Source organism: Nelumbo nucifera, chromosome 2 (assembly GCF_055504915.1).
Source record: "Nelumbo nucifera cultivar China Antique chromosome 2, China Antique-T2T, whole genome shotgun sequence".
NCBI classification, from domain to species: domain Eukaryota; kingdom Viridiplantae; phylum Streptophyta; class Magnoliopsida; order Proteales; family Nelumbonaceae; genus Nelumbo; species Nelumbo nucifera.
The window spans coordinates 96,099,159-96,243,337 of NC_142650.1; the positions used below are offsets into that span (position 1 = coordinate 96,099,159).

At 38.3% G+C, this 144,179-nt stretch overlaps 4 protein-coding genes, 1 long non-coding RNA gene and 1 other non-coding gene across 11 annotated transcripts; 3 read left to right on the top strand and 3 right to left on the bottom strand.

The window, feature by feature from the left end:
- Nucleotides 1–6,459: 6,459 nt before the first annotated feature.
- Nucleotides 6,460–42,913, top strand: ALB1 (ALBINA 1). 5 transcript variants are annotated; one of them, XM_010247934.3, is made up of 15 exons: nucleotides 6,460–6,834; nucleotides 16,368–16,546; nucleotides 29,890–29,974; nucleotides 30,059–30,375; nucleotides 30,555–30,678; nucleotides 31,374–31,466; nucleotides 32,107–32,202; nucleotides 37,057–37,194; nucleotides 37,322–37,522; nucleotides 37,791–37,946; nucleotides 39,967–40,074; nucleotides 41,650–41,784; nucleotides 41,973–42,131; nucleotides 42,250–42,370; nucleotides 42,455–42,913. In XM_010247934.3, the coding sequence occupies exons 1-15, from the start codon at nucleotides 6,568–6,570 to the stop codon at nucleotides 42,538–42,540; spliced, it is 2,265 nt and encodes a 754-aa protein (XP_010246236.2). In that variant the 5' UTR covers nucleotides 6,460–6,567; the 3' UTR covers nucleotides 42,541–42,913. The 5 variants fall into 5 exon arrangements, with proteins under 5 accessions (XP_010246236.2, XP_088754204.1, XP_010246239.2 ...); XM_088898078.1 differs by lacking the exon at nucleotides 6,460–6,834 and adding an exon at nucleotides 9,673–10,135; XM_010247937.3 differs by lacking the exon at nucleotides 6,460–6,834 and adding an exon at nucleotides 9,673–9,820.
- An 8,928-nt stretch (nucleotides 42,914–51,841) lies between these two features.
- On the top strand, nucleotides 51,842–54,309 carry LOC104589580 (protein EARLY RESPONSIVE TO DEHYDRATION 15-like). Of its 2 annotated transcripts, none has more exons than XM_010247939.3 (3): nucleotides 51,842–52,002; nucleotides 53,438–53,819; nucleotides 53,912–54,309. In XM_010247939.3, the coding sequence occupies exons 2-3, from the start codon at nucleotides 53,495–53,497 to the stop codon at nucleotides 54,058–54,060; spliced, it is 474 nt and encodes a 157-aa protein (XP_010246241.1). In that variant the 5' UTR covers nucleotides 51,842–52,002; nucleotides 53,438–53,494; the 3' UTR covers nucleotides 54,061–54,309. The 2 variants fall into 2 exon arrangements, with proteins under 2 accessions (XP_010246241.1, XP_010246242.1); XM_010247940.3 differs by having other exon boundaries at nucleotides 51,863–52,002; nucleotides 53,467–53,819.
- A 25,963-nt stretch (nucleotides 54,310–80,272) lies between these two features.
- Nucleotides 80,273–82,844, bottom strand: LOC148802576 (uncharacterized). Its single transcript, XR_016082809.1, has 3 exons — nucleotides 82,773–82,844; nucleotides 82,469–82,672; nucleotides 80,273–80,746 (listed from the first exon to the last, which is right to left on the bottom strand). It is a non-coding gene; the product is annotated as an uncharacterized LOC148802576 (long non-coding RNA).
- A 9,808-nt stretch (nucleotides 82,845–92,652) lies between these two features.
- LOC104589581 (S-adenosyl-L-methionine-dependent methyltransferases superfamily protein) lies at nucleotides 92,653–93,672 on the top strand. Its single transcript, XM_010247941.3, has 2 exons — nucleotides 92,653–92,844; nucleotides 92,921–93,672. The coding sequence occupies exons 1-2, from the start codon at nucleotides 92,695–92,697 to the stop codon at nucleotides 93,557–93,559; spliced, it is 789 nt and encodes a 262-aa protein (XP_010246243.1). The 5' UTR covers nucleotides 92,653–92,694; the 3' UTR covers nucleotides 93,560–93,672.
- Nucleotides 93,673–95,351: 1,679 nt separating this feature from the next.
- Nucleotides 95,352–95,423, bottom strand: TRNAC-GCA (transfer RNA cysteine (anticodon GCA)). Its single transcript has one exon. It is a non-coding gene; the product is annotated as a tRNA-Cys (tRNA).
- A 37,179-nt stretch (nucleotides 95,424–132,602) lies between these two features.
- Nucleotides 132,603–135,258, bottom strand: LOC104589583 (pentatricopeptide repeat-containing protein At1g59720, chloroplastic/mitochondrial-like). Its single transcript, XM_010247943.3, has 2 exons — nucleotides 133,859–135,258; nucleotides 132,603–133,763 (listed from the first exon to the last, which is right to left on the bottom strand). The coding sequence occupies exons 1-2, from the start codon at nucleotides 134,822–134,824 to the stop codon at nucleotides 132,936–132,938; spliced, it is 1,794 nt and encodes a 597-aa protein (XP_010246245.1). The 5' UTR covers nucleotides 134,825–135,258; the 3' UTR covers nucleotides 132,603–132,935.
- Nucleotides 135,259–144,179: the final 8,921 nt, after the last annotated feature.

Sequence of the window (144,179 nt, forward strand, 5' to 3'; positions counted from 1 at the left end):
GTGAGACCTGAGGTACATGCAGTGTGGGTTTTCTTGAAACCCTGAACCGGACAAGAATTCCAGTATTGTCCTGGACCTTGGAGATAGATGGGCAAAATTGGAATGTTACACCTGACCCCTAGACTCGATTATGATACTGCACTAGGTGTCAGATTGGGCTGTCATTGATATGCCAATCAGTGAGATCCTTAGAGGGGGTCAAAACTTGGGTATGTTGGGACAGTCCGAGAATTCATCTGAGTGGGTGATCATAGTGACAGGATCAGCCCCTTTGTCGAACGAAGTGAATGATCGGGGATGCACTCTCTAATAGAAACCAAAGCTGTCGACAGTCGATTTCAACAGTTGAAATTTGTTTTGCAAATATATATATATATATATATATTTTCAAAATGTTTACAAAAGGTTTTAATTCTCGGGATCCATGTGAGTAGAGAGTGCAGCATTGTTCCTTGCAGCCGAGGGAGAGGTCCTCTCTTGTCAGGCAGTGTTTAATCATTATGGGCTGAGAGGTTAAGTGTAAGGCCATTGAGGGTAATGCCTGATGGGCTAATCTTGCATATGCCCACAGTCCCTGGGTTTTTATAAGTTGGCTTGACCCAGGGACCATTTAGTGTAAATGTTGGGCTCATTAAGAACCCATGGTGATGGACTCAGGGGTTCACTGTTTCTTACAGTGAATTCGGCCAGGCCTTGTAACAGAGGCTGGGCTGAACCCATGTGGCTGATGTATAGATCAATGTTTGGGTCCCACGCCATACATGGATACCCAATTGGGCAGCAGTTTAGAGGATAAGAGAGCACATGGACTTAATGGGCCTAAAGCCCAATTCGAACTGGTTTAATGTGATTAATTAAAGAAGGGGCGGTTCTGGGATTTAGATCAACAAATAGGATAAGGAGTTATCCCTATCCACTCAGAGAGTCCAGATCCAAATAAAGATTTGGAGATTTCCTTGGGCGTGAACACTTTCATTGGGAGTTACTACTACTATGTATTAGGTATATCCCTCTCCTACCCTTTTGGTTTCAAATCTGGTCTGGTTTAGGGTTCAAGATTGATCATTGAAAATGCAGTTTTCTAAAATAGGGAATGTGATTCCCACATGGAGAGAGAGAGAGAAATTTTTGAAATTTCACCCAACCTACCTGTAGGGTTTGGCCATCCATATGATGGATTTCTCATCCCTTAGTACATGAATATATATATATATATATTAATTACACTAGATAATAACATATTTATTATTTATAAAAATTATTATTTTTTAAATAATCAAGCATACAATATTATATTGAATCTATCAAATGTTCTAATTTAAATTTATATAAAAATGATTTCTTCTTTCAAAAAACTTATTGAAATAAAAATGTTAATAATAGAATACTTATTTCATTAATTAAAAATTATGAATTTGTGTATCATATGTATTTTAAAATTTTTAATATATAGATATGAAATATTTTAAGTTAATATTATATATTTTGTAAATTATCAATTGATATTTTAATTTAAATTTTATAATAAAATTTATTATTTACAAAACAAAATATATAGTTTATCATACATTTCAAAATTTATTATTTAGTTGACTTTTTTCATTAATGTTGAAAAGTAAAATTAGTAAAATAAAAAATAATTGATATACTAATTAAAATATAATAATTGTATATGTTTTGTTTCTTGGAATTAAATAGAATATAACATAATAATGGTTTTATGCATGTGTTAATTTGTAAAAATCTATATAGTATGAGTATTAGACTTTTGATTGATGGGTTATCAACAAAATTGTATGATATCTGATGGTGCGCAATCCGGCCGCTCCTATCTGGAAGTGACGAGGCTTCTAGCTGGTGATGGGAAAGAGATACCTACAAGAAGGACGAAGGGACCCGGGGCTAAACACCCGGTGGGGACTCTCTGATGCCTAAGTTAGAACTCGGTAGTGAGCTGATAAAGAGAATGAGTACGCAAGAAGATGAGAGCTAGAGAGTGGTGAATATGCGATACCCCCGCCCCTGGGGGGGTTAAAGTCTTTATATACTAACGCTCTGGTAGGATCGGAGTGGCTGCTCCCAAATCACTGCTGTGGTGATACGCTATCAAGTCATACCTCGGAGTGGCTGGCTGTTACTGTTAGGGCCGAGAGCAGGCGGGCTACAGTGACCATTGCATGGTACGGTCTCACCAGCCAGGAGACAACCTATAGACACGACGCCACCAGGTGGGAGATAGGGGTGTAGCCTTCTGAATTGGCAGGTGCTGCGTCGCTAAACAAGGGACGCGGGAGCAGTCTGGCAGGTACGGCTTTGTCAGATGAGAAACTTCCCATAGAACGTCGAGCCACCCCGTAGCGAGCTACTCAGTGACGAACTACTAGTGGTGTGTTGAGGTGATTTTGCCTGAGGCGAGTTGTCTTTGAGGTGCCCCACTTGCTTGGGCCTGGAGCGAACTTGTTGATCTAGTTCGCGAATTGGGATGATCTTAACTCGAAATGCAGCTCGGGACATCGGTGTACTCAAGATCGCTCTGTGGTGAGCTGATACTTGCTGAGCTGTCACCTACGTCAAGTCATGTCCACATACCGGTCTGCCTATGCCAAGCTGTCATGTATGATGAGTCACGTACACGTGTCACCTATTTGTTCTGAGTTGCCAGACTACATGATGGCGAGCTGCCTATGTGTTGCATGGTGGCGAGCTCGAGCTGTCTAGCTGTCAAGGGGTTGCACTTAATTGGCATGAGGTGCTAGGCGTCACAATGTCACTGGAGGGCCAAATCCGCCCTCATCATTTTCCCCCCACTCCCGAGCTGAAAGTAACTCGGTGAAGGGAATAGATTTCTCCTTTTGGCCCGTAAGTCGTTGAGCTCGTAAGCACTGATCTAGTTTCTTAGGCCTTGGGAGCTGTTTGGAAGCGAGTTGCCTGTAAGGTGGTGAGGTCTCTGCCAGTTCGGTACTTCAGCCCTTAGGCTTCTGGGAGCAACTTATAGTCCACTCTTGGTCTTTGCCCATGCCGACGAGGCGGCTGGGTCTTAAGCAGTAATAGTGCCCATGCCGTAGAGGCGACTGGGTCTTTTAGCAGTAGTAGTGCCATGCCGTAGAGGCGACTGGGTCTTTCAGCAATAGTAGTGCCCATGTCGTAGAGGCGACTGGGTCTTTCAGCAATAGTAGTGCCCATGCCGTAGAGGTGACTAGGTCTTTCAGCAGTAGTAGTGCCCATGCCGTAGAGGCGACTGGGTCTTTTAGTAGTAGTAGTGCCCATGCCGTAGAGGTGATTGGGTCTTCTTGTGGCCCTTAGGCTTAGGGAGGGACCCGTAGTTCACTCCTGATTTCTCCCATGCCGTAGAGGCGACTGGGTTTTCTTGTGGCCCTTAGGCTTTGGGAGGGACATGTAGTCCGCTCCTGAGTTCTCCCATGCCGTAGAGGTGACAGGGTCTGCTTGTGGCCCTTAGGCTTTGGGAGGGACCTGTAGTCCGCTCCTGGATTTAGTTGCTCCTTGGAGACCTGTAATGAACTAAATGTCAGAGGACCCGGGGTGGCTAACCCGGTGAGGTCGCTCAGATGGCTAAGTTTGTACTCTCATAGTAGACTGCGAGCTAGAAATCACAATCTGGGAGCTAGAGCTTGCTTACTTGTTTCTGAGGCTGGTGCCTTTTCAGTTTGTCAGTTCGTGCTTGGGCCAGGCCACTAGGTCGGCGCCCGTGCTAGGTTTCGCCAAGTTGGCACAGGCCGCGCTAGGTTGCCAGGCCGTGTGCAGGTCGTGCTAGGTCGCCAAAGGGGGCCTTAGACCTATGATTGCGCTGCATCAGCCTCGTAATGTTGGTCACCCATTCCTACAAGAAGCTACTAGGAGCTCAACCTTCGGGGGCAGCACTACTAACTTTAGGTCGCCAGCTCACATGGGAGCCTTGGAAGGCTCGACCAGCAAGGGCGCCCATGTAGTTTGTTGGCCGCCAACTCCCGCGGAAGCCACGAAGAGCTCATCTTAGTAGAGGGGACCTCACGAAGAGGACTGATGATGTTTTATCTGAATTGAAAGTAAAGTTGGTAGAGCTGCTTAGTCTGTTAGCTCTCTGCATAGTCTTTAAGTTCATAAGAAATGGAAACTATAAAGTGAGATATTCAGTTTCTAAAAAGTGAGGACTTAGCTTTCTGGGAGGATGACTTAGCTTCTTGTAGGATGAGAAATTAGCCTTTTATAGTGTTTCCCACAGACGGTGCCAATTGATGATGCACAATCCGGCCGCTCCTAGCTGGAAGTGACGAGGCTTCTAGCTGGCAACGGGCAAGAGATACCTGCAAGAAGGACGAAAGGACCCGGGGCTGAACACCTAGCTGGGACTCTCTGATGCCTAAGTTAGAACTCGATAGTGAGTTGATAAAGAGAATGAGTACGCAAGAAGATGAGAGCTAGAGAGTGGTGAATATGCGATACCCCCGCCCTTGGGGGGGAGGGTTAAAGTCTTTATATACTAACGCTCTGGTAGGATCGGAGTGGCTGCTCCCAAATCCCTGTTGTGGCGATACGCTATTAGGTCATACCTCGGAGTGGCTGGCCGTTACTGTTAGGGCCGAGAGCAGGCGGGCTACAGTGACCGTTGCATGGTACGGTTCCGCCAGCTGGGAGACAACCTGCAGGCATGACGCCGCCAGGTGGGAGACAGGGGCGTAGCCTCCTGAATTGGTAGGTTCTGCGCCGCTAGACGAGGGACGTGGGAGCAGTATGGCAGGTATGGCTTTGTCAGATGAGAAACTTCCTGTAGAACGCCGAGCCGCCCCATAGCGAGCTACTTTGCAGCGAGCTACTCAGTGATGATCTACTGGTGGCGTGCCGAGGTGATTCTGCTTGAGGCGAGTTGTCTTCGAGGTGGCCCACTTGCTTGGGCCTAGAGCGAACTTGTTGTTCTAGTTCACGAATTGGGATGAACTTAACTCGGAGTGCAGCTCGGGACATTGGTGTATTCGAGCTCGCTCTGTGGCGAGCTGATACTTGTTGAGCTGTCACCTGCGTCGAGTCATGTCCACGTACCGGTCCGCCTATGCTGAGCTGTCGTATATGCTGAGTCACGTACACTTGTCACCTAGTTGTTATGAGTTGCCAGACTACATGATGGCGAGCTTCCTAGTGGCGAGCTGCCTATGTGTTGCATGGTGGCGAGTTGCTAGTGGCGAGCTCGAGCTGTCTAACTATCAAGGGGTTGCACTTAGTTGGCATGAGGTGCCAGGCGTCACAATGTCACTAGAGGGCCAAATCCGCCCTCATCAATATCTATGTATTCCATTATATTAATTGTAAAATATTTTTTATATATACTATTAAAATATACATTTCTTTTGTATATATATCTTATTTGTGGTTATTTTGACTTTAAAGTTAGTGTAATTGATGTATTTATGAAATTTATATGTATTTTTCTAGCGTATTCATGTATTATTATATCTTTCGTCCATATTCATGTGCTTACAAAGCGTATCTGTATCCAAATTGCCCGATACGATACCTGATACCGATACCTTAGCCCTTGTTACTAACCAAATAGAATTATAATATGGAGTGCGATATGATAATAAAATAAAACTTAACAATTTCCAAAAAGTAATGCAAATTCAAATATTACCGTATCCTAGGAAAAGTTTGATAACACAATGGCATGTGAAAACCAAAATCTTGGTGCAGAGTCACCTTGACCCAAAAAAGGTTCGATGTTACAATGGCTCCTGAAAACCAAGAAGGACCGACCGTCTTTGCTGTGATGCTAAGTAAATCTTTTATTCTGAAAATCGAGGGGGCTATAGAGGGAGATAAGAATTATAAATGGTTTAAGTAAAGGTATAAAGGATTGGGAACAAGACTACGAATGATGGTCTTTGTCCAAGAGAAGAAAAAGATTGTAGAGGAAAGAAAGGATGAGAACTGAGAAGGATGGAGAGATAGGGTTTTGGGTTTTCCTTTTCGTGAGAGGAAATGAAATTTGCTGGGTTTTTTTTTTTATGTTTTGTTTTGTTTTAAGGGGTTTTTATAGTTCAGTCCACCCCTAGAGTGGAGTTAGGATTTTTAGGGGTGGACTGAATCTGCCCATAGTAGATTGATGCTAAATTCATGGGTAGAATGCGGGCTACTACTAGACTAGGAGGGGCCGCAATTCAGAATTCTGATGTGGATTGCAATCCATTTATCCCTTGTTTTTTTTTTTTTTTTTTTTTTTTTTTTTATAAATTATAAAAATTTACTACTACATCCCCACTCTTAAGGGAGCCATTAATTGATTAACCGTTAGTGGGATGAATTCTAATTTCTATTTTACATGGGAGTTGGGACAGGTGTAACACTGTTAGTGGGGATCTAGCAAAGTGTACGCAGTATAGGTAACTAACTGATCCGGAGCGGAGCATGACCTCCTCTGCTACAAGCCAATCAATAAATCGCCCGACCCATCTAAGCGTGATTTGCGTCAGATGCAATATATTCTTTATCAATTTATCATCAAACACAGCATGGCAGATTAACGGATAAGGAGGGGAGTTATCAAATGCTATTGATCTCTCCACTCTCTCCTCTCTAATGGCTCTCTCCCCAACTGTTCCAAGCTGCACTACACCTTTCTCTCATCGACAATTCTCCATTTTCCCTTCATTTAGATTAAGCCCATGTCTCTCCTCTTTGAAATTCAAGGGCTCCCACAATCTCCTCTTAGTGCGAGCCCCTCTCCTTCGTCCCCTCGCGGCTGCAACTGTAGAAACCAACAATGGTGCCGTGGTCGCTCCAAAGAAGCCAGATGGAACCTCCTACGGCAGGCGGTACTTCCCATTAGCCGCTGTAGTTGGGCAGGTGCGAATTTTCGAAAATTCTTTATTTATTTTTGTTTAAGAATTTTGTTAGACATCATTCTTAATTTTGCATTCCTTTGTTTACCTGTTATCTGATTAAAGCCTTACTGAACGCTTTTTTGCTATTATTTTCTATTTGGTTTTGTTGCTTCCTGGTTTTATAAAAATGCAGTTTTTGAATAGAAAACGGACCACAATGTGTTTTAATTAAGTATGCAATTGATGTGGGATTGTGGGTAAATTTTGAGAGGTACTTTGGGTGCCAAATTTTCCTGCAAAAAAAAAAAAAAAAGAAAAAGAAAAAAACTGGAGTCAGGTTGAAAGTGTTTTTCAAGAACTAGAAGTACTCTACCAATAAAAAACTAAGAACAGTTCTGGTAAATTCTTAACCTTGATTTTTAAGTAGTAGAACCGTTCTGGGTTTTGGTGCTTAAGGGTTCTATTGGGATGGAATATTGAAGATTTGGACTCTTTCCATTTTAGGGCTAGTCCTTTCTCCTTCTTGAGTTTAGTTGTCTTAAGGCTACAAGATTTCCCTATTGTGATGGGCATAACACTTCCATATGGGGAAATGTAATTTGTTTCAGGTGATTACAATAGTGCAGGGGTACTATTTCTCTAGACAACCCAAAAGAGTGGGGTGTCTCAAGAGATTTTCTTTGATGACATCCCACCACTCCCACCCCAACTTAGTTGCTTTAAGATCTAATACTTTTTTTGAGAGATTTGATAATGCATTTCAAGTATGTTAGGTGAGAAATGGTACTTGCTACAAAGGCTTCCACAAAGATAATAATGCTTTGTTTTCTTCAAAAGGATGAGTATGGGTGTGGGATCGGTAAAATGAGAAGCATATGCCTCTCTCCTTGGCAAATGGCTATGGAGGTTGAATAGGGAGGATTAAGGTCTATGGTATTCTGTAACCAAAAGCTATTATAGTCCTCATTCTAATTGGTTGGGAATTGGAATGCAGGTTTACTATAGGAATATCCTTTCTTATCCTCTGAAATCTATTAATGCCATTATCTTATCTTTTATCTGTTTCATCATATATGAGCCTGTCTGGGGAAGAGGAATCAACTTTTGGGAGGACTTATGTTCATTAGGTAGGTAATAAAACTGCTACTCCACATATTTACAATATTGTCATCTACTTATGCTATAATACTATCTCTTGTACTGTCAACTTCTGCGGGGCCATTAGGAAATCTGCAGAAGACTCTTCTGGAAAATATTTGTATGGAGTAGGCATATGTTGGGATGTTGCAGTAGGGAGCACTAAGTGGAGAGGAGAAGATGGTGGAGGAAGGGAAGTTTCAGAAGGCTTAGGTTCGAAGAAGATCTTTAAGGGTTGAAGCTAAGCAGTTTCTATTTGAAAGTTTCAGGATGAAGGGGAAGAAAGCATTAAAGATCAGGGAAGTTAACATGGCGATGATGTTTCTGGTAGGAGAATAAGCACTGAGGTGGTTTCAGATTTTATGGAGGATGCTATTCAGGTGAGTAGGAAGCTTGTATGCAAAGATTCATCTGAGTTTGATGGAAGGAGGTATGTAGCAGAAAGAAGGGAGAATCTTAAAGGAAGGTATGTGGTGCTTATGGAATTCTTTGGGGAAGGAAAAAAGCAGATGGTATGCTTCTCCGAAGGAAAGAATGGGGCTGGGTGGAAAGAGGTCACAATTGAAGGACTACACTGATCAGGAGGAAGCTAGATAAGGTAGCAGAGTGGAGATTGTAGAAGAAACACAGGGGGTTATATGGAGACTCTGAAGCGGGAAAGCAGAAGGAAAAGCCCAAAAAGGAAACAGAAATGCAGATTATGGATAAAGCAGCAAAGGATTGCAGAATTGTCTGCAATCTGTTCAAGAATGATTGGGAGGAGAAATTTATTGTAACCTCGACAGTACCACCACAAGATTGGAAGAGAATTGCTGAAGAGTTGTTGAAAAAGTTGAATTTAAACTGTACTATAATCTTAACCCCCTTTGAAAAATGTAAAGTCCTTGTGTTATTTGGAGAGAAATTGGAACTCCATGCTATGTGTTATCAATTGGAGTCAGCCTCTGTGACTGTTTCAAAATGGACCCCTCACTCTAACTCCAAGGGCTTGCATGACAGCGACAAAGTAATTGTTTGGATTCTGGGTTTGCTGTTTTATCTTTGGATTCCAGATGTTTTTGTATCTATAGCCACTCTGTGTAAAGCACAGTTGGATGGTGTTTTTGTTAAAGACCTCCACTCAGCTGCAGTATGTGTGAGTAATGTGAATTTGGAAGATATACCCCGCTCAGTAAAGGTGCTGTACTCAGCCTGGTTAGTAATGCCATTGAAGTTGAGCTATGGAGGGAGGGAAGAAGGAAAGATAGTGAGAAGATAGAAGAAGACTGGTTATGTGGCAGAGTTCAAATGGCTGAAGAAAAGGAGAATGGAAGCACTGAAATAGCAAAACAATCTCCGGGGAAAGGAAAAGGTGAACTAACTAACAGGGACAGAAATTTATAAGCCAAGGATAGAAAGGGGTGAGACACACGGTTGGTTTTACGCAGAGGCAGTGACCAGTGGACTTCGATGTGTGAAGACCCCAAGTTCAAAATTCAAAAGAAGGGGTGACTCAACCAGTTGGGATATCAGACCTGAACCGGCCCGAGTTAGTTGGGTCAAAATTTAAAAACCCATCACATGGCACTTTAAGTGATAATGTGAGAGTAAATAAAGAAATCGGGCCAGGGCTTTTGAAGCTTGGGCCTTGTCGCTCGTTCTGTCCCTTGGGCCCAACCAGTTGGCCTCAAAAGGCCGAGGCACATGATTTATTTAAAGGGCACGTAAGCCCTAAGTCAAGTCCGATGATGGATGATAACTTCGGTTCATCTTCTTCTTCCTTGACCAAATCGGTAACAGTCAAACACCGAAGCAAAAACCAGGGGCAGCATTCTTCAATGATTTGGGTATATACCAAAGGGAAACCCAAAGTTTAACAGTTGGCGACAAAGGTAAGGAGAGAATACAAGAACCAGATTCCGATTTTGAAGATAGTAGCAATTCATAATCAAGTGAATACACGAGTTTGGGCAGTATTGATCAGATGGTGAGAATTGATATGAATGAAGTAGAGAGCTTCAACACTGAAGAACTGTTTTTAGAAGAGTATTTGGAGAAATCGATCAGTGAAGAAGGAACAAAGAGTTGTGGACAAGCAGTATTTACAGTCGAAGCTGAGCAGATTACATCCTCCCTTAGAGATTTTACCCCTAGTATCCCAACAGGGACAGGAAGCACAAGAAGTGAGACAAGAGGTGACCTTGAAGGTGAGCATGGAGGCAATAGAGAAGGGAGTACCAGAGAAGGATATTGGCACAAATAGAGCTGTTAATTCTCTCATCCCCACCCAACAAAAACAAAGTTTAGGGGCTAATTCTGATTTTTTGAACTCCATACCTGGATTCCCAACCTCCTTTGTTATCGATCCTCCTCCAGCGTCTCCAGGTAAGTGTGTCCATTCAGTTTTGGATACTGATGTGTGTGCTTTGCCTGAAACAGGTACACCAGCTACCCAGCTTGATATCTTGAGGAAGGAAAGTGGATGTGGGAAGAGTGGTTGGAAGGGCCGGAGATAGAAGTTAGGAGGGGGTGGAAGAGGAAGTAGAAAGGATTTGGGGCTCGATCAGTGAATTCATTGATGACCTTAAAAAAAGGAAGAAATAAGTCAGGAAGGGTTCCAAAATAAGGCTGACCCAACTGTAAAGGAAAACATAAAGACAAGGGAATCAGAGGATGAAAATGTATGTTAGAAAGAGTGAAGAAAAAAAAAAAAGAAAAAGAAAAAGACAAAGGTAGAAAGGTTAATATCTTATGTAGAGGGTGATATTGAATTTAGTGGGAGAGGAGATAAAAGGAAAAAATCCAAGTAGGGAGGGAAGAATAAGAGGGTCAAATTGAAAAGTGAAAGAATGAAAATAATCAGTTGGAATGTAAGAGGTCTGGGACTGCAAGGGAAAGGAGTGTTATAAAAGACTTAATGAAAAGAGAGGATCCTAATGTGGTTGAAAGGCACCAAACTAGCAGAGTTGGATAGAAGGTTGATCAGAAGCTTGTGGAAATCGAGAGGGGTTAGATGGGTGGAGGCCCCATCCTAGGGGGCTTTTGGGGGTATAGTGATATTATGGAAGGATGAAGTGTTGGAATCAATGGAAGAACTAATTGGAAGGTATACCATATCTATTAAGTTCAGGATTGTGGAGGATGGATTCACTTGGGTGCTAACTAATTTCTATGGACCAAATAGTTACAGAGAGAAGAGTGATATGTGGGAGGAACTTTATGAAATATGGGGATTGTGGAAATGTGCGTGGTGTTTGGGAGGGGATTTCAATGTGAAGTTTAATGAATTCATAAACTTGTGTGAATTGAAGGCGATCCATTTATTGCAAACAAATTTTACTTGGTCCAATTTTCAGGAAAACCCATTGTGCTCAAAACTGGATAGATTTTTGTTTAACATAGGGTGGGAGAATCATTGGGAATGTTTGGTTTCGAGAGCTTTGCCTAGAGTCACTTCAGACCACCACCCCATTAGATAGGAATAGAATGTTTCCTACATGGTCCTCCTTTCAGATTTGAAAACATGTGGTTGGCACATCTAGATTTTATTCGGAGAGTGGAGGAATGGTGGAAGGAGGATCTAAGGGGGATAAGGTGGGACTGTGGGAGGGAATCAAATTCCATAAAAAATTGCAAAGATTGAGGTCTAAAATAAATGAGAGGAATAGGGATCTTTGGGAGGTTAGAAGAAAGGAAGCTGACTCTTATTTCCTAGATTGAAGAGTTCGATAATGTAGAAAGTGGAAGAAACCTTTAAGTAGAAGAAAGGGAATTGAGAAGGAATTTTAAAAAAGAAATGGAGGAAGTCCTGAAGAGAGAGGAAATATCTTGGAGACAAAAGTCAAGACATAAATGGATAAAGGAAGGGAATGGGATTACAAAATTCTTTCATGCGATGGTCAATGGGAGAAGGCATAAGAACTTTGTGGCTAGGTTGGAAATGAATGGGGAGCAAATCTCGAATCAGGACGAAATAGCCAAAATCTTTGTGGATCACTTCATATCCTTTTATAGAAGACCTCTGGAGGAAAGATCGAGTTTAGAAGGATTAGAGTGGCCCTTACTAGATTGAGAAGCCAACAAGATGGCTAGAAAGGGATTTTGAAGCACCTGGCTCAGATGGATTCACAATGGCTTTCTATCAGAATTGTTGGGAAGTGCTAAAAGATGATTTATTTGAAGTCTTTAAGGAATTCTCAACCACACATATTGTTAGCCTTGGAGTTAATACAACTTGTTTGGCCTTGATCCCCCCCTCCAAATAAAAAAAAAAACTTGATGCTAGCCATTCAAAAGACTTTTGACCCTTTAGTTTGGTGACCAGTGTCTACAAGATAATTGCAAAAGTCCTTTCGTTGAGGATCAAAGTAATACTCCCCTCCCTCATCAGTCAGTTTCATAGAGCTTTTGTGTAAGGAAGACAAATAATTGATCAAATCCTGATAGCCAATGATTGTATAGAGGAGATGAAAAGGTCTAGAAAGGAAGGATTGGTGCACTAAGTACCTAGTAGGAACATGAACAAAAGAAAGAGCAGACACAAAGGAATAGTAACAAGGAGATAAACAAGAATAAGAAACATACTTAGCAATGGGATGTCGAGTAGTACAAGAATGGATAGGCTTATGAAGAGCAATGGGAAGATCCAAGTCAGAAGAAGGAGTGATAGGGTTTCCTGGATCCACTGAGATAGATTGACCCAAGCCCAGCTGGTTGTTGTCACAAGTTGGAGGATCTCTTTCCCTTCTCCTGTAAACAATTATCATATCTTTCTGTTGTGTATTAATGGCATCAGTCACATCCTCAACATTAGGAGTAGTAACCGGTTTAGCAGGAGTCTCACTAGATTCACCTGGATAGCTAAAACTAGAAGGACCAGGAGGAGAAGATGGAAGACCTAAAGCTGAAAGTGGCACAAAGAAGGAAGGAGAGGAATCCTCTTACATCCTACTAGTCTCCCCCTGAAGAGGATTATTGGAGGATCGAAAATAAGGCTGAGACTTGAAAAACACCACATCCTTAGTGACATACTTTTTCTTGGTAACTGGGTCAAGGCACTTGTTACCTTTTTGTGTGGGAGAGTACCCTAAGAAGACCCCCCTTGTAGCCCTAGGATCCAACTTTGTCTTCTTAGGATCCTTGACATGAATGAAGCACACACAACCAAAGACTCTAGGAGGAAGAGGGAAATTTGGGAGATTAGGACAAAGGACAGAAAATGGAGTTCTCATACCCAACACCCTAGATGGCATTCTATTTATTAGATATGATACTGTAAAAACTACTTGAGCCCAATAGTTCTTGAGAACCTTGTGCTGAAACAATAGAGCTCGAGTTGTCTCCAACAAGTGTTTATTCTTGTGCTCAACAACTCCGTTCTGTTGAGGGGTACTAGCGCAAGATGATTGATGCAAAATACCTGCATCCTCCATGAATAGATTCAAGGAGCTTTCAAAGTACTCAATAGCATTGTCTAAGTGAAACTTCTTAATTTTCTTGCCAAACTGAGTTTCAATCATTTTACAAAATTCCATGGTTATTTATGGTACTTCATCATACCCTTTTAACAAGTAGATCTATGTGCATTGTGAATAATGATCAATAAAGATGATAAAATAATGAAAGTCATCTATAAAAATAAGAGGTGAAGGGCCCCACACATTAGAATGAACTAAATCAAAAGGAGCTTGAATTTCATTACTAGAAGTTGGATAAATAATTCTACATTGTTTTGATAACTGACACACTTCACAAACCAAACTCTAACTCGAAATACACTTGAACAACTTAGGAAACAATCATTGCATTAAAGAAAAAGATAAATGACCTAGTCTAGCATGCCACAAGTGTAACCTACCTACTGACTCCTCATTACCCCGACCACTAAAAGCAGATTGTAAGGCTGAACTGGTTTCTGCATCAAAATAATAGAGACCTCCAGACTCATGACCGCTCCCAATCGTTCTCTTTGTTAATCTGTCCTGAAAGATACAATGAGTAGGAACGAATGCTATGCTTCAGTTTAAATTTTTGTAAGCTTAGAAACAGATAATAGGTTAGAAGCAAGATTAGGAACATGCAACTCTCATCAGAGAGTTCCTTACCTAGGTTAACCTCCCCCTTTCTAGAGATGGTGGAGAGGGAACTATAAGCAACTCTCATCTTATCTTGGCTATGCATCAAATGGTAAGAAGAAAATAAAGAAGACATGTATGTCATATGGTCAGTAGCACCGGAATCAATAATCCAAGAGTTAGATACTATAGGACTAATCACACTGTGAGCAGAGATAGTACCTGATTTGGCAAGAGAGGTGGATGCAAGGGAATTGTTCCTCAGCTGAGCCGCTCGGCTAAGGATTTCTACCTCATCAGCTATGAAATCAAATGATGTGTGGGAACTAGTAGTCTGTCCCATTGGGGAAGGAGCTACTGTAGGTGTGTTTCTTGGGCTTTCACCACTATTACTTATGACAACATTTTCACTTGCTGTTTGGCTCCTTTGAGGCTTCTTGTGCTTCCTTAATGCCGCTGGTTTTAAGTGAGGATACAGAATCCAGCAAGTCTCTTTCAGATGTCTGTCTCCTCCACAATGAGAGAACTTGAGGTGCCTTTTGTCTGAATGCTTGCTCTCCTTTTGGCTTGAAGATATTAAGGCTGAATGCTCAATAGGTTGTACTTGGGTGTCTACTTGCTTCTCTTTCTTTCTAACCTATTCATTCCTTACAAGATAGTAAACATGATGTAAATCTAAAAGCTCATCTCTTCCCAAAATTTGGGACTTATACCTTCATATATTGGGTCTAGGCCAGCCAAGAACCTAAAAGCCCTGTCTTCTTCTACTTGTTTATCATGTCTCTCATTACCTGTTGCATTTTCCCAGTCAAGTACAAGATGGTGGTCCAGTTCTTCCCATAGACCTTCTAAGGTTGCAAAATAAGTTGCAACAGACATATCCCCTTGCCTCAAGGCAACAATATCTTGGGTTAGTCTATAGATTCTTGCATTGTTTTTCCTCTATGTAAATCCAATGGTAAATCTTGTTTTCACTTACTAATCTCTTGCTCATTTGCTAAAGAAATCTAGGATTGGTTTTTCTCTTTGTTTGGGTGCATGTGGAATATGTCAACAGAGATTAAAATGTCGTTTGATCCGTCTACCTTTGGTTTTCCGAAGAGAAGGGGAAGAATAATGTAGAGGTGCACTAGAGCAGCAATGATTTGGGCATTATGGGAAGAAAGAAATGATAGAATTTTCCAAGAGAAAGAAAGAAGTAAACAACAAATTATGGAGTGTGTAATGACTAGGGTTATACATTTTCTACAAACATTGGACCTATTCAAATATTTCTCCTTTGATGATATTGGAGGAATCGGAGCTTGGTACCCTTTAGTGCAGTATAGAAAGTCAAAGCAAGGACACGTCCTATTGAAGATTGGCTGAAACTAAACTTTGATGGGAGCAGTCAAGGCAACCTAGGTCCATCTGGCATTGGAAGGGCTGTAAGAGACAAGGAAGGAAATTTAAGAACCATCTTTTCAGGACCAATGGGAAATGGAGTCTCTTTAAAGGTAGAACTGTATGCAGCCCTACAAGGCGCTCAGATTGCAAAATAGTGAGGCATGGAGAAATTGATGATAGAAGAGTACTCCAAGGTGGCAGTGGGTTGGGTAAAAGACCCAGATTCAGTGATTTGATGTTATAGAAATGAAATGAAGAAATTGAAATGGCGAACACAGAAGATGATTTTAACTATACAATGGGTGGGAAGGGAGGTCAATGCACTGGTTGATTCTCTAGCTAAGAAGGGGTAACAAGGGATCAGATGTACTGGGCCCATTTGCAAATCTGTTGTATTTCTTTGTTAAAGAGTGAGTTTGCACCTCACGCCTACCAATGGGATGCTTGTAACAGGTGTTATCCTTTGCTTCTAATGAAAATTGATGAGTTTTATTTATAAAAAAAAAAAAAATTTTTAGGAGGACTTTATGCTGGTTCATATCCTCTTTTTTGTGATAGATTTCCTAGGCCCTATTCCATCTCCCAGTATGGATTATTATTACAAATTTTTACAGAGATGGTTTATGAGACTATAATAATCTCGAGCTCATTTTCCTCTTTGACTTACAAAAGGACGTCCTTATTTAATCTGACAGTTTGAATTCTTATGTGTAATCAGTCAACCCTAGAGGTGGCTCTTCTTGTTCTTTTACCCCTTACTATAGTGCTCAATGATGATGCTGAAAATCAACAAAACCCTATTTTAGTGATCATCCTTTTCTTCACCTTGTTTTGTATAGGTGACTTCAAGGCTCTTTCATTACGTTTATTAGAAAAAAGAAGCATTCATACATTTTTAATGACAAGAGTGAGGACTAAGTGAATCACATTTATATTATTGCCATGGTTAACATCTTTGTGAAAATTAATTCTGTCACAGGATGCAATTAAAACGGCTCTGTTGCTTGGAGCAATTGACCGTGAGATAGGAGGAATTGCCATCTCAGGAAAGAGAGGAACAGCTAAGACAGTAATGGCACGTGGTTTACATGCAATTCTTCCACCAATCGAAGTAGTAGTAGGTTCAATATCAAATGCTGATCCAGCATGCCCCGAAGAGTAAGTTTATCAAAGGCTTTTATGCTACTTTTAGTATTAGTCTTGATTGATATTTGTAGTTTTTGTATTGAACATTTTGTGATATTATGTAATTGGAATTTTGGAACCCTGCATGCTTGCTATCCAAGGGCAACAAATATTAGTGATTATGGTGGAATTTGCATATTTCATCTCTCCCTTTCTTCTTTCATGTAATTGCAAAACTGCTTCATTGAAACCCTAACTGAATGATACCATTTCTTTTGAAAATGAGAAAGTCCATTTTTGCGAAAATTGTAATCCTTCTTTCCGGCCCTTGAACTACTCAGGACTTCCTTTAGGAGCCAACCCTAAGGAAAGCAGGTTTGGAGTTTGGTGCTGGAAAGATTTGCAAAGAGGCTAGAAATGTGGAAGAGGAATTATTACATTTCCTGGGTGGTAGAATAACTTTAATAAAATCCACGCCGACAAACTTCGATGTTTCTTCATTATCAGAGTTTCAGATTCCACTAACGGAAGTGAAAAAGTTAAAGAAGATTGAGGTATATTTTTTTTTGGGAGCTAGGAAATGGTAGGAAGGACCGTGTGAGGGACTTTTCAGGGAGTCAGGAGATGGTAAGAAGGACCAAATAGTTAAATGGGAGTTAGAGTGGTGGAAAACATTCATGGATCCTCTATTAATGGTTGGGATGCCGGTGTCTTGCTCAGGACACCTTGGTATCACCTTGGAAATCCATTCAGTCCCTTAGTTCTTGAACTTTGTCAGTTACGATGCTTGTTCTGGGAATAAAATTTTGCTTTGGGAAGACCTATGGATTGGTAATTTTGGTCTAAAGGACCTTCTTCCCTCCTTGTATTCTATCCTAATCCTTTCAGGTGGTTATAACTAGGATATTGGCTTTAGGAGGGGTTTGAGAGAGGATGAATTTGAATTGGCAGTTGAACTTTCGCAAATTCTAGGTAAGGTTTGGTTAGATCCCTTTATTCCTGATAGGCGTGTCTAGACCCCTAGCCCTGGAGGTATTTTTTGCTATGCTTCCTTCAAACCTCTTTGCTTTTCTCCTCCTTCTTAGGCTTTTTTCCCTGCGAAATACGTTTGGTGTAGGCCTACCCCCCCCCCCCCCCCCCTAGGAGCTTTTTATTGGGAAGATTAACACTTTGGATGTCTTGCAAAAGAGACCTAATGTGTGCATTTCCCCTAAATGGTGTATTCTCTGCAAAACCAACAGTGAGGCCTGTTACCACTTACTGATCTCTTTCCATTCATTGCTTGTATTTGAGAGTGTTTTTTTTTGGTTTGTTTGGGTTCAGTAGGGGTGTTAATGGATCGGGTTTGGGTTGAACCCCATTCTAATCAAAATCAATTTGAACAGATTGGACAAACTGATAAGACATATTGAATCGACCAGTCCAGACTTAATGGTCCAAAGTATTTATTGGATTGGATTGGACCTGGTCCATTTGCAATGGATTTATATTGGATTGGGTTGGATCGAACCAATATCTGGTCCATTGACATAAGATAAGAGTACAGGTGTCAATGGACCAGGTGTAGGTTGGACCCAATCTTTAAAACCAATTTGAACAGTTTGGACGGTCCAGGCATTGAATTGGACCAGTCCAGAATGGTCTGAAGTATTCATCGGATTGAATTGGACCTGGTCCATCTGTAATGGACTCATACTTGACTGGATCAGATTGGTCCAATATTCTGTCCATTGACAGCCCTAGGTGCAGATGGACCATGCCAATATATCTGAGGGGATTCCAAGGTGGTGGTGGACTGGCTAAGGAGTCTGGAAGCTATAGTGTGGCTATACAGGGATGAAATTGAGAACTTCAAGTGGTTAACCAGCAACATGTCCATACAGGTTTAGTGGGTTCAAAGGTTGGCTAATAGGCTGGCTGATACTTCAGCCAATTGAGGGATTGGTTGGGGTCAAATATATTGTGCAGAGTTGTAATTCTCTTTTTTCTTTTTCATTTGAGATGTGACAGCTTGCACATCCTATCAGGACGCTTTTTTATATATCTTTACCTCATTTTAATAAAATTTATTTACAGTTACCCATCAATAAATAAATAAATACATGTACTATGGCAGCCAACCAGAAACTCTACAGATGAAGTGTCTTGGGTCTGTCTGTTTGCCAACCTTTTTTCCAAACTTGGTCTCTAGGCAGTGAAATGTATTTTTTTTAGCAGAAACAAGAGCAATAATAACATTCTTGGTTTAGTAAGTTAAGTGAGATAGTGATTGATTTTGGTATGAAAATTGTTAGTGATTATTTTATTTTTTGGCAGAATTCCAAGGCTGGACATATTGTTTTGGTAATACATGTTAATGATATTGTGATTACATGAAATGAGGAGAAGGGTATAAGAAAGTTGAAGGTATACCTGTAGTAGCCTTTTATGGTAAAGATTTGGGAAAACCATGGTATATCCTAGGTATTAAAGTGACATGTTGTTTTGGTAGTACATGTTGATAATATTGTGGTTACAAGAAATGAGAAGGGTATAAGCAAGTAGAAGGTATTCCTTTAGTAGTTTTTTATAGTAAATATTCAGGAAAACCATGGTATATCCTAGGTATTAAAGTGACATGCTCTAAGATATAAATATATTCCGCATAGAGGAATTATGTGCTTGATTTGTTTGAGGAGACAAGGATGTTAGTCTCTAAATCTGTAATTATGCCAATGGATCCCAATATTGAACTTATTCTAGATCCAGGGGATCTCATTAATGATCTATGCTGGTATAGAAGAGTAGTTGGGAATCTAAATTATCTAACTATTGTTCATCTAGATATATTTTTTGCTGTTAGTTTGATCAGCCAGTTCATTGATTCTCCCAAAATTCCTCTCTTGGATGCTATTTTTAAGATACTACAATGCTTGAAAGGTTCTCCATTGTTGATAAAAAAAGGTTCTCTATGTCTTAGATTAATTTATCAAGGTCATAGTCATTTGACTACATCTAGGTTTACAGATGCAGACTGGGTAGGGCTGCCTTTTGATTGTAGCTTTTTGATTGGTTATTGTACATTCCTTGGAGGAAACCTAATTTTAATGAAGAGTTGAAAGTAGAGTGTTGTATCCAAATCCAGTGTTGAAGCTGAGTATTAGATGATGAGTCATACTATACTAGAAGGGACCCGTGTGATATACGAGAAAATCTGAAAGATTTAATAATTTTATTTTAAATTTAATGTTGATTTATAAAAAATAATTATTTTTAATTGAATATGACCAAATATTTTTTAGTAAATTTAGTTTTATTAATACTATGTAGTAATTTTAATAGTTTTTATTATTTTTAAATGAAATTTTGATTAACTTAGATGTAAATCAGTCCTCAAATATCAAGAATAAATTTAGGGATTAGAAGAAGTAAAGAACAGGTCTGAACAGCTATACATGAGAAGAAGATGGCGAAAAGAGAAGGTAAGAGAAGGAGTCAAATTAATCTCCATTCTCCTCTAACCCTATTTTATTAAGATCTAAAAATTAGATGATGACAAGAATGCCCTTAAGTGGGCGGCCAGCTTGGCAGTTACATAAGAGAATAAAACAAGAATAAATAACAGGCCCATTAAGTGTGGCCCATCAACAATAAAATAAAAGATATTACAAGAGAGGATGTTAGGGCCCATTTGGCCCAGTCTCTTTACACTCCCCCTCAAGCTGAGCATAGATGTCAATCATGCCCAGCTTGCTTATATAGTGTGTCATTTTTCCTCTTGGAACTCCCTTGGTCAAGATATCAGCCAGTTGCTCTTCTGATGTGATGAATGGTAAGCAAATTTCTCCTGAGGAAATTACTCTAATGTGTGGGGGCCATATCATATGCCAACCATGGGGGGTTACAGGTACTTTATCCTTTTTATTGATGACTATTCGCGTTACACTTGGATTTATCTCATGAAATCCAGGGATGAAGTACCAGCTATTGTGAAAAAATTTCATGAACTCATCCTCACCCAGTTTAATACTCGTATCAAAATATTCTGTTCTGACAATGCTAAGGAGTATTTTGAGAGAACCCTCTCCACCTATCTTGAAGCTTTTGGGGTTATTCATCAAAGTTCTTGTTCCTACACTCCACAACAAAACGGGGTGGCGGAAAGAAAGAACAGACATGTGGTTGAGGTTGCTAGATCCCTCTTATTTGCATCCCATGTTCCTATAAAATTTTGGGGTGATGTTGTTTTTACTGCTACTTTTCTGATCAACCGTATGCCCTCCCGGGTCCTTGGCTTTAAAACCCCTTTTAGTCTTCTCTTCCCGGATGAGGATATCTTTTCTCTTCCTCTCCGTGTTTTTGGGTGCACTTGCTATGTGCATATTCATAGTCATCAAAGGCACAAGTTTGAACCTAAGGCTTATAATTGTGTTTTTCTGGGATATGCTTCCACACAGAAGGGTTATTGCTGTTTTGATCAAGTTCGTGGCACCCGCTTTGTATCTCGGGATGCCACCTTTGCCGAGTTGATTCCCTTCTTTAGCATTCCTCCCGAGGGGGAGAAATCTGACGAGCCCTTTGCTATGTCTCCAACTGTTCCTCTTCCCATTCCTTGTGAGTCCGATCATGGGGTGTCCACTTCTCCCATTGGACCTACCTCTGATATTCCTTGTGAGTCTGATATTCCTGCTCCTCCACCTGCTCCTGCTCTCCAAAGGTGGTACCAAAGGCAGAGATTCAGACATGTGCAGGTTGTTTCCCCTCCTTCAGAAGAGCATTTCGCCACTCCCATCATTCCTGAGGTAACAGGTCCTGAAAAACACAATGAGTGGGAAAGAAGGTTATGCTGCAATTCATGGATTTTGTTAAGCTACTAACAGATAAAAGGTTTGTGTTAAGTTTAGGGACATGAAGGACAGAGGATAAGAAAAGGGTGTCAGAGGTCTTTATATCACCTTTACCAGAGATGGGGGCAAGGGACCCATCGGTAAGGGATATTTTCTCTTTTCCAGAGAGAAGATGATATGAGCAAAAAAGATTAGACAGGCTGGTCATATGGTTTGATGCACCGGAATCAATAATCCAAGGGATTTTATGATTACCTGAAACTGAAGCATGATTTGCAGAAGCACGAATACCTGAGTGAGCAAAAGCCGATGAAGATGATGTGTTGTTGGAAGGGTGAGTTGAAGAAATCGTAGCTTCCAAGTGATTTAGGAGCCTCCCATACTTTTCAAAATCCAGCTTCATTGCAGCCAATTGCTCAATGGTTGATTTCTCTTCACTCTCCTTACTTCCCCCTTCAGGTACTGTAGCAACATTAGTAGTCTTAAGTTTTCCTACCTGACTGCCCTTCTTAGAGTTATTGTTATTCTTAAACCTATCAGGGAGAAGCTCAAGATGAAGCTTCCAGCAGGTGTCCTTTGTATGCCTCGGTTTCTTGCAATATTCACACATCTGCTCTATTTTCTCAGTAGGGCCCTTTGGCTTCATTCCTGCATGTGCAAAATGTTCTGTAGGTGGACTCTGCAACTGTACCTGCCCCCTACTCTCCTCACTACTTATCATAGCATATGCCTATGAAAGAGTAATCTCATCTCTGGCCAAGATATTTTGTCTAATAATGTCAAACTTAGGGTTGAGTCCAGTGAGAATTTCAAACACCCTATTTCTCTCCACTAGCTTTCTATACATTTCAGCATCCTTCTTACTCTCCCATACTACTGTCTCCATAACATCAATTTCCTGTCATAGGGATTTTAGTATAGAGTAGTAGATTGCTACACTCTTCTCCCCCTGTCTCAAGTTCTTCACATCACTTTTCAACTTATAAGCTCTTGCTACATTCAATTTCTGTGAATAGGTCTCAGTAACACTGTCCCATATCTCCTTAGCCGAAGACATCCAGAGATAGTGCTGGCTTATATGAGGTTGCATAGAGTTGACCAACCATCCTATGACAGTATAGTTCTCTTGCATCCATTTTTCAAATTCAGGGTCTGTCTCTTCGGGTTTCACCTTACTGCCTGTGAGATACCCGAGTTTTCCTCTACTACAGACATAGATTCTCATAGACTGTGCCCAAGCAAGATAATTTGTCCCATCTAGCTTGATTGTGGTTATACCAGCCAAAACAGAATCTATTGAGCCAAGGCCAGAAACCGGCACCTGCTTGAACTCACTTCCGTATGTCTCCATCAATCAAACGAAAATCAAAGAACTAGAAATTTTGTCTATATAAACTTACTTGAAGTCAAACCATAACTCGGGTGCTTGAAAAACTAGGGTTTTGCTCCGTCCAACTGTTGAGAGGAAGAGAGAAGATGCAACCGCACCTACCAGACCAACCCAAATTCTTCCAAACCTGAACCACCCTCCTTTATCAGTCACGAGACACCTTCCAAGCACAGAGCGCCACACCCAAGCTTCACCTTTCCTGGTAAGCTCGAAAATCTCTAGTTGGCTAGGGTTTTGGGCAGCAGCAGAACAACACCACTTCTTGGCAAAATCCAGCCAGATCTAAACTCTCCAAACCCTCTACCAACTAGGCAAGTGATCCTCTATACTATAGAGAACCTATCTCTCCATACACTCCCTTGATTTTAGAGTGTATGGGAACGAAGAAAAAGAAAGAAGAACTAAACCCACTCTGATACCAAGATGTAAATCAGTCCTCAAATATCAAGAACAAATTTAGGGATTAGAAGAAGTAAAGAACAGGTCTGAACAACTATACAGGAGAAGAAGATGGTGAAAAGAGAAGGTAAGAGAAGAAGGAGTCGAATTAATCTCCATTCTCCTCTAACCCTATTTTATTAAGATCTAAAAATTAGATGATGACAAGAATGCCCTTAAGTGGGCGGCCAGCTTGGCAGTTACATAAGAGAATAAAACAAGAATAAATAACAGGCCCATTAAGTGTGGCCCATCAACAATAAAATAAAAGATATTACAAGAGAGGATGTTAGGGCCCATTCGGCCCAGTCTCTTTACAAACTTTAAATAAATAAAAATAATTATAAAAGCTAATATTTTTATTAATTCCACTAATAATAAACAATTATATAGGAATGACAACAGAGTGGGTTCAGGGCAGGGCACCCCATCCCTTTCCCTATCCCATAGTCAAGACACTCTACCCCATCCCCGCCCCGTCCCCAGTGTCACGCGGGTTTAGGGAAAGGTAACCAGCCCTCAATGTTGGGTGAGTTCAGGGACAAGGCACCCCACTCCTCATCAAGGATGGAGAATCTGCGAATTTCCCTGTCCCGTCCCTAGTGTTGGGCAGGTTCAAGTAGAAGTGTAAATTGGGTGTGGCCCACACAAAGTGCGAGTCGTGCCATGCTAGCCCAGAAGGCGTCCCGGGCCGTGCCTCCCTCTTCTAGGATAATTTGGGGGTCGGTTCGACATGACCCACGGCTCGAGTTTGCACGGGCACGTGCCGTGTCGTGGGTCGGGCCTTGGGCCAGGCCATGCCGCACACCAAGCCAGGCTCAAGGCAAGGCACCCACTCTCCATCCAAGGTTTTTAAAATTGGACCGGATAGGGAACCGTTTTGGGGTTGAACGGTCCGACTGTTCGGTTTGAATGGATGACGGTTCGACCACCCAGGTTAGTGGTTCACTAACAAAATAAATGGTTTTTGGACAGAAAGCTGTTTTGAGGTGAAACGATGTCTAGTTCCCAATTTTTCCGGTCTAACCATTTGGTTTGATCTAGTTTTGAAAACACTGTCCCCATCAACCCAATATTCAATTTGATGATAGAAATGATCAAAAGGATATATTGAGTATCAACCACATGGTAAATTTCTAAAAGTACACTAAATTGTCTTTAATATTCAAAAATGTAATTTTATGAAAATTTTGGAAAATTTATTGAACTTGTGTAATTTTGAAAATTTATTTAAAATTTTATTAAATAATTTATTTTCTTTTTAAATGGTTTACTTACAGAATTATATTAATTTATCTTATAATTTCTAATATAAACTAACCAACAATTTCCTTTTTCCAATATTATACCAATTTATCTTAATATTTTGTGTAATTATTTGTTCAAATTATAGTTTTCCATTTCCCATAGTCATTTATTTTTAATAATTTTCAATAATTTGCAATGAAAATTACATAATTTTTCAATGTTTTCCAAAATCTATCAAATGTAACATTTTCCTAAAATTTCCAAAATATTCTAATAATTTTCAATAATTATTTAATGCATTTTAAATAAACTTTCAAATACTTTATATCTTTTAATTTCAAAAATGTTATTTTACGAAAATGTAGTTTTATGAAAATTTTTGAAAAGTTTATTACATTTGTGTAACTATGGGGATTTATTGAATTTTTTTTAAATTGTTATTAAATATATATTTTTATTTGGTAGTTTACTAACAAAATTACACTAATTTATCTTTTATTTTTCAATATAAATTAATTAATAATTTCATTTTCTAACATTATAATATTTTGTTCCTCCATTTGTATTTGGTTATTAATTATAATAATAACCATAACGAAAATTTTATCCTTTTTGATAATTGTTAAATATAGTTCTCAATTTTATAGAAATTAGTTAAAGAGTTTTCAATTTCTATAAATGTTGTTAATGAGTTAATTAATAACAATATTTATTAATTTTTGGTAATTTACTAACCATAATTATTAACTTTTGGTAATAACACTATTTAATACTCATTGAATATGGGTGGGATTAAATATTAACTGTATTTAACTATTTATTAATTAATATAAATATTTTAAATGAGTGAGAGTGGATATAGATTGGGGGGATGCATTTTAGGAATTGATTAGGGAGTGGGGCAACATGATACTTTCCTATTGGTTTAAATGAGATACCTTCGGAGAGAGATTATAGGAATATTTTTAGGTAGTTGGGTGACATGGCTTAATGGGAGTGGTGAGAAGGGGAGAGGCGAGAAAGTCAAAGAGAATGCAGGGTGGGGATAATGGAGCAAGGAGAGGCATGGTAACGGGGACCCATGTGATGCATGGGCTTTGTTAAGTGAAAGTTAAACAATACAAATACATAAGAGTATATAATTGTTTTATATTTTAACTTTTTAATAAACAATCTGATCAAACTAACCCGAGTTGGTCGGTTTTCTAGTTTTTTTGATCGGCTTTGGTTTAATAAATATATATTAATATTTTATATTTTAAATTTAATTTTTTAATACGGGAAAGTAGGCAACTTCCCATATTTCTTAGTCTAAAATATTTTATATCATAGATATAATTTTTGTAATTTATTTTTTAATAATATCATTGTAATTTGTGAAATTTAAAGTTAATTTTTAAGTTTAAATCTTTTGAACAAAAAACTAAACCGAAAATAGACCCAAATCGATATAACCCGAGTTGGTGGGTTTTCACTAATGGTCAACCGGTTTCAAGTGACAACTATGGACTTGACCAGATCGATTTGGTTGGCGAAACAGCCTGCAACTGAACTGAACCAAGCATTGCACACTCCTAATTTCAACTAAATATATAGTCTAATCTCTAATAAATAAGAATAGTTTAATCTCCAATAATTATTGAAAATTTATAGCAAATGTACACACTCATTGAAAATAAGTTTATAATGAAATTATAATAGATATATAATAAAAATACAATAATTACAAAACTGTACTAAATTAGTAAATAATTAGTGTAATCTCAAATAATAGCTTAATCTCTAATAAGTATTAATCTATAAATTATAAAAAATATATAATCACTAAAAATAAATTTATAACAAAAATACAATAAATACAATAAATTAAATTTCAAAAGTTAAATAATAGTTGTTTAATCTCCAATAGTTATTGATAATTTTCTATTAAATAACAAAATAAAAATAGATTTATAAATCATTATTGAAAGCATCTTTATAAAAAACAATAAATAATTACTAAAAATAAAATAAATATTAATTATAGTATATATAAATATATAATGAATATACACTATTATTGTAAAATTATTACTAATAAATATAATTTTGTTGATAGTTATTTTCTATAATTATTAATTGATATAAGTGAAATTAGTTATTTACAATATTAGTTAGTTATTGAAATAGTAGTTATTTAAATTCTTAAAATATTAATCATTTATTGAGTTTAATAATCCATAAAATTAGAGTTGTACTATTATTACATAATTCGTTATTAATTTTGTAAAATATTAATATGAATATTATGAATTCTATTATAATTATTTTTCAACTTTTAAGATTTTTTTTAAATTATTACATAATTTCGTTATTTTAACTATTTAAAATTTTGTCATGCTAAATATTTAGATAATATGTAAAATATTTAAAAATTTTCATTATTTGAATTTTATTTATTTTTATGTTATTACGTTAATATTAAATATTTTATTATATTGTTTAGATATTTTTAATGTTTTTATTTAAGATTTTTAGTTATTGAAATATTTAGAAAATGTTTTATTTTTTAATGTTAAATTTTTATTATTTGAATAACATTTAAATTGAATAATTCGTAAAATTATAATTTATATTGTTACTACATAATTTCATGATGAATTTTGTAAAAATATTGAATTATTAATAATATGAATATTATTAAATCTATTAATTTTTTGTGTTTTGAATAAATATTTTAAATTTAATACATAATTTCATTATAACATTTAAATAGTTCTGAATTTTTTAATTGAAACTTTCTTTAGATAGATATAGATAAAAAGTGGGGGAGAGGATAAATAGGAATTAGAGATAGTTTAGGAGAGAACCTCTCTACTAAATTAGAGATAGTTTAGGAGATAAATAGGAATTATAGACAATTTAGGAGTAAGTGGGGGAAAGTGGTGTCACTTGGCTAAACATTAGAAAAGCAAATCCCTCTTTCTTTATGGTTGTTAGAAATAGTTAAGCATATGTGATTTCCTTATTGGTTTAATGGGTAATTATGTGGAATTTTATAAATAAAAATTCAAAAAACAGAAATTTAGGAAGGGAAGTTTGAAGCAAGGAGAGGTATGGTGACATGGACAGACCAATTTTAATATATATATAATTATTTTTGGTGTTTTTAATATATATATATAGATAGATAGATAGATAGATAGATAGATAGATAGAGATTATAATTATTTTTGGTGTTTTTAATAAATATTTTAAAGTTATTTTATAATTTCTTTATAATATTTAAATAATTTTTAAATTTGTTAATTCAAACTTTCTTTGGATAGATATAGATAAAAAGTGGGGGGAGAGGATAAATAGGAATTAGAGACAATTTAGGAGAAAGTGGGGGATAATGGTGCCACTTGGCAAGTTAGGGAGAAGATAAATAGGAATTAGAGATAATTTAAGAGAAAGTGGGGGATAGTGGTGCCACTTGGCTAGACATTAGAAAATCAAATATCTCTTTCTTTATCTAGTGGTTGTTAGAGATAATTTAGCCTATGTTGTTTTCTTATTGGTTTAATAGGCAATTATATGGAATTAAAAAAATAAAAAATTATTGATAAAAAAAATTCAAAAAAACTGAAAATTAGAATGGGGGGTTTCCTGCAAGGAGAGGGCTGCTGACATGGATGGACCAATTTTAATAATATATATATATATATATATATATATATGGATTGATGTGGTTTAAACATTTGCTCTAGGAGACAGGATTTCCATTGTCTTCACCTATGCATCTTCATTGTAACAATTAAGCAGCGTACATATAGCATTTAATCTCGTTTTTCATGAGATAATGAAAAACATGGAGGATTGTCATGAGAATGTTCAGAGTCGTGATGTTGATTTTCCCTATATCAAGTCAAGGAGTCAACTATCTAACCTATTTATCAAAGCATTATTATGGAACTGTGACATATACTCTCCAGCTTGAAGGGGAAAGTTGAGAGTATAGGCTGGCTTGTGCCCCATATTATGTTTCCCACATAACAATGCAGTTGCAAGAAGAAATAATTTGTCTTTTACCATTCATTCATTGTACAGAGGAGAGTTTAGAATCAGCTCAACTCAGTTCAACTTTATTCCCAACTATTTAGGGTCAGCTGCACATTCACTTGATATCTACCCAGATTCTAATTTCTTAATGCATTACTGATTTTCATGTTTACCAAGCCAAGCCAAGCAGGAAGTAAGGTCATTAGGCATCATCTAAACAACGAGTGAAGATACTCTGCAAGATCTTTTAAAAATCTAAGCAAATCTACGAACATCTTCACCTCTTCTAGAAATTTTGTCAGGGCCTATGACAGTCTTGGGTGACCTTTGTCCTATTGTATGGGCTATCTGGGTGTGGGCTTACAGTAGCACAAATGCTCTTCCATTGAGAAGCCCAAACTCCAAGCTCATCTTGAGGTTCGCAAAGGCAGTGTAGATGTTGGAGAATGAAAAGGAAAAAAACTTGTACTAGAATGTACTTGGTGGGTAAGAAGGAATTCAGGTATGGTATAGAGGAAATGAGGGAAAAAACAAGGGTTTCAGATTTGAAATATAGATGTAAATAGAAAATATAAAAAGAAGAAAGAAGAGATTTGAAATATAGAAGGGTTTCAGATTTAGAGGAGAGAGAGGGAGAACTAAGATACTTCGATCAAGATCTTCATTATACAAACCTAATTCACTTAAAAGAAATACTCCACTCAGTTCACTGAAAGGCTTATGATTCAATATTTCCTTGGTGGTTAGGTCAAACAGCTCATTCAAGTGGATCATACATCAACCAGTTACTTGGATATATGTCTGTTGGAGGTGTTGGAAGAGCTGAGTTAAATTTTGGCTGTTCTTCAAATCATGCTTTTATTTTCTTGACTTTATAAATAAACTCAGTGAGTGCATGATGGTTTAGATTTATTTTTTAATTATATATAATCATATGTTTTTTATATTTCAAATTTATCAATTGACTGAACTATCACCTATTTAAAGTTTGAACAAGTTAATGATTAAATTGTCGAGGTCAGTGGTTTACTGACCAAGTCAACAGTTTTCGGCATATAATAGATTTAGGGTTAGTGCAACCTATTTTGTTATCCAGGTGATGGGTTGGATGGTCCAACCCTTATGCACCTGCTTTCTCTTTCCTCCCTCTGAAAGACTTGAAGAAAACTTTGCCTTACCACCTGTACATTCCATATGTACTTTGACCAATTTGGCATTTTCCCTCTATTTATATTAGCATACAAAAAGACTTATAAATATGGAAGCCCAAACAATTTCCTTTTATGTATGCTCACATAATTGGCTCTTGTTTTTATACAACCTAAGGTTCCTTTTTGTAAATAGCATTCTAAAACCAACTGGGTGGTTAGTCAAAACAAGACAACTTCACAACAATGTTTTATGTTTTTTCTTTTTTCTTTTATATTTTTTGGTTTTTGTTTATTTTGAAGGTGGGAAGATGGACTTTCTGACCGTGTGGAATATGATGCTGCTGGTAATGTTAAGACTCAGATTGTCCGATCTCCTTTTGTTCAGGTCAATGTCAATGGATGTGATTTTTTCTTCAAGTATTTGCATATAAGCTTTTTCTCAAATACCTTTGGTGTTTCTGTGGTGCAGATACCACTTGGTGTCACAGAAGATAGACTTATTGGTTCTGTTGATGTTGAAGAGTCTGTAAAGACCGGAACAACTGTTTTCCAGCCAGGACTTCTTGCTGAAGCTCATAGGGGTGTTTTATATGTTGATGAGATAAACCTTTTGGATGAGGGTATCAGCAATTTGCTTCTTAATGTTCTAACTGAAGGAGTTAATACAGTGGAAAGAGAAGGAATCAGCTTTCGCCATCCATGTAAGCCACTTCTAATTGCCACTTATAATCCAGAAGAAGGTTCTGTACGTGAACACTTATTGGATCGCATTGCAATCAATTTGAGGTAAATAAAACATTTTAGTATGAACTTTGGCAAAGGTAGCTAGATCTTTTTCAGTTCAAAGAGGTATTGGTTTTCTGTCAGATATTACATTTTAATAACATAGATGTCAGGTGTTGTAAAAATACTTTTTTTTTTCTATTGTCTGTTATTTTAATGCTGAGACCATGGTTCTTGTGCAGTGCAGATCTTCCAATGAGTTTTGATGATCGTGTAGCTGCTGTTGGCATTGCAACACAGTTTCAGGAACGTAGCAATGATGTCTTTAAGATGGTTGAGGAAGAAACAGATTTGGCAAAGACTCAGGTAAGTGGTGTTTCTCATTTATTCTGCTTTGAGAACTTGTAATTTCCATTTGATATTATCTTATTACTGAGTGCACAGATATTTTGTCTGCCTTCAATTCAATTTCATGGATGCAAGTGCAACTCCTTTCAGGATGTCTGTTGATGATCCTTTAATTTATTTCTACAATGTATACATATGTACATACATATATACACTCACTCCCACTCATACATCTTTACATGAGAATGAAGAAATGTTAGATGAAAACATACTTAATGTGCATGTGTTTTTACTTCTAAGATGTACATAAGGTTCAAAAAATGCAATTTATATTGTGCAATCCATCAGTCATTCTTCTTTAGAAATTTAATCACATACAAATATACTTGTTTGTAGTGCATAAAATATGAGGGATTGGTCTGTCTGGTTATCAATAAGCCCATGGTTAACAGAATCTATAATCCTTAGAAAATTCTGCTTGGGAATGAATCAAATTTGTGATTCAAATTGTGTCAATGAACATTGTAAAATAAAGTTCATATCTTATCATGCAAAATATGCCAAAGCATCAGTCTATATATTTTAAGTTTTGTGCTGCTAATGCAACAATTCCTGATTCCCTTTTCATGGTGCTTCTTATCAGTAAAATGATGAACTACTTTTTATATGGTACTCTTAGGAACTGGCTGTGTTTTATATCTTTGGCCACACAGATAATTTTAGCGAGGGAATATTTGAAAGATGTCAGTATCAGCAGGGAGCAATTAAAATACTTGGTCATGGAATCTCTTCGAGGTGGCTGCCAGGTTTATCTATGAAACTCTTTCTTGATTTATAATACTGTTCTATGTGTGGTGGTAGACATTTCTTGAGGTAATATTGTGAAAATGATTCATTTTTTAAGCAAAATGTTTCATTTGTATTTTGTGTTCTGAGATATATATTGAAAAGGGTACCCCATTTTCATGTTTTTCTTTTATCATTTTCTCCGCTTTGGCTTTCTATGAAAGTATGTTTTTCGTATTGGAGTTTTCTCTGTACCCTTTATACCCCCTAAAGTTTTCCTTTTTTCTTGTGGTGGTTTTTTGGATAATCAACTGAAGGATTACTTGTACTGCAATAAAAGAAAGCTCCTTGCTATTACAAAAAATTGGATAGCAGGTAAAATACAACATAGCTCAAGGCTTTTACCCCAACATGATAAAAAATTTTACAGGTCAATCCTAGGCCCAGGACTGCTCACCAACTCCAGACTTTCCTGCATAACCACTGATTTTGCAAAAGAATCATTCAAGAAATTACAGTTCCTGGGACCCACACGAGTTTTTTAATAAAATTGTATATTCAACAAATATGTCCTTAAAAAAGGAAATATGATATGACATCTTATAAGCATGGAGGAACGAGCATGAATACATGACTAATAAATATTTTTGTTGTTTCCAGGGACATCGAGCTGAGCTATATGCTGCCCGTGTAGCGAAATGCTTAGCTGCTCTGGAGGGACGTGAAAGAGTCAATGTGGATGATCTTAAGAAAGCTGTTAAGTATTTTTTTTTCAAATACATGTTGTTCACTTATTTGGATGTTTTGTTTGAAGAATCACATAATTAAAATCATGAAAGATGTATGAAATCTATTCCGTGGTGGCAAAGACACATAGGGTCTCTATTGCAAAATTTCAGCCCCAGATGAATAAGGTTTTCTGTGAGCAAAGAGGAGAAATATAAGGAAAGCAAATAGAGTATACAGGTGTCTGAGTCTATCTGGTGTAGGATGTGAAGGAAAAAAGTCATACAATCTTCATGGTAGTAGGAAGGATAATTAAATATATGAATTATGACAGAGATTGAATGGAGAAGAGAAAGAGAAGAAAAAGGAGAAATGGTTAACCTTTAGAGAGACCAAGAAGAAGATCACCCTAATACCCATAGATAACCTTAAACCAACATTTTTGTTCCATTGATTCTCATCTGAAATTCCAATTACAATGAATTATTGATACAGATGCAGAAGCAAGGAAAGAATTCATGAGGAATCAAACCAACTTTTATGCCAGTTTCAGAATTTTTGCTCTGTAGGGTATTGGTACCTTTTCAGTTATTTATTTTCTAGTTGTGGGTGTCTTAAAGAACTGGGTTATGTTGCTATTTCAAAATTACTATTTTTGGTAACTCTCGGTTACTATTTTTAGTAAATTCACGAGTTACTATTTTTTAGTAATTTCTGATGTCATTAAATTAAGTTTGTCTTAGTGGGATAAGGAAGGTGTTATTAGAGCTGTTTAGGAGTTGGAGTCCTTATTTAAGTGTCCTAATGGGTTACTTATGGAGTTGTCTTAGTTTTAAAGCAATTTGGAGTTGTTTTGGATCAGTTTCCTAGTCTAAATTGGACTTTGTAAGGGGACATCCGAGTTAATAAGTTGATTCTATAGAGGCATTATAGTGGGAGTTGAAGAAAAGTTTATTTGAAGAAATAAAGTTGGTTTAGTGAATTCTTGTTGTTACCAGAAATCTTCTCTTTTTTCCCCCTTCTCACTCTTAATTCTTCCTCTGAGCAATCTATCTATCTTATCTCTCTCTCTCTCTCTCTATATATATATACCATCTCATTTCTTGCTCATTCTTTGCTGGACAGAAAACATTCTACTTGCTTTTCCATTCTTATTTTTCATTTCTAATCACCCACAACTCCTCATTCACTCCATAAAGCCCACCACCAGATCCTAAATTAGTGGGACCCCTACCTCATCCTACATCATTTAGTAATAACAAGGCCCATAACAAGGCTAATAACAAGTAAATAAAAACGTAACCAATATGGTAGGCTAATAACAAGTAAATTAATAGACTGTTTCTCTACAGAACTCTCTCATGATCTTGTCTCTCAAGCTATGTTTCAGGTCAAATACATTTGGAGAAATGTGGTTCCAATGAAAATTAGGGATTTCTGCTAGGAGGCTTTTCATATGAATATAAATGCTTGAGATCTACTTCAAAAGATAAGACCCTAATGGTGCCTATCACCCAATATGTGTTTCTTATGCAAGGCCAATGGTGAACATTCTTTCTTTCATGTGCTAATTTCCTGTCCATTTGTATCAAATACTTGGGAGTCTTTCTTTTCACTTTTTGGATGTAGGTGGACTCCTCTGTTGGCCTTGGAAGAGACCTTTTCAAGGATTCCTTTTTCTCCCATCCAAGAGGAGAGGAAAGAACATGTGGAGATGCACTAGGCTGTAGTAATTTGGACGGTTTGGGACATAAGACTACTCCATAGATGACATCATCAGGGATTGGTGTTTTGCTTTTCTTCAGTAAGGTATCTAGTACATATGTACCTATTCATGGAGCATCAAATTTAATTTCGAAGGATACAGTCTACAGGATTCGAGTGAATCAAGAGTGGGTGCTTTAAGGAATAGCCGAGATAACATAATGGCTATATTTTCAGGGATCTTAGGGCGTGGGGACTCAACAAGAGCTGAAATATTAGTGCTATTATACAAGGGACAAAAAGGATAAATCTCTTAACTAAGGCTATGTTTGGTTTGAAGGAAAAGGTAGGGAAAGGAAGGGAAAGGTAGGGAAACATATACAAGGTTTGTGAAGGTTTCCCTACCTTTCCCTTCCTTTCCCTACTTTTTCCTTCAAACCAAACACATCGTAAAGGAATTTAGTAGTGGAAGGAGACTCCAAGGAGGTGGTGGGGTGGTTAAAGAACAATGATATAGAATCTTTGATTTACACACTTTTCATGAGAGAGATACAGCAGTTAATTGGAGGCATGATGATCAATTCTCAATGGTGTAAAAGATCAGCAGACAGTCTTGCTGATGCTTTGGCAAGGCAAGGAATTCAAAGAAACCAACTGTTTTGGACCTTGATCTCATAGGGTGAATGATTTTAAGTGGATAAATAACTTTGCTTGGGATAGGTAGGAGGTCTAGCCTACCATTTTAGGGTGCAGGGCACATCTACTATATACTGTAATTTGTAACATCTATCTATTCTTTTAATAAATTAATAAAGACTGTTCTATTGCTGATTGCAAAAAAGAGACATCAAGATGATGGATGAAGCTTGGACAATTTGAACCAAGCAATATACTTCTTATGTTCTCAGGATCAGCAGGCAATTACATTGGTGACTCAAATAGAGCAGAATTATGGGGTGTGCTAGAACAGGAATCTTATAGTAGAAGGTGATTCTTGTGTGATCACAGGATGGCTGATGAAGAATGAGAAAGGGCCATGGAGATTCAGGCATGTAATCAGGGAGAAATGATATAATGGACTTAAAGAGCTACAGTATCATGGGTATCGAGGTCAGCTAATGAATTAGCATATGCTCTAACAAAATAAGGGCCACCTAAAATTCAGATGTTTTGGGGATAAAACCTCACGGGGGTAGTTGTAACAAATTATATTAAGGTTTAGTGGATGGTTAGCTGTGGTTAACCATAGCCACAGGGATATAATAGATGCATGATAAATTTTGTAGCCCTTAATTTCATTAATAATAGCAGAAACGTTAATCATAAAAAAGAGACATTGTAAATATCAGCTTGTCTCCTCTAGCCATCAACATCATCAGATTAAATTTCTAGATGCAGCCTGGTTAATCCAGGATATTTAGGCATTGAAGGAGTAAGTAGAAATAACAATGGTGATATATATTTGCTTTATTTTCTAGTCCCTTTGGCTATGGTGATTTCACAATGGCAGAATTAATAGCAGTATTAAGGAGATTGGGGAAATCCTTGTGCCACAAAGATTTGGTGAAGGGGATTAATTGTAGGCTGACTGGAGAAACAGCACTGATTCTTGGATGCATAGACACACTATAAAGGTGGTAAAACAACTAGTCTGAGGAATTGATGGAAACCTTTAGATGGACTCAAAGATCAACCGACAGTATGGCTGATGCATCCATAGTTTTCAGGTAAGGTGAGGCTAGGTGACAGGAGGCATCTTGTTGTCTAGATGCTTGGGCGATGGAGTTTTTTTAAATAAAAATTATGAATCCTAGGGTAGTAGGAACAGTAGAAACTACCAACCATCTTTGAGTTCTCCTGTTCTTACTATTAAGTTTTCCTGTTCTCTGCTCAATTTTCCATCTTTTTGAGTTGATTTTCATACATTTAATTGTTTTAAGATGAGCAGTATTAATGTTCAGTTTTTAACAGTTTGATTCAGTATTTTCATTATCTTAAAGGATTGTATATGGATTTATCTTATACTTAGAGTTATTATAATTTCATTGTAAAGTTGATTTGAAGAATAATAGTTATAGTAAATCACTGTTTTGGGAGCTTGCTTCTGATATTTCCTCTGATAACTTATATTTTACCTTTTCCTATTTCTTTCTATCTCTCTATGCTCTAATTCCAATCCTGAATCTCCATATGCATTTTATCACTTTTCTTCTCAATTTATCATATTTTTGTTTCTTAGAGAATTGCGTAGCTTAAATTCCAATGTTCTCTTTATTCCTTCTCTTAAATATCTAAAATCTTTCCATGATTTCTTCTATATAAAATAATCCATCCTGTACATCACAAATTTACACTATCTTTCCTAGTAGTTGATTTGCCACTATAATTCTGTTTATCACCACTCTAAACTCTCCCTAGCTCAAATAGATCACCTTGAAAATCCCTATTTTTCAACCAAAAATTCAATCACTTGACTTTTGATATTTTTTCGATCTTTTTTATGTATTGGAATTGGATCAAAATGTAGCATGTGGATGTTATAACTATTTATGCTATGCAGACTTTTCTCTGAGATTTTATGCATAGCAATATAGTAAGATTGATTGATTGTTGGGATCATCATATTCTTTAGTGGGTTTTTTTTTCATTTTGATCTCTCTTTAGTTGGCTTTCTATACAACTGGAATATTGTTTCTTGATCTTGTGCATGCTTGCTAAATGTCCACAAATATTTAATGCTTTGTGCTCATAGACAACTCACTACTTGAAATTCTAAATTTCCTATCTTGCTTCTGGTTTTGTATTCCATCTTTCCTGCCAAATGCTCAAATTGTTTCCACATTAAACTCACCATCCCTTATTGGGTTGGAACAGACTTCATGGCTTATTGTCTTGCAAGGATTTCACTTTTGAGTATTAAAGGACTGTTACCCAATGCTGTTCTGGTTATTCAAGACCTTGGGAGGGGTGGACTGAATATGGATGATTCCTAATTTTCTTCATTACATGTAAATCTTGATATGCATGTTCATTGCTCCAGAGATTTTGATTTCTTTTCTATATGCTTGGTACCTATATTAAGCTTACCAAACTGCATCGAAAAGCCTGTGCAGACAAATGAACGACTTATTGATTTTGACATATACTACCATTTTCATGCTAATATTTAGTTCTCTTCAGGTAGAGTTGGTCATTCTACCTCGTTCAATCATAAACGACAACCCACAGGAACAGAAAAACCAGCCGCCTCCACCTCCACCTCCACCTCCTCCACAAAATCAAGATTCTGCAGAGGACCAAAGTGAAGAAGATCAAGAGGTTGACTGCAGTTTATCAATTTTCCAATTTCAACTAAAATGTCCTTGCAATGCATCTTGCTTTCCATATGAAGTTTGAACGTCAAATATGAAAGTATGCTGAGATACTAAAGTTATTTTGTACCCAGGAGGACAATGACCAAGAGAATGAGCAACAGCAGGAACAAATACCTGAGGAGTTTATCTTTGATGCTGAAGGTGGTTTGGTAGATGAAAAACTTCTTTTCTTTGCACAACAAGCACAAAGACGTCGTGGAAAAGCTGGACGGGCCAAGAATGTCATATTTTCTGAGGACAGGGGGCGATACATTAAGCCAATGCTTCCAAAGGTTAGATCCCTACTCCCTTGCCCCAAAAAAGAAAAATGAGAAAGAAAGAAATGCAAAATGAACAGAGATTTCATTCTATATCTGAAGTTGATGCATCTCTGGATGCCATGATGAAGAAATGATTCTTCTCTCAGCACTGCAAAACTTTACCAGTTTAGGGTTTTCTTTTTCCTTCTGTATGTTAAGATTTTTTTTTTTTGATAAATGTCTTCTGTATGTTAAATTACCTGTTCTACTTTTGTTATTAACCTTGTGGATATTTAACCAGGGTCCAGTTAAGAGACTAGCTGTTGATGCAACCCTTAGAGCAGCTGCACCATATCAAAAGTTGCGAAGAGAGAAAGACATTCAGAAGATTAGGAAAGTGTTTGTAGAAAAGTCTGATATGAGAGCTAAAAGGATGGCACGGAAAGCTGGAGCACTGGTAATATCTTTTGTTTCTTTTAATACTTATCCTATTGTTCTACAGCTATAGTTTTTAGATATAGGTAATATTGTATATACACAAGAGGGATGTACAATGATTTTGGGGATTTTGATCCCCAGCCTTATATATCAAAGATTAGGTAGGTATAAACATGGTTATCAAGGTGGCAAGGTGAGACTAGGAGACAGGATATCACCTTGTCGACTAAGTTCTTAGGTCGGTGCTTTGGGTGGCACTTAGGTGGGTATAATTCATGTTGATATGTATCTTATTATCAATTTTTTGTTATCTTGTTTTGAAAAACACTAATAATAATGGTTTCTGCAGACAAAGAAATATTACATCATTAATTTTTTTCAATTGGGCATATTATATTTCACAAAGCAATCAGGGGCAAGGACACATTCTGGAGCCTATGTAAAAAGTAAAGAAAAAGAGTCTGGTGACAGTGGTCATCACTTGGGCTGCTTGGTAGTTTTACATGCTCATAACTTTTCTTAATTAATGATATTTTTATTTATCAATAAAAAAAAGCACTTTTAATCATAATCTTCACTATTCCATATACAATATAATCAACTCCATTGAACAATTAGCAGGGCATATTTTATTTTTGGGTAGAACAACACATTACAGCATATTGGATCCAGCACCCAAGCAAGAGATTTTTGCAGCCAAAATCCAAGCAAATAAGTAATGGACACTATACTAAGATATGATGAGAGGTGCCTGCCTTATCCTCTTCATTGCCCAAGAAGGCACACTGAGCATGTATGAAAAAAAGTTATAATATAAAGGTGCACTCCAGAAAATGCCATGTTGCCTAGGTGTCTCCTTGATGACATGGCAAGAGCTAGAAACTATAGAAGAAAGTCATCACACCAACCATCCAACCCTTGCAAGATCATCTGTTACCAAGTTAGTCTTCTTAGAATTCATCAACTTTGGAGTGGATACGCTGGTAGGATGTATCTGATCTTATTAAGGTAACGAGTCAAGTAGCCAACATCTACAGCTCCCACCAGCAGTCACTGCTTAACCTTATACTGTTGACTGAATACTCACACCAACCCTTGCAAGATCATCAGTTATCAAGTTAGTCCTCTTACAATTCATCAACTTTGGAGTGGATACACTGGTAGGATGTATCTGATCTTATTAAGGTAACGAGTCAAGTAGCCATTAGCCAACATCTATGGCTCCCTCCAGCAGTCACTGCTTAACCTTATACTGTTCACTGAATCTCTCTCTGTAGCAAGAGAGGAAAGTTAAGTCCCTTTACTATGTGGGCCCCTTTGGAAAGCTCTGCTTTTGGAGCTTGGACTCCTATGGCCCTACTGAAGTCCAACAGTGCTCTCCCATCTTTGAACTCTACCCACTACTGCAAGGCTGGGACTCCCCAAGAAGCTGTCTTAATTGTAACTCTACCTGTCCTATTATCAAAACAGAGGTGGCCTTAAAAGCTGGTGACGGGGTGTTGACCTAGAATTTACACTGGATTCATTTGAATTTGTTGGTTGCTAGGCTGAATGAATTCAACAAGGGATAAATATCTGCTTATGGCTTCAAAGGGGGCTTCTTCCTTCATAACATGCACCTTTTTCTTTCTTCTAAAATCCCCAATTGACCATGAATTGCCTTTGACTATATAGCCCCAAAGTTTGGTTTCAAGAGCACATTGTAAATTGTATGCATTACATTTTGCTGTAGGTAGTTCTGCAATTCTTTTTGGTATACAATTTCCTTATAATTTGAAATTCTGATGACCCAGGCATTAAATTGTTGTTCCACTATCAGTTCCAATCCTGCTTGAAACCAAGATGAAATCTTGAAATTTTTGAACTTCTCAGAGATTTCTATCAAATCAGAATTCAGTCCTATGCTTTTACCAAAAGAAGATATTAAAGATCACTTTACCAACAAAGGAAAGAACTGCATAGCCTCTAATTTATTTCTGTGCAGCTCTGCACTGCACAGAATGAACCATGTAGTTCTCTAAATGTGTCTTCTGTGGCAGGTAATATTTGTTGTTGATGCTAGTGGGAGTATGGCATTGAATAGAATGCAGAATGCAAAAGGTGCAGCACTTAAATTACTTTCAGAAAGTTATACAAGCAGGGATCAGGTAAGTTAAAAATTTTGAATATATCCGGAGAAAAGCATGAGTGCACTCTTAGATTCTAAGATAAAAGGATTAAGTTTAAATGACCTTTATTTAAATATTCCTTTCACAATTGTAGAGATTTGTTTATCTTCTGAATGTTATTATTAATTACTTCTGATTAGTTTTCTCTAGTTTTGACTATATACAATAATTTAAAATAGACAAATGGTGTTTTGCTTTCTTAGCAACTGATGTGACTTTATGCATTGAAGCCTACTTACTCTCAATATTACATGCTAATAAAAAGAAGTTAATTTCTATTTAATTGCTTTTTTCAGATTTCCTTCATAATTGGTATTCTGATAAATGTATTTTGTTGACTAAAATAATTTTCTACGACGCAACTCATTCATTTTCAACTGACCCATTTACTATCTATTATGTAATTGAATAATCCTTTATATTTGAATGAGTGAGGAATCAAATGTTTTGACAATTCCTCATGGGGGGATGAATCAAGATAATTTTGAAACAGAGGGTTGGATATTTGTTCATCCTTCGTTGTAATAATATCTTGGGGTTTGTAGGGATGACTTGATATATCTAGTATATGACCATTAACTTAAATATGTCTATGGTTAACTAAATTCCAGGCTCCGGTAATGGTCAAAACCATGCCCAATCGAAAAAGGATGCTACCCAAATGTATTTAAAGAAATTGTAGTAAAACCTGACACGTTGACCCTTGGCTTTCTAGCAGTATGAATGCATTTAAATAATTACCACTCTGTCAGATCATAATGAAAACACAATTTTTGTTTTACTTCTAAATGAATACGACATTGAAATCCTTTTCTGGAACACACTTGGTTTCTAATATCACTTCCGGCCTTTGGCTTTTTACTAGTTGGTCCCAGTAAAGTTCCTAGACGATGTACTTTTTTTTTTTGGGAAACTAGGCCCTTGGTAATGAAACAGAAAGGTTCCTTTTTATTGAAATTTCAATTTACAAAACAAACCCAAGTATTTTAGTTTCTTTTCCCTCCCCCCACCCCCCAGAAAAAATGTACAAGAAAAAGGGAAGAAACAAACATATATTATCAGATTTCACCCCATGCCATATTTGGAAGAAAGTAATTATTGATTTCTAGATGATTCAAAGACAAGTTTTGGAAAAAAAATATGAATAAGAGAATTCTGTGGTGGATTAGAAGCTGAAGGAGAAAGGGTTTCTTCAATATTTGAGTATTGAGAAATTAGTAGGACATTTCAAAGTCCACATTAGACTTCATATCTAATTGAGTAGGAAACTTCATTAAGCTATGCTGAATTCAATGACTTTCTGCTACTTTAATCATGGGTTTCCACATTTTACTTGATTAATATTTGAACATTCATTAGTATAGCAATTCATTAGGATTAAAATGGGTTCACTTATACACAAAACCTTTTAAGATTGTTATTTCATTAGTTTTACATATTAATCCCATTATGTGCAAGTATCTATCCACCTTTCCTATATTTGTATAAAGTTCTTTTTCCCTGTACTGCATTTGCAGTTAATGTTATGACTAATTAGTGTTCAATATTAAATAGGTTTCTATTATTCCTTTCCGTGGAGATTCTGCAGAGGTTCTTCTACCACCTTCAAGGTCAATTGCAATGGCAAGAAAGCGTCTTGAGAGACTTCCATGTGGTGGAGGTTCTCCTTTAGCTCATGGTCTTACAACGGTATTTGTCAACCAAATGACAATGCAGTTCCATGTTCTCAAAGAATTTCGCAAAATGTTTTAATGCTGGTTTCCAACCTGAAACAGACCTCCTTTATCTAGTCTTGATTTAAGCAAATCATTTAATTGTTGTTCTAGGTTACTGAAACCTCATTTTTATGTTCTGGCCCTTCTGTTGCATCTGCTTAGGCTGTCAGAGTTGGACTGAATGCTGAGAAGAGTGGTGATGTTGGGCGTGTAATGATTGTTGCAATAACTGATGGCCGGGCCAACATATCACTGAAAAAATCTACTGATCCTGAGGCTGCTGCTACCGATGCACCTAAACCATCTTCACAAGAATTGAAGGTAAGTATCTGCTTTTTTTAGCTGCAAAGTATTAAATATTAAATATCTATCCATTTCTTTGCAATGAAAGAAGTAAATTTATTTAATTAGTACTAACTTATATCACTCCACCATGAAGGATGAAATTCTTGAAGTGGCGGGAAAAATATACAAAGCAGGGATGTCTCTTCTTGTTATTGACACTGAAAACAAATTTGTTTCAACTGGGTTTGCCAAGGAGATTGCCAGAGTCGCTCAAGGTCTGTTAATTAATGATCCTTTGGTGTTTGAACTATGAAGAAATTCTTTGATAACCTAACCATTTCAACAATTTCATTGGGCAGGAAAATATTATTATTTGCCAAATGCTTCAGATGCTGTTATCTCAGCTACAACAAAGGAAGCATTATCAACCTTGAAAAACTCATGATTTTTGTGGAAGTTTTTACTAACAAGTTTATGAGAATGTATAGTATTTCCCCTATGAAGAGTGATTTTTTTCCCCTTGAGGCTGACAGAGGCTTAGTTCTAGCAAAAAGACATAGCATGCAATATCTTTGGGTTTCTTTGCAATTACTTGATAAATTGAATATAGTTGTGCATGGAGACACAGACAGTAAGTAAGAAGTGCAACCAAAATACAAGGCACAAGGCACAAGGCACAAGGCACAAAGCTAGGCATGCTCCTTAGTGAAGGGAGATGCCATCTATCAAGGAAAGAGTCGAAAGTAAAATTTAATGTATGACAATATGCAAATCAAATTTCTGAAATAAGAAATATTCTATTGGCTTAGTTGGCTAAACTTGAAAGCTGTTGTGGTATTGTAGGTTTTCAGTCCTTCATAAGCTACATTATTTATGCTATAAAAACCATACTGCAACCTATAATTATAGTAAATTACCTATTAATACATCAAATTCAAGACTAATTAATCAAAACATCAGGAACACCTCCCTTGTCCTTCATGGTGAGATTCTCCCAATGTATCTAATGGAACGTTGTTGGAACTGGGAGCCGGTCCAGTCTTGATCCAGTACATGTTCTCGCCTTTTGGTTGGTATTTTTTTCAATTAAAAGAATTGACACTTTGAATTGTTGATATTGTTTTGCATGAGCTCAAATGCGGGGCAAATTCTAGGGGTGCAACTTTAACGGGTTAGGATTGGGATTTTGTCAAAATTTCAATGGATCCAACCCAAAGCCCGAGCTCAGAACAGTGTAAACTGTTAATTTAGACCACCCCTACTGAGTTCAGTATCCCCTCTCCCTTCAATTGGGTTGTGTTGGGTTCGGTTTGAGGCAAATCTGTATCGAACCCGACCTATTGACAGCCAGACATGAACTCTTTTTAGTATATACTTGCACACGAAGGTAGCTTTATTGAGTTGTGGAACAGGTGTTGTTCCCTGGTGAGAAGGGAAGAAAACTAGCATGAATAAGGACAGAAAACAGAGGGTTATACCCTATAAGAAAGGTTTCCTAGGGCCCAGTTTGGAAGGAATACAAATACAAATATGTGGAATATAAAATATTTTATTCTGTATTATCTTATATGTATTTGTACTGTACATATTTGTATTTCTACTCTTTCCAAACTAAGCCTAGAAAGGGAAAGCCCTCTTTTAGTTATATATGTTCATGGAACGCTAAATCACTAGTTTATGCGACTATTGGACACCTCCCCCAACAAACATGGTCCAACCTTTGAAAAGACTACTAGTTTCTATGATTTTAACTTCAAGTGAATATAACCAACCGAGGGCTGGCTCGTTGGTGTATTAGCTGGTTTGTTTCAGTATTGATGTGAAATTAAATCCTACAACCAGCACTTTGGGAAAAAAAGGGATAAGGGGAAGTTATTAATGGTGCATGACACCGAATACAAAAAACAGAAAAGAAAATCAAGTGAATATAAAAGCTACAGTGGAAAACTTGTTAAGCCCAGCAATTATACCATGTTTCAAGTCTCTTTCTTTGCATTTTTCTAGTCTAACCCAGTCAAGCTGCAATATTGAAGTCCCCCTTGGAATTATCCCAAATCTATATTGTCTTAACTAGCCAGGTTGCTGAAAGTGAAGTAAACAAGAAAGACTTCTAATCTTTTTCCCTACTCTTTCACTGTAGTTCTGTGAAGCCTTTCAAATTCAGAGTACAAAGTATTTCCCCAAGCCTTTCAAATAGACTAAAAGGCGTTCTACAATATGAATGTTTTGTTATCATTTGTTTTTCTTTTTTTTTTTTTTTAGGTTGGTTTTGTTTAAAAAAAAAACATATATGCTTTTGGACAATCAAAATAATGGGTTTTAAAAGTAAAACAAAGTTTTTGGTAGAAAAATTATATGATTTTTGGATATGATATTAAATAACCAAATGAAAACATGTTTTTAAAACAAGAAATTTAAGAACGTATTTTTTACTTCAGTTTTGAAAACAAAAATGCGTAAACAAAACATGGTTTTTTCACGCCCCCAAAAAGGTGAAACATGTTGATTTTCTTTTTTTCTTAAAAGCAAGAACAAGCTGATTTTACATTCATGAGAGTACAAATGCTGAATTGACGCCACTTTGTACTTTCATTACAGATATTATGGTTGTGCTTGTTTCCCATGCAAATCTCAACAAGATGCAAAATTTTGCACTCACTATAGTTTTGCATCGATTTATGATTATGATTCGTTCTTTCACATGATACAAAATTTTCAATTTTTGACTCATTTGCATCATTAATAAAATACAAATATTTTGAAAAAACCATACAAACTTTGCACCACTTCCTCGTACAAAATTATTTTACTTCTTAAATACAAACAAAACAACGGTCAAATTTGGAGCAAACTCCTATGAATTTACACCAATGCAAGCAATCAAGCGGAGCCTATATGCCTTACATTTGGGGTCTGTTTGCTTTTTGGGGGGAGGGTGAGCGGGCCAATGGGATTGGTGGTGGTGGCTTTTTTTTTCGGGGGGGAGCTGGTCAATGGAATTTTGGTTTTCATTGACCAAGAAACCAATATTCTTTTTTTAGATTTATGCAGTGACAAGGGAAAATAAAATTTATTTTCTTATATCCATTTCCCATAGTCTCAGGTGGATAAATAACTTTTCCACTTAAGAGAAAATTGGTAACACTTGGATGGGACAAAAATGCCCCTTTTAATAATAGATTTTTATGGCTAAACCATCATTTTCTTATTTATTTAAGAAATAAAAGAACATGGATAAATACACTTACTTATCCAGATAAATAATTTACTGAAAAGCGAACAGGACCTTGGTGTTATGTTTTTGTTTTAATTTTGGAGTATATTTGCACCACCCCCGATGACATTAATAACATGTGATGGAAATAAATTTCTTGCCATGGTTAAACTTTCTGCCATCTCCACTGAACATGCTTCAAAGGGATTTCAATAGTGGATTTTCCACCATCTCCACTCAAATTCATTCCAAGAAGGGGATCAAGGCAAATAGGGAGATTGCTACCAAATCAAAAACATAAGCTATAGGCCTATAACAACGGGGCATTCAAAGAGAAGATGAGAGAGCAAGTTAGCAGAGTTGTCAAACATCAGGCATGTAGGTTTAATATTGGACTTGAGTTTTAAGATGGGAGTTCACATTGGCACCCCACATGCACATCTCAGCATGCATTGGGAAATGGGAACATCTCTCGTATTTGTTAGTGGGAGATGTTCTCTAAACATGGTTGGGATGTGCAGTTGAGCACTGATGTGAATTCAGTTTGTGGAAAAGACCACTCAATCTATCAACCAATTAGAAAAAGGTTTTGTAAGAGAAACTGCACACTAATAGACCTGTAATCTACAAAACTTTGAGGGTTCTAGCATTTAGGTATCAAAGAAATATAAGCAGAAGTATAACTTAGAGGAAGGTCCATACCAGGGAAGAAATCCAAAAAGCCGCGCTCACATCATCACAGATAATTTTCCAGCAATGTCTATAAAAATAGCCAGTAAAGCCATTCGGGCTCAAGATAGGATCTGCTCCTCACATGTGCATCCACCGTGCATTAGGAACATTTCCTGTGAATAATAATTAATAAGTGCGGGAGATGTTCCCAATGCATGGTAGGATATGCGTGTGAGGTGCCAGGTGTGAAGAGCAGATCCGGTCTCTTCGGGCTTGGAGCGGAATCCTTAGAAAGGAAAACTACAGTTTTTATTTCTTCCACTATAGGAAGGAGAAGCAAATGCATATTATCATCTTTTGGTAATAGATGAAGAGATAATGTCTATAAGACTAGGGGTGCCAATTGGACTGGATTTGGTCCAATCCGGTCCAATCTGATCCAGTCCAATGTGAATCCGTTATAAATGGCTCAGGTCCAATCCAATCCAATGAATATTTTGGACCAATTTGGACTGGTCCAATTCAATGTCTGGACCGTTCAATCTGTTCAAAACCATTTTGATTTAGATTGGTTTCAACCCAAACCCAGTCCTTTGACACCTATATTCTTATCTTATATCAATGGACCAGATATTGGCTTAATTCAATCTAATCCAATATAAATGTATTATGAACGGACCAGGTCCAATCCAATATGTCTTATTAGTGCATCCAAACTGTTCAAATTGATTTTGGACTAGGCGGGGTTCAATCCAAAACCGGTCCATTGACACCCTTACATGGAAGGGCCTTCTTCAGAAGAATCCATCAACTTATAGAGAAGAGGGCAGCGATCTGAATATAAACTTTTCAAATGTTTAACTGCAGAAGGAAACCTAGAAAGCCAAGTGTTGTTTACCAAACCACACGATCCAGTCGAGCCTATATACAAGCTTGACCTTCTCTCCCACTGCACCAAGTGAAGGTATTACACTTAAAGCCGGGGTCATGTCAGACGGTAGAGAAAATAAAATCCTAGAAATTCCTCATTAGTTGAAACGATTAGGTATATCACCGAATTCTCTTTGGGCTGATGGCGGGTTAAGTTTAGAAGCTTTATCACCAGAAGTTGGAAGCTCAAATCTAATAGATAGAGTGGACCCATTTGACAACAAAGTATCAGCAAAGGCATTGACGGCCCAGCCATCACCAAGGGTCCACCTACAACCCATATCCAAAAATCTATATTATATTCTGAAATGCAATTGACCATGCCAAATTTCTTATATTGTTATCCAACCCTTTTAGAATTTTGTAGTTTATTCAATCTTTAGGTTTTATTTGATAAAGGAATAAATACAAAAATGATCAATACAAAATATGTTTGGTTCATAAAAATGCAAAGTAGGTTTAGCTTTCAAATGATATTTTTGTGCTCTTGCCAAATTATTTTTAGTTATGATAGGCATAAATACAAATCCCATAATCAGAATCCTCTTTATATATATATATATATTCATTAAGTTTGAGTGCAAAGTTTTACATTCATTTTTTAGATGCAAACCTGTTCTCAGTTTGGATATAAATATGTCTTAAAATTCATGTTTGCTGTCATTTTCAATACACATATACATTCTTCTTAAATAACAGCAAAATTGAACTGGTATTTGCACTCTTTCCAAAGGAAGCCTTCTGATGAAGGGAAATTTGGCCCGACCCCGCGATCGCCAGACACGTGGCAAAGACAAGCAGCTCGGGACAGTAGAGCGCCCAAAGCGAACATCGGAAGCAAGTCCAAGCTCACTACCGAGCCCGAACTCCAGACCGCTGTACTTAGTCCGAGCTCCTTGTTAAGAGCGAGCTCCCTGTTAAAGGTCCGAGCTCCCTAAGTAAGAACCCGAGCTCCCTAAGTCCGAGCTCCCTACTAGGAGCCCGAGCTCCCTGTTAAGAGCGAGCTCCCTGTTAAGGGTCCGAGCTCCCCAAGTAACAACCCGAGCTCCCTAAGTCCGAGCTCCCTACTAGGAGTCCAAGCTCCCTAAGTCCGAGCTCCCTGTTAAGAGCGAGCTCCCTGTTAAGGGTCCGAGCTCCCTAAGTAAGAACCCGAGCTCCCTAAAATCCGAGCTCCCTATTAAGAACAAGCTCTCTACTGGGAGTCCGAGCTCCCTATTAAGAGCGAGCTCCCTACTAAGAACCCGAGCTCCCTGCAAGGAGCACGAACTATACTGGGCCCCAAGCCTCACAAAGCTGACCCGAGCTGGCCCATGGCAGCTTGGAACACTACAAACCGAACTCAAGACACCTCGCTCGCCACTCCAACACTTCACTTCCAAAGCACCAGGCCAGCCAAACGTACCCGACACCAAGGACGTCCGTATCCAAGGGTGACACACCTGACTGATTTGGGATCTGACGCCTGACAGCCGCATTTCAAACGGCTTCCTGCCACCGCCACCTGCAACCGTCGTCACTAGCCGTAGAGATGGCTCCGACAAAAGGAACAGTGACGGTTCTGTCCGGCCAGAGGAAATGACACCCGAACTGGCAGGAGTTCAGAAGTAATCATGCCCGACCTGACGGAGGCCTGGAAGTGAGTGCGCGAGGTGGTTATAAAAGGCTTCTACCCCCCAGGAACGAGGTATGCTAACTTTCGTGCTATCTGGTTTATCTTGCCTTTGAAGGATTCTAACTTGAGCTTCGGAGCCCTTACGCCGGGTTCTCCCCGGAGCTTCTCTTCTCCTTCCATTTCAGGTCCTTGTTGCTCAGTTCATAGGCAAGATCATCGACAGCTAAGACCGGCTAGATTGTGCATCATCACCTTCTAAAAACAAAAGTTAAATATGGGGCTATTTAAACTCATCCACAACCAATTCAGTTAAGAAGCTGAATGTAACATGGCATCCTTATGACATCAAGGGTCTCTTCTAGTACTCTTAGGCTACACCAAGTTAAGTGTTAACCTTTGGGGTGACAGTTACCCATTCTTTACATATTTAGCACTAAGAATATTTGCCCATAAGACACCACCATACATAATAACTCTCCTCTTAAATTTGGCGGTTCATTTTGTCCAATGGAACAATTTGCTACTACAAAATGCAGCATGATAGCAAATGATGGAGATTTTGTTATCAATGGATGGTGGTTTAGTTGGTAGGTTCTTTGTAGGGGTGATATTTCTTGGTTCAGAAACCCAATTCAACTTGATTTGCAAATTTCTAAGCTTGGACCTAGGTTTTTGTGTATAGGTCTGGCCTAATCTGGGCTTGCATCATCACCATTCTAGATATCCTAGCACATGAGTTAACCAAAGTACAAGAGTTAACACATCTACCATTGTGTGTTCTCCGTTGTCTCACATGTGGGCTCAAAAATGAGAATAAAAACTTTCCGAGCTTGTATATTAAACAAAATAAATGAGGCCCATGATTTATTTTTTATGCAATAAGCCCAAAACTTAGCCAACCATAATATAACTTGGACTTATATAATATTTTTTTTCATGTATTACATATTATTAATTTAAAAATTTAAAAATAATTAAATCTTTCATTAAATGGCATGGGCCCAAAGATGTACTCAACATGGCCATGTAGGGTCGAGCCCAGGCCTATAATCTAAGTTTGAGGTGTGGGCTGAACTAGGCCCAACTTAAGTAAGCCTTTATTATCGGTGATGCTGTTTGATCTGAATTGTAGCTAAGGCGGATACGTAGCAGATGATTCTACCAAGTTGGACGAGTTGGGGCGGAAGGACGAAGTTGTGCACTGAGCAGATTTATAAACAAAATAATGTCGGGCCCAAAGATGTGGTCTCTGAGGAAGGTACTCCAATGCTTAAGTTAGTAAAAGATAGTGAGATCGGTCGGGCTGAGTTGTTGAGGAAGAGTTGGTTCGAGCCAAGGAAAATGTGTGAGAGTAAGAGAGCAAATAGCGAGAGAGCTAAAAATGACAAACATTGAGAGGAGATGCCTTTAAATAGTCAAGTGTAGTGGTATACTTAGACATACTCCCTGCAGGGTTTTAGGGATGAGACTGCCTGCCGAGGTCTTTGAAAATGGGCATCTATCTATAAGAGATCACATTACACTTATCCGCAAGAAATTATGCTTCATCTGAGGTTCTCACTTGTGAGATTGTCCGCTGTCCTCAATATATAGCGTGCTAATCTGTTGACATGGAAAATCTGATGGACCCAAGATACGATGGTGTCCATGTAATGACTTCGACTGGCTGAGGCATGGCCCTAACAATTGGTGTTAATTGTTAAACCCAATTATAAACCACATGGTTTTCAAACCGCCATTGGCCCGAATGGTTGGACCATTCAGCCTAGGAATTGTCAAGGCAATTGGTTCTGTTTTACCTTAAATTCGGTCTCTAGCCAAAAACTGTTGAATCGGTCAACTACCCATTGACCTGGGTGATCGTAACGTCTACCCGTTTAACGGTTTTGGCCATTTTTTAATTTTTTTTTGTTTTTTATTATAAATGGCTTGTCCGTTTGAACCAGACAGTTGAAGCGTCGACCCGAAACCCGATGGCTAGAACGGTTCTGGTTTCGGATCATTTTTTAAAACATCGATAAACCAAGTATATGTTTGGCATCAATAATCCATATACGACATTGTTTTTTGAGAAAAACAGTGTTGTATATGTGTGGGTTGGAAGCACAATTTTCTAAGAAAATAATATCTTTTTTTTTTTTTGAAAACATTGCTGCTAGGTAGAAAATTTCTTGGGGCAACAACAACACATTCTATTTGGTACCAATACTCCATATTTGTTTTGAGCATTGGTACCTGTTACTACCACATTTTCTACCATTTTCTATCTACCAACGGCAAAATTGAATAGCAAATAACAATTATTAGTACAAGTCCTTTTCCATTTAGCCGCATGTTTCCATTTCCCCATTCCTTTCCTTGTCCATCAATTGTCTCCAATTTCCTCATTCCATTTGATCCTATGATCTTGATCGGTCAATTTCCTTTTCAAACTAATGATCCAATGGTAGGTCCTTAATAGGTGGGGAAAGAATCTTAGGATTATAAAGATAACTTTTGGGCCCTAATATCAATAAAAGTAATATTTTTAATAAAATTTAAAAAATAGATTAACTTTTTAAAAATAATATCAAATAAGGGCAAAAATACTATTTATCTTATTCATTCATTAACGTCGTTGCCTCGGGCAATGCCTCTGCCTTTGCCCAACATCGCCACTTCCGCCCTTCTCTGCCTCTGCCTCTACCCACCTCTCCACCTCTGCGAACACTGCCACCTCCGCCCACCTCCGCCTCCGCCTCTGAAGATGGGCGAAGGCAGAGACGACGATGACAACATTGGTCTACCATCCACCAATGTTGCCACCGTTGCCTCTGCCTCCGCCTTATCTTCAGAAGCGAAGGCGAAGGTGGGCGAAAGCGTTAACGAGGTGGGCAGAGTTAGACAAAAGCATTGCTGGAGGCCGCAGCGGGCGGTGACGCTAATAATTTATATGCAGTAGGAAGAAAATGAACAGTACTTTTGCCTTTATTTATTATTATTTTAAAAAAATTAACCTATTTTTAAAATTTTATTAAAAAATTTACGCATTGTACTTATCTACTATAATCCCAAGAATCTTTTCAAATATCACAAGTAACCTTCAACCCTTCGATTAGAACCTAAAAAGAGATTTCTGCGATATAAATTACCTGATTGAGACAACGGAAGTTTCCTCCGTTCCATGGTCCTTAGTCTTTATTTGGGGGCCGACGCGTTTTAAACGCCCATAACCCAATAATTTGCAAGGTGACCGGCTGCTCACCGACTTTGACAGGCTGTAGGCTGTAGGCTGTAGGCTGTAGGACAAATCCCCACATGCCGCTTCTTACAAACCTCAGGTTCGAATAATCGAAGCAAGCAAGTTCGGAACACCTAATCTCTGGCCTATATATACAGCGTACTGGAAGCCCGAAATCACGAGTCACAAGTGTAAAATCTTGTTCGTTAGTCCGAGAACGGATCTGATCGCCGAGATATTTTGCTTCTGTGTCCGGAAGGTAAACGCTTAGTCGTTTCAGACGCGATACATCTTGAAGATTTTGATCTGGTTTTGTTTTGGAATTTCTGATCAAATCAAATGTTCAGCTTCTTATGAGATCTGATCGCGACATTTTGAATCTATTGTGCTTGAGAGATGTCTTTTGATAGGATTTGTTTTAAAGTTTAGGAGCGATCGATTAGAAATCTGATGGCCTTGATATCCGACTCTTAGATGTTGAGGGAGTTGTGTTTTGTTGAGGATCTTCACTGATTTGGTCCGTTGGGCCTCTGGTTTTAAAGATCGGTGAAGAACTTCAAAAAATCTCGAACTGGCTAGGTCTATTTCTGTAAGGAATTCATTATTTTTAAGATCTGGAACCTATACATCCTAGATCTGGAAGACCTTTAGGAATTGCGGGAAGGGCTTTGAATTTCTAGTTGAGGGATCATTTGATAATCGACAAGTTTTTGGACATCTTAGTTGTATGATCGGCGAGGTCTAGACCTCTGGCATACTGCAATTTGGGGGAAAAGGCTGAACCCTGTAATTGAAATGGCATTCTTTTGCTTTCGGGGTTGAAATTTCAGGATCCGTGTTTTGAAAAAAAAAAAAACCTTGATGCTTTGAGCAGGCTGAGTGAGCTCTTAGATCCATAACTCTTTGGGTTTATGTTAATGCATCTTTCTTTCTTTTTTTCTTTTCTTTTTAAGATCTACTTCCGACAGCGTCTCTGTCGTTTTATTTTCTTTATTTTGAGGAGCTTTTTTCTTTCCCAGTGTAGTCTGATTTGCTGCTGAATGCATGGTATGAACCCTTAAGCTTTCTTCTGTGGGTTCTATCTGGAGGACTATTCTCTTTGTATTTTAGATGTGATGTCATTTAATTTGTATGATATATTTGAAATTTGGAGTTTGTCACTTTTTTGATCCTTCGGAATATAGAAGAGAAAAGTTGCAGATTCTATCTAAAATAATATTTTGCTTTAAGGTTAAGATTCAATGGCAATTGATATTTTCAGTGGAAGAAAAGGAGCATGCATTGGATCCTATTTCCTATTCTCCTCAAGTGATTTGCTTTTTTTTTTTCCTTTTCACTTCTTTCATGTTCTACCGTTTCTGTCTCTGTTTTCACTTAAGTGGTCTGGTTTGATTTTTTTCTTGTGTCCGTGTTACATCTTCTGTATTTTTTGTCAAACTCTAATAAACAGAGGAAGTGGAAAATGCATTTTGAGTTTTATGAGGTTGAGTGGTAAATTGTATGTAACAAAAGGCAGTAGCCAATCTTATGGTTGTGTTTATTTTTAATTGAACTTTTATACACGCATTGATAACTGAAGAGGGTCACATTCTATATTGGACAAGTTAGATTTTGGTTCACATTCTACCAGTTTCGTTCTTCTTTCGCATATTGCAAATCTTCTTATGTTGAACTTTCCTCTTTTGTTTTCATAGAACTCTGAACGTGATTGGTCCAACAACAGGGATAGATAACATCATCAAGAAGTGGCAATGGCACTGGTATCTAGAATGAGATCAACTCTGAACCCTAATGCACCTCTCTTTATCCCAGCTGCTTACCAACAAGTAGAGGATTTCTCACCTGAATGGTGGGAACTGGTGAAGACATCAACTTGGTTCATGGACTACTGGCTCGCGCAGCATCAGGAAGAGGAGAGCTTTATTGGCAATGCCAACGAAGATGATGACGTTGTCAATCTTCTCCCCGACGCATTTGATCTCGATGCTGATGAAGATATGGATGCTCAGTTGGAGGAGTTTATCCTATCTTCTGAAGAAAATGGATCAGCCCTTTCTGCTTCCAAGCCTCAAAATGGTATACATTTTGCTCATTGCGTTTTTTTATGCTATCTCCGTTTAGATATACCAACAATAAATCGAGACTAATTCTTTTATTTCTGGAAACAGGCATGGAGATGAATGCGGAGGCTGTGGTCAAGAACCTGATCCCCACGAAATTTCCCAAGTCGCAGGTGGAACCGGCAAAGTATCACGAGAAGCCACCCCATTGCATTAGCCCAAAATGCAGCCCTCGTCGTATCCACCAGCCTCGTTGAGAGAGCGGCACAGCAAATTTAAGCTTCTGGGTCTAGTAGCTCTGTTTTAACATCGCCAAGTAAATAGTTCTTAGGTACCTTGGTTTTAGTCTCCCTGTATAGAGCAAGGTGACAACTCCCTTGTATTCACCATCTTATTTCCATGTATTCTGTTTTCGATGGAAGAATCCATCCGCAGAAAAGAACAATGTAAAAAAACGAAAAAAAAAGAGAATAGAATAAAATTAACTAAAAAAGATTCCCCAATAATGTTGTGCATGTGAATGAAAATTTTGGAATTGTTGGTGCGTTAACTGGTAAATTCGATTGTAGATACGGGAGAAAGATATGAAAATAATTATTTTGGACTGTTTATGCATTACTATTACAATCATTTTTTTATTGAAAGATTCATTATTGATGGAGGCCCATCTCAAGATAAGGTCAAGAGTCCAAGATAAGTCAAGAAAGGATAATAGGATAATTCAAGGTCCATTAAGACTTTTCCAAGACTTATCAAGAATCCAAGATTATCAAGATTCTTCCAAGATTAGCAAGAATTCAAGACTCCAATCAAGATCCAACAAAGACTCCAAGAAGCATCAAGAAATCCAAGACTCTTGGATTCATGCATAAGGAGAGCCAGGGAGATCGGATGGTGGAAGATCAAGCCCAAGAATTCCAAGAGGGTTCGACCTTATCAAGACAGCCCAGAGGATCAAGATTAAGATCAAGACTCGTGTTCTTTCCTAGTTCTTTTACAATTTCCAAATGTATTATAAATATTGCTATTTTCCCAAACTCATTGATCAATTCATACTTCAGATTTCAGAATTTCTTCAAGTTCTCTTCTTCCTATCTTCGCCACCTTTTCTCTCTTCTAGAGAAATCGGTGTTATTCGCTAGGTGCTAGCGAACGCCCGGTGCTTGCATAGCCAGCTCCGGTTCTCATTGCGTCCACGCTGCGTCAATTATATTAAACAAAAGCAAAAGAAACAAAGTCTTCCACTTTAGGTATCCTTGTGGGTTGGTAAGTTATATTTTCTATTTGCTTAACTTATATTAACATGTCTTCAGAAATGCCAATAGCAGGATCAGGTTATGGGCGTCTTCTGATTGATTGCATTAAGGTTCAAAATATCGATACACCCGATACGCCAATAGGGGCATACCGGGCAAATCGATACATATTTTCAAGCCCTTTTTTTTATTTTTTTATTTTTTTTTGCAACCGGTTCAGGGGGGCTGGTTTAGGTCTTCTCTACCCCTGAACTGGTTAGACCTCTGATACACCCATGTAGGGGCATATCCGAGGGCTCCCGAAACGATACGTATCGGTCGATACGGACCGATAAGTATCGATACTTTAAACCTTAAACTCAGCTTGTAACACAAATGTAATACCGTTTATTCTTCCTCCTATTATGGATAAATTTTTTGATACAAAAACAGCACCATAAGAATATAAAGTATTTGATATTTTAATAGCATCTGTAAAGATAATAATATCTACGGAAGAAGATATATTCAAGGAGATCTTATCCGAAAAATATACGTCACTATGGTATCTTGTGCTAGTTTGGTACTGAACAGTATTGTAAGAACTATTAATTTTGAAAAGGAGATTTGTAGGAGAAATGGATCTTTGTTGAAGATCTTTTCATTGCGAGCATACCAGATGTAATAACAAGCTGTAGCTATTCAGCTGAGAATGTTCATGAATTGTGAGTCATTTTGGATTTGAGTATACAAGGTTTTTAGGCAAGAACTCCATGAGTCTTGAAAATGAAGATGGAATTGAATATTACAAGGATTTGCAAATAAGACTGCTTGCGTGAAGGTGCAATTCATAAAAAGATTATTTATGTCTTTGATTTGTGTATTACATAGAGCAAATTTTTTCCTGGTTATCCTGGAATATTTTGTCTTTAACTGGAATGAAGGTATTTGAGATTCGCCAGAAGAAAAGTTGAAAACGCGGAACTGTCTTTACTTTCCAAAGTTTTTTAAAACAGAATGATAGGTTGGGGTCCATCTGATTATTTGAACTACTGAGAGCTTTTTTATATTCTTCCTTTACACTAAATTTACTTGAACTATGGCGGGTCCAAATCCAATTATTAGAGTACGACTCAAGGAAAATTGGGGTCCTTGTGGTTATTGATATTTCTTCAGAGTCAAAGAGAAGTTGAATAGGGTCTTGACTCCAATGGCCTAGGTGGATAAGCTGATTAATATTGATACTTCTAAGTTGAGGAGCTATCGGTAAAGTTATCCAAGAGAAGAGGTTTTGGTTTTGTATCCAAGGTCTTTGAGTAATTGGAAAGTTTGAATTTTCTTTCACTATGGCTCCACATTTTGATAAGAGTTCCATTAAACTTGGAGCTATTGATTTCTAGAAGAAAGAGCTTGTGGTAGTAATAGAGTAGGGGAATAGATTTGGATATTTCAGGTATTTTGATCTTCAAAGCTGAACCCATAACTTATCTTGCTCATTTAAAAATCTCCAAGCTGTTTTCTTAAGGAGAGATTTATTGGTTAATTGGAGATTTTTGAAACCTAAGCCTCCCTGGGTTTTAGGTAACATTAAGTTGTCCCAATTGCACTATCTGTAAGGGTGAGGTTTAGACTGAGAGGTTCCCCACCAGAAATTTTTTATAATTTTCCCATTTGATCTATAGTTTTTTTAGGGAATTTTACTAGAGTCATGGCATGAACTGGGATGGCTTGTAGGACAGATTGTATTAAGACTTGTTTACCTGCTTGACTTATAGCAGAAGCCCTCCATGAGTTTAATTTTGATTTTAAATTATCTAGGATAAAAGCTAATTTGGAATATTTACTTCTGTTCCAGAAAATGGGTAGTCCTAGATACTTGGAATCTTTGTGAAGAGGCTTTATTTTGAGCTGTCTGGATATTATTTTTTGTAGCTTAGGATGAATGCTTTTACTGCAATAGATTCCAGATTTTTCTATATTAATTAATTGGCCTGAGAGGGATTGAAACTTGTTTATGATTTGAATGAGATTATCTATTTATGCTCTATAAGCTCTAATGAAAATCATAATATCATCTGCAAAGAAAACATGGGAAATTTTTGGAGCAGATTGGGATATGGGGATGCCTTGGATTTTTCCTTCTAGTTCGGCTTGGTGCAGGAGTCTTGATAGACCTTCCATTGCTAGGATAAAAAGGTACGAGGATAAAGGATCCCCTTGTCTTAAACCCCAAGAAGGATGGAAATGGCCTTCAGAAAGACCATTAATAAGGATTGAGTAGGACACTGTTGAGATGCACTTTTTGATAAGTTGGTAGAAGTCAGGAATGAAACCTAAGAGAAATAGGATTTGGAGGAGGAAAGTCCATTCTAGCCTATCATAGGCTTTTGACATGTCTAATTTTATTCCTAAGTAGCTTGTTCCTCATTTTTTGTGTTTAAGAAAGTGAAACATCTCATGGGTTATGACTGAATTGTCAATCATTTGTCTGCCAGGAATGAAAGCAACTTGATTAAGGGAGACACACTTATCTAAGACTTTCCTGAGCCTACCAGTTATAACTTTAGCAATTATTTTGTATGCTACGTTGCAAAGACTGATAGGTCTATAGTCTTGGATTTTGGAATTCCTTAAAAAGAATGACAGGCATACCATCTGGACCTGGGGATTTTAGACTCCCAATACCAAAAAGTGATGTTTTAATTTCCTCAACCGAAGGAATAGCTTTGAGCATGTTATTTCTTCCTCCGAAATTATTGGAGTAAATAAATTTGATAAATCTTCTAATTGGTCATTCGGCTAGAAGGAGTAAAGATCCGAGAAATAATTAAGAAAAACTCTAGTGATCTCTTATTCCTTCTATATATTCCTTTTCCTTCTAAAGAGAGTACTCTTATGGAAAAAAATTGTACTCTTGTCTCCCAATTGCAACCATGTTTGTTAGGAGGTTTATCTCCAATATCTTTCCAGCTGGTTGGTTGCATGATTTAATTCCTTATATAAGAGATTCTCTCGCTCTGTGACTCTTGATTGCTCCATGAGAAAATTTTGATCTTCTAATTTTTGAATTTTGATTTTTGGATCAATGAATTTTGATTTTCTCCAACTGGCTGAGAGTTTTTTCAGGATATCTAATTATTTTGCAATACGATAAGCTGCATGTCCTTTGATAGATGTATGCCAACTGTCTTCAATAATTTGTTTACAAGAAGATTCTGACATCCACATTTCAAAAAATCTAAAAGGTTTGGGGAGATTGAGTAATTTTGGGTTCAGATTTAGCAGGAGAGAATGATGATCAGAAACCCATTTAGAGCCTAGGGAGAGGGTAACATGAGGAAAATTAGGTAACTAGTTTGGAGATATGACTGCTCTATCCAAAGTTCTTTGAATGTGTCCTATAGTTCTTTTCTTTGTCCAGGAAATACTTCCTCCTTGTATGTTTAATTCTAGTAGGTTGTGGTTGTGAGAATGAGATTTCTATATTGCCTGGATGCTAATTTTGAGGAATTATAGGATGCCTCATTGAAATCCCCCATAAGTAGATAAGGTTTATGTAGATTTTGAATTTTTGAATTTAATTCTATCTAGAAATTATTTCTATGATGTTTTATAGTAGGCCCATATATGAAAATCAGAAACCAGTCATAATTCGTGGAATTAAGTTCGAGAACGACATACCTTGGGGTTGAAAGCTCAGCAGTAACCAAAAAGTCAGCTTTCAAAAATACGGCTAAACCTCCGACTCTTCCTTCAGGATTAACAATAACAACATTAGGATAGCGTAACTTAGTGCTTAAGGCATTTATTTTTGTATCTAGTATTTTTGTTTCACACAAAAATATAAACTTTGGGCTTAATCGGTGGACAAAGTCCTAGAGTCCTTGGACTGCCTTGGGACGCCCAGCCCCACGACAGTTCTAACTCATGATGATCATTGATGCTGGTGGGCTGATAAGGTTCAGCCACCTCCGCCCATAGGAAGTAAAATAGAAAAAAAATCAAGGAGAAAAAAGAATTTACCGTTTCCTGGTTCTCTAAATCAGTGGTCGTGTCAGATAAAACCAATTGGTTAGTAGACATAACTTTCTCCTACTCTGCCGTACCTAATGGTACAGGTCAATCATAAGTGGGTAAATCAAGAGTCAGTTGTTCAAATTCCAGGTTTGCCAGAAGGTCAATACGAGGCCTTTTACCTCTCGAAGAAGAAGGACTAGGTTCATCTTCGAAAAGGCGATTCACAATTTCCTGAGTAGAGGTTGCTAGTTGAAAAGTTTCTTCTGAAACACGGAGAGGAGGGAGGTTAGAACTTAAGGGGGCCACTTGGTTTATGGAAATCAGGGGAATAGGTGGTGAGTTTTCATTGTTGTGGGCTGACTGATTTGATGGGAAAGCGTTTGCTTCATCTTGAGGGTTTTCAGCTGCGGGGGGGGGGAGTAGGAGGATTGAGATTGATGAAGTCATTGAAGATGGGCCGGTGCCATGAGTGCTGTAAAGTTTGCTCGGCTCTCAACCAAGGTCTCGGGTGGTTCATGGCACGCCTATTGAAGAATTGATCAAAAGAACGCCCTGTGGTGTTTGGGATAGGTTGAGAACATTGACGGAATAAATGTCCTACTCTTCTGCAGACATAACAGGTTCTAGGAAGATCCTCATACCTATAAGTGATCCAATTATGGAAGGACCCAGTTTGGAGAGGACGATTAATAGAAATTGTAACTTTTTGCTCGAATATAGTTGTGAACAACTGAGACTAGATGGGTAGGACCAATGCGTTCGAAAAGGGGTCTTCCAACTTCAATAGATAGGGTTTCAAAAGGAAGGTCATGAATTTGAACCTAGACTTCTATTTCATGAATGCTCAAAGCGTACTAAGGTCGACCAGGGACCCGGGGTTGCATGAGAATCCATTGTTCGTTAAGAGTCCAAGGACCATTTGTTCTAACTGTATTGAAATCCTCAGCATATCTGAAGTTCAAGCGGAAGTGACCTTTATTAAACGGTGCTAGGAGAAGGCTGCTGGAATTGATATTCTAGAGCTCATGCAGACCTTGAACAATATCATTAAATTGGTCAGTTAAACCAGGAAAAAGATGGAAAATGAGAGAAAGCTGCCAGTTTTCTCCAATGCTTGGAGGGATGAGATGTTGGATGTTCACCACGTCTACTCCAGCGTTTCCATTGCCTTGAAGCATTTGCTGGAATGCTTCACTGAGTGCTTCCAAATTGTCCATTGGGGTAAGAGGTACCACAGGAAAGGGAGGAAAGATTAGAGAGAGAGGGAGATGGGAGAAAGGCTGAAGTTCAGAAGAAGCAGAGGGAAAGGAAGAGAAAGAAAGCAGACAAGAGAGAAAGGAGCGAAAAACTAAAAAGGAAACTCCTAAGTCTATTTAAGATGTTAATTAACCATCAAAGTAAGACACTAGAAAAACAAACTATATCACCAAAATTGTTGAGATTTATCTAGAAAGAAACCAAATAGTAAACTATTAGAACTAGTAGCAGAAGCATAATAATAGTTAAGTATTACAACGACAGGTGGTATAGCAAATGAACGCAATTAAGACAGATCAATTAAGTTCAGTTGTTGAAGAAGTCAAGATTTGATCTTGATATCAGCTCTTTCTGAAAGGGCTGATAGGAAGCGATGCTCACGTGCCATCCTACTGTTTCTTGCGAAGGAATAGGTTATTGGAGAAGAACACTGCTGATTCTACTCCATCCTGCACTGCGCCATCTTTAGTGGGAGCAGTCTTTGGATCCTTCCTTGGGCGTGAACACCTCCATTGGGAGATATTATTTCTCCGTATCAGGTATAATTCTCTCCCACTACTTTTGTTCAGATCTGGTTCAGTTTATGGTTCAAGATTGATCATTGAAAATATGATTTTCTAAATAGGGAATTTGATTCCCAATTGAAAGGGAGAAATTTTTTTTTTGAAATTCACCCACCTTATTCCGCAAGATTTGGGCATCCATACGATGGATCTCTCATCCCTTCAGTGGTATCAAAGCCATGGTTCAAATCTGGAACCAATTTGTTTCAGATCTGAACCTGCGCAAAATGGGCAGAAGGCGTTCTACCCGATTTGCGTAGATAAGAGTTTTGGAAAATTTGTCCCCAAAATTTATGGGCGAATAATCTGAAATTATTTTTACATAAATCTGATTATTGTTATTGTTCTTTATGATTTTCTTGATTTATGGGCTGTTCGTACAAGAGGAGATCGAATTCTTAATTTGCACAGGGAACCTGCGATTTTGCACTTTATGGATTATTTTATTACATTTGGTTTGTAAAATAATTTTTTTTTTTAATTTTTAGACTGGATGTATAGGTATTCGATCTGATGTAATTATTAATAGAAATTAGGATTTCTATTTATTTTATTTTGGATCGAAGATGGCGGCAGAGAAGAAGATTTCGCAGATGGGAGAATTGTAATCTGCGATTTGCAGTTTTTGAAACTGCAACCTGTGATCTAACCTCTGTTTTGTAGGATGGAATGTGCGAACAGCCCTATGAGACTGATTATTGCTTTTCTTTTATCAGTACTTAATTTAGATTATTTTCTTGAATTAAAGATTTAATTAAAGATCAAACCCTAGACCTATTCGAACCAAGATTGGTTCAAATTGTTTGGACCGAATCTAGGGTTCAATCAAGGCTGAAAGTCAGCCCTAATTTTCCCACTAATGGGCCTGAGGATTGATAATTAATTAAATAGTTAATTCGGCCCAACCTGTAAAGGCCCAATTTCAAATAGTTAAAACTGCTAAAAGCCCACTTAACACATAAAGTTGTATGGGCCGAACCAATCAACCCTAATTCAGCCCATATACCTAGATAATATTAATGGTTAATATTATGGATTCAAAATGAGCTTCAAATGGGCTTTACAGATAATTAATTGATTGGATCAATTTATCCTTGCATGTGATGTATGAATGTGTGATGTGCTACGTACATGGGCCATAAGTGCTTGGCTCATGCTCAATCGATAGTGGCTCTTGCACACACCATGGCTGAATGCACATCATTGCCATGGTGTCTCTTTTGGTCATTGGATGACCTCCCTCAGTGGTGGGCCCCAAACCTCATGGAGAGGTTACGTGCAGGACCCTAGCCGATTTGGGCCCACCAAAATCTGACTTTATGAAAGTCAGTGGGAGCCACTTGGGTTTGACCTAGATCAAACTAGGGCGTAATTTATTGTTCCCTCCAACTAATATGAGTGCATGTGATAGGGAGATTCATATGATGGAATCCAAGACCAACCGTTGCCTATTTGTAGGCTACCCAAAAGGCTCTGTGGGTTATCTATTCTATGACCCAAGTGAGAAGAAGGTGTTCTGCAGTCGAAATGCACAATTCTTGGAAGCAGATTACGTCCTGGACACCCATCGTCAGGAAATAGTTCTTGATGAGGAGAGCTCAGGAGCAATTGGAGATGTCCCACAAGTTCCAGGTAGTGACCAACCTAGAAGATCCACTCGGGTATCCAGGCCACCAGTCCGTTATGGTTATGACCAGGATAGTTACTTGGTGGAAACCTTGACTAATGAGGAGGATCCCGTGACTTACGCGGAAGCTATGTTGGACATAGATTCCCAGAAGTGGGTGGAGGCCATGAGAGCTGAGATGGACTCAATAGAGACCAATGGAGTCTGGGACTCTAGTAGATCCGCCCTCCGGGGTAAAAGCAATCGGTTGCAAATGGATTTACAAGAGGAAGAAGGGCTCCGATGGTAGGGTTGAGACCTTCAAAGCTCGTCTGGTGGCGAAAGGGTACACTCAGAAAGAGGGCATTGATTATGAGGAAACCTTTTCGCCTGTGGCCATGCTTAAATCCATTAGGATCCTGCTAGTTGTAGCAGCATACCATGATTATGAGATTTGGCAAATGGATGTCAAAACTGCATTCCTAAATGGAGATCTTACTGAAGATATCTACATGCAGTAGCCGCAAGGCTTCATAGCTGCTGGTCAGGAACACATGGTATGTAAACTAAATAGATCCATTTATAGACTTAAGCAAGCTTCTAGGCGTTGGAACATCCGTTTTGACTGCTGTCAAATCGTTTGACTTTAAGCAGAATCTGGATGAACCTTGTGTTTACAGGAAGTACAGTGGAGATAAGGTTACCTTCTTGGTTCTGTATGTAGATGACATTCTACTCATTGGGAATGATGTAGGAATGTTAACTACGGTGAAAGTATGGCTTTCACTACAATTCTCCATGAAAGATCTTGGAGTAGCCTCATATATACTTGGTCTTCGACTCTATAGAGATAGATCGAAGCGGATAATAGGATTATCCCAATCTGCTTACATTGACAAAATAGTCAAAAGGTACAGCATGGAGAACTCCAAGAAAGGAAATGTTCCTTTCAGGCACGAAGTGACTCTCTCCAAGAAGATGTCTCCCAAGACATCTGAGGAGATTGAGGGCATGAAAGACGTTCCCCATGCCTCTGCCGTAGGGAGCATCATGTATGTCATGCTGTGCACTCGTCCTAACATTGCTCAGGCAGTGAGTGTGGTAAGCAGATTCCAGGCCAACCCACTGGACTGTTGTGAAAAATATACTTAAGTACCTTCGAAGGACAAAAGAGTTTTGTCTGGTATTCGATGGTAGCTCACTACTGATCCAAGGGTATACTGATGCCGATTTCCAGTCGGATTCAGATGATAGAAAGTCTACATCTGGATATGTTTTCATGATAGGATCGTGTGATGTTTGCTGGAAAAGCAGCAAACAGGGGTCCACTACAGACTCCACGACCGAGGCCGAGTACATTGCCGCAAGTGAGGCTGCCAAAGAAGCTGTGTGGATGAAGAAGTTTGTTCACGAGTTGGAAGTAGTTCCGTCCAGCACATCACCTATCCCGTTGTTGTGTGACAACAATGGAGCCATTGCTCAGGCTAAGGAGCCATGGGCCCACTCGAAGTCGAAGCACATCGAGAGGAAGTACCACGTACTGCGGGAGATTGTTGGTAGAGGGGACGTCCTGATTCAGAAAGTAGCATCGGTGGAAAATGTAGCAGACCCATTGACGAAGCCAATATCACAGAAAGTGTTTGAGAAACACGTGGAAAGCATGGGACTCCAGCTTGTACCTGATTGGACCTAAGTGCAAGTGGGAGCTGTTAGACAGTTTTGTATGCCCTTAGCTTCAATTAGAATGATGTACATTATGAGTTTATTGTAAATGAATAAAAGTACATATTTGATTCATGTTCCCTTGGTATGTTTCTATGTAATACCCTTAAACTCGACCATTAATGAGACTCGTGTTAGTTTAGAATGTTCACAACCAGTGGGTCGGTCTGGGGAGACCTTTCCTGATAAGGCTGACACTGATGTGCCACCAAGTCGATTGGGGTGGCTTGTCTCAGCTGCCAGGGTGAGACCCTAGGCACATGTAGTGTAGGATTAATTGAATCTTTAAATTGGACCAGATTTCCAGTATTTCCCTGGACCTTGGAGATTAATGGGCAAAACTGGAAAGTTACACCAGACCCCTACACTCGATTATGATACTGCACTAGGTGTCGGATTGGGCAATCTTTGATGTACCAATCAGTGAGATCCTTAGCGGGGGTAAAAACCTGGGTATGTTGGGATAGTTTGAGAACTCATCAGAGTGGGTGATCATAGTGACAGGATCAGCCCCTTTGTCGGACAAAGGTAATGATCGGGGATGCACTCTCACTGATGGAAACCAAGACTGTCGGAAGCCGATTTCAATCATTGAGATTTGTTTTGCAAAATATATTTTATATGAGATATAAAAGTATATATATTATGGTTTTTAAAATGTTTGTAAAAGGTTTTAATTCCCGGGATCCATATCAGTAGAGAGTGCAACACTGTTCCTTGCAACCGAGGGAGAGGTCCTCTCTTGTCGGGCAATGTTTGATCATTATGGGCTGAGAGGTTAAGTGTAAGACCATTGAGGATAATACCTGATGGGCTAATCTTGCATCTACCCACAGTCCCTGGGTGTTACAAGGTGGCTTGGCCCAAGGACCACTTAGGGTAAGTGTTGTGCCCATAGAGCCCATTTGATGGGTTTCAGGGGGTGCACTGTCCATAACAGTGTATTCGGCCAGACCTTGTAACAAAGGCTGGGCCGAACCCATGTGGCTGATCTATAGATCAATGCTTGGGTCCCACGCCATACAAGGAAGCCCAATTGGGCAGCAGATAGGAAGACTAAGTGAGCACATAACCTTAATGGGCCTTAAGCCCATTTCGAACTGGGCTAATTTAATGAGTTAAATATGGGGCGAATTCTGCGATGGATTAGCAGATAACCATATCCACTCAGAGAGTCCAGATCTGAATGTTATTCAGATCTAGAAACCTCCTAATGAGATTAGGAGAAGGCTGATCCAATCTGCAGATAGGACAAGGGTTTATACTTATCACCTAAAGGGATGTCTGATCCAAATATGACTTGGATCAGCAACTCCTAATTGGATTAGGAGCTGATCCTTTAGGGTTACAAAAGAAGGAAGGGGCGGCAGCCTTTAGAAGACACATATTCACATCCTCTTTAGAGCTGAAATCACAGAAGAAAGAATTAAGCAACCCTGCAGAATTCTTTCTTGCCGCCTACCTTGCCAGTTCGATCTCCAGTTGTGGGAGAAGTCACGATTTGATCTTGATATCAGCTCTTTCTGAAGGGGTTGATAGGAAGCGGTGCTCATGTGCCATCCTACTGTTTCTTGCGAAGGAATAGGTTCTTGGAGAAGAACACTGTTGATTCTGCTCCATCCTGCACTGCGCCATTTTCAGTGGGAGCAGTCTTTGGATCCTTCCTTGGGCGTGAACACCTCCATTGCGAGATATTACTTCTCCGTATCAGGTATAATTCTCTCCCACTACTTTTGTTCAGATTTGGTTCAGTTTATGGTTCAAGATTGATCCTTGAAAATATGATTTTCTAAATAGGAATTCGATTCCCAGTTGAAAGGGAGAGAATTTTTTTTTTGAATGCTCACCTTATTCTGCAAGATTTGGGCGTCCATACAATGGATCTCTCATCCCTTCAACATCTTAATCCTCTCGCCGGATTTCACTTGGAGCTTGGGATCTACTGCTCACACAGCTTCATATCTCTACCACACTTATCTCACAACAGTATGGAACTTTTGATAAGTCTTCCGGGGGTCAGGGGTCCTGTTACCGGTTCGAACGGTCTAACTGTTTGAACTGAATGCCTGCCCATTTTGACAAAAAAATAAAAAATGGTCTAAACCGTTCGAACGGTTAATCGCCTGGTTTAGCGGTTTGTTAATCAAAATCAACAGTTTTGGGGGAAAATCTGGTTTGGGGAAAACAAAATCAGTCACCTGACCGGTTCTTGGTTTTTTGGTCCAACCGTTCGGTCCGGTCTGGTTTTGAAAACCATGATCATAAGCATAATAAGCATTAAACCTCTATCCTTTGTTTTCTTTTATATAGGCTATAACTTATAATTTATTGCTATATCTTCAATTATAATTATAATAATTACATTTTACATTTTTTAAAAAATATTAGTTTTTACTTTATTTAATCCTCTTTCATGAAGCGGTGTTCAGTAGTGTGGATGAGAAATTGGGTGGTGTATCATGTTCACATTTGTTTTGAACCATGGATAGGTTATGTAGATTGGTATCTACACCTATATTGGAGTTTTGTAGGTGTGGTATTGGAGCAAGGCTTAGCTAAACACTTTAGTTGTTTAACGGGTTGTAGAACCAATGATATGGTTCCACATTAGTATTAAATACATGGGGCTTACATTTTTTACAGTGGGGCTTATGAATTTATTACTGCCATTGAAATTGATCATCTTTTAGAGATATAAATGTCTAATTTTTACAACTTATATGGTAATAAAATTGAAAAAAAGCATTAACAATTGAATATTAATTTTAACGAAAGTGACAATAAAATAATTAAAAAAATAAAAGTAAAATAAATAAAAATAAAATAAAATAATTTTAAAAAATGGAGCTTGTGGCAATTGAGGAGAGCTTGTAGAGGATAGCCTGTGCTTGTAATGCTCGATGGTGGAGAAAGAGAAGCGGTGGAGCAGGAACGACGATGGAGGACTTCCAATAGTAAAAAGGAAAGAAAAATATATAGGGTATAGAAGTACTGAATTAAAAATGGAGTGTGGATCGACCACAAACATGAGAAATAGTCATTGTCAAGATTTTGGGGTGTGGACATGGCTGATCCATGATATAGTGTGGACCATCTACGATCAACCAGACAACATGTTCACCTCGTGCCACAGACCAAAACGGTACATCGCCACTTGATGAACACGCTTCTGAACACCACCTAAGTCTTATATTTAAGGTACTAACTCCCATTTTCTCTTATTAAATCTTATATTTAAGTTATTTTTTTCACTAATAATGCTACTAATTAGATCTATGCCAATATTTTTAACAATATAAACCCATGTATTTTAAAACTGTTTCGAAATCAAAACCATTCTTTATAAGTGGTGGCTAAGCAATTCAACCATTTAAATCAAATCGATCAACCTATGAAGTCATAGTTAGGTAATAATTTTAAAACAGAAATAAATTAAAAAAATTAAAAAATATAGAAAAAATACACATTTATGATATTTTGTTAATCAAATTAAAAAAATGTGTACTAAACAATAATTATTTTTGTTGACAATGAAATACATAATTTAGAATTAACCAAATATAAAATTATTTTACTATTTGATAAAGATCAGTAGTTCAACTTTTGGGTCAAATGTGTTAACATTTAATATTGTAAATAAATAATAAAAATTAACAAAATATAAAAATACAAAAAAATAAAAAAATAAAAAGGATTACACTAAATAGAGAATTTAGTTCAACTTTTGTAAATTGAACTATTACTTTTCACTTCATTTAATTCCCTCTATTTAAACCTTACATTCTTTTGATAAAAGAACATAAAAGGATTACACTAAAAAGATAAAACATTACAAAAAAAAAAAAAAAAATCTAAGCCAAGCAGGTTGGCCTGACAATGATACTTGAAACTTCACAATTCAGTTTGATTATCACATTTGGATGAGGTGTTTATATAATAAGATTTGGATTTTGCAATCTACAATTGATTAATAATAATAAACAAAAAATAAAAAGTACATAAAGTTTATAGAAATTTTTGGATAAATAATTACTATCAATATCATTATCTTGAATTGCCACATGCAAGCTTAGTAGGATGTGAACTTGTGATAAGTATGTAATCCACATACACTAGCAAAATAGTGAGAAGGAATGTGTGTAATGAATAAATAGAGAATTGTTAGCTCGAGACATCACGAAATGAACAGAAAGTAGATAGCCACAAAGATGTGTGAACCAGGCCCGGATGCTTGTTTAACACCATACAGTCTCTTGTGCAATTTGCACACATAGTCAGGGTGACAAGGATCAACAAAACCAATAGGTTGTTGCATAAATACTTCTACATTGAGAACAACATGAGGAAAGGCGTTGACATCAAGTTGCCAAATCTCCCACTGAAAAGAAATGCCATGGGTAAGACCAACCAAATGGTAAGGAGCTTAACAACGGGACTAAATGTCTCAAACAAGTCAATACCCTCTTCTTCTATGCATCTCTTGGCAACCAAACGTGCCTTGAAGTAGTCAACAAAATGTTCAGGCTTCCTTTTGATTTTGAATAAACAATTGCCCATAATATTCTTGTCATGTAGAAGATGATCCAATTCAAGTATTTGCTAAGAGAGCCTTATATTCATCAGTAATGGAAATGACCCATGTAGGGTTTTTTTGAACTTGAGTGTAGGATGTGTAGGTACATGGTGGCCACTAAGACCATCAGAGTACAGAGGGTGTCAAACCAACGCTATGTGGACGCCTACGGTGATTTCATAACCCATCACACATTTGCAATAAGCTCATCGCAGATTTGCAATTGCGATGAATTCATACCTAGGACAAGTTGCGATGAATTTCAGCTAGCGCGAATTTGCGATAAAGCTAAAACACGTACGGGTTTACAATGAATCCCGGACACGTGCGAATTTACAATAAACCCCGAACACACGTGAAGTTGCGATGAGCCCGACACCATTACAATAACTACAGATCACGATAAATTGGGAATAAAATACTGGCTACACATGCGTCTTTTAATTAGGGATACGGGTAGGCATTCTAAATGATGATGTCACCCATGCCACATCAGTACAATAGGGTCACATACGGAAAGAATCCGAAAAGATAGGATTCTCTAATAATGATCCCTTGATAGCCAAACTAAGAGAAATATCTCATTCCCTAACAGAAAAGATTCATTTTCTTAACGGGAAAGAACTTATTCCTTAATAACCTTAACCTTCTCTCTATAAAAGGGGAAGAATAATCTTTCCTCTAACACAACACAATACAACCCTAACTCTAGGGTTTCTTAAGACATCAATGTCTCCCTTCTCTGTGTTTTCTCCCCATCTACAAATTTGCTTTCCTTTCTTCACCAACATTCTCCCCAGGCTTTTTGGAAGGATGACCATGGCACCATCACGACTATCCAGATTACCACCGCTACCGTGATCCCACATCATGGATGATTAGTAGTTACAGTGGTCTTTCATTATGGTCGCCTTGTGGATCATCTATTGCAGATCACCTGGTTTACCATAGTAACCGCGGTTTGAGGGATTTTATGGTTCTAGATCCGTTGTATGATCTTCGGCATAGGGACTATCCCACTCAGGCCTGTTGCAGAGCCCCGAAGTTCGCCCAAAAAAGGCAAGACCAATATGCCCGAAACTTCATCCTTTTCCCTTTTACCATGCGACTACCCGGTAGCATCGCAGCAAGAAAAGCCTCAGGTTTCTCGGTACCGAATTCCCCCGTCGTCGCAACTTCTGGTTCATTTGCTCTTTGATTGATAAACCACCCTAAGACTTGGTTTATTTGATTAGCCATGCTTTATACGATGTGTACCAGTCTGTAAAAACGGTCCTGTGCTTGCATTTGCGAGCATTCTGACATTTTGAGGATGAGGGAAGTTTTCTTGGACATAGGATGTAATGTAAATTTCCTAATTATTCTGTCTCTCTAAGCAATAGGTAAATCGAGGACATTAGGAGTAGAAGATTTGACAGGGATGTGAGAGGGATTAGAAACAGAGACAATGGGTTAGGACTTAGGACTAAGGACTTACTTGAATGTGGATCCATGACAGGCAATTTTGGCAATTATATCCTTCTTCCTACCCATCTGTCTTTAGTTTCGTTTGTCTGAAACCACACAAGGATTTCATCTGCATGCACATACATCAATACATACTTTCTATTTCCCTTAAATTACAGTCTTACTGTACCCGCCAAATTACATAACCGCTCCCTTATTCCCTGATGGATGGGTTATCCAGCTCTCTAAAAAAAATCTAGTTATTTCTTTGTAAAATCTCTTTGTCTACTTTGATTTTCTTTCAAAATATCTGCTGTATTTAATTTTACTACGCTAGCTTTACAAAATTAATTGATACACCCTCACAATCACAATATTTGTTAAATACAAATCTACTTATTTCTACAATTTTTAAATTTGAACTGGCGTTCCAACTTTCTTCCGCAAAACTTAGAATTTGGTTTGGAATACTGTTGAAACTCAGCTATTTTGGTCAATTTACTCATTTCTCTATGCATCAGTGACTATGTATTGCTTATTAGCTGGCTAGAACATATATTTGCCTTTTATGATCGCTAGACTAGTTTAGCATCATCTATGTCATCTGTATATATAAACTGTTGTTTGTTGACCCGCGACCTCTTTGTGAAATTTCATTTGTGTCTCTTATTTTTAAATTTAAAATTTGATTATACATACCATCGCTATCCTAATTCTTTTACCGTCCTTTTCTCCCTTATTTTTTATATTTCATTCAGCACCTAGCTATCTATGGACCTCTTTTTCTTTTTCTTCCTCCAAAATCATTCCCAAAACACACTATTTTAGCATGGTGCCTTCTGTCATATAGCTATTTTTTTTTTTTAAACTTACTTTCAATATTGTCTCTTAAAATATATTATTTGGTTTTGAAATTACGTTTCACCATACTTATCGAAAATATGTTTTCAAATAAGAGTTTTTTTTTTTTACTCTGCAGTGAAGATATGACTTTGAATCGATTTGTGAATTTTAAAATGAATTTTAAACAAGCGATTACCATTCATCATATATCTTACGATTCACTAACATGCTTCTCGCAACGTTACATAAAAGTCTTGATCAGCAACATAGTCCATTCATTGTAGGCTTGGTTTACTAAGCTCAGGCACCACCTCCAGGCTGACACCCTAGTTGTACAAAGCCCTGAACACCCTGGCCATCTTAGCAATAAGCCCTGGCATCCCAGGCATCTTTACAAAGCCCTAGACACCTTGAGCATCTCAACAATAAGCCCCGGCATCCCATGCATCTTTACAAAGCCCTAGACACCCCAGGCATCTCAGTAATAAGCCCTAGCACCCCAGGCATCTTTATAAAGCCCTGGATACCCTGGACATCTCAGCAATAAGCCTCGACACCCTAGGCATCTTTACAAAGCCCTAGACACCCCAACCATCTCAACAATAAGCCCCGGTACCCCAGGCATCTTTACAAAGCCATGGACACCCCGGGCATCCCAGCAATAAGCCTCGACACCCTAGGCATCTTTACAAACCTTGGACACCCTGGGCATTTTAGTAAGCCTCAGCATCCTAGGAACAGAAAGCCTTGGCAACCCGCATAGAAAGCCCTGGCAACCTCAGGCATAGAGAAAGCCCTAACAACCCCAGGCACAGAGAAAGCCTTGACAACCCCATGCATAGATAGAGCCTTGACAACCCCAGGCATAGACAAAGCCCTGATAACCCCAGGCACAGATAAATCCCTAGCAACCTCAAGCATCGCCAAAGCCCTGGCAACCCCAAGCACCGCCAAAGCCCTGGCAACCCCAGGCACAGACGCACCTCCAATGGGGGGCTCCGTCAACAGCAGGTATGACTCCTACCTAATTTATAAGCACAAATACTCTGTCCAACTATGATGGACTAAGGCAGGACAAACTTCACCCATCCTAGCATTGACAACAATATTTCGCTGAACCAAACACAATTGCAATGGATTGAATCCCAACCATATAGCCCGTGAAGGGCCTCACCTCCTCAAAGTACGACAACACGTGATCTTCGTAGGAGTAGCAAAAACTGCCTTTCCCCACAAAGAGGCCCAATATCATTTCTACAAATATAGACATCAATACATACCTCACATCTCGCTCTTTTTACACATTACTAGATATGGGAATAACGCCTTAATTAGCTACTTACTTGTATAACGTTATTGGGTCAATCCCTTCGCATTCGATAGCATCTCAGATGATAGACTAACACTGTTCGATCTGTGCTAGAATTCACTATGCCTATGCTAATACTTGATTGTGATATAGTCCAACAGGCACTTGAATCCTATTTCCGATATTGGAGGACACTTGCAACTTTCTTCCTCCTCAACGACGTTTAACACTTGCGCTGAGCCTCCAAACTAAGGGGCGCACAAGATTTTCTTTTTTATAGTTTGCAATTAATGACTGATTACAATCGTAGAAGTGTTCAATTGCAATTAACTCCTATGATACTTATGAAAAGTACTTATTTGTGATAAAGTGCACAAAATGACCAACTTTAAATGATTAGATCACCATTCGACATATGCGCTAATACAAGTCGTGACAAAAATTCATAGACCAAGCAACTTCCAAGCCACATTACTTTGATTCAGACTCTTCCCTACAAACTAATATGCAATATAGTTTTTCTTACGAGTTCAAAAATTCTAAACGAGTGATGATGACTTGCTAAGAATAACATTTGTTCCGGTGTTTTTCTCATGTGTTGACAAAACTTCATCGCAAAAGGTAATGAAGGACTTAGTCTCGAGCCCTAACTATATCGCACACACAAAGACTCATTTTCTTTAGGCACAACAACATTTACCTCGTTCCGAGGGAAAGGTTCAATTCCCCTTTCCTATGCGCGAGCTAAGATTGTTTGCATTATATAAAGATCATTTTATCGCACTTAGCAATGTTTTGGGAATTGGAACAACATTCGATTTTCTTCTTTCTCTACACGCATAAGGCATTCACTCACACTAACAACCACACTCCTCCATGAGGGCATCCAACCTCTTAGTAGACTTCGAGAGGTCGGCCTTGACCATTCTAAGATGAAGGTCACACACCCAGCCAAACCTTACCTGAGTGTTTCTCGATAGAAGACATTCTATCAAGATACAGGGGGGGCTGCGCCCACAAAAGCAGCAACGGATTACCCCTAGCCACTCCCTCCCTTCCTACCAATGGTTAGGGGGGCTAAAATCCAAAAACACGATATGAACTCGACCATTGCCAGGGAAAAGACAATACATATTGCAATCTCATATGTTCTCTCGCTATCCCCATCCCTTGTCAATGGCCATGGGGGGCTGAAATACGGAAGCTCAACACTAGCTTGCCTGTTGGAGCATCACACACAGTAATTTCTAATGTCTTTTGCTAATTTCCTTCCCATCAACGGCCAAGGGGGCTGAAACACACAAATAAGGCATAGCTTTGACCATTGACAAGATGAAAATCCCCAAAAGATAGGGGGGCTAAGCCTTAGATCATAATGGGCCACCAAGTATGGACATAGGGTACATGCGGTTTACATAAAACCACAAAGTAGGCAGAAACACTAGACCCAATGCACATAGGCAAAACCATTGCAAAACTCAAAGAACACTAGGCACTATGCTTATCGATAAACTCCTACTTACCGATAAGTAGGGGGACTAATGTAGGTACATGGTGGCCACTAAGACCATCAGAGTACAGAGGGTGTCAAATCAACACTACGTGGATGCATGCTATGATTCCATAACCCATCACACGTCTGCATTAAGCTCATCCAAATCTGCGATTGCGATGAACTTATACCCAAGACAAGTAGCGATGAACTCCGGCTAGTGCGAATTTGTGATAAAGCTAAAACACGCACGGGTTTGTAATGAACCCTAGACACGTGCGGATTTACGATGAATCCTAAATACATACGAAGTTGCGATGAGCCCAACACCATTACAATAACTACGGATCACGATAGATTGGGAATAAAATGACGGGTACATGTGCGTCTTTTAATTATGCATACGGGTACGGAAAGAATTCAAAAGGGATAGGATTCTCTAATAATGATCACTTGATATCCAAACTAAGGGAAATATCCCCTTCCCTAACAGAAATGATTCATTTTCCTAACAGGAAAGAACCTTTTCCTTGATAACCTTAACCTTCTCTCTATAAAAGGGGGAGAGTAATCTTTCCCCAAACACAACACAATACAACCCTAACTCTAGGGTTTCTTAAGGCATCGATGTCTCCCTTCTCTTTGTTTTCTCCCCATCATTCTCTGCTACAAATTTCCTCTCCTTTCTTCATCACAATTCTCCCCAGGCTTTTGGAAGCATGACCATAGCGACGAGAGAGTCCATGGTACCAATAGGATGAAGGCTCATTTTCTTGTAAAATGCTAGCTTTGAGAGTGTAGCAAGGGTTGGGCTTAACAATGCCACTCTTGGAGCATGTTTCAATGGGATGAGTAGACCCTGCTAAAGGAGCAAAAAGTGGACTCTAGGGGTGTTATTGGTTGGTTTGGTTCGATTGCTAGCTCTTTGGCCAATCGAACTGACCTAGTCGGGTTGGGGAGTTGGTCACCTGAAGCTAGGGGTGCTCATAGTTTGGTTAACCAAACTGTGGGCCTATTTTCCAAACTGAATCGATAACATTAGTTTTTAGAAAACTAGTAATCGAAATCGAACCAAAGCCAATCAATTAACCGGTTGATTGGTTTAGTTAACCATCAGTTCAATTTATTGTTTTTTTTTATAATATTATAAACAAATATATAAATATATAATACAAAAATTGGAAATACATATCAAATATTATATTTTAAATTTTAAATAATATATTATATATTTATGTACATATACATAATGCATATATTTTCATTTATAATATACATATATACATACATACATACATATCTTTGATTTGGCTAGTTGGTTCAAGATATTTTAACTTAAAAAGTTAAATTTAAATTTAAAAAATTATAATGGTATTATTAAAAAATTAAATTTATAATATAAAATATTTTAGACTAGTGAATAGGGGCTTTTTTTCACTTTTCCATATTAAAAAATATAAATTTAAAATATAAAGTATAAAATATTAATACATAGGATTTTTTAAAAAATAATAATAAAGTGGGATGAATTTACAAAATCAGATACAATTTAAAGCATATTGCGAAAACAGTGAGCGGGGCATAGAGCATTTTTTGACCAAATTGACCCTTCTTAAATTACCATACATCATCTTCCTTGTGGAGCTAAGGCTGTGTTTGATTGCAATGCAAATAAATTTGCAGTGATGCAAAACTGTAGCAGTGCAAATGATTTGAGTGAAAATTCTGACCTATTTTTGTTTCAAAGTTTAGCTTATTCTACTTGATTACAGTACAGATGAAGTAAATTAAGACATGAAGCAGAATAAAGTAAAGTCTAAAACAAAATTAAACAAGAATTTACATTTTTTACATTTGCACTCCCATACATTTGTAATAGTGCAAAATAAATTTGCAAACACAGCCCAACTCTTGGTTCGCAAGCAACAAATTAGTAGAGTTGCCGTTGGTGATCCTTTACTCGATGGGAAAAAGAAGCTATTTGTCACATTCCATCCTGCAAAGGTGTCTATGTGAGCCTGTGTGAGTGTCGACCATATTAATAGAGCCTCTGGTAGTCCCAACAAAGCCGCTTCCCAATTCTTAAGAGCTTTGTTCTGATCTACAGAGACAACAAAATCATGATACGTAGCTGCATAATTTGATGGAGTCCCTTGGAGGAATTCTGTCTCTACTGCCCAACTGATTTGAAACAAAACTAGTCCTGAAATCTTGTCTGGAATCTTTGATTTTCTTCCCTCATGTTAAAATTTCTCAAACAAAATGATTTCTCCTTAAACCATTCTCAACTTCAAATTCTATTATCCAAATAAGAAACGAGGACAAAAATCAATCTTCCTTTGATTTGAAAGAGAAGTCTAAAGTAAAGGAAAGGAACATGGAGCCACATCAAAACCACCCTTGAAAGCAAAAAATTTCATCCCATACTATCTCTTACTACTCGTTGGTAAGAACGGGAAGAAGACAATGAACAAAACATGAAGAAGTGACAGAGATGCCCTAGTTCCGTATTTGGGAGGAAGAAGGCGATTTGATTTGCTGATTTTAATAAGGGGCAATTTGGTCAAGAAAGAATTATTTTTTGTCCGGCTCACTGATTTTGCAAATTCATTAACCTTTATTATAATTATTTATTTTTTTGTAAAAAGTCCTAATATATATCTATATCTGGGTTGGGACAGTTTTGGTTAGTTTAAAAAGAACCGAACTGAAACCAACCCGGCCTGATCGGATTGGAGAACTGACAAGAAATACTTTAAAACCATCCAACTTTGATGAACAGTCTTAGTGGACACTTAATAGTTAATAGAGTTAGTTGAGAAGCAGGAGACCTGTGGCGGAGCCAGGGGAGCCATGGTCCCCCTATGGTCTAGAAATTCCCACTTGTAATACAGTCTTCCATTTAAATTTCCCCGTCCCCACCCTAATTGTTGATCACTCTATACAGTCTTCCATTTAAGTTCCTGGCTCTGCCCCTCATGAGGCAAAATATCAAAAATTGTTGCTCAACGGTAGGTGTAACCAAGGATCAAAGTATCGGTATCGGGTATCATATCAGACAACTTGGATACGGATATGGATATGCTTAGGAAACACATGGATACGAACAGAAAATATAGAAACGTTTGGATACGCTAGGAAATTGCAAAGAAATTCCATAAATATATTAATAATATTATGTTTAATGCCAAAATAATTATAAATAATATATAAATAGATAGGATCTTTATATTTTAATGGTATATATGAAGAAATATATTACAACTAATATAGCGAGATGCATAGATGTTATGCAATTTTATTTATAGTTCATCAATCAAGATTCTAAGACATATTATATAGATTCTTAGAAATTAATACATGCATAAAGCCATTATTATTTTATTTTTTGTTAAAGTCCAATGCACAAAACATATGCAACTATTTTATTTGAATTACTATATCAATATTTTTATTTTACTATTTTTTATTTTTTAACATTAACAAAAATCAACATAAAAAAATCGATTCTTAAATAAATTTGTTATTATAAAAAATAAATATGTTATTTTTATTTTTAAAAAATAAATATATTATTATAAAATGTAAAGTAAAATATTAATTAATAATTTATAAAAATCTATAATCTTAACTTAAAATATATCAAATTTATTAAAATGTTAAAGATATATATCTTATGAAAATTCATAAATTTTAATTATTAAAATAATTATTCCATTATTAATATTTTATTTTATAATATTTCTAAAATGAAAAATTATTTTATTTTTTATAAATTTATTTTAGTGGAATAGACTAATTGAATTTATGTTATATTCTCAAATATTTTTTAAATAATATTTTTAATTTTTAAATTGTAAAGACATTATTATTTAATACAAATTAAAATATTAATTAATAATTTATAGAAATTTGAATATACAAATAATGTGCAAACTTATAAATTTTAAGTATTAAAATAATTATTCTTTTAATAATAATTTTATTTATATAAATTTCTTGAAATTAAAAATCAATTTTTGGTATATATGTAGGTTTGACAAATTATTTATTCCATTGTTCATAAAATTCTAATTTTAAAAATTATTCTTTTTAATTTATAGTGGAGTTATTGAATATTAATATATATTATTTATTTGGGTTGTATGTAGACCACTAGACTTTAATGTAATTGTTAGCATTCATTTTTTGCTCGGTCCCTTCACCCCACCTCTTGGTACCCTCCTCTTAGACCCCATATACTCATAAACATAACCAGATCAACTCGAGACTTCCTAAAATCTAAAATACCCTCATCAGACATCATCCCTAGACTTTGAAAAGTACAACCTAATTACACATCAATTTTTATGACTAAACTCTAAAGATCCACTGTTCATCACACCAACTTCATCAAGATTCCTTCATTTAACCTCCCATCAAGCCTAGATCCTATTCCAACAAATCTCAATAATTAGAGCCTACCAACCATCATCCCAACTTCACTTGACAAATCAGACCTTACCTTTGTGTTCAAAAACCCAAGAAACCTCACCATATCAAATCTCATAACCAAACACCTCCGTTTGACGATTGAAAAAGTAAGATTCCATTTCAAACCTTCTCGTGATTAAAAAAATCATGATTTGAACTAAATCAATCAATCTACACCTCTGATTGAAAACCCATCACTTCAATTAGATTCAAGGTGATAAAAAATGCCAACCCACCAAATTTCATCCCAAAATTCTCCCATTTAACCCTTTATCGAACAAAGATTCTATTTTAGCAAATCTTATTGATCCGAACTTATCAGCCACAGATCTTAATCCCTCTGACCCTGTTTGTTCGATCAAACCGCACCATTATGTTTAGAAACCCAAAAAACCCCTGGACACCAAATTTCATGACCAGATTTGCACATTTGACCATTAAACTAGAAAGATACAATTTTGACGCACTAGATTAAGTCGCCATGTCATATGGCCCAACCTGAAGACTTATATGGGTGATGGCTGACGTCAGACCCATTCTTGACCCATTATAACACTTGGACTAATGAAACAGGGCCTAATAGGCTTAAAAAACCCAAAATACCAAATAGACCCCTACTTAAAACCAAGAAAAAACAGAACCACTTTAAAAGGTTCATCAAATTTACATTTTCTGCCACTGGCAGCCCCAAATACAATACCACAGCATCTGACACGCCCTCAGCTCCCATTGGTTGCACAAAACCCAGGGAAACCACCCCCAAATCGAAGAAAATGTTTCACCAAATAAGAGAGCTTGACTAGGCATCCATTTCTTTGAAAGAATCTTGCCTATTTCAGTGAAAGAACTCTGGGCTGCTACAACAGCTTGGTGAGATGCTTAATACCTTCCCTCTCCCAATTCTTGGGATCTGAATCTCTTGATTATATGCCTTTCTCATGGAGGACAGAGTCACTATCAAAGACCTGAAATCGATATTTTCAAACCTGAAATGAGGGCCCATTTTCTCTAAAAAATGGGTGGTGACTCTAAATCTTTTGAGCTGGCCATGAGCTTCCCGCACAGTAATAAAGGTAAATGTAATTCTTTTACTATCAAAATTTGGTAAGTGGCTTGGTGGTTGAAGAAACATATGATCTTGGTCGTTGCATAACTTTGGTACTGTTGTCGAATCATGCTGGTCCCAATTTTTTTAAATGAGACACGGTTTATACTCATGAACACACCAGTGGCCACTGTGGGCCCCACCTGGACCCATGTACTTAACACTGGCATGTTCAACCATGATAAATAGCCCAGCCCGGTGTACATGATTTTGTTTTTAGCCAAGCTGGGAGCAGAATCCAATGAACCAAAAATAGTGGAGGCCGGAAAGATAACCAGTGGATGTCCAACTGGTTGCCTAGAGAGACTAGAATGATTGGGTGGAAAAGAGGAGCTCCCAGAATCATCAGCAAAGGGCTTCATTAAATGGCACATTCAGAGAGAGAGAGAGAATACAAAAAACTCCTCTGTTCATTATGTTATTTTGAAAAGATGTTCTTTGTCATCTATTCCTCTGTTTCACATTATAATGTGATTGCTTTCTACTTTATTGGAAATTAAGGCCTGCATAACGGATTGGGTTCGTTAATTTGGGCAGTAATAAGTTAGCAGAACACCAATGCTTCGAGATATATATTGTATCTGGAGGCTGAGCACCCAATTCCTTTGCACCAACGAAAGTGTTCACAGAGACAGGAAAATCAGTTTCTAGGATAACAGAGTTTTGACGCCCTAGGCTATTACTAAGAAGTTTATTCTATTTGCTATTACTAGTACGATTTCAGTATACTGAAGCTCAGATTGTTACTTCGGATTAATTTTCTTTTAGCTTTTCTTTCCTCTTCTTTTCTTTTTATTTGTCTTGTTGACTTCTAGGAGGGTACCAAAATTTTGTTAAGATCCCCACAACCTTTATTCTCTCTGTCAAAATTTTGTTATTGAACAAAGAAACATTCTCAACTGTGGAGATGCTACTAATGACATCCATATCAAAGAAAGAAACTAACAAAAGAACAACTAAAGCAAGCAATTAAACAAAAAGCAGAAGTAATTTATTCTTTGCATATTCCATGCAGGATTCCACTCAAAATTCTTGGAGATGTAGGCGAAGTGGACCGACAGGCCTAAGATGGACGCCAATGGAGTCGAGAGCCATTCCAGACTGTCCATAGAATCCCACAATCTCAGCTCCTGCTTTGGGAGAAAGAGAGAAAGGTGTGCCCCCTCCAGGACCAAAGGGTCCGTATATAGTTACATTGGTTTCGAACTTGAGTGATGTTATGAGAGGAGTACCCCATGTATATGTAGTGTCATAAGTCCCACTAACCAAAGTCAGATACTCCTCAGGCCAAGTAATAGTAAACTGCAACACAAGTGAATGCGTAAAGTAACTATAACTTGTTCATTTCCACAATCTAATCCAAATAAAAAAAGAAAAAAAAATGATTTATTCAGAATTTATATAGGGATTTAGGCTTCAAGGCATGGTTTTCAAAACCAGACTGGATCAGACGGTCGCACCAGAAAAATCGGGAATTTGTCAGGTGATTGGTTTCATTTTACCCCAGAACCATTATTTCGCCAAAAAACGTTGATTTGGTTAGCAAATTTCTGACCTGAGCGATCAAACCGTTCAAACCGTCCAATGATTTGACTGTTTTTTATTTTTTGTAAGAATGGTCCATCCGTTCGATTCAAGTGATCGGACCATTCGGCCCGAGAACCGGATTCTTAACCGGTTTGTTGTCCGATTCAGTTTTAAAAACCTTACTTAAAGGTTTAAGGGTTTAGAATTTAGATTATAATGTTTAAGGTTTAAGGTTTGGGTTTTTAGGGTTTGGAGCTCATCAAAAATTAAAAAATTGAAAACCAAACTGAACCAAAAAATCTCATTAAATAAATTGGTGGATTTGGTGCTTTGGAAAGACCACAAGTATCATTTCAGTTTTGATTAACCAATATAAAAAACTGGTTGTTAACTGAACCAACCTGTATATATATAATATAATATATAATTATATATATTTATTAATGATATATATTATAAATTTCAAAAGAAAACGAAAAATGAAAACACCAAACCGATCAACCATTAACTGATTTATTGGTTTTGATTTGGTTTTAATTTTTGGTTTTCCAAAAACTGAGACTGGTGAAAAGGTCAACGGAACTGTAAGCAACCCTGGGTTTAAGTTCTATGGTTTAAATCTGAAAAGGTCAACAGCCCCAAATGATTTCAATAAGTGGTTCCCTGGATTGAATCTGCAATTAGTCGAAGGGCAAAAAAGAAGAGCTGCTAAATTATTCAGTTTTATTGCTGTGGATAATTTGGAAAAGTAGGAATAAATGCGTCTTTGATAATAAAGTGCTTAACCCTTACAAAAATCTTTTGTCTTACCAGGGCCTAGAAGGAGAGAAAGAAGATTTTGCTGAAAAAATGGCCAGATACTTTGGAAGTGCCTGAAGAAGATAGATCAGTTTTTTTTGTGGCAACCCCTAGAGCCAAATGTTTTGATGTTAAATGTAAATGGCAGTTTTTTATACGAGGGCAGGTTTTGGAGTGGTGGCTAGAAACTATTTGGGTCTTTTTGAGGCCATCAGTTTTGGTCCCTCAAGTGAAGTTTCTTCTCTTCAAGCAGAAGCTTACACCTATCTCCAAGGACTGGTCTTTTTGTGATTGAAAGCGATAGTAAAACCTTAGTACAGGCTAGGTCACAAAGAATCCTACTAAAGCTCCCGATGCTTTTTTTTTTGTAAAGATATCTTGGATGAATGTAAAGAATTGGATTGTTCTTTTTCTTTTTCTAGGCAAGAGAAGAATTTACTAGTTCACAATCTTGCAAAAAAAGGGCTATAAGATACCCTTTGGCTAGCAAATTGGCTGGTTCCACCGCCCTCTCTGTAATTATTCTGGGTTTCCTTTTAGTATGATCTCTCTTTTAACAAAAAGAAAAAAAAAAAAAATCTGAAAATCAAGAGGTAATAGGAGCCAAGTATTCCCCCTCTTTAAACCGCTTAAGTTCACGGAATTTCAGTACTCAAGGGTTGCTGTAAAGTAATTTATGAAAACATTAGCCAAAATCACCTCGTCCTTGTGCTACACTTCATCACCAAACGCATCTGAGTACACATATCGTCGTCTGTCTGCATCGACGCTTCCGAATTTGATGGAACGGATGACCTCACCGTCGTAACGGATGATGATCCTTGTAATCCCACGATCCATGGGTGGAAGGTACTCCCACGAATCACCACCCTCTCCACCAAATGGCCCTTCTTCGATGGTCTCCTGTCATCGCAATAAAACTGTTACTACCCAACTGTGTGTAAGAGTTAAAGAAGAAGATGAAAAGAAGCATAAGCTAATGCAAGTTTTAGAAGAGACTCACCATCTCTGATTGTGGCAAGATCGTATAAGAGAATTAACTCTTCTGATCGTAACTGCAGAGATAGGCTTTAAGCTACTTGTTAATGCAATCAAGACTACTTCTATGTATATATACTGAACAAATTTCGGAGACTCACTGTCTCCGAAAAGCCACGTAATTTTGAAAATGACCTATCATGAGCATCTCGAACTTTGAAAAGCGTTTAGTTCTCCAAAGCATCTCCTACGTCCTACCATTAGCAAGTTCAATTATGCAGGTAGACTGCCAAATTAGGTATCCAACTTGTCTTCATTTTTTCATTCCTATACTTCTTCGTGTTTGTTTTCTCCATTTGTTATTTCTTGAAACTAAGGATTTTCTTTTCCTCTGATATGTATAAGATGTTAGAGTAGTTGTGCATCAACAAATTTCAGATTTGAAGTAGTTGAAGGTTTGATATTGATTTCCCATGAAAATCATTGTAAGTATTGTTTCATTTTAATTATTTATTTGATTTGCTAATTTGATTAGTTCAAGCTTTATTTTTACACATAAAAATTAAAAAATCTCGGGAATTAGTTCTTGATTTATTTTGTTGCAAAGCTTCAATTATATTCTTATAAGAAAAGAGAGAAGAGGGAAAGCTTGGTTTGGGTTTTCACCATGTTTTCTTTCAAGTATGTCTAGAATATCAGCGTAATACTCAAATGGAGTTTGCCAATTGGTGCAATACAGTGGAAGATTTGTATTAGAAGCTTTTGCACCATCTTAAGCTTAGCATTTCGTTGGGATTTTTGGCTCTTATAAACCTTAAACTTTGCGAAAAGACTGATTTTGTCCCAATAAATTTAAAGGGTTATTTTAGACCTCAAATTAATTTGAAAAGGCCAACATTACCCAAAAGCACATGATGTTAGTGATGTTGTTTATAAATCCATTAAATAATGAATAAAATATTAAAAAATGCTGATGTGGCACTTTTCAACTTAAAAAACTAAAAAATTACAAGTGGATCCCACTAAATAAAATAAAAATTAAAACTTCATGGATCTCGCGTAACACTTGGTTCACTTCTGTTGGACGCAAGTAATGTAGGAAGGGGAGTGTGAATGATTTGTGATACAACTGCTTGCCAATAATAACATAGCGAGTTGACTGTCGCTCTATCCTCTGTGTTGTATTGCACTCTAGGGGTAGGTCCTGTGGCGCAGATAGTAATGAGTAGATCTACCTAGCTTGGTTCTGCGGCCATGACGGGAGAAACCTCTTCTGCCACCCTTTCTATACTTGGTTGTGGAAGGTCTTTGATGTATACCATTCTCTTCATAGTGTCTGTTGCACCGACTAGCTTAGAGAGCGCGTCAGCCTCGATGTTCTCAGACCTCGAAATTTGTTGGATGTACCAAGAGTGGAAACAGGGGAGGAGTTCTTTGAACTTGGCTAGTTAAGCCAACATGGTGGGCTCCCGAGCCTCGTATTGTTTATTCACCTGGTTAACCACTAGCTGTGAGTAACTGCAGATAGCAAGAAGCTTTGCGTCAACCTCCTTTGCAAGTGATAGCCCAGCTAAAAGCACCTCGTACTCGACTTCGATGTTCGATGCCTGGACATGAATCAGAGAGCATACTCCAATTTGACCTTGCTAGGTCCATAAAGGATTAGTCCGACTTCGCTTCCTCTCTGATGGGACGCATTGTCTACATGGAGGATCCAAGGCTTTTCGACCCAAATTGGGAGGAGTACCACACTGGTCAAGGCCTCCAACGTGTTGACAGACTTGTCCTTAAAGGTCAGCGTGCTAAACATGCACTTGGCAATGAAGTTAGCTAGGACCTAGGCCTTAATTGCAGGATGCAACTCAAACCGAATATTGTGTTCATTGAGTTCGACCGCCCACTTCGTTAGCCTCCCCGATACCTCGGGCTTTTGCAAAACTTGCCTCAAGGGTCTATTAGTGAGCATGGCGGTAGTATGCGCTTGGAAGTATGTGATGTGAATAAAAATTACCATATTTTTATCTCTAAATATTCATTCTTTTACACTTAATTAACACTTAATTGGACTCATTATTCTTGTATTTCGATTCAGGGCAAGCAAGAAGACGACAGGAGGGAAACAAGGCTAATCGGATGATTTTACATAATTTCGGCACTGTACAGTAATATGGGCATAACTCTCACATCCGGACTCCAATTGGGATGATTAAAGATGCACCGGAAAGATAAGAGAGAACTCCACAACTTTCATGTTTTGGGTTTTGATAGATTCGGTCTGAATAGAGGTCAAAATCGGGCCCAAAGTTAAAGTAAATTCATAGAGAAACCCAGCTCACAACTGAAGCCCAATTCGTAGAAAAGCCTTGTAGCAGCCCAATTTATTAAAGAAGCTCAACTCGAATTCAAGAATAAAGAGTCTTATCAGATTTAAATTTCAAATGTAATCCTAGAAAGATAAAGAATATTGAGATTACTAGATAAGAGATAGGATAGGATTAGATCAAAACTAATTAGGACTTTCTATTTTTGGGGAATGAACTCCTAAAAGGAGTTAGAAATTGCCCCTCCTCCTAAAGCTATATAAAGGGGGGGGGGACTAGCTTTAGGCATCAATCAATCCATCTTTGAAGCAAAGCAAGAAGGAGAAAAAGAGGAAGGCGGTGGCAAGGAGAAGAAAGCTCATAGATCTCAGTTTCAAGGGCGACATCATGAGTTCTTTCTTATCCCTTGTTTGTTTTATTTTCTTTATCATGAATTAATTTATTTGTAGCTAGGGCTGTGGAAAGCCTAACCATGACAATAGATTGATTTTTATTCTGATTTATCCAAGATTGTTATTTTCATATTGTCTATGAGTTATTATGCATAATGCGATTAGGAGCTTGATCACCTCTTAATTGATTTGGTTTATATGAATGAATCGAGAGAGAAATTCATATAGTGGACTAAATAATTCATAGTGTGAATTGAATGGTATATAGGAATATATATACATGATTCATCTGATAACACAGGTTTTTCATAGAACTTACTACATCTCTATCACGAGAACTCTAGTCGAAAGATCAAAGGGTTACTTGATAGAGGTAGATTTGATATATCCTGAGAGGGAATATTAAATAAATTTGGAAAAACTTCAACTTATGAAAATAATAACTTATCTTGGTTAATAAAATAAATTGATATCCATTGGAAGGGTTAGGTGGACCAATAGTCCTAGTGCTTCCAACTAGATCGTTGCAAGTTTTGTCATTAATTGCATTTGTTTTTATTCTTTCTTTTTCTATCTTTTAAGTAGTTCCTATTGTTAGAATTTGGTTGTTCAAATAATTGAGGGAAGCTATAGTTCTAATACTTATTTTGTTAAATCCTCATGGGAACGATATCTTTATACTACTTAATAACTAGTGCACTTGCTAGGGTTATATAATTATAGTTATCAGTATGGGCGCAATTTGTGAGTTGCTAGCACCAGCAAGAAGGCTAGCTTCTCAATGTTAGGGTACATGGTTTCGATGGCTTGCAAGACCTTGCTCACATAGTAGACTAGTCGTTGCACTCTATCTACCTCTCGAATTAATTCTGAGTTGACCACCTCATTACTTGCGGAGAGCTTAAATATCTTTTCATCTCGTCAAATTCCAGCTGGTACTCTTTGGTTCACTTAAAGTTCTAGTTCATTTTTATGGCTTTAAAGAACGTTAGGCATTGCCCAACTGACTTAGACATAAGCAGGTTAAAGGTGATTATCCGACTTGTTAGCCTTTGAATATCTTTAATTGACCTAGGGTGTCTCATATGTAGGATGGCCTAGATTTTGTTCAAGTTGGCTTCGATGCCACGTCGGTTCACTATGTATCTGAGGAACTTGCTAGATGTGACACCGAAGACACATTTATTTGGGTTAAGGATCATGTTTTATTTTCTTAAAATATTAGAAAGGTTGTTCAGGTCAGAAATTAGGGAGTTTGAAAACTGAGTTTTTACAACCATATTATCAACATAAACATCAATTTTATTTCCAATCAATTCAAAAAAGATTTTGTTTACAAGACGTTGGTAGGTTGCCATAGTGTTTTTCAAGCCAAAGGTTATCACTTTATAATAATAAAGGCATGTTTCAGTTACAAATGTTGTTTTCTCCTGGTTGGCTAGATCCATATGGATTTGGTTGTAACCGGAATAGGCATCCATGGAGGTGTAGTTATAGTGTTGTACGGGAAGGGTGTGAAAACGGTGGCCTCAGGATCCATTGCTTTTGTATGGGGACTTGCTTCTTTTGCGCCTTGGCAACTTGCTATGCTTGCTGCGAGGGGACCTACTGCACCTTGGCGACTTTCTTTTCCACCACTGCTTACTACTCCCTGGCTTGTCCTCCGATCTCTTTCTATTTTTGCTTTGGGACCCTAGCGCTTCCTCTGTTGTAGTGAACTTGGCGGCATGTATGAGGAATTGCTCCCTTGTTACTGGAGGGTTCAACACGAGCTCCCAATGCTAGTTAGGATGTCAGATGCCATTCATCACTACGGTGATCTAACAGTGGGGTTGAGGTTGGGGATTTGTAGCCACTCTAAATTAAACCTCTGGATGAAGTCCCTGAGCCACTTGTCTAGATGTTGGATCACATTCATTAAGCTCATCGATGACTTTGCTCACCACTTACTCGTGGTGAAGTAAGTTGTGAATAGGTTAACAAACTAATTCCACATCTTTTGGAGCTCCGAGCTAACCCTGAATACCACATCCGAGTTGTGCCCTGGAATGTGGTTGGGAAGGCCATACACAAACTTGCATCAGTGGCTCCATGAAGCTGCATCAGGGCCTTGAAATTGTCCAGGTGGTTGACTGGGTCGGTAGTGCCATCATATGACTCCAAGTTGGGGGCCTTGAAATCTTTGGGCCATGGGGTCATCAAGATTTCAGCTGCCAGTGGAGAGATGAGTGTTATAGGTAATACCGATGAGGTGGTGATTTGGTTTGCCTCTTCCTTCTTCCCTTCCTCCTTGTTTGTCTGCTCCTCATCCTTTGGGGCAAAACGTCTCTTTCTAGCACACAACATGATCATCTATGTTGCCTCCTCTTGGACCTCTTGATGGAAGCAGTTGTCTCGATTCCATCTGAAGAGGTTGCTCGATTGGTCTCCTCCTATGTGACATAGGTTGGGTCCCGAGATTCTAAAGTGCAGGTCCTCACCTGATTGCGGTCACCATGGTGGCGAGGATGTTTCGACATTTGTTCCTGGTTTTGGTGTTGGTCGACGATCTACTGGTCCAGGTTATGGTTGGCGGAAACTTGGTTCTGTTGTTGCTGATGTTGGATTTGCATTCTAGGTGCAAGTTGTGGCTACACCCCAGCTATCATTGCAAAGCGACCTTCCCAGTGTTGCATCTATAGGTCCATCCCATGGATGTACTACACCATAGAAGACTCACCCAACAAGAGAGGCGCATTCATGATGGACAGTGGGAGGTTCAAGCCTTAGGTTGTCAAGATGCCAAGTGTGGTTAGGGGCATAGTGAATTGCCTGATGGTGACAGAGGGGACCACAGTGTTGCATTGCGGGCTGATCCTGCCCCCATGTGACTACTCCATTAACACGTGCGTTGTTGTTGGCATTGTTGACGGGGTTGTTGCTTCAAGATGCCATTGAGTTTAGAATTTGAGAGAGGTGAGAACTAGGCTTTTGTGTAGCGAGTTCCCACTGACAGTGCCAATTGATTGTGCACAATCTAGTGCTCCCTGTTGGCAGACAGCTCAGTCCGGGCTGGTGAGGTCGCCTGGTCGGACTGCAATAAGAACATATCAGAGTGTATGGGTTGCTTGACACAGGGTGGGCACTTTGATGCTTAAGTCAGGAACCAATATTTGATTATATGAGAGTTAGAGAGCTAAAGAGCTGTGACAGCTAAATCGCATGTACCTTTTCTACGGAAGATGACACATTTATATAGGTTAACTGTCGTAAGCTCCACAAAACACGTTCGAGATCTCCAACCCGTCTGACTTAGAGGTGGTTCTATGCCTGGAGGCAGACTCCGTGTAAACTGATAAGGCTTATCTGGTCTTGTTTAAAGCAAGTGTGACCAAGATCATCTCCATCAATGTGTCATCATGATTTCATGGGAATTGGAGACAATTACCCACTCAAGAAGGAAGTTACCCATCACATCGGGCAGGTTGCTAACTGGTTTTGGGTTAGGTCGGTGGAGGCAAGTCGCCTCTTCATGCAGACCTAGTATCTCCTGAGTTGTTTGTAGGTCATCCTGCCAAGGTGGGGCCAAGGAGGTTGAGACAGATGCCAGGTGTCCAAGTTCTGCTTGCGTGATACCAAGATCCTAACAAATAATTCTATATTATCACATGTCATACTATCATTAGAAGACCAAATCACCCCTCATCACCAGATATGTTCTCTTAACCCTTATTTATTGTGTTTGTGAACTGAATATTCAATGTATTCGTGAATTGTTAATCTTGCAGTAAATTGGTAGTTTGACTAGTTTTTTTTTTTTAAAGGCAGGAGTTTGACTAACTTATAATTGAACATCAGCCTCTATTGAATTGTAAAAAACATAGATCTAAGTTTCACCTATTCTATAAGTTTTTTTTTCCTTTCATAAACGCCGGTTTCCGATAGTGTTGTAGTAGTGGGGTAGGTTTGACCTCCTTAGATAGCCCGAGTTTTTTATCCTTGCACCAGCCTGTAACATGACCCGTTTTTCTATGCACGGGTAAAGAAGAATATGAACTTCAGTCTCTCTAGACCCATTTAAGCATTTGCTCGAGGATCAACCTGGGCCCATAATAAAACCCATATAGCCATATTAGGTAATTTAATAATGTGTTGTAGATAACAATAATAAATAGTATTTTCTCTTACCTTAATTATTTACTATTTTGATTGGATGACATTTAAAATCTTATAAATAATTCTTTAGATAAATTTAACGGTATACAACTTTAGATTTGACTTTATTTTGATTAATTAGATAATATTAATTTAATTATCTAGATAAATTTAATTATTGATAAACTTAAATTATATTATAACTTGTATCTATATTCTATTTAAATTTTTTATTAGAGATAATTATTATTTTAATTACAAATAGTCAAAATAATTATCTGATAATTGTTTAAGTTTATAATAAGATATTTAATTGCAGATAATTAAAATAATTATCTTGGGATTGAACCCCACATACACTTGGGTTGGAGGGGGAGGGTTATGGGTTTGGGGGATGGGCTACCTCCCGTTGTGTAGCCCCTTGCAGCAAAAAAATTACAAAAAATTAAAATAATTATATTACAGATAATAATAATAATAATGATAATGATAATGATAATATCATTATCATTATTATTTTTATCATTATCATTATTATTTTTATTATTCTTTAATCATATATAACAATAATTATTAGTATTTTAATTATAGACATTTTTAATAATAATAAAACTATTATATTATAATCTTAAAATATTATTAATAATTTACGGTTAAAATTAATTTTAATTAATTACCAATAATAAATTCATAATAAAAATTTACCAACAAATATGTACTAATTATCAATAATTATAAAAAATAATAGTAATTACTAGAAATTAATAGAAATAGCAGAATATTACCAATAATTACCAAAAATGTCATAATTACTAGAAATTATCCAAGAAGATTACCAAAATTGAATTAATATTATTTCCAAAAATATGATAAGTTACCCAAAATCAACATAAATAAAAATAAACATTTAATATCACATTATTTTTATTACTATTTCTTATACTTATTTAATAATAAATTCATAATAAAAAATTATATATCAACAAATTACAGAATTTATTAGTGGAATTAAAGATACTTTGTGAACATATGTACTTATTATCAGTAATTAACCAAAAAATGTAATTAATTAGTAGAAATGAAAAAAAAAACAAGCAAATAACCAATATCTCTAGAAAATACAATCACTACCATAAATTACTAGAAACAAGCAGAAAATTACCAAAAATTGTCATAATCATCATTAGAAATTATCCAAGAAAATTCCCAAAAGTGGATTAACATCATTTCCAAAAAAGATGATAAATTTCCAAAAATGTATATAATTAACTATTAATTATCAAATTATTTTACTATTTCTTATACTTAATCAACAAATTACAGAATTTATTAGTGAAATTAAAAGTACCATGTGAAAATAATTACTAATTATCAATAATCTTCAAAAGAACAATAGTATTTACTAAAAAATGCGGAGAATTTAAAGTACATTTTTTATTTGCATGGACAATGCATTATTGAATTATATTGTTTTATTACATTAGTAACATTGATTTTTTTTGTATATATTATATATCATATAATTTAAACATTACAATCATGTGTATTTCTATTGTTTCGCCTTCACTTAACAAAGCTCATACATCACACGGGTCCTTGCTAATAAGAGATTAAACAGGAGCATCACTTCCAGAAATAGATGTGTATTGTATGAAATGAAGGCATTGAGGAAAGCTAATAAGAGATTTGATTTCTGTTGTTTTTGATTATTCTACCAATCATTTTCAGTTATTTATTTTAATTATTAAAAACCGACCCCGAAAACGGAATCATTTTGGCCACTGGTTTCTAGGTCAGCGGTTTGATTGCCTAGGTCAAACGGTTCGAACAGTTTAAATATTTTAACAGGTGAGAGAGATTTGAGAAGCTGTTAGCAGCTGAGAGAGTTTAGAAGAAGAGAGAGAGAGAGAGAGAGAGAGAGAAGAAAAAGGAGAAGAAGAAGAAGAAGAAGAAGAAGAAGGAAAAGGAGGAGGAGGAGGAGGAGTTCACTTGCAAGCTACAGCGGCGATGATGACGGTGACACTGATGGTGAACTACAGCGGCAACAACGACGGTGGTGGTGGCGGCGAATTGACGATGAAAATAGATATGATATTTTTCTCAATCTCAGATCTCACTTCTCTTATAGATTTATCGTCTAGACTGCTCTTCTAGATCTCTCTACTGTCTCACACATCTCTCAACTGATCTCCCTCTTGAGTAGATCTCAGATATGAGTTTTTAATCTCTTTTTTTCTTGTCTAACTTATTAGAAGTAATAAACTGCAAACCGCTCTCCAAGGCTAACGGTTAAGCGGTCAAACTGTTCGGATCAAAGGTTTTGACCAAAAACCGGGTTTAGGATAAAACAGAATCGGTCACATAGATATTTTCCATCTGAACAGTCTGACCCTCTGAATCAACAACGGTTCGAAAACATTGATATATAGGTCCAGCATGATATACATGGACCCGATCCGGAACAGCACCTAGAACCATTTTATATGATAATGTGGTATGTCCGTGTGTGGGTACTGTGTGATGTTGTAAAACTATACATGGCTTAAGTCCACCTGAGAGTGTTCTGTTAAGGGCTCTGAGTAGACTCTTCTATAGTGTCTGACAGTCTGGTACCCAGCAGCCTATTTCTTACAATCCATGACCATTGTAGCTAAAAAATGATTCACAGAATCAGTCTTGCGAAACACGGCATGGAGGCTTCAATTAACGTTTCTTGAATCATCCCTGACGTAATCCAATTTCTTGAATCAACCCTGACGTAATCCAAAACCGACGATTCCTCGAAGGCCACGTTCTAACTTCTAACAACATTTGTTCAAAGATAGTTGAACAGAGTTCCGATTCACCGTCCAAGTTAGTGGTCAAGCTCTATTACAGAGTTCAATTTTATTTTCTCTTCTTTGTCATAGGCAATGATTCCTCGCAGCCCGATAATGTTTTCCGATTCACCGTCCAAGTTAGTGGTCAAGCTCTATTACAGAGTTCAATTTTATTTTCTCTTCTTTGTCATAGGCAATGATTCCTCGCAGCCCGATAATGTTAATGCCAATATAAAACGGAAACATGGTTGTATGAACCAGAGCAAGCGAACAAGAGAGAGATGGCAGATCTGTTCAACGTTCAAGCTAAGCAATACTCGGAGACTCGACCGAGTTACCCACCTGAGCTTTTCCAATTCATTTCGTCTAAGACTCCGTCTCACAACCTTGCTTGGGACGTCGGGACCGGGAGCGGCCAGTCTGCAAAATCTGTGAGTCCTCTCTCTCTCTCTCTCTCTCTCTCTCTCTCTGATCACACTGTAAACTCTGATACACTGTTATTTGCAGTTAGCCGGAATTTACAAGAATGTGGTGGCCACAGACACAAGCCAAGAGCAACTAGCGTTTGCTTCCAAGTTACCCAACATTCGTTACCAACAGACTCTACCCATCATGTCCATAGACGAAGTCGAACAACAGGTGGCAAGACAAGCAAGCGTTGATGTTGTGACGGTAGCCCAGGCACTCCATTGGATTGATCTCCCGAACTTCTACCAACAAGTGAATTGGGTACTGAAAAGACCCCACGGAGTGATTGCAGTATGGTGTTACATAGAGCCTGAAGTTAGCGACTCCGTTGACGATGTCTTCTGGAGGGTTTACCGGGAGTCCGGTCCTTATTGGGCCCCCGCACGTAAACTTGTCGACGATAAGTACCAGAGCATCCATTTTCCGTTCGAGCCGGTAGAGGGAACCGATCACACTGGCCCCTTCAAATTCGAATCAAATCAATCAATGAATTTGGATATTTACTTGACGTACATAAGATCATGGTCGGCATACCAAACAGCTCGGAAGGCAGGAGTGGAGCTTTTGAGAGAAGATGTGATCGAGGACTTCAAGAGGGCTTGGGGAGATGATGGGAGAAGCGAGAAGGTTGTTCGGTTTCCAGTTTATTTGAGGATGGGGAAAGTAGGAGCTCGGTGATCTGCAATCGAATATCTCTTTGACCTGCAAAACGTATGTATCCCTTTGTCGGATTTCAGATTTCAATTCGACCAGTTTATATCAATTGAATAGTATATATAAAATTTCAATTATCGCTGGCTCCAAATTTCATTTATTAAACAAAGAAAAAACAGTATAAACTATCGATCGAGATGCCAATCATATCCACCTGAAAAACAGGGGTTCAAGTAAAACTTGTCATTCTCTTTATTAAATCACTTAAAAAGCCCAATGAAATGAAAACCGAAAAGATGCCGGAAAACTTGCCAAAATTACCTCGTCCTTTTGCCCCACTTTACCGCCGAACGCAGATGAGTATATATATCGCCGTCTGTCTGCACCGACGCTTCCAAATTTGACGGAACGGATCACGTCACCGTCGTAACAGATGATGATCCTTGTGATCCCACGATTCCTGGGTGGAAGCTAGTCCCTCGAGTATCACCATCTCCACCAAATGGTCCCAGTTGGATGATCCACTGTGACCGTAACAAAATTATGACCAACAGTGGAAGAGTTACAGAAGAGAAGGAAGAGATTCGGATTGTACCCGCCCAAGTTGCATTTTATATAAAAATTATAAAAAAATATTCAAAATAATAAATCTCAATAATGGCCCATTTATAAATGTATTAGTATTCTGAGTTAGGGAAGGTAATTTATAACTTGGTCCAACTCAGTCACATTTACAATTTTTGGGTTCAAACAATTATTTTTTTTAAAGTTCTAGTTTAAATCTGCACTAAATTCACACATAATGCGGGTTGGGCAATTTTCAAGCTAAGAAACTCTCGTAAGTTCAACTTGAAAGTTATATAAAAATTTTTATAATTTTTTATATACTTTTATAATAAACTAAAATTAAATAGAAACTTAATTTATATTCCGGGCGTTTGTTTCGAACTTTAGAGATGTTACGAGAGGGATGCCCCATCTTTCTGTAGTGTCACACGTCCAACTAATGGACGTCAGATACTCGTCAGGCCAATTAAAAGTAAACTGCAACAAGTGAATATGAACAGAAGTTGATTATCAATTCAAGTAAGAGTGTAGAAGATAAATTAACAGAAAATTAACTTGGAAAAACACTGATCAAAACAAAAAATCAATCCATCCACTAATTAAATTGAAAACCACTTAATTAATCACCTCATCTTTCTTCTCCACTTCGTCGCAGAACGCTCTTGCAGGATTGATGCTTCCGAATTTGATGGAACGGATCACCTCATCGTCTTAACGTAAAATGACTTTTGTAATGCCCTCCATCAATGGGAGGAAAGTAATCCCACTTGAAACCACCTTCTCCGCCAAATGGCCCCCGCCGGAACTCCAGTCATCGTAACAAAATTATAAAATCAAACTGTACGTGCAAGACTCGCAGAAGAAAAGGAAAAGAAAACTGAAATGCTAGGCTTGAGAAAAACTCACCATTTGATTCTGGAAACACTGAAGAGAACTCTTCGCCGTCCTGTATTATTAAGGACGTCAAGCGTCTCTCGACCGTCGTTGTAAAGGCGTGATGTGAACAGGAATGAAAAGAAAACGCATGAAGGAACTCAGAAAGTTTTTACGCAACAACCAAGAAGAATATAGACCAATAATACATTTTTATTTTCATTTTTCGAGTCCAATGTAAGTTGTAGGTGGTTTGATTTTACTTGTTGACTCAGTTTTCAGAAGTCCTGAAAGGGGTGGCAACAGATCTATATATTATATAGATCGATTTCTGTGTGGCACCTTTGCAAAATATATCACATTTGACAAAACACAAAGGGCCCAACCAGGTTCGAACCGGTGACCTCTTGATCTGCAGTCAAATGCTCTACCACTGAGCTATGGACCCCTACTGATAGTTGTTCTTACTGACTCAAAATCCAAAAAAGACTCTATTACCGGAGAATGGTAGAAAAGATCTTATCTCAAAGAATCTTTTTATTTTTTATTTTTTTAGATAAGCAAGCAAATAAAAATCTAAATAGTACTGCCCATTAACTAGCATATCATGTTTGTAAGTATGACATACTGTCACTAATGAGGGCAGCTCAAATTTAGGATGTAATACCCAAGTTTGAATTCACATATGCACCCCACAAATGCCGCACTGCATATCCTAATCGTGTATTGGGAACATCTCCCATTGACCATTTTGCGAGATGTTCCGAGTGCATGCTAAGATGTGCATGTGGGGCATTTATGGGGCACCCTCTGTGGGACACAGATATGATCTCAGTCAGGGGAAGAAGGCATTCAAACGTGTCCGTTGTCCAGGTAGGATTCGCATATGCAGCCCATAGGCACCCCATACCACATCCCAACTGTGTATTGGGAACACCTCCCAATGACAATTACGGGAGATGTTCCCAATTCACGCTAAGGTGTGCGTGGTGGGTGCCTGTAAGTCCTGCTCTGTGGGGTGTTAATGTGAATGAATCATCGGATCAAATCAGGTACATTCGAAATCCGATTTGATAATATAAATATTATATTTGATCCGATTTGATAATTTAATAGATTTTATAAAAGTTAATTAGAATTTGAATTGACTAAGGATATGGAAATCTGAAATCTGATCCTATTCAATTTAGTTACCTATATATATATATATATATATATATATATATATGCATGTATGTATGTATGTATATGTGTAAAGAAAGCAAAGCGAGCCAAGAATAAACTAATTGAATGTATGTATGTATATATGTATGAAAGGTGGATTTAACATTTTCATTAGTCAATTAAGTATAGAGCTTGTTGTATCACAGGCAACCGAAGAACAAGCATGGCAAATGGATATTGACGATTGTCGAAATGTATTATTCACTACCCAACATCGACCCAAGCAAACCAAACGAAATAGTGTCCTAATTGGCATTGCTAGGGGTTTAATTGAACTAAGTCAAGTCGAACATTGGCATGTAATAACTTGACTCGACTAAAATACTGCTAGGTTCAAACTCAAATTCGAGTTCTATTCGAACTCTATTTTCCAGTTTGAGCTTATATAATTCAATAAAATATCCAATGAGATTGAAAATGAATATATTTTTATACTTTTATAATTATAGTATATTCTTCTATTATATATAAAATATGAAAATGTATTTTACATATAAATATTTTCATAATACACACACAAACATACACATATTAATCAAACTGGGCTCACGAGCTTTTAAGCCAAAATTTTATTGGTCAAGATCAAGTTCAAATAACTATCAAGCTTACCCCAAAAATTTAAACTCAATTTGAATTGAACTCAAATCGAGCCTAACCAAGCTTGAGGACAAACTATTTAATTAAAGCTGGATTCAATTGTACCCCAATCAAATTATTTGGACCTAATTATATGGTCTGGAAAGCTCAATTTTTACCTATTTTTCAAGCCCATGGTATTATGGGTTTTGTTGATGGAACCAAAAATCCTCCACCAAAATTTCTTTCTAAAGTAAGAAAGGAATTGATGTTGAAATCAGACCAAGTGTATGCGAAGATGGAGGTGTTCTCCCCAGCAAGAAGATGAAGGAAGATTTTGAAGATAGAAGCAAAGATGTTTGTGATGGAGGAGGTTTGGATGAGGGGAGACCTGGCCCTAAAGATAGTAGAACTGAGAAGAGCTTCCCTCATTCTTGCAGGCAGATCAATTTGGTGGCTGAGAGGAGTACAGGAAGGGGCCAAGAACATGACACCAGGAAAAGACTAGAAAAAATACCACACTGAAGTTGGTAGGAAGTATATTGTAGAAAGGAAAGAAAATAGAAAGGGAAGGTATATTGGCATTTACGAGCATTATGGTGAAGGGTTAAAACAATTTACCTGCTTCCTTGAAGGAAAAAAGGCTTCGGGTTGGAATATGGTAATACAAGCCACTCAAGAATTCTCTTTGACAGCCATGAAAAGAATAGAAGGCAAAGAAAATGTTCCCAACAAAGAAAGTTTTCTAGAAAAACTAGAGAGGGTGACGGTGAACCCATGTAAAGAAATAACACCAAGTGAGGAAGCTGAAAACCTATATTTAGATGTACACCTGAGTAAACTCAAAACTTGGGTAAATATACCTAAAGAAGTTTGGTGAAAGCGGATGATCATTTTGACAAAGGAAACAATAAGGGGTTGGACTAGCTTGGGAGAAGAAGTGAAATAGAGTTTGAAGATATCAGGCACAGTGAAAACCCAACCTTTTGAAGGGAGGAAAGCACCACTAATTTAACCCATTGTAGTGCAAGTAGAGTGTTAGAAAGTTTTGTATGCCCTTAACTTCAATCCGATTTGATGTACTTTTGATATTTAGTGTAAATAAATAAAGTGCATGTTTGATTCATGTTGTTTGGTATAATTCTGTGTAACACCATAAAACTGGACACTAATAGAGACTCGTGTTAGTTTTAAATGTTCACAGCCATTGGATAAGTCTGGGGAGATTTATCCTGCCAAGGCTGATACTGGTGTGCCACCAAGTGTTGGGATGGCCTGTCTCGGCCACCAGGGTAAGACCCAAGGCACATGCAGTATGGGATTACTTGAATCCTTGAACCGGACCAGATTTCTAGTATTTCCCTGGACCTTGGAGACAGATGGGCAAAACTGGAAAGTTACACCTGACCCCTAGACTCGATTATGACACTTCACTAGGTGTCGGATCGGGCTATCTTTGATATGCCAATCAGTGAGATCCTTAGCGGGGTCAAAACTTGGGCATGTTGGGGCACTCTGAGAATTCATCTGTGGGTGATCATAGTGATAGGATCAGCCCCTTTGTCGGACAAAGGTAATGATCGGGAAGGCACTCTCTCTGATGGAAACCAAACTGCCGGCAGTTGATTTCAATAGTTGGAATTTTGTTTTGCAAAATTTATATATGTACGGTTTCAAAATGTTTGTAAATGGTTTTAATTCCCGGGATCCATATAAGTAGAGAGTGCGGCACTGTTCCTTGCAACCGAGGGAGAGGTCCTCTCTTGTCGGGCAGTGCTTAATCATTAAGGGTTGAGAGGTTAAGTGTAAGACCATTTAGGATAGTACCTGATGGGCTAATATTGCACCTGCCCACAATCCCTGGGTTTTTATAAGATGGTTTGGCCCAGGGACCACTTAAGGTAAGTGTTGGGCCCATAGGGTCCATGTGATGGGCTCAGGGGTTTACTAAGCTTTTCAGTGAATTCGGCTGGGCCTTATAATAAAGGCTGGGCCGAACCCATGTGGCTGGTGTGTAGATCAATGCTTGGGTCCCACACCATACAAAGAAGCCCAACTGGGCAGCAGATTGGAAACTAGTTAAGCACTGAACACTTAATGGGCCAAAAGCCCATTTCGAGCTGGGCTGATATGATCACCCATCTATGGGGCGGATCTGAGATTAATGTTAGCAAAAAGGATTGGGCCTTTAACCTTATCCACTCTGGGAGACCAAATTCAAATCAGATTTGAATCTGGTAAACTCCTGATAAGATTAGAAGTAAGCTAACTTAATTTGTAGATAGGATTAAGATCATCCCATATCCAAATACTGATTTGGATTGGGATAACTCCTAATTAGGAGGTTTCTTAATCAAGAAGAAAAGAGGAGAAGCCCTAAGTGAAAGAAAGAGATTTCAAACCTAAGGGTTTTTGAAGGAAAAATACATCCTGCGAATTGAGATTAGATCTCATACACACTCCAGAGAGAAGAGAAGCAATTCAGTCATCTTTGTCCTTGGAGTTCTCCTCCAGCTGCCGCCATTCCTTCTTGCAAGATTCGATCTTTGCAGAAGAAAGAAGTCAAGAAATCAATTCTTGACATCAGTCTTGCAGAAAAGACTGAAAAAGGTTCGGTGTTCAGAGTTTCCAAAGGATTCTTGCAAAGGATCCAGTGTGTAGGACGCACTCTGCTGGTTCCGTTCCACAAACAGCTGTGTCATCTTCAGCAGGAGTGGATCTTGGTGTCTTCTTTGGGCATGAACACCAACTTTGGGAGATACTGCTTCTCTGGATCAGGTATAATCCTCCATTTTCCTTTTGGTTTAGATCTAGTTCGATTATGGTTCAAGTAGGATCCTTGAATATTGTATTCTAAATTTAGTGAATACGATTCCTAGTTGGGAGAAGGTAGGAAAATTTTTAAATTCGCCCACCCATTCCGCAATCTTTTTGGCATCCATAAGATGGATCCTACCATTTTTTCAATGGTATCAGAGCCATAGGTTCGAATCTTGAACCAAAAGAAAATCAGATCTGAACCTACGCAAGTGGACAGAAGTTGTTTTGCCAAGATTTGCACAGCTTGTTTTCTTTATTTCAAGAAAATGTTTCTTATTAAGGGCGATTGATCTGAAATTAATTTTTGTTAAATCCAAAATTTTTTTAGAACTATTCTTTATTTATTTTTGATTTAATGGATTGCTCGAACCTGGAGATCACAGTGCACATTTGGCGCAGATGGTCTGCGCACCCTCTTTCCTTTTTATTCATTTATTTTATTCAATTCGGTCTGTAAATTTTTTTTTTCTAGACTGAATGTATAGGATTTGATCAAGAATGTAATAAATTAATAGAAATAGGATTTCTGTTTTTTTTTTTTTTTTTTTCTTGATTGAAGAAGAAGGAAGAAGAAGGCGGCGCTGGAGATTTGCAAATGGAGAAATCGCTTTCTGCAATTTGCAGTTTGTGAAGCTGCAACCCTAGTGATTAACCTCTGTTTTGCAGGTGGTGCGAACAGTCCATAGTTGATTTGTGATTGCTTAAAATCAAGATTATTAATTTCATATCTTTCATGAATTAATTCTTGAATTTCAATCAGTTTCGGACCATTTCGGACTAGATTGGACCAAAACTGTTTGGATCGAATCTAGGGTTCGAAGGGGACTGTTTTCAGTCCAATTTTCTCACTCTTGCTGTTCCAAATCTGATGTTCAATTACAGGGATTAATTCAGCCCACCTGTAAAGCCCAGTTTTAAAAGGTTAAAACTGCAAAAGCCCACTCTTGTGAGAAAAGTTGTATGGGCCGAACTGCTAACTGCGATTCAGCCCATACACCTAGTTGACATTAATTGTTAATGTTATGGATTTCAAATGGGTTGTTCAATGGGCTTTACAGCAGTTAATTGATTGGATCAATTCCTCCTTTACATATGATGTTTGGATGTTTGATGTGCTGCGACCATGGGCCATAAGCACTTGGCCCATGATGACTCGTTAGTGGCTCTTGCACACACCATGGCTGAATGCACATCATTGCCATGGTGTCCCTTAAGGTCATTGGATGACCCCTCCTTTCATGGTGGGCCCCATAACCCTGAAAAGGGATGCGTACGGAACCCCTAGCCGATTAAGGCCCACTAGAAATCTGACTTTATGAAAGCCAGTGGGAGCCACTTTGGTTTGACCTAAAATTAGAACTAGGGCGTTATTTAGTTCCCTCCAGCAGATATTAGTGCATGTGATAGGGAGATCCATATGATGGACTCTCTAAAGGCCTTCCGTCATTAGCACAATGATGGGTCCTTCAGTAATGAGGAAACGCACCATAAAATTGGGCTATCCATTTATTGTTGGATCTGTTAGAGTGTTTCATAAGATGATAGGGGTGTCATAGACCGATGTGGGAGGGGCTTCACCAGAAAATGGGAACTCTCTCACGGTACCTTGGCGTAACCCGAATATGATGGGTGTGCACTCACTGGACAGAAAGGTTTACCTGAAAACGACTTTGAACCTTGTCTGACAGAGGCCAAAGGGAAACTCATTTGACGAGTGGATACGATCCGTCACAGAAAGGTGGTGGGGTTATGCAGCTAAAACAGTTGGCTTCACGCACCCCATGTGATTTCCCACATTTCCAGAGACATTTTGTCGTCTCCGTCACTGAGAAAGGAGGGAAATCTCAGAGATGAACAAATGGGAATGGAACATAGATTAAAAACCATATCTATGTAGGTAACATGAATCAAACTAAGGTTGTGGACTAACGTCTCTGCTGTTTTATCAGAAAATGGCAAACGGTCAATTCGCAAAGCTTCTAGACGATAACAAGCTTAAGGGCCCAAACTATGCCGACTGGTACAAAAATCTTATGTTGGTTCTAACTTCCAAAAAGTTAGATAAGGTGGTGAAAAATCCAGCCCCGGAGCGTTCGGGTAATAGGGCTTCTGAGGACCGTAGGAGGGACTACCAAGATTGGGAGGATAAGAACTCCCTATCCCGCTGCTTTGTCATTGCCTCACTGGACAACTCAATACAGAGGCAGTTCGATCAGATCGAACTAGCCAAGGACATATTGGGCAGTCTAAAGACAATGTATGAAGAGCAGAACCGTTCTACTCGACAGAAGGTCTTGAAATTGTTCATGACCGCGCAGATGTCCAAAGGGCAGAAAGTTCATGACCATTGTCTTCGGATGATGGGCTACATTAACGAACTCGAAGCCCTTGGATCCGGGCTAGATCTTGGCACACAAGTGGATGCCATCCTGAAGTCTTTGCCCTCTTCCTTCAATGCGTTCACAATGAACTACAACATGAATAAGCTGAATGTCAGCGTCCAGGAACTCAGCAATATGTTGTAGAGGGCTGAGGATCTATTCAAGAAGGATGAGCCTGTGGTTATGCTTGCTGAAAATAACAAATCGGCCAAGAAAAAGAGAAAGGCAAAGAAGCCCTAGAAGAAAGCTACCAAACCCAAGAAGCAGAAGAAGAACAAGACATCTGATGTATGTCACTTCTGCAAGCATACTGGCCACTGGAAGAGGAACTGTCCTGCCTACCTAGAATCTAAAAAAGGTAACGTCGAAACTTGTGTCATAGAAACTAATATGTTAGTTACTTATGTGTCCTAGTGTGTTGACTCCGGGGCTTCAACTCATGCATGTAACTCACTGCAGGGGTTCAAAGTTAGCAGAAGATTGAGTGAAGGCGAAGTGACACTATTCTTGGGAACGACTGCAAGTGTTGCAGTTGCGGCAATAGGAACCGTAGAATTAGTTTTTAGAGAAGGAGTGCTTGTACTTAAAGATTGTCCTTATGTACAGAACTTGAGAAGAAATTTAATTTTTATTTCTAAACTGTGTGTTGATGGATATACTGTTTATTTTAGTAATATGATTACTGTTAAATGGAATAACAAATTCATCGCATGCGGGGAACTGGAGAACGGTCTCTATGTTCTTCATCCTTCTCTGGAAACTAATTTAACCGAAACTATGTCAGTCGAAAATCCCAAGAAGAGGACTCGTGATGCAGTAAATCCCACATGCCTCTGGCATTACCGACTTGGCCATATCGGTGTCGACCGAATCACAAGACTGGTAAAGGATGGTCCTTTGGATTTTCTAACCATAGAAAATCTTCCCACTTGTGAGCCTTGCCTCCAAGGTAAGATGACTAAGCGGCCATTTGGTGGTAAGCCTGAAAGATCTGCAGGCACACTTGACCTAATACATACTGATGTATGTGGTCCCCTGAGTGTTAGGACACGAAATCAACACGTGTATTTCATCACCTTTATAGATGATTTTTCACGATATGGTTACATGTACCTAATGGGACACAAGTCTGAATCCTTTTAAAAGTTCAAAGAGTTCAGACAGGAAGTCGAGAAAAACAGTTAGGGAGAGAAATTAAGGCCCTTCAATCAGATCGAGGTGGCGAGTATCTCTCTGACAAATTCAGGGACTACTTAAAGGTCAACGAGATAGTGTCACAATTAGCTCCTCCTACTACACCTCAACTCAACGGTGTTTCAGAGAGGAGGAATAGGACCTTGTTGGACATGGTCCAGTCACTTCTCGTACACTCAGAATTACCCACATCCTTTAAGGGATACGCATTAGAGACTGCTATCTACGTGCTGAATCGGGTTCCAACCAAATCGGTTCCGAAAACTCCATATGAACTATGGACCGGAAGGAAGCCAAGTGTAAGACACTTGAAGATTTGGGGTTGTCCTGCACACGTTAAAAGAACAAGTTGGAATCCGAAACCAGTCGTTGCTTATTTATAGGTTACCCAAAAGATTAGGTGGGTTATCTATTCTATGACCCAAGTGAGCAAAAAGTGTTCTGCAGTCAAAACGCCCAATTCCTAGAAACCAAATACATCATGGACACCCATCATCAGGAAATAGTTCTTGATGAAGAGAGCTCAGGAGCATGGGAGATGTCCCACAAGTTCCAGGTAGTGACCAACCTAGAAGATTCACTCGGGTATCCAAGCCACCAATCCGATATGGTTATGACCAGGATAGTTACCTAGTGGAAGCCTTGACTAGTGAGGAGGATCCCGTAACTTACGCGGAAGCTATGTTAGACATAGATTCCCAAAAGTGGGTGGAGGCCATGAAAGCTGAGATGGACTCGATGGAGACCAATGGGGTCTGGACTCAAGTAGATCCGCCCTCCGGGGTAAAAGCAATTGGTTGCAAATGGATCTACAAGAGGAAGAAGAGCCCCGATGGGAGGATTGAGACCTACAAAGCTCGTTTGGTGGCGAAAGGGTATACTCAGAAAGAAGGTATCGATTATGAGGAAACCTTTTCGCCCGTGGCCATGCTTAAATCCATTAGGATCATACTAGCTGTAGTAGCGTACCATGACTAGGAGATTTGGCAGATGGATGTCAAAACCACGTTCCTAAATGGAGATCTTAGTGAAGATATCTACATGCAGTAGCCGCAAGGCTTCATTGCTGCTAGTCATGAACACATAGTATGTAAACTTAATAGATCCATATATGGACTTAAGCAGGCTTCTAGGAGTTGGAAGATCCGTTTTGATTCTGCCATTAAAATGTTTGACTTTGAGCAGAATCCGGATGAGCCCTGTGTTTACAAGAAGTCCAGTGGGGATAAGATCACCTTTTTGGTGTTGTACGTGGACGATATCCTACTCATTGGGAATGATGTAGGAATGTTGACTTTGGTCAAGGTATGGCTATCACAGCAGTTCTCCATGAAAGATCTTGGAGAAGCTTAATATATACTGGGTCTTCGACTCTATAGAGATAGATCGAAGCAGATAATTGGATTATCCCAGGCTGCTTACATTGACAAAATTGTCAAAAGATACAGCATGGAGAACTCCAAGAAAGGAAACGTTCCTTTCAGGCATAGAGTCACTCTCTACAAGAAGATGTCTCCCAAGACTTCTGAGGAGATTGAGGGCATGAGAGATGTTCCCTATGCCTCAGCCATAGGGAGCATCATATATGCCATGTTGTGCACTCGCCCGGACATTGCTCAAGCAGTGAGTGTGGTAAGCAGATTCCAAGCCAACCCAGGGCAGGAGCATTGGACTGCTGTGAAGAACATACTTAAATACCTTCGAAGGACAAAAGAGTTTTGTCTGCTATTCGATGGTAGTTCACTACAAGTTCTAGGGTATACCGATGCCGATTTCCAGTCGGATCCAAATGATAGAAAATCAACATCTGGGTATGTTTTCACGATAGGATCGTGTGCTGTTTGCTGGAAAAGCAGCAAACAGGGGTCCACTGTAGATTCTACAACCGAGGTCGTACATTGCCGCAAGTGAAGCTACCAAGGAAGCCGTGTGGATGAAGAAATTCATACACGAATTGGGAGTGATTCCATCCAGCACATCACCCATCCTGTTGTTGTGTGACAACAATGGAAGCGATCGCCCAGGCTAAAGAGCCTCGGCCCCACTCAAAGTCAAAGCACAGCGAGAGGAAGTACCATTTATTGCGGGAGATCGTTGGTAGAGGGGACATTCTAATTCAGAAGGTAGCATCAGCGGATAATGTGGCAGACCCATTGACTAAGCCACTGACACAAAAGGTGTTTGAGAAACACGTGGAAAGTATGGGACTCCAACTTATACCAGATTGGACCTAAGTGCAAGTGGGAGCTGTTAGATAGTTTTGTATGCCCTTAGCTTCAATCAGATTTGATGTACTTTTGATATTTAGTGTAAATAAATAAAATGCATGTTTGATTCATGTTGTTTGGTATAATTCTGTGTAAGACCCTAAAACTGGACACTAATAGAGACTCATGTTAGTTTTAAATGTTCACAGCCATTGGATAAGTCTGGGGAGATTTATCCTGCCAAGGCTGATACTGGTGTGCCACCAAGTGTTGGGATGGCCTGTCTCGGCCACCAAGGTAAGACCCAAGGCACATGCAGTATGGGATTGGTTGAATCCTTGAACCGGACTAGATTTCCAGTATTGCCTTGGACCTTGGAGACAGATGGGCAAAACTGGAAAATTACACCTAACCCCTTGACTCGATTATGACACTTCACTAGGTGTCGGATCAGGCTGTCTTTGATATGCCAATCAGTGAGATCCTTAGCGGGGGTCAAAACCTGGGCATGTTGGGGCAGTTTGAGAATTCATCTGAGTGGGTGATCATAGTGATAGGATCAGCCCTTTTGTCAGACAAAGGTAATGATCGGGAAGGCACTCTCTCTGATGGAAACCAAACTGCCGACAGTTGATTTCAATTGTTGGAATTTTGTTTTGCAAAATTTATATATGATATATATATGTACGGTTTCAAAATGTTTGCAATTGGTTTTAATTCCCGGGATCCATGTGAGTAGAGAGTGCGGCACTGTTCCTTGCAGTCGAGGGAGAAGTCCTCTCTTGTCGGGCAGTGCTTGATTATTAAGGGCTGAGAGGTTAAGTGTAAGACCATTTAGGATAGTACCTGATGGGCTAATCTTGCACCTGCCCATAGTCCCTGAGTTTTTATAAGATGGCTTGGCCTAGGGACCACTTAATGTAAGTGTTGGGCCCATAGGGTCCATGTGATGGGCTTAGGGGTTTACTGAGCTTTTCAGTGAATTCAGCTGGGCCTTGTATTAAAGGTTGGGCCGAACCCTTGTGGCTGGTGTGTAGATCAATGCTTGGGTCTCACGCCATACAAAGAAGCCCAACTGGGCAGTAGATTGGAAACTAGTTAAGCACTGAACACTTAATGGGCCAAAAGCCCATTTCGAGCTGGGCTGATATGATCACCCATCTATGGGGCGGATCTGAGATTAATGTTAGCAAAAAGGATTGGGCCTTTAACCTTATCCACTCTGGGAGACCAAATTCAAATCAGATTTGAATCTGGTAAACTCCTGATAAGATTAGAAGTAAGCTAACTTAATCTGCAGATAGGATTAAGATCATCCCCTATCCAAATACTGATTTGGATTGGGATAACTCCTAATTAGGAGGTTTCTTAATCAAGAAGAAAAGAGGAGAAACCCTAAGTGAAAGAAAGAGATTTCAAACCTAAGGGTTTTTGAAGGAAAAATACATCCTGCGAATTGAGATTAGATCTCATACACACTCCAGAGAGAAGAGAAGCAATTCAGTCATATTCGTCCTTGGAGTTCTCCTCCAGCTGCCGCCATTCCTTCTTGCAAGATTCGATCTTTGCAGAAGAAAGAAGTCAAGAAATCAGTTCTTGACATCAGTCTTGCAGAAAAGACTGAAAAAGGTTCGGTGTTCAGAGTTTCCAAAGGATTCTTGCAAAGGATCCAGTGTGTAGGACGCACTCTGCTGTTTCCGTTCCACAAACAGCTGTGTCATCTTCAGCAGGAGCGGATCTTGGTGTCTTCTTTGGGTGTGAACACTAACTTTGGGAGATACTGCTTCTCTGGATCAGGTATAATCATCCATTTTCCTTTTGGTTCAGATTTGGTTCGATTATGGTTCAAGTAGGATCCTTGAATATTGTATTCTAAATTTAGGGAATACAATTCTCAGTTGGGAGAAGGTAGGAAAATTTTTGAAATTCACCCACCCATTCCACAATCTTTTTGCCGTCCATAAGATGGATCATACCATTCTTTCATAGAGCTATCTATCTTGGCCATCAGTGAACATGGCCTAGTAGTGGTGGAGAGATGGTCTCCATGTTCTAATGAAAAACATATCAACCGAAAAACTAGTGTTGAGCTATGGGTTCCAGGTTGCCCTTTCACCTATGGTCCTAGGAAATGTTTGCTAGAATCGCAAAACTCTGTAGAGGAGAACTGGAAGCTTTCAATGTCAACAACCCGGGGGCAGTGGTCCTCCAAGTGGTAGGAACAAAATCAAAGCTAATCCCTTGCTTGTCAAAAGTCTACCTAGGGGTGTAGAGTACAAAGCCTGGATCACAACTTCCATTGAAGCTCAATGGTGGAAGGAAGATTGCTTTGAGAAGACGACAATGACATGGTGAGAAGATTATTCTGGTTCAGTCGAAGGTAGGTAGGGACACAGAGAAGTAGAAGTTTCATTGATAAGGAAACTATGCACATAGGGAAGGAAAAGACTAAAGGGCAGACTTCTACCTTTATCAACAAATTAAAGCCACCATTTCAAATGCAAACGGCCAATTCTAGATCCTATGCCCAAGTGGTAGCATTTGCATCTGAAAGAAGCTAGGTGGATGTTGGGCATTAAGGTTCGAAGGGGGATGAAAGTTGTCACATGGCAATTAAGTGGACACGTGAGTTCAAATAAAGAGGGCCAAGATAATAACATAAGATCAGGTTCGAAGAATGGGCCAATTCCAATGGGCCTAAAGTCTAAACATGGGCTGAGGGATTCAAAGTCATGTGACCATTTAAATGACGTGGTGTAAAGTGGCCCGTGCCAGGCCAGCACGGCACGGCCCGTGGGCGGCACACGCAAAAGGTGGGCCGTGCCGTGCTGGCCCATGGCCCAGGCCCGTGTTGGCCCGTGCCTTGCCGCGCTGCGGGCCTTGGCCGAGCCGGGCTGCAGGCCATGCTGTGGGCTTGGGCCGTGCCGAGTCGAGCCACAAGGCGGGCCTTGGGCCTGAGCTGAACCGGGCTGCACATTTTTTATTTTACTTTTTTTGTTTTTTTGAAAATTTTGATTTCTTTTCTAAGTAAAATTGTAAAACTAAAATAATTAACTTTCCTTTGAACTTTGGGAATTGGGAAATATTTAAAAAATTAAGAAATGAGAAATCTAAGTTATCTAACACATAAAGTTATAAATGAAAAACAAAAATACTTAATCAAATTGAAATAAGAATGATGGAATAACAAATTGGAAGAAAAATGGGAATTTTATTTTATTTGAATTTGAATGGTACAAATTACAAATACAATGGTTGGATCATTCGATACTTGGATGAATGAAATATGACAATGGAATAAATTAATAAAATATAAAAAATACAATATGGTTACAAATTGAAAATACAAAATTACATTGTTCAAAATTAAAAAGTAAATAAATTAAATAAATTTAAAAAATTATAATTCATGAACCATCATTGATGACTTTCATCATTTGCTTCGGGTGAAATATCCGGTGTAGTATCATGCCCTCCTTTGTCTTGTAATCTATCTTCTGCATCTAGCCAATCCTTGAAGCAGATGCACATCTCTATGCTTTCATCATTCATGCAACTTCTTTTGTCATCGAGCACCCTGGTACCTGCACTAAAACAAGACTCCGATGGAACTGTAGACACCAGAGGGGTTAGTAGATCACGTGTCATGGCGGCGAGAACTGGATAATATTTTGAATGTTCATTCCACTAGGATAAAATGTCAAAATTATTTGATCCTTCACCTAAATTAGAAAAATTTGCTTGTAGATAAAAATTAGATTCAGTAAATGAACTTGTTGTAGAACTAGCAGAATTTTGCCTTCTATTTATTAAATAAAGAAGTTTTCCTCTTCTACTACTGGGCTCAAGGTCAGAAGTAGAAGAAGATGATGTACAAGTTGTTGGAATATTTCCTACAACTTCAAATTCATACAAATTGTATATTTCAAATAATAAATTATTAATTTCTTCTTTTTTATTTCCTATATCAATATTCATATTTTCACAATATGATTCAAGTAAAATATCTAAACCATCTTTCCTAATCCTAGGGTCTAATATTGTAGCTAAACAATAAAGGGGAGAAATGTTCTCCCAATATTTTTTAAATTTATTTTCCATTATTTCAAGAACACATTGAAATTGTTGATTATTTCTATATTTTTCAAAACAATCACTAATTACCATTAATTGATAAGGTAAATTACAACTAGTTGAATAATAAATTCCAAATAATTCATTAGTTACATCATAAAAATGTTTTAAAAAATCTCTTATACAGACTGTCATTTCCTAGTCTTCCTCAAATATCATATCATTAGGCACTTTTGAATTATAAAAATCAGAAAGAATTTGTTTATGAGATATACAACTTTCTAACATAGCATAGGTAGAATTCCACCTATGCTTTACATCTAATATAAAATGTTTATATTTTAAACCATAATTTTGACATAAATAGTTAGATTCTTTTTTTCTTGCCCCTGAACTTATATATATATATATATATATATATATATATATAATACAATTTCTAATTTTTGAAATATGAGTAGAAATAATATTCAAGGCATCTTGAATACGTAAATGTAAGATGTGTCATGCATATCTAATATGAAATAATTTACCATTTAAGCAGTCTTAATTGAGATTTTAAAATAATTATTGCAGAATCATTATTGCTTGCATTATCAAAACTAATAGAAAATAATTTATTTTCTATTTCATAAGCATGCAAAGTAATTAAAATACTTGCAACAATAGCTGGGCCACTATGTAACCATTCAAGCCTAGTAAAACTTAAAATTCTTTTATCCAAAAGCCAATTTTCATCAATGAAATGGCTGGTAACACAAATATAACTAATATTAAATCTAGATGTCCAAACATCCGAAGCAATTGCAACTTTAGAATTAAGATTTGCTAACAAAGAAATTAAATTTTGTCTAAATGAATAAAAAAAATTTAAAGCATAAGTTCTTATAGTATTCCTAGAAACTTTTTTGTATTGTGGGTTTATAGAACTACGCAACCATTTTTCTAGCTTTGGATATTCAGCTAACATAAATGGTTGTTCTACATGTACAATATACTTAACAAGTTCTTGTCTCATTTTTTCTTGTGAATATTTAAAAGTACCAAAACTACTCCCCCTCCTAATCTGTGTTTGGGTTGTTTCTCTCCCTTCATCTTCTTCTTTCTTATGTGTGGGCAGATGTCTGCTCAAATGATGCATACCACCCTTGCTACAATAACTAAAGTCCTTCCTACATTTTTGGCAAACGGCCCTTTTCCCCTTCCCCTCAATATCCTCTACTTTGAAAATTTTCCAAACCGGGCTACTCAACTTAGAAGCCCTCATTTTTCCCCTAGTATTAGTACTAGGGGTGAAAGTTCCACTTCCATCGACATCAATCGCATAAGTGCTAACACTATCATGATGCTATTGAATATCATCAATGGTGAACATGTTGGGGAATCGGTTTTTAGAAGAGCCGACCATTTTCTTTTAATTCTAAAAAGATAAAAATTAATCTAATTCGACTTACCTGGATTGTTGGTTCAAAATCCCAACTTGGTTTCAATGGTTGAAGTCTTTCAACATCCAAGGCTCCCAAATTGAGATACTTGAGCTGGTTGAGCAAGCTTTCTTCTTGTTGAAAGTTGAAACTTCAATAAAGTTGAGACTTGAGAATTGAGAATTGGAGAATGTAGAATCAGAAAGCTAGCTAATCATAATTACTCAAATTGTAGACAATTGAGAATGTATGAGTATGAGAGAGGGAGAGAAGAGATTAAGAGAGTTGTTGAATTGATGTGATGAGAATGGTGGAGGATTGGGCTAATTATAGGAATTGAACATAATTCAATTGCCCAAAATACCCATAAAACTAATTGTTATTTAGTTGTTGGGAGGGGTATTTTTGCCATTGTAAAGTTATTTATAACTTTACCCAAAAAGCCCCCCTAAACTAGTTGTTATATAGTTGTTGGGGTGGCATTTATGTCATTTTTCAACCCCAATAAGCAAAATACACAAATACCCCCTTAATATGGTTGTTTATAACTGTTGGGGGGTATTTCTGTAAAAAACCCCCCAAAAGCTTAAACTAGCCGTTGGGCCCCTTTGGGGGGGGGCAACAACTATATTCCGGGCGGGCTGTGCTCGGCCTACTACGGGCCCCGCGGGCTATGCTTGGGTCGTGCCGACACATGGGCCGTGGGTGGCATAACACAAATTGTCATGTCATGTCGTGCTAGCCCGTGGACCTCAAACCCCCGGCCCAGCATGGCATGGACCTTCGTGCCGGGCTTAGCATGACCCGTGGGCCTTCGTGTTGTATCGTGTCATGCAGGTCCAAAATCGTGTCAGGCCGCAGGCGGCCTGATTTACACCTCTATTAATTAAATGGTCAGGTGACCAGAGGCAAGAATCAAGTTACCATAGACAGACCATAAAGCATAAAGTTACAGGGGCGGTAGGAGTTTAGACGTAGAAACCCAAATAAGCTCCCTTTTAATCAAGCCCAAAAAAATAGAATCCTAGTGTAAACTGGGCAAAGGAGAAGGAAGAAGATTTTGACTCAGATTGGATTAGTCTATATGAGGAAAACAACGACGAAGATACCTGCTCAGAACATTTCATCTTTGGAAGTGTGGATAGCAAGACCAGAATCCTATTCGATATTTCGATCTAGAGGAGGATAATGGGAAACTATAACTCCAAGTGTTGATTCTAAGAATACCGACCCATTACATGGGCCATAAGTGTTTGGCCCATGTTAATTCGATAGTGGCTCTTTCGAACACCATGGCGGAATGCACATCATTGCCATGGTGCCCTTAAGATCATTGGATGATATCCCTTTCTCAATGGAACCCATTTCAGTTTCTTCCCAAGAGGAATACCCTGGAACCCTAACTGTTTTGGGTCCACTTTGAATCTGACTTTATGAAAGTCAATGGGAGCCAATTTGGTATGACCTAAATCAGATCTAGGGAGTTATCCTTTTTGTTCCCTCTAGTAATTATAGGTGCATGTGATAGGGAATTTCATATGATGAATTCTCTAGAGGCCTTTCATCATTAGTATGAAGGTTGGCTGTATTGGTGGGTGGAGATGCACCATAAATTGGGTTATCCATCTGCTAATGCTATGAACCTAAAATGGCTATGAACCTTGTCTGATAGAGGCCAATGGGAAAGCTCATAAGATGAGTGGATGAGATCCTTCATAGAAGGTGGTGGGGTTTTGCAGCTGAAATAGTTGGCTCCATGCAACCCAAGTGGTTTCCCACATTTCCAGAGACACAACTGTCTCCATCATTGAGATTGGAGGGAATCTCAAAGATGCCCAAAATGGAAATTGAGCATAGATTAAAAGGCCTTTCTATGTGATGACATGAATCAATTTGGTTGCGGACTTATAAATCTGTTTTGCCTTTACCAAAAATAGTAAACGAAAACTTCACCAAGTTGTTGGATGATAACAAACTAAAGGGCCCTAATAATGCTGACTGGTTCTGAAACCTTATGTTGGTTCTGACATCTGAGAAATTTGACCAAATTGCTAGGAACCCTACTCCGGATTATCCGGGTGACAGGGCTTCTGAGGCCCGAAGGAGAGAGTATCAAGACTGGGAAGAGAAAAATTCTCTTGCTCGGTGTTATATTATAGTCTCTTTAGACAATCCGATACAACAACAATTCGATAAGATCATAGGGTCCAAAGATATATTGGATAGTCTGAAGACTATGTACGATGAGCATAATCATTCTACTCGACAAAAGGTATTAAAATTGTTTATGACCGCACAGATGACCAAGAACCAACAGGTTCATAATCATTGTCTAAATATGATGGGTTATATCAATGAACTAGAGGCTCTCGAATCAGGGCTAGATCACGACACCAAAATTGATGTCGTTCTTAATTCCTTGCCTCCGTCCTTCAATCAGTTTATCATGAATTACAACATGATAAGCTAAACGTTAGCCTTCAGGAACTCAGCAATATGTTGCAAAGGGCTAAAGAACTGATTAAGAAGGATAAGCCGATAGCCATGCTTGTTGAAGGTGGCAAATCGGGCAAGAAAAAGTGGAAGGCTAAAAGGAAGGCTCAGAAGAAGGGTAGAAAAACCAAAAAGCAAAATAAAGACAAGGCATCAGATGCCTATCACCTCTGCAAGCAGACCGACCACTAGAAGAGAAATTGTCCCCAATACCTGGAGACTAAGAAACAAGGTATGTTCTATTCTTTCATCATAGAGACCAATCTATTGGTCACTTCTGCTTCCTGGTGTATTGACTCCGGGGTTTCGACTCATACGTGTAACTCACTGTAGGGCTTCACGATAAGCAGAAGACTGAGTGATGGAGAAGTGACACTTTACTTGGGGACTTCTGCAACTATTGCATCTACGGCCATAGGCACTATAGAATTAGTTTTCAGAGAAGGGATTATTGTACTGAAAGATTGTCTTTTCGTAGCTAATTCAATAAGAAATTTGATTTTTGTCTCAAAATTGTGCATGGATGGTGATGTAGTGCGATCTAGTCACTCCTACCTAGCAGGGACCTCGCTCCTAGCTAGCGACGGATGGCACCTAAGAAGGAGAAGAAGATGAAGGATTCCCGGGGAGCTCGCCCGGCGGGAACACTCCGATGCTTAAGTTAGAACTCGGTGGAGAGCCTAGAGAGTTGTAAAGGAAAATGAGCTAAAAGTGGAGATGCACACTTACTCAAAAATTCAAAAAATCTTACTATTCCCTTCCCCTTGGAAATCGGGGCCTTTATATATTGATGCTCTGTCAAATCGGGTGTAACCGCCTCTAATTCTCTACTACAGCCGTTATTCGCCAGGCTGATTCGACTGGTGCAGGTAATCGTCATAGGGTACGGTCCTGTCAGTTGAGAGACGTTATGCAGAGCTGGCATGCACGACGCCGCCTGACGTAAGACGTGGGCGCAGTCCTCTGGACTGGCAGGTGCTGCGCCGCCAGACAAGAGACGTGAGAGCAATCTGAAAGGCATGGTCTTGTGGGATAAGAAGTTTTCCGAAGACTCCGGGTTTCTCAATAGCAAGCTCCTTTGTAGCGAGCTCCTTCGTAGCGAGCTCCAATAGCGAGCTGCCTTGTAGCAAGCCGTTCTGTAGTGAGCTGTAGCGAGCTGTCTTGTGGCGAGCTGTTCAGGCTGGGTTTCAACGAGCTCATTACGCCGAGTTGTGGCCAAGCTGTCATTTACGTCGAGTCATGTCCACGTGTCACCTGGTTAGGAGGTCGGGTCAAATCACCCCCATCAATTGCCCCCCACTCCTCGGACTAAGGGTCTTTCTCTAGCGCGGGGAGTTCACGAAATGATGGGTGGATTTGACCCGCAATTCAAATTACTCTGATTGGCCACGCGTGGTTTTCAGGTTTTTCGGGCGCCAAAAAATGCGCCAAAACTGCCTTCAGTTTCGGAAGACGTGCAGCCATCTTTATTGCGATCCGTTGGATTCGCTTCAATTGGAGCCATTGGCTTTCGGGCACAGTGGCTATAAATAGGAGGGCTCCAGGCCTCATTTTTTTATGCCAACGTGCCTTGCTTTCAGTTTTGAGGTCATGCCTTCGCCTTGTTTGCTCGAGCTCTCCCCATACTTAGTAGGGGAGATTTTATGACATACACTGAGGTGAGCAACATAGTAAGGCATATGCCCGACCTGTCTACACCTAGGTTACTGAAGTTGAAGTCGGTTGTCCCTAATGGACCCAACTTGTATATCGGGGCAGGCTATGCATCACAGGATTCACACCCGAGCTGCCTGCGCCTTTGGTACTAATACTTTGCCTATGCTGATGAAGCGGTTAGGTCTTATACGGTGCCGAGGTCTTCATTAGCTCGGTGTTTTAGCCCTTAGGCTGGGGGAGTGACTTATAGTCCACTCTCCTAGAGTTCGCCCATGCCAAAGAGGTGACTGGCTCTTATAGTGTCAAGGTCTTTGTTAGCTCGGCATATCGGCCCTTAGGCTCTAGGAGCGACTACGGTCCACCCCCTCTGGAGTTCGCCCATGCCGAAGAGGCGACTGGGTCTTATAGTGTCGAGGTCTTTTGTTAGCTCGGTGTTTTGGCCCTCAGGCTCTGGGAGCGACTTGTAGTCCACTCCCCTCTAGAGTTCACACATGCCGAAGAGGCAACTGGGTCTTATAGTGTCGAGGTCTTTTGTTAGCTCGGTGTTTTGGCCCTCAGGCTCTGGGAGCGACTTGTAGTCCACTCCCCTCTGGAGTTTGCCCATGCCGAAGAGCCGACTGGGTCTTATAGTGCCGAGGTCTTTTGTTAGCTCGGCGTTTTGGCCCTTAGGCTCTTGGAGCAACTACGGTCCACCCCCATCTGGAGTTCGCCCATGCCGAAGAGGCGACTGGGTCTTATAGTGCTAAGGTCTTTTGTTAGCTTGACGTTTTGGTCCTTAGGCTCTGGGAGCGACTACGGTCCACTCCCCTCTGGAGTTCGCCCATGTCGAAGAGGCGACTGGGTCTTATAGTGCTGAGGTCTTTTGTTAGCTCGGCGTTTTGGCCCTTAGGCTCTAGGAGCAACTTGTAGTCCACTCAGCTCGATGATTACAAGTAGCATTGCCTTAAGTTGACAATATTCCATGCCCAAGGTACTTGTTTCACTTCTAGGGTTTCGAGCTCATACGTTCCTTCCCCGAGCACCCGCTTTACTCGGTAGGGTCCTTCCCAATTTGGCCTGAGCTTACCAACGCCGGGCTCAGGCATCATAACTTTACGAAGAACCAGGTCTCCGACACGAAGGTTCCGCTTCTTGACCCTGGCGTTATAGTACCGAGCTACTCTCTGCTGGTAGGCCGCGGTCCTAATGTATGCGAGGTCCCGTACCTCGTCAAGTAGGTCGAGGTTGGTGCGTAGCTCGTCTTCGTTTGTTTTGACGTCATACACTTCTAGACGTAGCGTGGGAACCTCGATCTCAGTTGGGATGACTGCTTCAGTGCCATAAGTGAGGTTGAAGGGGGGCTTGCTTGTTGCGGCCTTTACCGTGGTTCGATAAGCCCATAGTACACTGGGTAGCTCATCTACCCATAGTCCCTTAGCTTGGTCAAGGCGTGCCTTCAGTCCGTGGAGAATGGCTCGGTTCGTGACCTTCGCTTGACCTTTTGCTTGAGGGTGCGCCACCAAGGTGAAGTTTTGTTGAATTCCCATATCTTTGCACCAGTTTTGGAATTTAATATCCTTGAACTGCTTACCATTGTTAGAGATCAGTACTCGGGGTAGTCCGAAATGGCACACTATATTCTTCCAGAAGAAGTTCTACACATTCTGCGGTGTGATCGTTGTGAGAGGTTCAGCTTCTACCCACTTAGTGAAATAATCAACTGTCACCACTAAGAACCTCCTCTGCCCTATCGCTGGCGGAAATGGTCCAAGTATATCGATCCCCCACTGTGCGAAAGGCCACGGGCTGGTGAGATACTTCAGGTCGGTGGCAAGCTGGTGGTGGATGTTGGCGTGCTTCAGGCACTTGTCACATCTTTTGATGAGCTCGATCGCATCTGCCTTCATCGTAGGCTAGTAGTATCCCTGTCGTAGAGCTTTCTGGGCGAGAACCCTGCACCCCAAGTGTCCGCCGCAGAGGCCCTCATGAGTGTCGCGGAGCACGAGCTTGGCCTCGGAAGGTCGCAAGTAGTGCAGATATGGGAGCATGTAGGATCTTCGGTACAGTCATTCGTCTATCATGACGTATTTGGCCGCCTGACGCTCTACCCTTCTAGTAGCATTACGATCTACAGGGAGGGTCCCGCGCAACAGGAAGCTCGCGAGCGGATCGATCCAGCTCGGCTCTACTTGTACGACAGGAGTGGCCTCCTCTACCCCCCCGAGAATGCTAGGCCGAGGTAGGTTCTCTATGTACACGGTTCTCATGGTATTATCACTAGTGCTGGCTAACCAGGACAGGGCAGGTGGCTTTCACTTCTTCCGAGCTCACCTCTTCCTTACCCTTGAGCTCGGGCAGGTTGTGAGTAGCAGTTCAGCGAGCTCGGCGGCATCTCTGCTGCTTCGCTAGCTCGGCATTAGTACTGCTTGCTTCTGTGTTGCCGAGCTTGATGGGCCCAGGGTGGGGCTCGAATTGCTGCTGATGGCTGTGAACTGAAGGGCCTTGTCTATAGTCCGTAGCTAGGACCTTGAATTGATTTTCGGCGAGCGAAATCTCGAACTACGAGGGCCGAGGCGATGCGGGTCTGATCGGCTGAGAGTCCCCCCCGACTTGACTACAGGCTGCGAGGTGGGGGGTGTAACTTGTCTTTCCCGCCTGCCGTGGGAAGAGACCTGACTTCCGAGAGGGTTCTGAGTTCGGGAGATCTCTCCTCAACGGGGGAGACGCTCGCTGCGACGGCAGGGCTAAGCCTGCTGCGTAGCGGGGTGTCAAGGTGGAACTTGCTGTTGATGCTGAGGCAGTGGTGGGAACTGCTGCTGGTACTGTTGTCAGTAGACGTGGTGAAGCATTTGCTGCTAGTACAACTAGAACTGATGGACATGCTGCATTTGAGCTTGCATAGCTCGCATGCAGTGTACCAGGTTTTCCAACTAGTTCTGTCCGGCCACCGGGAGAACTGATGGTTCTGCAAAGGTCGTCTCTCTGGGTTACTCAATAGCGAGCTCCTTTATAGCAAGCTCCTTCGTAGCGAGCTCCAATAGCAAGCTGGCCTTGCAGCAAGCCATTTTGTAGCGAGTTGTAGCGAGCTGTTCAGGCTAGGTTTCAGCGAGCTCATTATGCTGAGTTGTGGCCAAGCTGTCATGCTAAGCTATCATTTACGTCGAGTCATGTCCACATGTCACCTGGTTAGGAGTTCAGGTCAAATCACCCCCCATCAGATGGTTATTCTATTTTGATTAGTAATGTGATTAATATTAAACGGAATAACAAATTCATAGCATATGGGGAACTTGAGAATGGTCTCTATGTTCTCTATCCCTTTCTGGAAACCAACATCACCGAAACTATGTCAGAAATAATTCCCAAGAAAAGAATTTGTGATACGATTAGTCCCACGCGCCTGTGGCATTACTGACAAGGCCACATTAACATAGATTGTATCACAAGGTTAGTAAAGGATGGTCCTCTGAATTTTCTAACTGTAGAAGATCTTCCAACCTGTGAACCTTACCTTCAGGGTAAGATGACAAAACGGTCATTTACCGGTAAGCTTGAAAGATCTACGAGCACACTTGACCTGATACATACTGATGTATGTGGTCCCTTGAATGTTTGGACACGTAATCAGCATGTTTATTTCATAACATTTATCAATGATTATTCACGGTATGGTTACATGTACCTAATGAGACATAAGTCTGAATCCTTTGAAAAGTTCAAAGAGTTCAAACAAGAAGTCAAGAAACAGTTATGGAGAAAAATTAAAGCCCTTCGATCAGATCGAGGTGGTGAGTATCTCTCTGATGAATTCAGGGACTACTTAAAGGACAATGGGATAGTATCACAATTAGCCCCTCCCACTACACAACAATTAAACAGTGTGTCGGAGAGAAGGAACCGGACCCTATTGGATATGGTCCGATCACTTCTCATCCACTTAGAATTACCTACATCCTTTTGGGGATATGCATTGGAGACTACGATTTACGTGTTGAACCGGGTTCCAACCAAATCTGTTCCGAAGACTCCCTATGAGCTTTGGACCGGTAAGAAACCAAGTGTGAGACACTTGAAGATTTGGGATTGTCCTATGCACGTTAAAAGAACAAGTACAGACAAATTGGAATCGAAGACCAGTCGTTGCCTATTTGTAGGTTACCTAAAATGCTCTATAGGTTACCTATTTTATGATCCGAAAGAACAAAAGGTGTTTTGTAGTCGAAATGCCTATTTCTTAGAAGAAGATTACATCCTGGAGAATTTTCAGCAAGAAGTTGTTCTTAATGAGGAGAGCCCAAGAGTACTGGGAGATATCCCACAAGCTCCAGATACTCACCCTAGAAGGTCTACCTGGGTATCCAGGCCTCCATTTCGTTACGGCTATGACCAAAAAAGTTACTTGGTGGAAGCCACAACAAGTGAGGCGGATCCCACAGCTTATGCAGAAGCTATGTTGGACATAGATTCCCTGAAGTGGGTAGATGCCATGAAAGCCGAGATGGACTCGATGGAGACCAACAAGGTCTGGACTCTTGTAGACCCAACCTCTGGGGTGAAAGCAATTGGTTGTAAGTGGATTTATAAGAGGAAGAAGGGCCTAGATGGTAACATTAAGACCTATAAAGCTCATCTTGTGGCGAAAGGGTACACTCAGAAAGAGGAAAACGACTATGAGGATAACTTTTCATCGATGGCTATGCTAAAGTCTATTAGGATCTTGCTAGCGGTAGTAGCATACTATAACTATGAGATTTGGCAAATGGATGTCAAAACTACGTTCTTGAATGGAGATCTTACTGAATATATCTATATGCAGCAACTACAAGGATTCATTACTGCAGGTTAGGAACACATGGTATGCAAACTTAACTGATCAATATATGGATTGACTCTACTATCAAACGGTTTGACTTTGAGCAAAATCCGAATGAACCTTGTGTTTACAGGAAGACCAGGGAGGATAAGGTTACGTTCTTGGTTCTGTATGTAGATGACATTCTACTCATTGGGAATGATGTAGGAATGTTAACTATGGTGAAAGTATGGCTTTCACAGCAATTCTCCATGAAAGATCTTGGAAAAGCCACCTATATCTTGGAACTTCGACTCTATAGAGATAGATCGAATGGGATAATTGGATTATCCCAGTCTACTTACATTGACAAGATTGTCAAGAGATAAAATATGGAGAACTCCAAGAAAGGAAATGTTCCTTTAAGGCACGGAGTCACTCTCTCCAAAGGTATGTCTTCCAAGACTCTCGAGGAGATTGAGGGCATGAAGGAGATTCCCTATGCCTCAATCATAGGAAGCATCATGTATGCCATGTTGTACACTCGTCCTAACATTGCTCAGGCAGTGAGTGTGGTAAGTAGATACCAGTCTAACCCAGGACATTAACACTGTACAGCTGTGAAGAATATACTAAAATACCTTTAAAGGATAAAATAGTTTTATCTGGTATTTAATCGTAGTTCACTAGAAATCCGAGTGTATACTGATGTCGTTTTCCAGTCAAATCCAGATTATAGAAGGTCTACATTTGGATAGATCTTTACGGTGGGGGCCTATGCAGTTAGCTGAAAAACCAGTAAACAAGGTTCCACTGCAGATTCCACAACCAAAGCCAAATACATTGCCGCAAGTGAAGCTGTTAAAGAAGTCGTCTGGATGAAGAAGTTCATTTAGGAATTAGGAGTAGTTCCATCTAGCACATCATCCATTCCACTGTTGTGTGACAACAATGGAGCTATAGCTCAGGCTAAGGAGCTACAAACCCACTCGAAGTCGAAGCACATCGAGAGGAAGTACCATGTACTGCGGGAGATAGTTGATAGAGGGGACATCCTGATTCAAAAAGTAGCACCAGTGGAGAATGTAACAGACCCATTAATTAAGCCACTTACAAAAAATTGTTTAAGAAACATGTGTAAAGTATGGGACTCCGGCTTGTAACCGATTGGACCTAAGAACAAGTGGGAGTTGTTAGAAAATTATGCCCTTAGCCCCAATCAAATTGATGTATCTTTTGACATTTATTGTAAATGAATAAAGTATATAATTGATTCATGTCATTGTGGTGTGTTTCTGTGTAATACCCTTAAACTGGACACTTATGAGACTCGTGTTAGTTTAGAATCTTCACAGTCATTAGATAGATCTAGGGAGATTTATCCTACCAATGTTGACACTAATGTGCCACCAAGTTGGTTGGGGTGACTTGTCTCAGCTTCCAGGGTGAGACCTGAGGTACAAGTAGTGTGGGTTTTCTTGAAACCCTGAACCGGACCAAATTCCATTATTTCCCTAGACCATGGAGATAGATGGGCAAAACTGGAATGTTAGACCTAACCCCTAGACTCGATTATGGTACTGCACTAGGTGTCGGATTGGGTTGTCTTTGATATGCCAATCAATGAGATCCTTAGAGAGGGCCAAAACCTAGGTATGTTGAAACAGTTTGAGAATTCACCTGAGTGGGTGATCATAGTGACAAGATCAGCATCTTTGTTGGATAAAGTGAATGATCAGGGAATGCATTCTTTCTGATGGAAACCTAAACTGCTAGTAGTTGATTTCAAATGTTGAAATTTGTTTTTGCAAAATATATTTATATAGAGATATACATATATATATATATATATATATATATATATATATATATATATATTATGGTTTCAAAATGTATGCAAAATGTTTTAATTCTTGGGATCCATGTGAGTAGAGAGTGTAGCATTGTACCTTGTAGCCAAGGGAGAGGTCCTCTCTTGTCGGGAAGTGTATGATCATTATGGGCTGAGAGGTTAAGTGTAAGACCATTAAGGGTAATACCTAATGGGATAATCTTGCATCTGCCCACAATCCTTGGGTTTTCATAAGGTGGTTGGACCCAATGACCATTTAGTGTAAATGTTGGGCCCATTAAGAGCCCATGGTGATGGACCCAGGGGTTCACTATCTCCTATAGTGAATTCGTTTAGGCCTTGTAATAAATGTTGGGCTGAACCCATACAAAGAGAGCCAACTGGGCAGCAGGTTAAGGAGTGAGCACATAAGTGTAATGGGCCTAAGGCCCAATTCGAGCTGGGCTTAAGTTAGTTAATTAAAAGGGGCAAGATTTGATTTATAATCTGATTAGGATTAGTTGAAGGATAAGATAAGTCTTATCCATTTAAGAGTCCAGATCCAAATATCAGATTTGGATCAAGAATCTCTCTCCTAATTAGATTAGGAGGCTGATCCAAAGAAAACTATAAATAGGGGGCGAATTCCTCTGTTTTACACACAACAATCTGTAGAGTTCTTTCCTGTTCTTTCCATTCCTACCCAGTTCGATCTCCACTTCTGGATTTGTTCAGAAAGGTTCTTGTGGATCTGATCAAGAAAGTCATGCTCACCAGCTCTTGTCTCATTCTTGTTGAAGAGTCATCCTGTTAATCCTGATTCACCACACACTGTGTCATCTTCAGTGGAGGAGGGTTTTGGTCTTCTCCTTGGGTGTGAACACCTTCAGTGGGAGTTACTATTACTTCATATCAGGTATATCCCTCTCCTCCCTTTTGGTTTTAGATCTGATCTGATTTTATTTCAAGAATGATCATTGAAAATGCAGTTTTCTAAAATAGGGAATACGATTCCCAGATTGGAGAGAGAGAAATTTTGAAATTTCACCCAACCTTCCTGCAGGATTTGGCCATCCATATGATGGATCTCTCATCCCTTTAGTAGTATCAGAGCCAGGTTCAAGTCTTGAACCGAATTAGATCAGATCTGAAACTGCGCAAATGGGCAGAAGATGTTCTACCCGATTTGCGCGGTTAGCGTTTTTCTGGAATAGGTTCCCAGTTTTTGGGCGAATGATCTGAAAATTAAATATTTATATGTATATTTAGAATTGTTCTTTTTGTGTTTCTTGGATTTTGGATTGTTCATATGGAGGAGATCAAAATCTTTGTGGCGCAAGAAATCTGTGCATCTGCGTTTCTATTCATTCTTGGTATGTAATTAATTTTTTTTATTTTTAAATGGAATGTATATGATATGATTCTACTGTAATATTAATAGAAAAGTTAGGTTTTTCTATTTTGTTTCATTGAAGACAAAGTTGGTTTGCGTGGAGGAGCAGATTTGCGTAGATAAGAAATCTGCGATCTGCGATTTGTAGAATATGAATCTACAAGCTATGACTGACTTTTTCAGGTTTGGATCCACACGAACAGCCCACTGATGTGTTTGTTTGCAAGATGCTATTCGGCTCACATGCTATTTTCAGATCATCTTCTTGAATTGGATCTTGAATTAAACATCAAACCCTAGACCCATTCGAACCAGATTGGACCGAATCTGTGGTTCGATGGGGGCTATTCTTAGCCCTAAAATTTCCTTAATGAGTCGAGGGGTTGATGGTTGATTGCAAGATGCTATTCGGCCCACATCTATAAAACCCAGCTTTGATTTGTTAAAACTGCTTTAGCCCAATTCAGCATAAATGCTATATGGGCCGAACTACTCTTTGCAGTTGAGCCCATATACCTAGATAATATTATGGGCTTTAAATGGGCTGAAAAGGTTTTTTAAATTTTAATTATGGGTTTTACAATTATTTGATTGATTGGATCAATTATGGATTTCATGCATGTGATGTATGTTATGTGATGTGTTGTGTACATGGACCATAAGTGCTTGGCCCATGTTAATTCGATAGTGGCTCTTTCGAACACCATGGATGAATGGACATCATTGCCATGGTGCCCTTAAGATCATTGGATGATATCCCTTTCTCAGTAGGGCCCACTTCAGTTTCTCCCCAAGAGGAACACCCCAGAACCCTATCCGTTTTGGGCCCACTTTGAATCTGACTTTATGAAAGTTAGTGGGAGCCACTTTGGTTTGACCTAAATCAGATATAGGGAGTTATCCTTTTCGTTCCCTCCACTAAATATAAGTGCATGTGATAGAGAATTTCATATGATGAATTCTCTAAAGGCCTTCCATCATTAGTATGAAGGTTGGCTGTATTGGTGGGTGGAGATGCATGGTGTGTCCGGAAGCGCGTCGTTTAACACTCCAGAACACCAGTTTAAACATTTATAATTTTTACCATTTCTCAAACAACTACTAACGCAGTAAAGGGATGAGAACATGTTGTATCCATAGGGAAGCGAGGGAAAAATTATTACAAACCTAAATCCGGGTAAAAAAAATGCAAAGGGAAAATCCAGAATCACAAAACTATCATTAATTAAATTGGAATTAAATATAAGTGGAGTTTGAGCACTACTGAAAACAAAATAAATAATAGAAATAAATAAACAACAGAAATTAAAAAGAAGAAATCAACAATTCGATCAGAGGTAGTATTCTCCGGATCTTGCCGTTGACCCTCAAACTTCTTGAGCTAGGCCAAATTTTAGATCTGCAAAAAATAAATAAAGTACAAATTAAATTTAATAAAAGTAAAATTTACAGGAAGGAAAAATAAACTGGAAATTAAAGAACAGAAAGTACTTCTATAACTGAAGAAAAAAATGGTTGGGATTCAAATCCAGAGGTGGCAGTAGTGGTGTTGGCGAACTGCAAGTAGGAACCCCTCCTCTTGCCTGGGTGTCCTCCTATTCCTCTACCCTTGAACTTCTCAAGATCAACCTTCCTTCTTACCTGGGTGAATTGACTAACCCCTTGTCCAGGGCCCCTAGGGTCCCTTTTATAGAGAAGGGTGGATATAATTGGAATTAGAGAGAAAGATGGGGGTGGCAGATAGGTTTTAGCAAAAATATGGGTGCCCTAGGGTTTAGAATGAAGGTTTAGGATGGTTCTAGGGTGATCCTAAGGCTGAGAAGAAAAGGAGAGAGTGGCCAATATTATGTAGGGCTGAGATTTAATGGCTAAAAGCTAAATGGTGAAGATTAGAAGTTAGGTGGTTCCCTAGGGTTAGAATGGTAAAAAGAGAGTGCCCTTCAATGGATGGTGGAGATTAGAAGGGATGGAAGGTGAGGATTTAGCAGTTAGGGGCGACTAGGGTTTGTTAAGGATGAAAAGAATGAGTTAGAAGGCGCCTTAGGGTTTGCTAAGGTGTGGGGAACATGCTAATACAATAAGAGGGGCGCCAAACTGGGTTTAGTAGCTAGGAGGCGCCCTCCTGCTTTCAGTTTTTCATAAAAACACCCCCTCTCTTAGCAGGACTTCACACCAGCTTCCCAAAATCTGCATTTCAGCCATGATAACTTCTTAGTTTTCCCCAGAATTTGCATAGAAACCCTTAGAGGCAACAACATTGCATTTAACTAGGAAAAGGGCACATCTTGACTATTCTAAGGCCGAAAATACCCCTAAATTGATGCCCTTAAGGCATCAAAATGTAGAGTTATCAATGCACCATAAAATTGGGCTATCCATTTGATAATGCAGTCAGTTGGATTGCTTCATAAGATAACAGGGGCGTCATAGACCGATGTGGGAGGGTCCTATCCAAAAATGGAAGACTCTCTCACGGTACATTGGCGTTCACAAACATGATGGGTGAGCACTAACTAGACAGAAAGGTTTAACCTAAAATGGCTATGAACCTTGTTTGACAGAGGCCAAAGGGAAAGCTCATAAGATGAGTGGATGAGATCCTTCATAAAAGGTGGTGGGGTTTTGCAGTTGAAACAGTTGGCTCTATGCATCTCATGTGGTTTCCCACATTTCTAGAGACACAACTGTCTCCGCTACTAAGGTTTGAGGGAATCTTAAAGATGCCCAAAATGGAAATGGAACATAGATTAAAAGTCATTTCTATGTGATAACATGAATCAATTAGGTTTTGGACTTATAAATCTGCTTTGCCTTTACCAGAAATGGAAAATGGAAACTTCACCAAGTTGTTGGATGATAACAAACTCAAGGGCCCTAATTATGCTGATTGGTTTCGAAACCTTATGTTGGTTCTGACATCCGAGAAATTTGACAAAATTGCTAGGAACCCTACTCCGGATCGTCTGGGTGACAGGGCTTCTGAGGCCTGAAGGAAAGAGTATCAAGAATGGGAAGAGAAAAATTCTCTTTCTCGGTGTTATATTATAGCCTCTTTAAACAATCCGATACACCGACAATTTGATAAGATCGAAGTGTCCAAAGATATATTGGATAGTCCAAAGACTATGTATGAAGAGCAAAATCGTTCTACTCAACAAATGGAAGGGTATCGAAACTCACGAACTTGTGTATCGTGGACGAACTTGTGTATCCACCCTTTGTGGTGGTATAATTCACGAACAAAATTGTTCTCTGTGGTGGTATAACTCAATTGAGCTTTCGAGAGGGTACGACTTGCATAATAGATCACCACAGGACGTTTATCCACCCTTTGTCCCAAAACGGCTCCAATGGTGTTGTCGGAGGCATCACACATGATTTCAAAGGGCAAAGACCAGTCGAGAGGTTGCAGAATTGGAGCCTTGGTCAGTGCCCCTTTCAAGTACTCAAAGGCCTTAAGTCATGTGTCATCAAAGTTGAATGGGACATCTTTTGCTAGAAGGTTGCACAATAGTCTGGAAATTTGGGAGAAATCCTTAATAAATTGTTAGTAGAAGCCGACATGTCCAAGAAAAGAACAGATTTGCTTGATAGAAATGGGAGGTGGAAGTTTAGAGATTATGCCGATTTTTGCTTTATCCACCTCAATACCCCGTTCAGAAACTATGTGGCCTAAAACAATGCCTTCTTTGACCATAAAATGACTCTTCTCCCAACTGAGGACCAAGTTTGTCTCGATACATCGTTGAAGAACTTTTCATAAGTGTTCGAGACATGATTCGAAGGAATCCCTAAAGACCGAGAAATTATCAATAAATATTTCCAGGAAATCACACACCATTTCTGAAAAAATTGTCGTCGTGCACCTTTGAAAGTCCCGCAATGCTCCAGCACCCCACCTTTCACTATTTCGTCCTGCAGAATCAAAGAGAAACAAGAATTAAACTGAGAAAACGGATCAAGTAATAAAACGAAGATAAAATAATAATGAAACAGATCCGGATAAAGCAAATAAAAATTTTTCTCTGTGCTCCCCCGGCAACAATGCCAAAAACTTGGTGTGTCCGGAAGCGTGTCATTAAACACTCCGGAACACCAATTTAAACATTTATAATTTTTTTTCGTTTCTCACAACAACTATAAACGAAGTAAATGGTGAGAACGGGTCGTATCCACAGGGAAGCGAGGGGAAATTTATTACAAACCTTAATCCAGGTAAAAGAATGCAAAAGGAAATTGCAGAATCACAAAACTTTCATTAATTAAATTGGAATTAAATAAAAATGGAATTCGAACACTTCTGAAAATAAAATAAATAACAGCAATAAATAAACAATAGAAATTAAAAAAAGAAGAAATTTGCAATTCGATCAAAGGTAGTTGTCTCCAGCAATAAATAGCATAATAGGTGGCACCCTAGGATTTAGAAGCTTCAAAGGAGAGCCCTAAAATGGATGGTGGAGATTAGGAGTGGATGGTGGAGATTTCACATCTGGGGCGGCTAGGGTTAGCTAAGGAGGAAAAAATTAGGTTAAAAAGGCTCCCTAGGGTTTTCTAAGGAGATGGGAGAATGGTAATACAGTAGGATGGGCGCTAACTGGGTTTAGCAGATAGGAGGTGCCCTCCTATTCTCAGTTCTTTACAAAAACACCCCCTCTCTCAGCTGGACTTTACACCAACTTCCCAAAAACTGCACTTCAGTCATAAAAACTTCCCAGTTTTCTACATAATTTGCACAAAAACCCTCAGAGGTTGCATAATTGATTTTAATTAGGAAAAGAGTACACTTCGGCTATTGTAAGACCGAAAATACCCTTGAATTGATGCCCTTAAAGCATCAAAATTCAAGGTTATCAATACTCTCTTGAAAGTAGCAAACAACATGTAAAGAGAAGGTTGGAACACATTAGAGCCTCTCTTGAAAGTAGAAGCACCCTTTCTGAAAAATAACAACCTTCTTTTTTTTAGCCTTCATGTGAAGGGAAAAACTAGAGACTACAGTCTTTACTCTCTTGCCAATAGGACAAATCAATAAGGTTGAGTCCTTTCCTTTCTTTTGAACAGAGTAAATGAGAAGCTAGAAACGTATCAGCCCTTTCTAGCTTCTATATTTATCTAAACCTATGTCCTAATCATAATAGGACTTTTACTTGGCTCAATAATTGAGACTACACTTTAAATAGTGGTCTATACTTAATTACTTAAAAACTTTTTAGGCCCATTGACATATAACTTGGGCCAATTCTAGTTTACAACATAGGACCATGCTTATTAGTTATAACATCCCTAACCCATTTATCCTTTAAGCCATATGTATTGATATAAAAGTTTCTTAGGCCCATTAGGTAATGGGACCACACTTATAACATTCCTAAGCCCATTTAATTATGGACCCTTTAAGCCATATGTACATGCATAAAAGTTTCTTGGGCCCATTAGGTAAATGGGGCCACACTTAAGTCATATAGGCCAACTTAAAAACAAGTAAAATAATAATAATACAAAAAAAAAAAGAAATGAAAGCCTAGCAATAAATGTGTAGGCCCATTTCTTTTGTAATTTTCGGTCCATTAAAGGGGCTCGCAACATACTTTACCACATTTAAGTCCTAATTAAGCCTAACTTGTAAGAATCTGGTCTAATCAATTAAAAAAATAGCCTAAGCACTTTAACCTCAAGCTATTCTTGAGCTTATAGTGTACAAGGGGGCACTATTAAGTTCTTAATTTTGTTAGACTGGAAGCAAGTTATTAGATTACTCCCAATCACAACTTCAAAAAAAAAAAAAACAAAGAAAACAAGATTTCTTTCCATTAAGTTGAAACAATTTAAGAAAGAGAGGGGCCTACAATCAAGTATAGTGAATAATATGTCCCAAGTTAATTGAACCTTATTTATAATGCAATAAGCATTTAATGGACCTATAGTAGAGCCCATTTAGTGGGATAACACACTCTAAAATGATTATATTTATATTAATTAATAATCTTGTGAGGTATCCCACTTATTTATAAAGGGGATGTTAGTCGACTTATCCTAATAAGAGGGATATTTTCCCTCCTTTAGCCACTTGAAGTAGGGAGACACATATTACCCTAGGGAGAGAGTTATTTTCCCTCCTTTAACCACTTAAAGTGGAGTGACACATGTCACCCTATGAATAGAAGATTCTTTTCCCTCCTTTAGCCACTTTAAGTGAGGTGACACTTGTCACTCTAGGAAAAGAATAATCTTTTCCCTCATTTAGCCACTTTAAGTGAGGTGACACATGTCATCCTAAGAAGGAAGAGCTTTCTTTTCCTTAACCCATTTTAAGTGGGATGCCTGTTAACACACTAACAAGAGAGGGGTGGAAAGATACTTAACCACCTCCCTCCCCTATATAAACCTCTCTCCTACAAGTAGGGGTGGCAACGAGCCGAGCTTTTCACGACCTGCTCGAGCTTAATTCGTGAAAATCTCGGCTCAGCTCGGTTTTAGCCAAGATCGAGCTCGAGCTCGAGCTCGAGCACAATTCAGTGGCTTGATTATTAAACGAGCCGAGCTCGAGCCTACTAGAGCTTGGCTCGTGAGGCTCGCGATATATATATACATATATATATATATATATATATATATATATATATAATTCTTAGTTTTTTAAATATAAAATAAAAAATATATATATTTTTTATTTTTATAAAATATTTTTTTCTAAATAATTTTATAATAAAAATAATTATAAAATATAAAACGAGCTGAGCCTAGCCGACCTCGAGCTTATGAACTTTTGACTCGAGCCGAGCTCGAGTTCAAGGTTCTGGCTCGAACTGAGCTCAAGCTCGAGCCTTATAGAATAGTCTCGAGCCGAGCTCGAGCCTAATACTATTCGGCTCGGCTCGACTCGAATCCACCCATACCTACAAGGAGAGAGGGTTAATACTATTTTGTTAGCTAATGTTATTTTGTTGACAGAATTTCCAGCAACAAAACATAATCAAGTTTAGAAAAAGAAGATTATTGTGGTGTGGGGAAAAAAGAAGAAAAGGATAAAGAGGAAGGTAGGGATTGAAGTGTTCCTCCCCTACCACTTCACTATGATACTCCTACAACTTCCTTTATGAGAACCGTCTTTCCTTCTACTTCTTTCACCTTTATCTCTTTATTATTATTATTATTATTTTTCTCTCATTCTACATCCTTGTCCATGAAAGTTGACTGGTTATGATTTTTCACACCATATTCACCTATAAAATCATTACTTTATATGACAATCATCTATAGCCTTATTCATGAAACTTGGTTGATTATGGTTACTCACACCATGATAATGCACATAACACTATTTAAAGGATGGACATCTACAACCTTATTCATGAAATATGACTACTTATGTCCTTATTTGCTTGTTATGCACAAAAAAAGTTTATTTATTTATATTTACTAGTTTTAAAATAAAGAGGAAATATATACTAGAATTTTCAAAGAAACATTTTATATTAAAATTCTACTTAGTTTAGTCTATTCACTTGTACTTATAAGCCAAAATCAAGAGGTTTTCTCTACCCCTTGTAGAGATATAATTAAAGGGATGTCTACATGATTTCCTAAATGGGACTAACCCAAATATTAAAACACCCAGTTATTAGTTTAATTTGGTGAATTATGTTATGTGAGAAAGTGTACTAAAGATCCTCCACTAAGAGGAAAATATAAGAAAACAAGCATGAGAAGAAAAACAAACATAAGAAAAGTTAGATTAAGAAAACAAACAGTAACACTGAGAACCCAAAAAGAAATTAAGGGGAATAAGACAAACAAACCCTGCAATCCAAAAACAAATAGTAACACTCACCATCGCAATGGGTTTCAACCTTTACACTTCTAGAATAAAGAAAATAATTGTCAACATAAACCCCTATAATTGGAAAACAAAGAGAACCCCCAAGATTAAGGGGAAAAATCCTACCAAATCCCTACAATAAAAAAAAAAAAAAAAACAAATAGTAATACTCTCTACTACAATGGAAATCCACCTTTTCACCGACTGAACCTTCATGAGCACCATCTTTGAAAAAAGCAATTACCTGATGAAGAAGCAATACTCGATGTAGTAACTTGTGACACAGAAGGAAAAGGAAAGATTTTTGCTCTAGAAGACTTCTCCAGACACCCAGAGAGACAACAAAGAAACCTCACCAGAAATGTTCCAAAAAATCCAAGCCTAACTCCCATGATAGACACAAGGGGGAAAAGAAGGGGGAAGAGAATGGGAGGGGCAAAAATGCTCGATATAGCTTTCAAGAAGGTTGGAAGACATTTCCCACATGGGGTGGGCCTGGTAGGGGAGCACATGTGAAATCTAGGATTTCTCTTTCAAGGGTCAAATAAACTTCGCATGCATGAACGTACAGATGCAATGGCAACAGCAACAACTGGTGATGAATACTGAATCTTTCCAAAGATAAGGGGGCAAAATCCGCCAGTGACAAATGGTGAAAAGACCAATGGAAAGATAGGGTTTTAGAGAGAAGGTGAAGCCGGCCAGTGACTTTTTTCCCATATGTACAAAACTATCAATAAACTCCAAAATCCAAAACATTAAAAAACACATCTAAAAATCAATGAACCAAAACACCTAAAAAACATGTCACAGTAGAAACCAATGTACCTTCAACAGGAGGAAAGCACAATGCCCTACCAGTCACCATGCACAAGACCTGGAACGCCACAAAGTAAGAGAACAGGACAAGAAGGAAGAAACAAACGCTTGGGAGCCAAGGAGAGCACAACAAAAGGGGAGAAACAGACACATGAAAGACAAGATAGGGTTTCGAAAAGCACAGAAGAATGTAAGTTAGGGTTTCACCTGAGAAAAAAGAAGCAAGTAGGGTTTAGAGAACTTCAAAAAGAGTAGAGGATAGAGTTCCGAGGACATAGGCAGGAAAAGAACCGAAAGGGTATTTAACACACTCGACAAACATCCCATGTGCAGACATAATAACACTAAGGGGGATAACCTCACATTCACTATATGAATACCATGTCTAGGGATCATAAAGGCTAGGGGGAGCAACCTTCCACGCTCCATACCCTTCCTATGTGCAGATACCATTTGTTGCAAGGAGAGCACGCTGTTGTACACCCATTTTGTTGTTAGTATGTATATTAGATGTTGGAATCTTGTGGCAATGGAAAAACCTGATGGGGTTGTGAATGATCATGGATGCATATATTTACAATGTTTTTTTGAGTTGATATGGAGCAGAAAATACTGAAATGGCAATGTCTAAAGTTTGTTGGTTTGTAGTTTGTACTAAAATGCCAACATCTAAGGTCTGCTGCTTTGGACAAAAGATCTGAATTTTGAAAGCTGCAAAAAACAAAGCCCAAACCAGAAAGGAATCTGTTTTTGCTCACTTGTTCTATTCATGCAGATCATCAACCTACCAACAACATCAATTATTGAATGTGTTTCCATTGTATGCACTGTTAACTGAATTTTGACATCATTCAATCTCCATTGATATATGCTGCACCAACTATACATGCATTTGTGCTTCCCTCTGCATGTGGTACCAACGATAACATTCAGAATTCACTCTTTCTTTCTTCTTGTTCTTTTGCCCATCTAACAATTAAATTGATTGTTCAGCAGCTTGTAACATTACCAATTCTTGCCACAACCTCCTTTCTTCAGTGAAGATATTTCCAAACATACTTCTATTCCATCTACTCAGCACACCTATGGAGGGGTCAACTGATAATGTTTTCGACAAGATTTCACTCATTCTGATGGTTAGAATTTAGTTTGACATGAACACAGTCTGAGGAGATGGCCATGCATATAGGACATTTTATCCATATATGTTGGTATGGGGCTTTACCTTCTGGAGCTTTCCCCACTCTAAGATATTCAGAAGATTCATAGGATAAGTCACCAAAAATCCTTACAAGAGCAGGCTCCATCAATGAATCTGTGAAACCGAACTCGGTCCCTGACAATGATCTCCCGCTCATATATTTTACTGATTAATTTTGTCACCTCATGGCAATCCCCACAGAACCTTAAGTTCTTTACCACTCGAATCACCACAGGAGCCTTTGTCTTTAGTAATCCATAAGCAATAGCCAACCTTTCACTGTGCTCAAAAAGAGCATTTTCTTTCTCTTCATCACTCACATCATGTAGAACATCTGATGTACATGGCTCATGCCCAGCATGACGAATGCGATCAGATATATCCTCCAAAAGTCTAGTTATCTCCTTTGTCTCTGGGTGGGATCCATCAGCCATCACAAACTTATGTATAAAACCATCAATCTCTATTGAACTGCAACCAGGAACCAACTTCAGGCCATTGTCCTTCATCTTCTTCCTCACATATTTCGCTTTCTCCCACTGTGAACTTGATGCATACATATTTGATAAAAGAATGTAATTCTCCCCATTCAAAGGCTCCAGTTCAAGAAGCTGCCCTGCGATAATCTCCCCTTTATCCAAAAGACCACTCTTCCTACATCCTACAAGTAATGTCCTCCAAATTACTGGATTTGGTGATATGGGCATGGCTTCAACAAAAGTGCATGCTTCTTCAACAAGGCCAACGCGACATAGCAGATCAACCATGCAACCATAATGCTCAATTGATGGTTCAATTCCAAGCTTGAGCATGCATGACCAATATCTCCAACCTTCAGCTACCAGCCCACCATGAGCACAAGCAGATAAAACACCAACAAAGGTTGCCTTATTAGGCTTAACCTGTAGGAGTTTTCAAAACGAATTAGTTAACTTGCCAGTATTTGGCATTATGCAATTCTCTTAAGCAATTGAAATAATGAGCACTATCGTATTACCTTCATTTCTACCATCTGAGAAAAGAAATGTAAAGCATCCTCTTTAAGGCCATGAATTGCCAAGCCCATGATCATCGAGCTCCAAGCTTTGGTATCTCTCATAGGCATCCCATCAAATAATTCCCGTGCTTTCTCAATGCACCCACACTTAGTGTACATGTTAAAAAGTGCAGTACCGAGTTCAAGATCGACATTAATCATATGCTTATCAATAAATGCATGGACCCATCTTCCCAAGCCCAATGCCCCAGCAGCAGCACAAGCAGAAAGTACACTGACCATGGTAACCTTATCCGGACTAATCTCTGTCTTTTGCATTTCCCTAAACAAACTCAAAGATTCATTAACCAGCCCAGTTTTAGTATACCCACTAATCATGGTGCTCCAAGCGACTAAATTCCTCTCAGGAATTTCATCAAACGCACATCTAGCAAACCGAATCTCCTCACATTTTGCATAAAAATTGACGAGTGCAGTTTGTATGAACTGACTCGAACCGAGCCCGGATCTCAGAACATGGGAATGGATCTGCAGTCCTTCACTAAAAGCCGAAACTATTGAACACGCCTTGAGGACAAATGCCAGGGTGAAGCTGTTCGGACTAGGGTAACCCCTTTGAATCAACCTTTTGAATAAAAAGAACGGCTCTTTAGATGGGATTTCCAGAAGGGAACAACCCCTGATCAAGCAATTCCAAGAAAATATGCTTGGGTTTCGAATCCGAGAAAACACACTTCGGGCATAATCAATGTCCCCAACAGGCGAGAGGGCACAAAAGCCCACGATCTTGTTCAGAGCGTAAGATAAGGTGGTGGAGGGGAGGCCCTGTACTAGAAAATGGGCGTGGATTTGGTGCACAATACGCATGTTCGAACATTTTTGGATTAAAAAATCAATGTATGCCTCTTGTTCGAGCTCTTCTTCTTGTGGGGTTTTTCTGGTAGAGAGGGGGACGACAAAGCTCATATCTCGTATGTAAAGGTTTCGGACGTCTCCCCTGTTAGAACAGTGACCCGACTAATGTCATGGAATAGGTGGAACAAGTAACCCAAACAAAGAACAGACTGAAAAGAATAAAATCAAATCAAAATAAAAACGAAATGGGTATATATCAGTTTATCCCACTGATGCTATTGACCATGACCATGCCAGCAGGTTGTTCCGAGAAATGAAGGGAGTAGTCCTTCAGGTGAACAGAGCACCAAAATTGCAGTGTGAAAAACCAAACAATGAGCTTTTCTACCACTAAAATTGATGGCAGTTTTATCCAGCATTTATGGAGTGGTGCTCTTTAGATGCAGCAGGAGATCTTCTGGCTCTGTATTCGAACATCCCCTGATCAGCCTTTGCAGTGCTTCTTATGGCCAAGCGACCTTTAATCCGGTGGATCCTATGAATTGTTTTGAGCAGGTTGAATCTTCAATGGCTTTACGTTAACGGATTCAGGAATCTTCTGGCTCATGCTCTTGCAACCTTAAACCGAAGCAATGGATTTGGGTTTATCAGCTTCCGCGGAGTCTAGGGGTGAAAATGGATCGGATAATGATCCGATCCGATCCTATTTTGTCGGGTTTTGGATTGAATCGGATAATTCGATCCGACTGAAAGGAATCCTATCCGATCATATCAAATTCGGATCACCCTTTCAGAGTTGAAAAAAATACTTATATATTTTGTTTTTCTTAATATAAACTGTTATGATTTTTATTATAATAATTTGTTAATCACCATTTATGAGATCTGATTGGATCTTTAGGTTCGAATAAATCTCAGATATGTGTTATCAGATCGAATTCCAATGTACCTTGATTTGAATCCAATCTGATCCATTTGCATCCTTCGTTTCTTTCTTCCATGAACCCAACTAGGAATGGCAATGGGGCAAGGTGAGAACAGGGAGCCACTCCCCATCCCCAATGGGGATCCTCATGGCCTGTGATTTTTTTATATTGTCAATTATTTTGTTTTTTATTTTTTATTTCATTTAAAAAAAATAAAATATTTAACATTTAAAATTTTATTAAAAATATACAAATGTATTAAAACATATTCAACTATATTTTTAAAAATATTAATATACATACATACATGCATGAGTTAATGGAGGGGGAGTAGAGGCAACAATGTCAAAAAGTTTAACGAAAGACAATACTATTAGCATAAAGTAAGGCATTGAATTGCAATTATCAAAAACTATAGGCGAGGTTTAAGCAATTTACTCTAACTTAAACGCCCATCAACTATATAAGGGCTAGTTTCGGGGGGGGGGCATCTTTGTGAAGTAAAAATTAACTTTGAAAGATCAAAACACCATTCCAACAACTATAAAATGACTAATTTTTAAGGGTATTTTGGTCAATTAAATTACTTTTAATTCCTACACCCTTATCCTCTCTTATTTCCATTACTCCAATTTTCACTCTCTCATACTTTCATATACTCTCACATAATCTCTCATAAACTCCTGCTTTCAAATACTCTTACTGGCTTCCTAGTCTCTGATTCTCATCTTTATTTAAGTTTCAATAAGAAGAAGGCTTGTTCAATGTCTCAAATTAGCAATTTGGTAGGTTTTGAAGCTTCATAAATTGAAATCAAGTTGGGATTCCCAAATTAGCAAATCGAGTAAGTGGTAATTAATTTTCATATTTTTAGGGTTTTAACATTTCAAAATTTTAAAGTGGTTGGTTCTTCTCAAAATCTCTTTCCCTACAACTATGAAAAGGTCTTCCATTTTAGGGTAGGCTCTCCCATTAGTCTATAACGCCCCTATCATCAATGAGACAATCTAACTTACTGTCTCAGTGCAACAGATGGCCCAATTTTATGGTGCATCACTACCCACCAATTCAACATGTTTTCATGCCATTGACGAAAGACCTTTAGAGATGTCATTCTATGATAATCTCTATTATTATGCACTTATATTGTTTATGAGGGAATAATAAAAACAGTCTATAGGTTAGTTTAGGTCATACCAAAGTGACTCCCACTAACACACATAAAGTTAGGTTCAAATAGGTCCAGATAGGCTAAGGTTTTCACGGGATTCACCTCTTTGGAGAGGAAACAAGAGAATGGTTCATAATGTTGGAGATCATTCAATGCTCCATGGGACATCATGGCAATAAAGTGCATTGTGCAGGGCGTAGAGAACCACATAAAATCTTAAAATGGGCTAAAAATTTGTGACCCGTGTGCGAATTACATTCACATAACACATATCATCACATGTACTTGATCAAAATCAACTTAAAGCTTATAAAACATAGGCCCATTTAGATTGACACACTATCAGCCGCCCATTATTGGACCCATTTATCAAATAATATATGTGTTGGTATATAAGATCAACTACAAAAGCAATTCAATCCACATAGTAGTCCATTCTAAATGGGTGTATCTTGTTTGAATCTAAACACAATTGGGTTTTACAAGCATGGGACGAACGAGTCCATGTAATGGCCCATCAAACCATTTGATATGGTCTGTAATTGATCACTTAATCAGTGATTTAAAAGGCTATTATCAGTCCCAAAAGAACTCTAAGTTCAGCCCATATAGAGTGGACCAAAAGTAGGTCAAATCAGCTTAGGGTTTGGTGTCCAAACCATGCACCAAATTCAAGTCAATGATCTGAAAGATTTCAATTATGATTCACAATCAAATTATCATATATAATAAGCATTAAGAAACTCAAAAATTAAAGCTAGTAGGGCTGTGAGTGTGATGATCCGAATCTAATCCAAACAAAACTTCAAAAACACATCAGCTTCTCCTATGTACATCAAACTTCTTTCTCTAAAAGCACTACGATCCCTAGTTGTTTCTCCAATGTTAATCACCTGAGAAAATCCTAATTTTTTAATGCTTACATCAAGAAAAATCTAACACATTTTGCCTAAGAAAAATAAAAAAAAATTAATTACAAATTATGAATATATGTCAAAATTGCATGGTGTGCATCAATATTGCACCTAATAAAGAATTTCATCTCCATCACACTCCAACCCATAAATTCAAGATTTCATCATAGAATTATTCCTAGTACCAAAAAATATAAAGATTATAATCACAAGCGCAAAACTGAGAACCAAATTTTCAGTTCACAAGTTAACTAGGTCAAATCGGCTAGACTAGTTTAGGTCGATTTGATCTTTGTTTCAAATCTAATTTAGTTCAGTCGAAGAACTAAACCTAGTTCTATAATACCACTATTGGTTAGTTTTGAAATCATATTTCACATGGCTGAACCAGATCTAGTGACTAGAAAAATTATAAAAAAAAATTCCAACCCAACTTAGGAATTGATTTCTCGGTAATTTGAAATCTAAATTTTTTGGATCGATCACACACTAATTCAGACCAGATTTGAAACCCAAATTAGATGCTGATCATACTTGATATGAAATCAACAAAAGCAGCTCCCCGAGTGGTAGTTAACGCTCAATATCAAACCTAGACCGGCCTCTTGCTAAATATGACGCAATAGTGTGCCTAAAGACGATTCAACAATGAAGTCTCAACAAATCGAACTCCAACCTTAGATTAATGCAACTGTGTGAACCTTGATATGATATTTTTCTCCAAAACCACAACTAAGGACTAAAGAGAATTAACCCCTACAGTGGTTGGTTCGAACTAGGGTTTATGGGGTGCAAGGAAAGAGAGAAAGAGTGCAAAAGAGTGGGGAGAATTGGAATGGTTTGCCCCCTCCCTCTCATCCCTTATATAGAAAACTCTCCTAAGTAATCCTATTAGGGTAATCCAAATTATATTTGGATTAGATTTATCTTTAATTAGATAAGTATTATCTTTTTACTTAAGAGGACGGGTGCTCCATATCTAGATCCATACCCATTTTTTATCCAACTTAAGTTGTCGTGTGATCTCTTAACTAATATATTAGTAATGCGCCTAAGTTAAAAAAAAAAAAACTATTTTTAAATAAAAAAATTTCTTTCTCAATCAAAACTATTTTTAAATAAAAAATCATTTCATATTAAATGTGTATGTCACATTATAAGTTTATGTGTACAAGAAACTTTTTAAGATGTTCATGTCATATTAGATGTGCATGTGAACACATAAGTTTAAAATGTAACATGCACATCTAATATGAAATAATTTTCCCTTTAAAAATCTTTTTAATTGACATTTTAAAATATTTACAACTGAATCATTATTACTAACAATATCAAGAGTAATAAAGATTTTTAATTTCAATACCATAAGTATGTAAAGTATTAAAAGGCCACTTGTTTAGAAGTTACAAGTATAGCAGACACATTTGGAACGAGTTACCCCCTCAAAGATGGCTGAACACTAATCTCCAACAGCTTAGAGCTAGGGACCTTGTTATTTTCTCTTATGTTAACAGACTAATATAGAATTCAAGAAACCAGAAAATTTTCAATAACAAAAATACAAGCCCCACTTCTTTATCTCTAGAAAATTCATATGTGGATAATAATACTGTTGCTTTAGACTCTAATAATTCTGTTAAGAAGAGTGCTACCAAAAAAATTTGGAAAGATATCATATGAAAACCTTTAGAAGCTCAACGAGTCAAACTTAACACTAATGGGGCTGCCAAAGGAAACAATGGTGGAGCATCGACCATTGGAATTCTTCATGATCATTTGGGCAGGTGGAAAGGTAGATACATCGCCTACATCAGCAGTGCTACCAATGATAAGGCCCAACTTTGGACTATTTGTGAAGGCCTCAAGCTAGCTTGGTATCTAGGGCATAGGAATGTTATTTTGGAATTGAACTCTCTTTCCACAACCTAACTCCTCAATGACACTAATAACATACCCTAGAGCTTAACTAGTCTAAAGGAGGATGTGAACGATTTACTCCAAAGAGACAGAGACCCAAAGCAAACACTGCTACATAGAATCCAATCGATGTGTGAATTTCATGGCTAATTTAGCATTGAACTTAAAAGAAAGTTTCAAGTTTTTTGACTCCTTGCCTTTGGGGATTAATCATCTCCTTTTAGTTGTTGCAATGGGGGTCTCTACCCCAAGACATTGTCTTTTAGATTAGGCTCTATGCCTACTTGTATTTTGTTTTGTTTCTTTTAACTATTAGATATATCAAAACAAGTATTTAAAATACTTGCAACAGTTGTAGGGCCAATATGTGGCCCATCAGGTTTTGTAAAACTTAAAAATTATTTTTTGTAAAATCCATGATTCATCAATAAAATGCCTTGTGACATAAATATAACTAATATTATATTTGGGAGTTCAAATATCATATGTAAGTGAAATTTTAGAATTAAGATTTGGCATAGTAGGAATTAAATTTTGTTTATATGAATAAAAAATTTTAAAGCATATGTTATAATAGTATTTTTTGGAAACATTTTTAAGTTGAGGATTTACATATTGTTGTAAAAATCTTTCAACCCTAGGGTCTTCAACTAATAAAAAAGGATCTTCAATATCATCTTTGCTACTATAACTAAAATCACTTATACATTTTATATAAACAACTATTTTCTCCTTTCCCCCAGTAGTTTTTTATATGAAACATAATACAAACATCACTCAAATTTTTCTTGCCACCCTAGCACTTATAGTAGGGGTGGCTACATCAACAATAATAGCACATAGACACCCATATTGGTGCTATCATATTGTGACTAGACATAATTAAAGCTAAAGTTGCAGAGAAAGGGATTTTGAGGGAAACCAATCATTTAAAAAATTAAAATATTAAAATCCTAAAAATGAAAATTAATTACCACTTACTCGGTTTGTTGATCTAAAATCCGAATTTAATTTCAATTTGCTTCTAAGCCTCCAAAATTGCTAACTTGGCAAGTTTTTTTTGTTAGACAATATATGCCCTTAGCTCCAATTAGATTGATGTACAAATACATTTATTGTAAATGAATAAAAGTACATTGTTGTTTCATGTTGATATTAGTATGTTTAGGTGTAATTACCACTTAAACTAGAGACTTATGAGACTCAAGTTAGTTTAGAATGTTCTCAACTATTGGATAGACTTAGGGAGTTTATCCAGCCAAGGCTGACACTGATGTGATACCAAAGAAGTTTGGGCAACTTGTCTTAACTGCTAGGGTTAGACTTGAAGCACAAGTAATGCGTGGTTAGATGAAACACTAAACCTAGACCATTTTCCAAAATTGATATCTGCAACGATATCCTGGATAGTCTTAAAACCATGTATGAGGAGCATAATCGTTCTGTAAGGCAAAAGGTCCTCAAACTATTGATGGCCACGAGGATGATCAAGAAACAACCAGTTCATGACAATGTCATATAGATGATAGGTTATATAAATGAATTGGAGGCTCTTGGCTTCCAACTTGATGATGGCACCAAGACTAATGTTGTCTTGAACTCTCTACCCTCATCCTTTAATCAATTTGTCATGAACTACAAAATAAACAAGTTAAAAATTAGCTTGTAAGAGCTCAGCAATATGTTGCAAAGAGTTGAAGAACTGATTAAGAATGTTAAGCTAGGATGGTAGCCAGCCATGCTTGTTGAAGGTGGCAAATCTGGCAAGAAGAAAATGAAAGGTAAGAAGAAGCCTCAGAAAAAGAGAGGCAAACATAAGAAGTAGAAGAGAGACAAGTCGTTTGATGAATGCCATTCTCCAAACAAACTGAGCACTAGAAGAGAAATTGTCCTCAATATTTGGAATCCCACAAGAACAAAAAAGATAATTTCGAATCATTTATCATAGAGACCAATATGTTGGTCACTTCTGCATCCTAGTGTATTGACTCTAGGGCTTCTAATTATGCATATAACACATTGTAGGGGTTCAAGGAAAGTAGAAGGTTGAATGATGATGAGATTGTGCTTTACTTCGAGACGAATACAACTGTTGCAACTACTGCTATAGGAATAGTAGATTTAATTTTTAAAGAAGGAATTGTTACATTAAAAGATTGTCTTTATGTTTCGTAGCTTAGAAAAAATTTGATTTCAGTTTCTAAGCTATGTAAGGATGGTTATTCTATTTTATTTAGTAATAAAATTGTAATTAAATTGAATAACAAATTCCTTACACATGGAGAACTTGAGAATGATTTTTATGTTCCCCATCCTTTTCTAGAAACAAATGTGACTGAAACCATATCAGAGCATATCCCCAAGAAAAGAACACGCGATACAATTAATCCCATGTGCTTGTGGCATTACCGACTTGATCATATTAATAAAGAACGTATTACAAGATTGGTGAATGATGATCCTCTAAATTTTCTTACTACAGAAAATCTACCAACTTGTGAACCTTGCCATTAAGGCAAGATAGCAAAAATGTCATTTATAAGTAAGCTTGAAAGAAGTATGGGCACACTTGACCTTATACATATTGATGTATGTGGTCCCATGAATGTTAGGACACAAAACCAACACTGTTATTTTATAACTTTCAACAAAGATTATTCTCAGTATGGTTACATATACCTAATGAGACATAAGTCTGAATCTTTTGAAAAGTTCAAGGAGTTTAGACAAAAAGTCGATAAAAAGTTATGAAACAAATTAAAACATTTGATCAAATCGAGGAAGTGAAAATCTCTCCAACGAATTCAGATACTACTTAAAGGACAATGGGATTATATAACATTTTTCTCCTCTTGCTACACCACAATTAAATGGTGTGTTAAAGAGAAGAAATAGACTCTATTACATATGGTTCGAACACTCCTCGTCCATTCAATGTTACCCATAATCTTTTAGAGACAAGCATTGGATGTTTCAATTTACATGCTGAACCGGGTTCCAACCAAGTTAATTCCTAAGACTCCTTTAGCTATGGACCAATAGGAAACAAAGTGTAAGGCACTTAAAAATATGGGGTTGTCCAACATACGTCATAAAGACAAGTGTGAAAAAATTGGAATCCAAAATCAGTCATTGCCTATTTATAGGCTACCCCAAGGACTCCATAGGTTCTCTTTTATGACCCATGAGAACAAAATGTATTCGTTAGTCGAAATGCCTACTTCATGGATGAGGACTACACTCTGAACAATTATCATCAGGAAATTATTCTTGATGAAGAGATATCAGGAGTACTGAGAGATAACCCATATATTCCTAATAATAATATCTAACTTAAAAGATCTACCTAGGTTTATAGACCTATAGTACGTTACATCTATGATCAAGAAAGTTACCTGATGAAAACTACGAATAGTGAGGAAGATCCTGTGACTTATAAGGAAGTTATGTTGGACATAGACTCCCTAAAGTGGGTAGATGCCATGAAAGTCGAGATGGACTTGATGAAAACGAACATAGTTTGGACTCTCGTAGACCTTCCCCCTAGGGTGAAAGCAATTGGTTGCAAGTGGATCTACAAGAGTAAAAAGGGCCCTAATGGAGAAGTTGAGACCTATAAAGCTTGGTTTATAGGAAAATGGTACACTCAGAAAGAAGAAATTGATTATGAGGAAACCTTTTCGCGAGTGGTCATGCTTAAATCCATAAGGGTACTATTAGCTAGAGTTGAACACTACGACTATGATATTTGGCATATGGAGGTCAAAACCGTGTTCCTGAATGGAAATTTTATTGAAAATAACTTTATAAAGCAACAACAAGGTTTTGTTGCTAAGGGTCAGGAACATATGGTGTGTAAGCTAAATAGATTCATTTATAAGCAAGCTTCCAAGAACCTAGAATATCCGATTTGACTCAATAGTCAAACAATTTGATTTTGAGCAAAATTTGGATGAACCCTTTGTTTACAGAAAGACAGTGGGAGATAAGGTTACATTTATGATTCTGTGTGTAGACAACATTCTACTTATTGGGAATGATGTAGGAATGTTGACTATGGTGAAGGTGTGGTTTTGTAGCAATTCTCCATGAAAGATCTTGGAGAAGCCTCTTATATCTTAGGACTTTGACTCTATAAAGATAGATCGAAGAGGATAACTGGGTTATCCCAATCTACTTATGTTGACAAGATCGTCAACAGATACAACATGCAAAACTCTAAGAAGGGATTCGTTCCTTTTAGGCATGGAGTCACTCTCTCCAAAGGAATGTCACCTAAGACTCTTAAGGAGATTGAGGACATGAGAGAGATTCTCTATGCCTCAGTTGTAGGGAGCACCATGTATGCTATGTTGTGTAATCAGTCAGACATTGCTTAGGCCATTAGGGTTGTAAATAGATATCAATCATATATAGGACAAGAGCATTGGACTACTGCGAAAAACATACTAAAGTACCTATGGAGGACTAAATACTATTGTCTCATCTTTAATGGTAGTTTACTACATATGGTTGGTTATACTAATGTCAACTTCTAG

Coding starts and splice junctions, on each gene's coding strand:
- LOC104589583 (XM_010247943.3), bottom strand. CDS start 134,824: ATGAGCTTTGTCGTCCCCCTCTCTACCAGAAAAACCCCACAAGAAGAA. Junction 133,764..133,858: donor CTCAGATGGTAGAAATGAAG/GTAATACGATAG, acceptor AAACTCCTACAG/GTTAAGCCTAATAAGGCAAC.
- ALB1 (XM_010247934.3), top strand. CDS start 6,568: ATGGCTCTCTCCCCAACTGTTCCAAGCTGCACTACACCTTTCTCTCAT. Junction 29,975..30,058: donor TCCGATCTCCTTTTGTTCAG/GTCAATGTCAAT, acceptor TCTGTGGTGCAG/ATACCACTTGGTGTCACAGA. Junction 30,679..31,373: donor CAGATTTGGCAAAGACTCAG/GTAAGTGGTGTT, acceptor TTGGCCACACAG/ATAATTTTAGCGAGGGAATA.
- LOC104589581 (XM_010247941.3), top strand. CDS start 92,695: ATGGCAGATCTGTTCAACGTTCAAGCTAAGCAATACTCGGAGACTCGA. Junction 92,845..92,920: donor GCGGCCAGTCTGCAAAATCT/GTGAGTCCTCTC, acceptor TGTTATTTGCAG/TTAGCCGGAATTTACAAGAA.
- LOC104589580 (XM_010247939.3), top strand. CDS start 53,495: ATGGCACTGGTATCTAGAATGAGATCAACTCTGAACCCTAATGCACCT. Junction 53,820..53,911: donor TGCTTCCAAGCCTCAAAATG/GTATACATTTTG, acceptor TTCTGGAAACAG/GCATGGAGATGAATGCGGAG.